General features: G+C 40.3%; 1 protein-coding gene, 1 long non-coding RNA gene and 1 pseudogene across 2 annotated transcripts; 1 reads left to right on the forward strand and 2 right to left on the reverse strand.

Moving 5' to 3' along the window:
• The first annotated feature begins 7,084 nt into the window (after nt 1-7,084).
• On the forward strand, nt 7,085-12,208 carry LOC129622118 (palmitoyl-protein thioesterase 1-like; annotated as a pseudogene).
• Nucleotides 12,209-20,768: 8,560 nt separating this feature from the next.
• GCH1 (GTP cyclohydrolase 1) lies at nt 20,769-73,664 on the reverse strand. Its single transcript, XM_055538113.1, has 6 exons — nt 73,159-73,664; nt 39,288-39,397; nt 31,176-31,231; nt 23,242-23,273; nt 21,894-21,978; nt 20,769-21,072 (listed from the first exon to the last, which is right to left on the reverse strand). Exons 1-6 carry the CDS (start codon nt 73,496-73,498, stop codon nt 20,946-20,948), a joined length of 750 nt encoding a protein of 249 aa, XP_055394088.1. The 5' UTR covers nt 73,499-73,664; the 3' UTR covers nt 20,769-20,945.
• A 17,908-nt stretch (nt 73,665-91,572) lies between these two features.
• Nucleotides 91,573-105,440, reverse strand: LOC129620619 (uncharacterized). The gene is made up of 2 exons (XR_008698608.1): nt 105,312-105,440; nt 91,573-91,907 (listed from the first exon to the last, which is right to left on the reverse strand). It is a non-coding gene; the product is annotated as an uncharacterized LOC129620619 (long non-coding RNA).
• Nucleotides 105,441-111,194: the final 5,754 nt, after the last annotated feature.

Genomic DNA, 111,194 nt, shown 5'->3' on the forward strand with positions numbered 1-111,194 from the left:
ATGTGATTGTTCAGAGCCTCCCAACTGTGAGAGGCATGAGATGTTCTAAACTGTCTAAATACAGATTCCTTTGAGCAGTTAAAAGATTGATTAGAAATTGTATTGGTGAAGGGTTTTTCACTTGTTGGGCCAATATTTGCTGCTAAGTCTCCATATCCCTTACCTACTGTGTCCCTGGCTGTGTATTGATTGATATAATTGGTGTATAGAAATGTAAGTAGTAGCTTTAATGTTTGTAACCTTGGACCCTTGAGTTAATTCTTTTCTTGTTATAGCCCACCACACCTTTGCCCTATAGGAATGCAACTTTATCTACCTTTTGGAGGGTGGTGCCTGACTTTAGAATAATCACCTTTAGAGAAAAATAAGTTTTCTGAAGAAAGGATCTTAAAATGTTAACAGGCCTCCTGGCCAGAAGATGATGTAAATCACCTAAACTTTTGCATGTGGTAAGTTTGAAAGCCTGGCTTCAATTAGGATCAGGGACTGCTGTCCTTGCATGACTCTACCCCTTCCCCCATTATCCTCTATGCACAACTTAAGGTATAAAACTACTTTGGAAAATAAAGTATGCCCTTTTGTTCACCAAAACTTGGTCTCCCCATGTTGTTTTTTCTCTCACCTTCTGGCTGAATTTCCATCTGGGGCGCGGAGGCTCGTCAAGCCTACTAATTTTGCCTGGGCTTCTAAGATCTGACCGGGGAGGCCTTAGTGTCTCCTCTCCTTCGGGAGAACAGGAGGACGCCTGCGGCCTACGCAGGTGACGCAAATTCCTTATTTTGGAATTTTATTAGCTTTCCACGTAAACCAAGTTATTCAGCCTCTTTTCTCCACTAAATTTTCTCACTGAGCTATCCTTATTTAACCACTCTTTATATCCTTAATTAATGTTTAATTAAGCAATTGTTTCCTGACCCTCGCCGACGCTGTCCCCGCTTTGAATTCCCTGGATCCACTGGGGCTGGACCCCAGCAGCTAAGCAATGGACTTGAGCTGCTTTTACGTTGCCTTGGGATCTTGGACAATGTTCCTTTTACCATATCACTCTTCACTTTGAAGAGTTTGAAAGAGTTTCCAGCCTTTGAAAGGGTTCCAAAAAGATATACTCACCCTGAGATGTTCAAGGAGAAAACTTTGTCATCAGCCTTGACACTAACAGTTGTGTGACTGGGGACAAGTCAGTCGAGCTCCTCCAGTTTCTTTATCTATAAAATGAATGACTTGCAAGGAATGAGCTCTGAGGCATCCACCCTAAAACTTTGTGATGCTTGAAAGTTCTACTATAGGCAGTTGGGGAATGACCGTGATGAGCTAGCATTCACTGAATGCTCATTATGTGCCAAAATCTTTAAAAGCACCATCACAAGAGAAAAGTTCTAAAGTTTTTGTTCTGGTACTATAATCACACGAGGAGATGAGTTTGCAAGCATGATAACACTCTTGGGGCTGGGAATAGGACAACTTAGCAAAACACAAATGTGATGATTATTCCCCAAATTATTTTACCACGAGTTCAAGCCCAGAGACCCCTTGACCCACAGAGCCTCTGGACAGCATAATGGGGAGCTGAATAAGGGTGAGGGCTCAAAATGGTGCCATAGCCCACTGTTTATTGCATATTTTGATGTTATTGGCCCAGGATTACCTGCTGGCCAAATCCTACCCACCGTCTGCTTTTGTAAGATCCTGGAGTTAAGAATGATTTCCACATTTTTAATGAAGGAAAACCAAAAGGGCATTAAATTATATGTGAATATTAGATATTCACATAAAAATTATATGAGATTCAAATTTCAGTGTCGTTAGATAAATTCATACTGAAACACAGCCACACTCATTCACTTATGCGTTGCCTAGGGCAGCTTTCATTCTATAAAGAGTGGCCACAACAGAAACCATGTAACCTGTCAAACCTAAAATATTTACTATCAGGCCCTTTGCAGAAAAAGTTTGCCAAGTCCTGATCTAGAACACAGAAGGCCTACAAATTACAGAGAAATAAAGATGCAAAATTTCAGGCCAGCTTTGATTAGATGAAAGCAATGATTCCTTTATTTCATCCTTCATTTTTATCTTTCTTTTCCTGAAAACTTTAGTTGTAACATTTCAAAGATATTTCAAATAATCATTACAGACAGTATACCTACCCTTATTCTTTTGGCTCTATATATGTAGATAAAGATATATTTTTAACTGTTAATTTTTACCAAAACTCAGTATACCACAAATTATGAGAGCAATTAAATGTCTTTAAAACAGACTGTGAAACACAGATGTTGCTTAAGACTGTTCAAAATCATAAGAACTCAGGCCTGAACTTTCGTTCCAAATTGTAATACCTTGTGTGGCTTTTATATAAGGTAGATTTGGGGCCTTTTGCTTCTGGTCCTGAGGGAAGAGTAAGAAGGAAGGAATCATGAGGACAGTTCTGCATCCCTCACTTCCTCTGCTTACAGAACACTTCAGCAAACAGCAAATTCCCCCAAACCTCCCTGCTCAGACTTCTAATGTAAAAGACAGTTGAGAACACCATGACTCCTGGCCATGTGCTAGTCTTAGAATGAGAAGCTAACTAACTCCTTGAAGGAGTCTCAGTAAGAACCAATCAGGTGACTTGCCCAAGCTCAGAACTTTGTTCAATGTGAGTTCAAGGGATAAAAATGAACAGTGGATCAGATTCTGTTCTGCCTCTGGATGGAAAGATGCTAAAAACCACAATCCAAACTTCATGTAATCATTTCACATACTTTGGATTCAGAGCTGACTGATAAATAAGAGCTTTCTTATTATAAACAATGCTGCAACAATACCCTTGTACATGAATGTCACTTTCATATGTATACAAATACATGCAGAGGATCAACTCCCCAAAGCAGAATTGTTGGGGCAAGGGATATATGCATTTAATGTATATATATATATATATATATATATATATATATACACATACATATAAAGAGAGAGAGAGAGAGAGAGTCTTTCAGAGTCAGATCTTTGCTTATATTCTGTATGTGATTTCTAGATCTGAAATGTGCATGACTACATGGCTAAAATTAAATTGCATCTTCTATGCATTGTATGTGTTCATTTTTCCAGGCTAACTGAGGAACGATTTATCCTAAATTGCATTCCTGGCCCAAGTAACTCCCCATGCTATATTGATGTATTTGTGCAGAATCCCTTCTAATTCCACCTATCCCCACCTATGTTGTTTTTTACATTCCTTCTAGTCCAAATCCATCCCTATATTGTTGTTTATAATCTCCTCAATTGCAAGTTCAGCAGTGCTCTGCCTTTAGGAGAAATGATATCTTATAATAAAAGGTAGATCCCACTGATTCACTGTAGATCAGTAAGAATTCTGAGACCACAAAAGGAGCCTGCTGCAATGATGACTTGGATTACCCTGACCAATAACGAGCAGAAAGAGTAAGCTCTTTTCTCAGGGAGAGAGACTGTGAGGGCCCCTCCTCCCAGAGGTGACCTCCACTCAAAGAAAATAAAATGATTTTTCATTGAATTGTACTTAGGAAAGGTAAATATCTTTTGATTTAGATCAAATCCCTTTTAGAAATAATGTTTGCAGTCTTCCAGTCTGCCCTCAGCCAGAAAACCCCATTAAGGAAAATACTATTGTCTCAAAACCATGAGAAGAGTTTCTATAAAGTTAGTATCAGCTTTGTTAAAGATAGAAGTCTGTATGCTTATTGCATTTGGCAGCTTCAGTGATTTGATTTTTGCTGACAATAATGTTTTGAAGAATTGAATATCCAAAGAAATGAAAGAACTGCCTGTCCTATATCCTCTAGGAAAGGACTAGTAATACTCTTTGAGACTCAAGTTGATAATAAATGTATTAAAAGATGGTTAAAGTCTTTTATGTTAAATAAAGGTAGGACAGTGACAATTTTGTTCTCCACTAATATATTACATTTTTAGAATGATATCCAATTCTGCTAATACCTTTCCAGGAAGTAGTTTGGAATATTTATCAAGAGTCTTTTTAAAATGTGAAGGGAGGGGGTATGATTTTAATAAGACAATATGAAGATTCTCTGTGGCACTGGAACCATTCAGTATCGAATACAGTGGTAGATACACCACCCCACACATGTGATAAAATTGCATAAAACTTAATACATACATGCATAAGTACAAGCAAAAGTGGGAAAATTTGAATAAGATTGGTGAATTGTATCAATGTCAACATCTTGGTTGTGATATTATATGATAGTTTTGCTAAATTTAGCCTTGGGGGAACATATACAAGGGATCTCTGCATAGTGTTTCTCACAACTGTATGTAAATCTACAATTGTTTTGATAAAATGCTCCATTTAAAAAATGTAAGCCTGCCAAGACAAATGAGATGCAAAGTATCCCTGGATAAAGAAAGAAATTACTTTGTGTGCTATAAAAATTTTAGCTATAAGGAACGTCCCTGGTGGTCCAGTTGCTGAGACTCTATGCACCCAATATGGGTGGTCCAGTTTTAGTCCCTGGTCAAGGAGCTAAGATTCCACATGTCACAACTGAAAGATGTTACATGCTGCAACTGGGACCTGGCTCACCCAAATAAATAAATAAAAGACATTTTTAAACATTTAGCTCTAAGGCAGAGGATGACCACGTTGCAGGGAATGAGCAGTGAGTGGCTCCTCCTAGGCTCTCCATTCTTATCACTTGGGGGAGGGAAAGAAAGAAGGGTGAGTGAAGAAGGAATTCACAGGGCCTGGACTCCATCTTAGGCCTGTTCATGCTGATCATGCTCGGCCACCTTTCCAATGGACTCTGAACTCTGTGTTTAGTGCCTATGAAAACAACAACAAAAGGATAAGACCCCCTCCAGAGAGGGGAACCTTGAAGATCATATCTAGGTTATTCATCGCCTAAGAGAAAACACACACTAATCACCCCTTCCTCCAGACAGGCCATAAATTTTTCTGTATCTATCGGAGTGTAAGCTTGGGGGTTATTGATTATTGGCTAATTGTTTGACTGAGCACATGAGCACATAGCATGTGAATGATGGGGTTACTGGGACTGTATTTTCCTTGGTTTATGTAAGTCTCAAGGAATTTGGGGTGGTGCGTTCAGACACATGCACATGGGGTATAAAAGATTTTCACAAATTCTGGTCGGGGTCCTTGGCTAAGAGGAGATGCTGCCTTGGGCCCACCGGTGTAATAAACTGCACTCCACTATCTGCATTGTCCTTCTGAGTGAGTTTGTTTCCCAAAACTCATGGCTATAACATGAGGACTTCTTTGTCCCGGTAAATTCGTATCTTGAGCCTTATTCTCAAGAAATAGAGATAAATGCTGTAGTATTATTTATAATAATAAAAAACTGGAGATAACCTAAAAGTCCATCTTTATGAAATTGATTGCTACGTTATAACATTTCTACCCTGGAATGTCTTGGAACCATTTAAACAAAGCTACAAGGTAAGACACACCAGTATAAAATACAGTTAAGAGAGGGAAGGGCTTCCCAGGTGGTGCTAGTGGTAAAGAACCCACCTGCCAACGACGAGATGCAGGTTTGATCCCTGGGTCAGGAAGATCCCCTGGAGGAGGGCATGGCAACTCCACTCCAGTATTCTTGCCTGGAGAATCCCATGGACAGAGGAACCTGGTGGCCTACAGTCCATAGGGGCGCAAGGAGTCAGACATAACTGAAGCAACATAGCACAGCGCAGAGCACGAGAGAGGGAAAGGCTGCGTGTACTTTACAGTATTCAAGTATTGTAGACGGTCACCTGAGGAGAAGCAGGGGGCAAAAACGCAGAGTATCTGTCAAAGTGTTGCTAATGAACTCTAAAAAGAAATTTGAGACCATCTGGGGAAAAGTCAATGCAGAACAGGTTGGATATTAAGTAATCATTGTAGATTTTTGTTGGATGTAACAATGTGTGTGTTTTAAGTCCTTCCTTACCCTTTATGTATTAGTGTTACACACTAAATACATACAGATAATGTCTGGGTAATTTTCTTAAATCCAGAAGTGTTCATATATTACTTGCACAATTTAAAAACTAAATAAAATAAAGCAAATGTTCCCAGTAGTTGTCTCTAGGCTATGTAATTAGGGGTACCTCTTTTTCTTGATGCTTTGCTATATTTTCTATGTTTTGTATGATGAATAACTATAAAAATCAGAGGGGGAAAAGTAGGGTGTGTTTAAAAAAATCAGGCCAGAGAACTAAGTGATTTATACACAGGTAATTGCAGCACTGATTTTATTAATCTGGAGACAGTGCCTTTTAAGGGACAATTTACCTTTAGACTTATCAGCTGAGTGGTTGCAGATGCCCTTAACCCTGGGTGGTGGAACCAATTGCTCACAGAGTGACCCACGCAGCTGTTTTCCTGCCCAAGTCGCCTGGGCATGGGCCCCATAGCTTCCCGGTGGGTTCCCCAGGTCTGAGTGATTGTATCTCAGGCTGCTGGCTTATATCCAGGGAAGCCCACCAGAATAACCAAGGGCAATTTTTAAAAATAACAGTTAATAGCGAATAAGGCCTCGAGGGTGCAGGCGCATGGATTATCTAAAAGTTGCCCGTGTGATTTTGATGAACACATATGGTCAAGCATCTTTGATTTAAATAAGCAGACAGATGTGTAATATATATAATATAGAAATAATTTTGTGTGTATATGACTTTGCTTACATAAGCCTTAAATATTTTTGGAAGCAGATGTAAGAAGGTGATACAAAAACAATGACTTTGGGAGTTTCTAGTGGTGGCTGGGAACAGAGAGAAACTTTTCAGTGTATATCCTTTTGTGCATTTCACATTTTATGTGAATGTATTGCCTATTCAAAAAAAAATAAGCCAAAAGTGAAAGAAAACCAAATTTTAAATGAACCTCTGCTTTAGACACTCAGCTCACCAGAATCACTTTTCTTTTGCTAAAATGGTCAAAGTTCTGTAAAATGGCCACATTTGAAGGGGAGAAGTTTTCACTAAACAATTTTTTGAGAAAGCACCCAACATTGATTTTAAAAAAGCACTAGAAATTTATCATCATAACAGATCTTATATTCTAATAGTTACGGAAACCACTTACCACTGTTGAACCATGCAGTCTACCATCGGGCAGAACATACAGCCAGATTGGCTGGAGAAGGAAAGGGTTCTCATTGTGCAGTAATCATAAAGCATTTCATAAAATATTTTGGTGATAGCAGTTACCTGACTCACTCAAGGGTGAAGGTGGGAGTAAGATTTTCCTTAATATTCTTTTCTGCCATTTGAATTTTGTGCTAAGTACAACATATTACCAGTTTAAAATATATATGCAGTATTTTTAAAGTGTGAGCATTAAGACTGTGTGATCAGCTAGAACTACAGGTAGCTGATTCACACCTCCCCCAACCCCCCCACCACACTTTAAAGTTACTCCCAGCAGCACTTATGAGTTCAAAGGGCAAAGTCTATTGTGGACACCTTCAAAAATCTGATTCTATATATTGAGGCTGACACATTCTGCGGGTGGAAAACTCTGTTTTAGCAAATACTGCACAATAATCAAACGTGGGTGGGCCTGATCATAAAATCTAAAATTAAAATAAAATCTGATTCCAATTCAAAAGAGTGGGTGCTCAGAGGTTCAGAGGTCAACTGGAAAAGACTGTTCATTTACAACAGTGAGCTAGAGATGATCTCGTGGTTTAGGACCATTGGTTAACAAGGTGACCAACAGATGGAGAGCCAAGACAGGAACCCCCTCTCTTTAACCCAGTGGCCAGAAGGCAAGTCATTTAATTCTCCCTAAACCCCAACTTCAAGGTCAGGAGGGGCCCATGAGGAGATACCCCTCATCCAAGGTAAGGAGCAGTGGCTGTGCTTTGCTGGAGCAGCTGTGAAGAGATACCCCATGTCCAAGGTAAGAGAAACCCAAGTAAGACAGTATGTGTTGCGAGAGGGCATCAGAGGGCAGACACATTGAAACCATAATCACAGAAAACTAGTCAATCTGATCACATGGACCACACCCTTGTCTAACTCAATGAAAATAAGCCATGCTGTGTGGGGTCACACAAGACAGGAAGGTCATGGTGGAGAGGTCTGACAGAATGTGGTCCACTGGAGAAGGGAATGGCAAACCACTTCAGTATTCTTGCCTTGAGAACCCCATGAACAGTATGAAAAGGCAAAATGATAGGATACTGAAAGAGAAACTCCCCAGGTCAGTAGGTGCCCAATATGCTACTGGAGATCAGTGGAGAAATAACTCCAGAAAGAATGAAGGGATAGAGCCAAAGCAAAAAGAATACCCAGCTGTGGATGTGACTGGTGATAGAAGCAAGGTCCGATGCTGTAAAGAGCGATATTGCATAGGAACCTGGAATGTTAGGTCCATGAATCAAGGCAAATTGGAAGTGGTCAAACAGGAGATGGCAAGAGTGAACGTCGACATTCTAGGAATCAGCGAACTAAAATGGACTGGAATGGGTGAATTTAACTCAGATGACCATTGTATCTACTACTGTGGACAGGAATCCCTTAGAAGAAATGGAGTAGCCATCATGGTCAACAAAAGAGTCTGAAATGCAGTACTTGGATACAATTTCAAAAACGACAGAATGATCTCTGTTCATTTCCAAGGAAAACCATTCAATATCATGATGATCCAAGCCTATGCCCCAACCAGTAACGCTGAAGAAGCTGAAGTTGAACGGTTCTATGAAGACCTACAAGACCTTTTAGAACTAACAGCCAAAAAAGATGTTCTTTTCATTATAGGGGACTGGAATACAAAAGTAGGAAGTCAAGAAACACCTGGGGTAACAGGCAAATTTGGCCTTGGAATACAGAATGAAGCACAGCAAAGACTAATAGGGTTTTGCCAAGAGAACGCACTGGTCATAGCAAACACCCTCTTCCAATAACACAAGAGAAGGCTCTACACATGGACATCACCAGATGGTCAACACCAAAATCAGATTGATTATATTCTTTGCAGCCAAAGATGGAGAAGCTCTATACAGCCAGCAAAAACAAGACTGGGAGCTGATTGTGGCTCAGATCATGAACTCCTTATTGCCAAATTCAGACTTAAATTGAAGAAAGTAGGGAAAACCACTACACCATTCAGGTATGACCTATATCAAATCCCTTATGATTATACAGTGGAAGTGAGAAATAGATTTAAGGGACTAGATCTGATAGAGTGCCTAACGAACTATGGATGGAGGTTCATGACATTGTACTGGAGACAGGGATCAAGACCATCCCCACAGAAAAGAAATGCAAAAAAGCAAAATGGCTGTCTGGAGAGGCCTTACAAATAGCTGTGAAAAGAAGAGAAGCAAAAAGCAAAGGAGAAAAGGAAAGATATAAGCATCTGAATGCAGAGTTCCAAAGAATAGCAAGGCGAGATAAGAAAGCCTTCCTCAGTGATCAATGCAAAGAAATAGAGGAAAACAACAGAATGGGAAAGACTAGAGATCTCTTCAAGAAAATTAGAGATACCAAGGGAACATTTCATGCAAAGCTGGGCTTGATAAAGGATAGAAATGGTATGGACCTAACAGAAGCAGATGATATTAAGAAGAGGTGGCAGGAATACACAGAAGAACTGTACAAAAAAGATCTTCATGACCCAGATAATCACGATGGTGTGATCACTCACCTAGAGCCAGACATTCTGGAATGTGAAGTCAAGTGGGCCTTAGAAAGCATCACTACGAACAAAGCTAGTGGAGGTGATGGAATTCCAGTTGAGCTATTCCAAATCCTGAAAGATGATGCTGTGAAAGTGCTGCACTCAATATGCCAGCACATTTGGAAAACTCAGCAGTGGCCATAGCACTGGAAAAGGTCAGTTTTCATTCCAATCCCAAAGAAAGGCAATGCCAAAGAATGCTCAAACTATCACACAATTGCACTCATCTCACACGCTAGTAAAGGAATGCTCAAAATTCTCCAAGCCAGGCTTCAGCAAAACGTGAACCGTGAACTTCCAGATGTTCAAGCTGGTTTTAGAAAAGGCAGAGGAACCAGAGATCAAATTGCCAACATCTGCTGGATATGGAAAAAGCAAGAGAGTTCCAGAAAAAACATCTATTTCTGCTTTATTGACTATGCCAAAGCCTTTGACTGTGTGGATCACAATAAACTGTGGACAATTCTGAAAGAGATGGGAACACCAGACCACCTGACCTGCCTCTTGAGAAACCTATATGCAGGTCAGGAAGCAACAGTTAGAACTGGACATGGAACAACAGACTGGTTCCAAATAGGAAAAGGAGTATGTCAAGGCTGTATATTGTCACCCTGCTTATTTAACTTATATGCAGAGTACATCATGAGAAACGCTGGGCTGGAAGAAGCACAAGCTGGAATCAAGATTGCCGGGAGAAATATCAATAACCTCAGATATGCAGATGACACCACCCTTATGGCAGAAAGTGAAGAGGAACTCAAAAGCCTCTTGATGAAAGTGAAAGAGGAAAGTGAAAAAGTTGGCTTAAAGCTCAACATTCAGAAAATGAAGATCATGGCATCTGGTCCCATCACTTCATGGGAAATAGATGGGGAAACAGTGGAAACAGTGTCAGACTTTATTTTAGGGGGTTCCAAAATCACTGCAGATGGTGACTGCAGCCATTAAATTAAAAGATGCTTCCTCCTTGGAAGGAAAGTTATGACCAACCTAGATAGCATATTCAAAAGCAGAGGCATTACTTTGCCAACAAATGTCCATCTAGTCAAGGCTATGGTTTTTCCTGTGGTCATGTCTGGATGTGAGAGTTGGACTGTGAAGAAAGCTGAGCGCTGAAGAATTGATGCTTTTGAACTGTGGTGTTGGAGAAGACTCTTGAGAGTCCCTTGGACTGCAAGAAGATCCAACCAGTCCATCCTAAAGGAGATCAGTCCTGGGTGTTCATTGGAAGGACTGAGCTGAAGCTGAAACTCCAATACTTTGGCCGCCTCATGTGAAGAGTTGACTCATTGGAAAAGACCCTGATGCTGGGAGGTATTGGGGGCAGGAGGAGAAGGGGATGACAGAGGATGAGATGGCTGGATGGCATCACTGACTCAATGGACATGAGTTTGAGTGAACTCCGGGAGTTGGTGATGGACAGGGAGGCCTGGCGTGCTACGATTCATGGGGTTGCCAAGAGTTGATCATGATTGAGCAACTGAATTGAACTGAAGCCTCAACTTGCTCACTGATAAAATGAAATAAATGTTCTTAACAAAACTTGAGAGTGCTGTCATGTGATTGAATCAAGATAGTGGCTCTTGGCTCTCATTTTCCTTCCAGGGTCCTGCACGCCCCTAGTGCTAGGGCATTGTGACCCATTGGCACCACTGCCCCTGATGGGTCTAAAGTGGTAAGCAGTCTCTGTAACTATCAGAATGTAAGATGCATTATGATCATTATTTCTGGCATGGGATGGGAGATAGCTGTTGTAATCCCTTAAGCATGGGTGATAGTTTAAAAAATGGTTGAGAAGAAAATACCTGAAATTTATGTCTTATCTTTAGGGATTGGTAAGACGCTGATAGAGGATGTGGTGAACAGCTTCTTTTTGAATCTCGGCTTCCAAGTAACAACAATTTGCCAGATTCTTGCTAAAGATCCTAGGTTTCAGTAAGGCTACAATGCTATGGGATCCTCCCAGGGAGGCCAATTTCTACGGGCAGTGTCTCAGAGATGCCCATCACCTCCCATGATCAATCTCATCTCAGTTGGAGGACAACATCAAGGTGTGTTTAGACTTCCTTGGTGCCTGGGAGAAAGCGCTCACATCTATGACTTGATCAGAAAAACACTGGATGTTGGGCTTACAGACAAAGCTGTGCCAGCACGCCTGGTGCAAGCAGATACTGGCACAAGCCTGTAAAGGAGGCCAGGTACCACAACCAGAGCATCTTCTGGGCAGATATTAATCAGAGAGGTGTCACTGAGTCCTCCAAGAAGAACCTGATGGCCCTGAAGAAGTTTGTGATGGTGAAATTCCTCAATAATTCCACTGTGGACCCCATGGATTCTGAGGAGTTTGGATTTTACAGAAGTGGCCAAGCCAAGAAAACCATTCCCTCACAGGAGAGCACCCTATACACAGAGGACTGCCTGGGGCTAAAGGCAATGGAAGATACTGGTCAGCAAGTGTTCCTGGCTTTAGAAGGAGACCATCGCCAACTGTCTGAAGAATGGTTTTAGGCCCACATCATACCCTTCCTTGAGTGAAACCCTCATAGTCTGCACCAGAGTTCAGGGAACCCCTCACACTTCCAAACCAGTTTCCTCCATGCCCAAGCCTGAGCTCAGATCCAGCTAGCAATTAATCCTCTCTAGTTACCATCTAACATGCCTGTCTGGAAAGATCCAAGATACGAATCTTATCCTTTGTCTCATCCTATCAGCATATGGTTTGTTGAAATCTGGAAGATTTCTCTTCCGACCTCAAAAAAAGCTAAAATACAGGAAATGTAAATTATCAGTTCTCAGGGTTTGGGGTTTCATCTTGATTTTAACATTCTTTTACAGTGTTTGTGGGTTGGTCAAAAGTTTCCTTCAGTTTATAAGTAAAAATAGAAGACACATTTTTCATTTTCACCAAGAACTTTATTGAACAATATACTCACGATTTTATTCTACTACCTTCTGCCATTTTTCAAGCAACTTCATAATTCCATCTTCCCAAAACTTTTTATCTTTTTGAGCAAAGAACAATTTCAGGTGTTTTTTTACAGTCCTCTAGGGAATTGGAATTTTTTCCATTAACAGAATTTTGTAAAGACTGAAATAAATGGAAATCTGAAGGTGCAATGTTTGGCAAACAGGCAGATGAATCAGAACTTCCCAGCCCAGTTGTAACAAAGCTTGGTCATCAAAGAAACGTGCAATCTTGCATTACTCTGATGAAAGATTATGCATTTTCTGTTCCCTAATTCCAGATGTTTTTTGTCGAGTGCTGCTTTCAGTTGGTCTACTTTGGAGCAGTACTTGCTGGAATTTATCATTTGGTTTTCCAGAAGGAGCTTATAATAGAGGACTCCCAATGCCACCATATACACATCACCAAGACCTGCCTTTGGTGTGGTGGTTCATTTCAATAGCCCCATGAACTCTTCCATTCCATATTATTGTACAGTATCCACTTTTCATCACTCATTACAATATGTTTTAAAAGTGAAATGTTTTCTTTACATTTAAATGGAGAATCACGTGCAGAAATACGGTCAAGAAGGTGCCACCCCACTCCTGCTTGATTTACATGGACCCCAAACATCAAAGTGACTAACATAATCAAGCTGATGCAAATGATATTCTGTGCTCGATTTGGATATTTTGAATTTGTCAGCTATCTCCCACATGTTATAATGTTGATTTTTCTCAATTGATGTCTCAATTTGATCGCTATCAACTTCAACTGGTCTACCTAGCCATGGAGCATCATCCAGTGGGAAATCTCCAGCAAGCTTCAGAAGCTTCATAAACCACTTTTGACATTTCCGATCAGTCACAGCCCCTTTTGCATACACTGCCCAAATCTTTTTGTGTGTGTTTCAGTAGTGTTTTAACTTTTCTTGAAATAATAAAGCATAATATGCCAAAATGTTGCTTTTTTCTTCTATCTTCAATATTTAAATGGCTACACAAAACTTCAGCAATTTTTTTTAATGCACACTGATATGACAGCTGTCACAATACAATCTAATAGAATTGTTTCGAATGAAGTTAAAGACAATTAAGTGCTACTAGTACCAGTCAATCCTAAAGGAAATCAGTCCTGAATAATCATTGGAAGGACTGATGCTGAAGCTGAAACTCCAATACTTTGGCCACCTGATGTGAAGAACTGACTCATTTGAAAAGACCCTGATGCTGGGAAAGATTGAAGGCAGGAGGAGAAGAAGACAACAGAGGATGAGATGGTTGGATGGCATCACCGACTCAATGGACATGAGTCTGAGTAAGCTCTGGGAGTTGGTGATGGACAGGGAATCCTGAAGTACTGCAGTCCATGGGGTCACAAAAAGTCGGACACAACTGAGCGACTGGACTAAGTGCTGGCTTATAGGAAAAACTGAACAAACTTTTTGCCCAAACCAATAGTTAAAGGTTCACGAGAATTCATTGTTGACCTATTGATGTTTTAAGTACACAAGATATTTCTACTGTTCTAATTATCTTCTAAATATTAAATGTATATGGAAATTCTGCTAAAATGATCAAGCATTGACCTAAGTCACCTTCAGCCCTCTGTTAGAAGGTGATTTTGACAACTGTTTAGCAAGAAAAAGATAAGATTTTAGATGAGAACTTCAACCTCACATGCTTCTTGCTCACAGATGAGTCAGCTTTCAGAAGGACCTAGCAATGAGAAGTTTTGCCTGAGATTAGATATGCTTAAAGTTACTTTCCAAATGACCACTGTGAAATAATTACATGGTCCTTGGTTGTTTTAAACTGATTTTTACTTACTAGCGTTTCTGTTTCTCATTCAGTTTACCCTTAGATTTTACAAGTGACATTGCCCTACAAAAAGAAAAGTCTCCATAATGAAATACACCAGTCAAGATCAAATATGACTTTAAAGATTAGTGTCATCACATGGGTGACATGAGAAACCTCCAAAAAGACAAGTATCTTTGTCTATTCATTTGGCACATTTTCAAATATCTAAAAAGAGGAGAAACTTCTAAAACCCGGAGAAAATTAACAAAACCTAAGTATGACAGCCTCAGAGGAAGTTTTGATACACACCCTGGCATTTCATCACAGCTCTCCCTCAACACAGCCTTCTCAGCACCAATCAACAGCCAAACCACAGCTCTCTGGGCAGCACGGTCAGTTCCCAAAGTTCAAGGATTTCTCAAAAGGTCAGAGTTGTGGACACATTGCTCAAACCAAACAAGAGAATGTGAAATAAGAGGAAAAGCGGATGGACACATTAGGGGCTTGCACTGCATGTGCTAGGAGTCATCCCAACAGGATTTGTAAGCAAGTCATAACTACACCATTATGGAGAGCATTAAAAGAACCCCAACCTAAGACTGGGTGTGTCACTCACTTCCCTCCAGTCAGCCAGAGCCTGGTATTCATGCTCAGAGGGCCATGGAAATATTAAGTAATTGAAGTCAGGCACACAAACACTCCAATTGGCCCATCTAAAACCCTGGAATTCCCCAGGATCAGGCCAGCAAAGTGATGTCCAGACTTGTGGGATTCACCATTTCCAGTCCTACAATAACACTTCCTCCTTAACTCAAATCTTGAAAGCCAAGGAAACCACCATGATGAAGCCAAGGAAGTCATGTGGTAGATGTTTTAAAACTGAAGCCTGTCCAGAAAGGACAGACCCTCCCAAAAAAGGAGGAGTGAACTCTGTTCCATACGTGGGAGGATGACTCTGAGCTACGAAACAAAGGAGCGCTGTGTCCCAGGTGAAGGCTGAGCAGGACCAAACTGGGGGGTGGTGGGGGGGCGGGCTGCCTCAGGAGTAGAGTACAAGGTCATGGAGGAGTGCTGTAGAAGAAAATGACCCTTCTCTTACTCTCAGCTGAAGTTTCCCTTGGTTGGACAGCCATAGACATTCCAGCATTTAACATTTCTTGGGGGTAAACATAGGGCTTCTCAAGAGCAAATGACCAAATAAATGGTAAAAGAAAATATGGAAGAAAGGGAACAAGAGTGAATCTACAGCTTTAAAAAGGCTGTGAAAACACATCAACCAAAAAAACAATCTAAAGAGGAAATAAAGAAAATAATTCCATTACCAAGAATAAAATCTTGGAACATGAATGATTTTTATGGCAGTGAAACTACTCTGTATGATACTATAATGGTGACTACATATTGCAGATGGTGACTGCAGCCATGAGATTAAAAGACGCTTCCTCCTTGGAAGGAAAGTTATGACCAACCTAGATAGCATATTCAAAAGCAGAGACATTACTTTGCCAACAAAGGTCCGTCTAGTCAAGGCTATGGTTTTTCCAGTGGTCACGCGTGGATGTGAGAGTTGGACTGTGAAGAAAGCTGAGTGCCGAAGAATTGATGCTTTTGAACTGTGGTGTTGGAGAAGACTCTTGAGAGTCCCTTGGACTACAAGGAGATCCAACCAGTCCATCCTAAAGGAGATCAGTCCTGGGTGTTCATTGGAAGGACTGATGCTGAAGCTGAAACTCCAGTACTTTGGCCACCTCATGCAAAGAGTTGACTCATTGGAGAAGACCCTGATGCTGGGAGGGATTGGGGGCAGGAGGAGAAGGGGACGACAGAGGATGAGATGGCTGGATGGCATCACCGACTGGATGGACATGAGTTTGGGTAAACTCTGGGAGTTGGTGATGGACAGGGAGGCCTGGCATGCTGCGATTCATGGGGCTACAAAGAGTCGGACATGACTGAGTGACTGAACTGAACGTATTATTATACATTCGTCTAAACCCATAGAATGTACAACACCAAGAGTGAAACCTCATGTAAACAGTCGACTTTGAGAGACTATGATGTATTGGTGTAGGTTCATCAGTTGTAACAAGTGTACCACTGTGGCTGGGGATGTTGATAAGGGGAAGCTGCACATGAGTAGGGCAGAAGGTATATGGGAGTGTGATTGCTGGATTACATGGTAACTCTATTTTTAGTTTTTTGAGGAACTTCTGTATTGTTCTCCATAGTGGCTGCACCAATTTACATTCCCACCAACAATGTACAAGGGTTCCTTTTTTTCCACACCATCTCTAGCCTTTATTACTTGTAGATTTTTTGATGATAGCCATTTTGATTGGTGTTAGGTGATACAGTATTATAGTTTTGATCTGCATTTTTCTAGTAATTAGTGATATTGAGCATTTTTTCATATGCCTGTTGGTCAACTGTATGTCTTTTGGAAAAATGTTTATTCAGGTCTTCTGCCTATTTTTTGCTTGTTTTTTTTTTTTTCCATATATATATATTGAGCTGTACTTGGTGCTTGGATATTTTGGAAATTAATCCATCTTCAGTCACATGGTTTGCAAATATTTTCTCTCATTCCATAGGTTGTCTTTTCATGTTGTTTATGGCTTCCTTTGCTGTGTAAAAGTTTACATCCCATTTATTCATTTATACTTTTATTTCTATTATTCTAGAAGGGAAAGGGAAGTCACTCAGTCATGTCCGACTCTTCACGACCCTATGGACTGCAGCCCACCAGGCTCCTCCGTCCATGGGATTCTCCAGGCAAGAGTACTGGAGTGGGTTGCCATTGCCTTCTCCAATTACTCTAGAAGATGGATCCAAAAAAATATTGCTGCAATTTGTGTCAGAAAGTATTCTGCCTATGTTTTCCTCTAGGAGTTTTATAATATCTGGTCTCTAGTCCATTTCGGGAGAAGGCAATGGCACCCCACTCCAGTACTCTTGCCTAGAAAATCCCATGGATGGAAGAGCCTGGTAGGCTGCAGACCATGGGGTTGCTAAGAGTTGGACACGACTGAGTGACTTCACTTTTACTTTTCCCTTTCATACATTGGAGAAGGAAATGGCAACCCACTCCAGTGTTCTTGCCTGGAGAATCCCAGGGATGGTGGAGCCTGGTGGGCTGCCATCTATGGGGTCGCACAGAGTCGGACACGACTGAAGCAACTTAGCAGCAGCAGCAGCAGCAGCAGTCCATTTCGAGTTTATTTTTGTGTATGGTGTTAGAGAATGGTTTAATTTTATTCTTTTATTTATAGCTGTTCAGTTTTCCCAGCACCACTTACTGAAGGGACTGTCTTCTCTGCTGTATATTGTTGCCTTCTTTGTCATACATTGGCCATAAGTGCAAGGGTTTATTTCTTGGCTCTGTTTTGTTTCACTGATCTGTTTCAGTTTTTGTCCAGTACTGTAGCTTTGATTGCTGTAGCTTTGTAGTATAGTCCAGTCAGAGGGCATAATTTCTCCAGCTCTGTTCTTTCAACCAATTTAATCTTTAGTGGAAAAAAACTCAGAAGCAGCAACTTGGGCTTATTGGGCAGCTCATTGTTTTATTGACACCTGTGAGTTGAGGTTTTCAGGAATGTTTCAGGAATTCCCTAGTGGCCCAGTGAATAGGACTCTGCACTTTCACTGCCAAGGGTGTGGATTGGATCCATGGGAGGTAAACTAAGGTCCCACAAGCTGTGTGGCATGGCCAAAAAAACCCAGGAATGTTTTGTTCTTTCCTAGCTTAGGTGATTAGGTTCACTATCTATAGGCTATCATATCCTTCAAGGAGAAGCAGACCACTATAGTGGCCCCGGCTCCTGGACAGGCTGACAATCAGTGAGGGCTGGGGCCTCTGCTACTTGGAGTGGGGAATGGGAAGACTGCCCAAGAGATGGATTGATGAGGTCACCAGGCATGGACAGAAAAGAGGCAGCAAACTTTTCCTCCTACTTGGAAGTTTCCAGGCAGGCTCTTCCGTATGAAAGACAGAGAAACTCTTCTACTCCATGCACTGCACAGTTCCCTGCCCCAGCCAGCTCTTCTCTCCTCAGCTGCTCCCACACAGAAAGCAGTGCCAGTTCTCAGGAGCTGCAGTTACCCAAAGTTAGGCTTAGAACAGGGACATGAGAGTCATTCAGATTCCTTACTCTTACCCTAGATCTCCCCTTCCCATTACTGCAGGAGGGTGAGGAAAGTAATATCCAAAGGGAGACAGAGAGCCGGGGGTAAATTTATGTTCTGGGATTTATAATCTAATAGCTTGGTGGCTGAGAGAAGCCATTATGAAGGGTATCTTTGCTAAAATAGAATGCAATAAAAATAATTGAGTGGTTCAAAAAGAAACTATTTTCACAAGAACAAAGTCATAACAGTTTAATAATTTAAATAAAACCAACTTCAGGAACAATATACACCATACATAAAAGTTGAACAATTAAATTGAATAGTGTATTTAAATGCATCAAATTCTTAAAAACTCCTGAAATGAACTCAAGGCCATGGATATGAAAAGGTAATTTTGAATAACTTACAGACCAGAGTAAAACAGACAAGGTAGTTACTCTGCATTTACCAATACTCTAGACTGATACCATGGATATTTTAAACTTTTATGAGAACACTTCTAAGGAATCTTAAAGAGTTAAAAAGGACTACAATTGATTTCAGGAAGATGAATTAACAGCTAACAATCTCTTTGGTCCTCCAAGTCACAGCTGTAAAAACTTTAAAATATTAAGCATGAGATGAATGTTAATTCTATCTCTGTCTAAATTTTAAACAGGATAATGTCTATATCAGGTTAGATTTTAAAAGGAACTCAGAATCAACCACCAAACTACTTTAGAAACTCCAAATATAGAAAAAAATAAAAGGAACTAGAAGTAGGGAAGAGTTAAAATTAAAAAAAAAAAAAAACAACAAAAAACACCTCTGCCATCTTGCCCTTGCATAAGCCAAACAGTATCAGAGTGGCAGAGACAGAACTGCCAGAGTTACAGCAAGTATGTAGTTAATCCTTGTTAAGGTAACAGGATAAATTTGAAGAGCACAGTGTCAGCCTTCTCCATGTCAGAGACTTCTCCATGGAATAACCGTGTTTGTTTTTGCAGAGAGTTGGGGTTTTTAGCTGTTGTTGTTTGTTTCGATTTGGCCCACACTGCCCCAGTGGAGGAAATTTTAAGATAATCATTAATAAGACAGCAGCTTCCTGGGCTAAAAGACCTATCCCACTTGAACAGTCACACCAAAGATAAGATCCACTTGGACCACACGGGAAACTAGTATACCAGTTTCCAGTATTTTACACTCATTCCAGAAAATGATGGTGCATTTTCACAGACACCAACAAAATCGCTTTCATTAGACATGGGACAGAGCTCAAAACAGTTCACTGCAATCTGCATTCTCTCACATTCACGGAAGCTATGGTTCTGCAAACCTGAAAATGATGGACACTTTCAAAAGTTTCTGTAAATACTTAGAAAAATATTTGACAGGTAAAAAAAATTTTTTTTGAGGCATCTACAAGGAACTCACAAAGTAAGCTCCCAAGAAAAATGAAAAGGTAGAACTGTGAGAACTAGTTATTTGCAATGTCAGGACTAAGTCTTATAAAATAATGGCTTTTTTTAAAAAAAAGGCCAAAGGTATCTACACTCTAAATGGTGTGATATTCTCCTCAAGGCACAGAGAGTTAAATGTCTAAATCCCTGTATATTGACATGAGAATATACTCGTAAACAACTCCAGGAACTAATTTCCTGTACTTGAATTTTAAAAAGAATAGAAGGTAGAAATTGCCTTTTTAACTCATAACGAAATTAAAATACATAGATATTCCACTTACCTTCCCTTGGTGACATGTTACAACTGGATAGTTTAAAAAATATATAAAAAATTAAGTGTCACTGGTGGTTAAATAATCATAATTAAAGTGGAGCCTTTTGGATTTTGAATTTGCAGAGCAATGCTGCATACTGTATATAAATTATTTCAAGCACGACACCATTTTTGTTTGGAGAGGGTAAAATAAACATATTGACCATAATTTTCTCCCATTCCCAACATTCCTATGCTTCTGAATCAAATTACCATACTCTGAACAAAACACATGAATCCTTCTCCCTTCCCAGCACCCTCAGGTTACCTGAAAGGCAGTGGTTTTATACAAGTAACTTACACTATCCTGGAGAAGGGAATGGCTACCCACTCCAGTATTCTTGCCTGGAGAATTCCAGGGACAGAGGAGCCTGGCGGGCTACAGTCCATGGGGTTGCAACTTACACTATTGGCAGTTTTCTTGAATGTTGCCACTAAAAGGTGGCAAGAAGAAAATTCAGGGCTCACCCCTTAATTAATTACTTTTATTTGACTTGCTATAAATAATTATTAAATACAATTAATGACAAAGATGAGAGTTTACATCTGTAACAACTGGAAGTGGAATGTACAAACAATTAAGACCAGACAAAACAATGCTTCTAGCTGCACGATCTGAAAACCACGTGGCACAAGCTGAGGCTCAGCTCTTGATGAGGCTCAGAAACTCTTCCCGGGTCTTCGGGTCCTCCCGGAACACCCCCAACATTGTGCTCGTCACGGTTCTGCTGTTCATTTTCTGCACTCCTCGCATTACCATACACATGTGTCTATGAAACAAGGCAACAAAGGTAGTCCATGGAGTAGACAGTTGCTGGTTTGGTTTTTAAATAAAAGCAGCCCAAAAGATTAAATCACAGTTATCAAGTATGTCAAAATGTCACTTCTTAGATAAATTTGTTCTAAAACATTTTTTAAAGTTCCTAAGCCTTACAGCTTTTATTGTTATCAATGGTTGGGTCCTTAACGCGTCCAGTCAGAGGAGGAAAAGTGGAATTTTCTTCCTGGATGAAACTAATACAAAGGTCTACAGAGATCCACAACTTCCAGAGAAAAAGAAATTCAGAGTTCTCACTTGATCCATCCTCAGGACCAAGTCAGCACTTAGCTGCTGCTGCTGCTGATAAGTCGCTTCAGTCGTGTTCGACTCTGTGCGACCCCATAGATGGCAGCCCATCAGGCTCCCCCGTCCCTGGGAATCTCCAGGCAAGCAGCACTTAGCTGGCCTAGGTGTTCAGAGAAGTACTGAGGCACACTGGTCTCACCAAGCGGGATCCAGAGAACGGTGACCCAAGTGGGTGAAGTTAGCCAGCAGTGCACAAAGAATGGGTGAAAACTGCCCACAAGATGTACATAATCCTCAAAATTCAGAAGAAGTGTCTTCAGTTGCCCTTTTTACTTGTTTTTAGGTACAACTCTTTATTTTTTAAATATGTGATAACATATTCGGAAAACTCTGCTCAAAGAATCAAAGAGCTAAATAAATCATTAGCTGTTACTGTTGTGTACATTCACTACACCTAAGCCTATGACTCCCTACACCTCCAACCCCAAAAACCACTATGACATTATTAAATGCAAACAGACTTACGTTGCTTCAACCACGACCCCCACTCCAGCAGGTCGCAAGGCCTCTATGATTGCTACGGCAATTTGTTTCGTAAGGCGCTCCTGAACTGTGGATGTGACAAGGAGCTCAGTGAGTCTGACACGAACAGACAGCTGGAAGCTTTTGCTGTTTCTAGAATATTTGAAATCTTAAAAGCAACACTTTGGTGAGGTTGAAGAGCCACCACCTTTCACCAATGTGCTTGCTCTGCTGCCCAGGCCACTGGACGCCACTGTTCACCTCCCTCGCCTGCCGTACAGGCACCAAAGGGAACTGAGGAAGCCCCGGCGCCCTCCAGCGCCACTGGAGAGAACAGATTAGAATGACGACTGTCTCTTACATGTGCACAAAGACCGACAGAATCCTGACAACACGCGCCCCACGTACAGAGAGCAAAATAAATGAATACACAGCTTGCAACAGGATTAACAAAGGGGCTATAGTCCAATTATTAAATTGCTCTTAGAGCCATGTTGACAACCAATGATTTAACCTAAATTTTCCTGTGCTGAATAAACAATATCTTTGAAAACATAAGTGTTCACTGCAGCACTGCATTTATTTGAAAATTGACAAAATCCCCAAATATCAGAGCAGGAATTGGTTAAATCATGCCACGGCCCAGCTGTACAATGGAATGTTGAACAGTCAGCAAAATAAAAGACATGGTTATGTGTATGTGAAAAAAAAAAGTTTAAGATTTGGTAAGGGAAAAAAGGGTGAAGCCTGTTTTCAAATACATAATAAAAGTAAGTTGATTTTTAAAATGTTGGTATATGCAATAAAATATGAAAGTGAAAGTGTCAGTCACTCAGTCTTCTCTGACTCTTCACAACCCCATGGACTGTAGCTCATCAGGCTCCTCTGTCCGTGGGATTTTTCAGACAAGAATACTGGAGTGGGTTGCTATTTCCTTCTCCAGGGGATCTTTCCGACCCAGGAACTGAACCCAGGTCTCCTGCATTACAGGCAGATTCTTTACCATCTGAGCCATTAGGGAAGGTGGAATCTGCAAATACAATGATTTTTTCTGGAAGCCTGAAATATAGTAGACTTTCTCTTTCTGTTTTATATTCCCAACAAAGTTTTTTTTTTACTCTTTTATTTATTTATTGTGTGCCATGCCATGCGGCTTGAGGGAATCTTAGTTCTCTGATTAGGGATTGAACCTGGGTCACCACAGTGAAAGCACCGAGTCCTAACCATTAGACCGCCAGGGAATCCCCTTAATTTTTATAAGACATATATATTACACTTGTAGTAAGAACAAAAAAATACTTTTCCCTTAATAAAAAATGATTTTCTGTAAATAAAATAGTTTAAAAGTTACCTTGTAATCTTCTACTGTAGATTTCTACAATCCTAGAAAAGAAAGAATTGTTTTAATTATAAACTGAAGTGAAACTTGAAGCCTTCCCCATAAGTCTAAAGAATAATTGCTTTATTGAAGTAATTGTAGGGTGTGGGCAGTGGATAAATGCTTAGAGGAGAAGGATACAAGTAAATGAGAAGAGGGAGGTCAGAAGGAGACCACCAACCACAAGAGTGGTGCTTGTGAAGAGTGAAGAGTGGTGCTTCCCTCAGTCTGCAAAGACAGAAAGAATGAAGTGTAAGCATTCACTGAGGAAAAACAATTAAAGGTGAGTAATTTTCAAGCTCCCAAATCACCAATTTTAGACCATGTCTCAAGTGTTCTAATTAATCATATTGTTTAATCAGAGCTTAAAGCTCAAGCTAAAAATAAAGACTGTTAATTAATAGCAGACCAACGTCAACTATGTACCAACTAAACCTATTAGGATAATCAGATTAGAGTTAAACGGACTTCTTCAGACATCCCTTTATAATACATAAGCACACAGTAATCCCCCGATAGGAGCCCCTGATCTCCGCTTATAACAGTCTGTGCAGTGACGCATTCCCTTTCAACACCTTTTCTTCTGGCTGTAAAACATGGAGATAGTCACAGAATTACACATTTGAGGATTGCAATTCATGTGAAGGATCTTTTCTCTAAAATTTGGCCTTTTAGTCATGAATTTGGACTCAATTTAAGGATCAGCTCACCTACAAGGTGAGTTACAGCCCTTTCCCCACTGTGCCATTCAGACAGAACTGCCATTCAGCAAGAACAGACGACTTGCTTCTTTATTACTTGTGACAGCCAATGAAGGCAGTCACAGGTAGGCCGCCAGTCTAACAGGAACGCCTCTTACCTTTCTCTGCCACCCACAGTGTCTGCCTGTTGCTGGTTGACAGTGGCTACCATGCTGAAAGAGCGTCATTTGTTATTGACTGTCTACTGTGTGTGTATGTGAGTATGTAGCAAACAGGGGTCTTATACCCACAGTTTATAATTTCTTATTCCTAGTTTATTTTTTCAAGTAAGAAATAGGTATGGAATCCCTGTCTTCTCAGCATTAAAGAGAATCATCTAGTGTATTGTCAGGCCATTCAAGATGGCTGTAGTCTTGCTTTCTGGATGTCTGCTCAATGAGGCCCTGCTTCTCTCACATGACTATCCAATTCTCTTAATTACAGAGCTTAATTGGTAACTGCCTCTGTGCTTGCCTAACACCCAGTTGCTGGTTTCCCTGGTAACTGATGAGCCAACCTGACAGTCAATTCCCTCTCTAAATGGTAGCCTCCTTCTCCCCGAGTAGCTAAGGTGGCTGCTGTGCACAATGAGGTGTTGTTCCAGGACTTTGCTTTGAACTCATAAGGCTCCCCTGTGCACCAAACTGTTGATATCTCTGTTGCTGTTTTGGGGCTTGTTCTTCTGTCTTGAGGCTGGGCAATCACAAGGCTTGCAGGCCTGCAGGGCGCACCCAACAACTGCCAAGCCAGTCAAGGCTGAGGAAACTACCACGAATGCAGAGATATCAGGGAATATGGATGGGGAATGCAAAGTTTTGGGGGAATCCTGAGGTGGCCATCTACGAGCAACGTGGGACCCTGTGGCCGCTGACCACCATCAGAGATGCCTGCTTTATATTTCCCCCAATGAGTGAAATGTTGATACACCTTATATCATATGCTATACCAAGATATAGAAGTATGCCGTTCCAAGATATCATTACAATCTAGTTTACCATATTACTGGAATCAACAGTTTTCAAGTTTAATATTTTAATATTAAATATTATAATATTTAATATTATAATATATTAAATATATAAAATATTTAACATTTTCATTTCAATTTTAATGTTTAATATATAACATTCTTAAAGTAAAGCTCCTTGGATGATAAAAGTTTTTTCATAGGGTTTTTATGACTACACTCATAATTGAGATTAGTCTATAATTAAACAGCTTTGTCAGGCTTTGTTATCAGGCATAGGTAGCTTCATCTAACACAGCTTTTTAGGTTTTTTCACACTCTTGAATTACTAACATGAAAGTCAGTGGTTATGCAAAATTTTGAAAAAATGCCAACTACACTAACAAGGTTTAGCCCCTTTTCTGCCACCCCTCTTCCAATATTAATTTTACTTTTCCTAATGGTTACTAGCTTATCTAGGTTTTTAATGCTTGGCTCATTCCCATCCATCTTTTTCTTTAATCTTTGAGTAAGTTTTTAAGAAATTTTTAAAGAATATGTTTGGTTATATAACCTCTCATCTCCAGATAAAATGATTAAACTTATAAGCAATTATGATAGATCATGCTTTCAGCTTGTCACCATTGAGTAAGATGCTAGTTGGGAGTTTGTCATACATAGCCTTTACTTCATATATAGCCTTTACTATACAAGGCAATAAGGTATATTGCCTTTATACTCTGAGTTTTTATCATGAATGGACATGGAATTTTGTCAAATGCTTTTCTACATCTATTGAGATGATATGGTATATCCTTTAGGGCTTCCCTGATAGCTCAGTTGGTAAAGAATCCACCTGCAATGGAGGAGACCCCAGTTCGATTCCTAGGTCAGGAAGATCCCCTGGAGAAGGGATAGGCTACCCACTCCAGTATTCTTGGGCTTCCCTGTGGCTGAGCTGGTAAAAAAATCTGCCTGCAATGTGGGAGACCTGAGTTTGATCCCTGGGTTGGGAAGATTCCCTGGAGAAGGGAAAGGTTACCCACTCCAGTAGATCCTTCTGTCCATATCAAAGGTTGGGAGGTAATTAGTGTTCCTACTCCTTCAGGTTTGTCAGTTGCTCTATGCATTTCAGCCAGTTCATGTTTTGTTTCCATTTGATGAAGATTCATGACTACCTTTAATTTTTTTTTTGGCCAAGCCACACAGCATGTGGAATCCTAGTTCCCCAACTAAGGATCAAATCCATGTCCCCTGCATTAGAAGCACAGAGTCTGAACCACTGGACCACCAGGGAAGTCCTCATTACCACTTTTATTATACAACCTTCTCAAAATAAGAGGACCCACTTTATCCCCTCTGACACATTTTGCCTTAATTTTAATTAGCATTTTATTTTTTTAAAGGGGGGATAGGGTTGGATACATTTAATCCAATGAGCCAGGTGGCTCAGTGGAAAAAAACCCACCTACCAATGCAGGAAATGCAAGCTTGATCCCTGGGTTGGGAAGATCCCCTGGAGAAGGGAAAGGCAACCCACTCCAATATTCTTGCCGGAGAGTCCATGGACAGAAGAGCCTGGCAGGCTACCAGACCATGGAGATGCGAAAGAGTCAGACATGACTGAACATGCACACACTTACTGGTCTTATAAGATCTGTGCTAGCTCTCTTTCTCTCTGTATTATAATATAATATATTATATATAATAATATATATAATATAATAACTCTGTATTATACTTTCTTGTCTCTTGCTCCTCTGGCAACTGGGAAAGTAATCTGGTGATACTTTTACAGGAAGAACCCATGGATGGTATAATTTAAGCTTTGCAAATCTTAGAAGTGTTTCTGATGCCTTCATATAATTTGACTTGACAAGCTAGACTTGATACCAGGCTGCAAATTCTCAAGTGTGGCTAGAGAAAAAAAGGAAAAGAACAGCAAAAAATACAGCCAGGTCATGGTGGGACTTATCTAAAGTAAGAAGCTTGAACTTTATTGAGAGCTATAGAGCTATGAAGGGGAAGCACTATCAAACCCACACTTGAGAAAGAACATCCTAGCAGCATATGAGAGCGGAGCTAAGGATCCTAAGAGATGTGAGGACAGGAGTTAGGAATTTAAAACATAATCCAGGAGGAACATCAAGGTCCCAAGAGTGGCAGTAAGGATAGCCAGCAAGCAGCATGGTGATGCGAGGGAAGCGGGGGTGGTATAGGAGGTCAGTGAGCATACAACAGCAAGAGAGGGATTCCTCCTCACTCCTCACCCCAAAATACATATAGCAAAGATCTACATATAAAAATAAGGTCATAAAAATAACCCCCCAAAACATGAATTTATGACTATGCAAGTTTTAAACTTAGTGAAAAAGGATAGTAGAAAACAAGACAAATGATAAGCCTGGAAAATGATTCCCAGCTTTACTATTCAGAAAGCTCATATAAACCAGTAATAAAAAGACAAGCAACCTAATTGAAAAATTAGCAAAAACTAAGATCAGAAAGTTTCTGAACAAATTCAACCTCACTTTTAAGTGCAAATTAAAACCTTAGATACCAGTTTTTACTTATCTTGTTTGGACTTCAGACTCTTCACTGTTTGCCAGTGTTGGCAAAACGGTAGAGAAACACATGCCACTAACCTATTATCAGAGTACAGATCTGTAGGATCTTTTCTGGAGAGCAATTTGGTAATATAAACAATTTAGCTACTCTCAACCCAGTAATCTTATTGTAATCTTATAGACTCAAAGTATGGAAATAGATAAAAATGTATTCACCAACAGTTTTTTCCCTCATTTTTGACAAGTCTCAAGCTGTAGGCTTAAAGACTGGTTAAGTGAATTATATTAAAGAAATACTGGACTTTCCTGGTAGTCCAGTGGTTAAGTATCTGCCTGCCAATGCAAGGAACATGCGTTTGATCCCTGGTCCGGGAAAATTTCACATGTTATGGAGCAACTAGAGTAGCCCTTGCTCGCCAAAGCACAGACCCAGCTCTGCCAAAAGTAATTAATTAATTTTTTAAAAATACAATGTGGCCATTAAAAGGAACTTGGACTTTCTAGACTAAAAGATGTCCAAGGAATTTCAAGGAATTTTAAGTTTTTTTTAAAAAGTAGTAGTGAATGTAGGACATGATCCCCTTTTGTCTTATTTAGCGAGTAGTTTTAAGGCCACATGTTTGCATTGAAATCTTCCAGAAGGATAGTGAAAGATCTCTAGTGGGGAATGGAAATAGGAAAGAAAAGTTTTCCCTTTACTCATTCATTTGTATTTAAGTTTAACTGGCACGTTACTTTTATAAGAGAAAAATGAGAAAAAAAAAAACATTCCCTTTGTAATCTAATCTACCGTTGTTAACTATCTCCCAGTCTGAACCTCTTGGATCAATCGACCTGCTGCCCATCCACTGGAATATGCCTTGCTCCTACCCTCTGATTTGCCTTTGGCTATCCATTAACTATACCTAGAGGCACTTCTCTTCTGTTCAGAACTCTGCTCAGCCCTCCGCCCCTCGGTCTCCTCCACCCTGCCAGGCCACAGCCATCGTGGGTCCTCTGCACCCAGGGCTCCTAACCAGGTGAGCCTGCGGCACCTGCTGGCTCTCCTAGAGGGTAGTGGCCGTGCCCTACTTCTCTCTAGCAACGACAGTCGCTGGCACAGTTACTTTCACAGTAGTTGTCCAACAGCTGAACCATAGCCACGTGAGGCACTACCATTCTATATTCAAGATTTCATTGTGTTCACTCAATTATTCTAAAGCAAGAAAACGAATACGTGTTCAACGGATTTTCAGCAACAGACGGAATTTCTATTCAAACTAAATTTACTCTAGAATTCTACCAGGGTTAAACCAGATCAACTTACTTCTGGCATTTTCTTGTTACTTAAAGCTTTACTGTTTGATATTTGACTTCCCTGGAAATGAAAGGTCATTCATTTGAAGGCAAGCATATAACAAACTTCACATACAAGATTAAAATGAGCGGTGAAATTTTCTAAGACATTCAGCTTTATTCCTTTTCATTCCCTAAATATTCCCAACTTCTTATAAGGAATAAGCAGTTGGATAATATCTTAGCCTTCTGTTTTATTTAATAGATTCTTTATTTAAAATCTTTACAAAGTATCTGAAACTAACATACACTCAGTTCTTTGGTTCCTTTTTTTGGTGTCTTACGTTTTAATCCTATTCGTGTAAGGACAAATCCCCATGCTAATAATTAACTCCTTTGTATTGTTCATAAAAGCTTAATTATTGGAGAGCTTTTCCTCCCATTAGGAAAGGAAATAACCAAAGGCTATTGTCTTTCACCCTCAAGTCACCACTTTTTCCAGGACCTCACTAGATCACTCTCACACTCATTTTTGTAAGGTGTTGCCTATGGTCTACACACAGTGAGGTCTTCTAGAGAAGACTGCTTACATTAAGACCACAGTCTAGTGTGGTCTGCCAGGCTTTTTATAGTATAAAAACTATCTATTTTACACCTTTCACACACAGAGAGTCTAATACAGGAGGGAGCAGGGCCAGGATTTCTATATGAAGTCTAGGACTGGCAATCTTGCTGGAAACGTGGGTACCAGGGGACTGGGCCTACCACTGCGTTTGCACAGCAAGCCCACTGAACTTAGACTATGTATTATAAAACAGTAAGCATAACCAATTATAATAAAGACGCGTACTCAGTTGATACAACTTTATCATTTGGGAGCAAGTTATCGGGGAGGAGGTTGCTAATAGGAATTCTAATAAGGTAGATGGCCCTACCACCACCAGTGCTATTTCCCAGCCACTCCTTGGCACTGCCACTGGGTACAGACCACTGAAGACCAACATGCTTGCATATTTGTATTAAGAGCCTGACTGCAATAAGGCAAAAGTTATGACTTAAGAACATCCTTTCATGGTACCAAGGAGCCCTGTCTGGTTGTGAGATTGAGGAATGAGGTCAGAAACTAGGGAAGTTAAATTTCTCTCTTCTACCTACTTTCTCCTTAAACCCTAGAAGAAATGAGTAAGAACATGGAAGTGAAAACAAAGGAAAAAGAACAGCTGTGGAGAGCAGGTGTCGGACTGCTGGGGTGGTGTTTACAGAGTCCAACACAGAACTGGAAAGGATTTGGGCCACCGTTTCACGATCGTCTAAGTAGAGAAGAAGCAGGAACATATCAGAGCCACAGGATAGTCGGTTGGTTACAAAGGTATGTTTATTTCCATTTTGATATGGTCGCTTTCACCTCAGTCAAGTTATCCAAACTTAGCTTGGTTTATTTTTAGAAGGAGGAGGTCAATTACTGCATTTCATTACCTACTCCTTCATTTTAACTCTCCTCCAATACACACACCTTACAGTATCTGCTCATCACCCAGGAATACAAGGAAACTACACAAAAGGGTATTTAGGTCTGGCCCCCAGTATTTCACTGTTCCTATCAGAGATATATAAACACTAACCCTCAGGTTGACTTCTAGCTAAGCACAGGCGACCATGCTGGTATATCACCACTTCTTTCCTAAAACTAAAGAACGGTGGTAAAGGCCTGAACTCACGGGATAAAGAGAGAGAAAAAAAGACTATAGCACAAACAGAAACAGAGGAAAGTATTATCTCAGAATAGAGCTGAGGGGGGAAAAAGAAAGTGAAAAAGTCAAGAAAGGCATAGTCTTGGATCTGAAGAGTTAAAGGAACCAGAAGTGAACCAACTGGCCCTGCAGGACCCAGAGAGAGGCATGGAGGTACCCAGGCACAGTGGAAAGCAGGGCTGAGGCCAAGGGTGGTTCGTTTAAAAGTCAAAAGTGCAGTGCAGTTACACCTCTGCCCAGGTTTCCTCTCTCACCCCTCTTAGCTAAACCACCCTTAAAGAATGGGAGCTGAGCTGTACTTCCCCTCAGGGCCTCTCCAGTCAGGAAGGCTCTGCCGAGAAAAGCGTGAGGTAAGGCTTCAAGGCTGAGCAGGTGGGAGGTGGAGAAGGAAGGCTGGCCAACAGGGGAGTGAAAAGAAAAGGACATCTGTGTTGCAGGCCCTCTAAGTATGTCTTAGACGGACTATATATATATATGTCTATGTATTATCTCTGCAACCATAAAGTAAGTTGGAATGTGCCTTCCAAGTGAGACCCACATGGATCAAGAGACAAAGCTTGATAAGATTCTCACCATGCAGGGACAGGTCCTATAAACCTGTCCTCTTGTTCACTACAGTCATACTTACCGAGCAAGTTTGCTGAGGCCAAGAACTTGCTTGTTAGGAAGATAACCGATATGGACCTTCAGAGAAGAGACAGAAATCATGAACTAAGTGAGACACAGTACTTCTTTGTGGTAAAAGGAAACAATGCAGTAACTTACTATGTGGTTCAGCACAGTGCAAACATATTTCTAAAACATCTAGATACTTTAAGATAGAAAATGAGGCACTTGCATAAATAATTAAAAAGTACATAAATGAAATAAAAGGGAAATAAGAATGATTATTAATAAAATGACAAGCTCGAAGTATGGTCGTAGTATTTCCTGGTGAAGTTAAACTCTGGATACAATTCTTAAAATCCCTCCTCTGTTGAGAGGAAACGTTCTCAGGAAAGCGCAAATTATCCCGCAGCAACATTAAAATGTAGTTAAGAAAGCCTCCTTTAAATGGCTGAAACTGTAACTATAAATATTGCCATTCCACACATCATGGTGGCCTTGAATCCCACCCTGTTGCAGATCTCTGTCGCACAGAAAGAGGGTACCCATGCCCTTTGTCGTGCTGGGAAGCCCTGTTTCTAAGCTGCTGAAGAACACCATCCTCCTGACAGGGAAAAAAGGACACAGTTAACAGCTGGGACTCAGGATGAACCGGAATCCTAAGTCCTAAATTCTTGTGGGACCTACTATAAAGCAAAGCCACTTCTATAATCTTAAAGAGCACTGGTTTAAAAAAAAAAAAAAGAGGACTGATTAATATCTAGCATGAAAATGTTACCTGTCTTTCAGTCAAGTGTTAAGTATGAGAGGACATTAAATTCTCCAAAAAGATTAATAAATGATCATTTATAGGCAATCAATTTACCTAATATAAAATGACTGATTCATTTGCATGACAATTTGCCAGGCTTAGTTGCATTTGTTCACCTGATATCTACTGTACACCTGAATAATCAGTACTTAGTCATTTTAATAACTAATTAGTCATTAGTCCTAGTATAGGTGCTGTGCTTTGGGAGTCTGAGAATACCAACTCATCGCCTTCCTGGTCAGCAGAAAGAAAAAATTATGTAGCACCTGGACACTGGGTATTTCAAAGAAAAATTAAGTGGAAGCTTCCCCATAGAACCAAGATACAGACATATCATCTAGATTTACATACTTATATGCAGAGCTATAATTTGCTTGCAAAGTTTTTGGTCTTCCTTAAGATCCCATCATCTAAGTGACCACTTTAGACAATCATCACTGAATAATATGTTCAAAAACAGAGCTAATAAGAACACAGACACAGAGGTAATCATAGCAGAAGGAAAAGGATACAGTGGAGAGAGACTGAGTACAGGATCAGGCTCCCGGGTTTGGCCCCAGCCAAATCACTAACTCCCTATGTCTTCTTGGACAAGTCATAGCTTCCTAGGCCTAATTTTCTCACTTAAAAGGTAGTGATGAGCTCACACATTCCCTCATTTTTTAAAATCCTGAACCCTACAGTCACAGCCCAGCATCATTAATTGTGGAACTACCAGACCACATATGCTTCCTGATATGATGGAGGACAGAGTTCCCAGCATCCCAGTGAACTACTCTATTCAAATATATTTTTAACCTTACACTTAAGAAGTTTTAGATCGAATCTAGTATATAGAAAAATCCAAAGACTGAATGGAGAGCAAATTGAGAAACTGAGAGGCTCTATAGAACAACTGGCTTAGTTAGTTGAGTAAGAGAATGTCATTAGGGTGGACAGGTGGGTGGCTGTCAGGGGAGACTATTTTAAAATAAGAGACTTAAGATACGTAACAACCAAATGTATAAGCCTTCTTTGGATTCTGGTTTAAACAAACCAACCACAAGACAGTTGAAACACCTGAGAAAATATAATATGGATTAGTTATTAGATGCTATTTAGGAATTACTGTTACTTTTGTCTGGGCTTCCCAGGTGGCACAGTGGTAAAAAAAAAAAACCCCGCCTGCCACTGCAGGAGATGCAAGAGATGCTGGTTTAATCTCTGGGTTGGGAAGATCCCCTAGAGGAGGAAATGGCAACCTGCTTTAGCATTCTTGCCTGGAGAATCCCATGGACAGAGGAGCCTGGCAGGCTACAGTCCATGGGGTCGCAGAGTTGGACATGACTAAGTAACTAGAACACACACACTTTTGTCTACTGTAGTGCTACTATGGCTAAGTAAGAATATTTTAGAGATGTGTATTAATAATTAGTAGTGAAGAGTCCTGCTGTCTAAGATACTTTAATATACTAAAGGACTTACTGCCAACTTTTAAGGTTGATAATCCAATCAGAGTTATATTTCTCAAAAAAAAAATCCTTATCTTTTAGGGAAATATGCTGGAAGAAATTACAGGAAAAAAAAACGTCATATAGGATTTGCTTCAAAACAGTCCAGTGGGGATGTATATATTAATAGAACAAGACTGGCCCTTTACTGACAACTGTTGAAACTGGTTGATGGGAACATGGAATATTATATACTAATCTACCTATTCTTAGATATGTTTGAAATTTTCTACAATAAAAGGTTTAAAAAGAGATGCCACTACACACACATCAGAATACTAAACTTAAAAACACTACAAGTGCCAAATGTTGATGAGGACTCATTAGAGTAAATGAAATGTAAACTGTACCAAATTGTTACAACCAATTTGGAAAACTAAAAGTCAGATTTAATAAGTTGAACACAGGTATACCCTGTATCCGCAGTTCCACTCCTAGGTATACTGCTAAAGAAATGCATTTGATAGGTGGGTCAAGATGGCAGAGAAGGAGGATATGGAGCTCAGCTTCCCCCACTCCCCAAAGTCACATCAAAAATCCGTCTACACGTGGAACAATTCACACAGAAAACCAACTAGAAACTGACAGATTTCTTATATAACCAAAGCTATAAGAAAGATCTCCATGTAACCAGGTAGAGATCTGATTATGGAAAAAAAAAAAAAAAAAAGGCATCAGGGCCAGTGCCCCTAGGAAAGAAGGTCCACAGGTGCAGACCCTCCCCCTGTGGAGTCCCCTGCCTACTGGGAGGTCTGCTCAAATAGAGAGACGGGCTGGAGCAGCCTGGACTCTGGTCGCAAGGAATGTATACATGCTAGCTTACCAGCAGTCAGTGAAAAGAGACTGGCACTGGCTCCACCTGGCCTCCATACTTCCCAGTCCAAAATGCTTGCTAAGGGAGGTAGGGGTGCGTGGGAAGAGTGCTGCTAGTATAGATGATTCAAAGAAATGGAAATATATACCATCCTCTTGGATTAGAAGGATTTTTATTGTGAAAATGGCCATATGACTCCAAATACATATCTACAGATTTAATGCAATCCCCAGTTCAGTTCAGTCGCTCAGCTGTGTCCAACTCTTTGCAACCCCATGGACTGCAGCACACCAGGCCTCCCTGTCCATCACCAACTCCAGGAGTTTACTCAAACTCATGTCCATTGAGTTGGTGATGCCATCCAACCATCTCATCCTCTGTCGTCCCCTTCTCCTCCCATCTTCAATCTTCCCAGCATCAGGGTCTTTTCAAATGAGTCAGTTCTTCATATCAGGTGGCCAAAGTATTGGAGTTTCAGCTTCAGCATCAGTCTTTCCAATGAACACCCAGGACTGATTTCCTCTAGGATGGACCTGGTGGCTCTCCTTGCAGTCCAAGCGACTCTCCAGAGTCTTCTCCAACACCACAGTTCAAAAGCATCAATTCTCCAGCGCTCAGCTTTCTTTATAGTCCAACTCTCACATCCATACATGACTACTGGAAAAACCATGAGTGAAGTGAGTGAGTGAAGTTGCTCAGTCGTATCTGACTCTTTGCAACCCCATGGACTATAGCCTACCAGGCTCCTCCCTCCATGGGATTCTCCAGGCAAGAGTACTGGAGTGGGTTGCCATTTCCTTCTCCAGGGGATCTCCCCGACCTAGGGATTGAACCTGGGTCTCCTGCGTTGCAGGCAGACACTTTAACCTCTGAGCCAACAGGGAAGCCCATAGCTTCCCTGGAAAAACCATAGCTTTGACTAAACAGGACCTTTGTTGGCAAAGTAATGTCTCTGCTTTTTAATATGCTGTCTAGGTTGGTCATAGCTTTTCTTCCAAGGAGCAAGTGTCTTTTAATTTCATGGCTGCAATCACCATCCACAGTGATTTTGAAACCCCCAAAAATAAAGTCTGCCACTGTTTCCCCATCTATTTGCCATGAAGTGATGGAACCAGATGCCATGATCTTAGTTTTCTGAATGTTGAGTTTTAAGCCAACTTTTTCACTCTCCTCTTTCACTTTCATCAAGAGGCTCTTTAGTTCTTCTTTGTTTTCTTCCATAAGGGTGGTGTCATCTGCATATCTGAGGTTATTGATATTTCTCCCAGCAATCTTGGTTCCAGCTTGTTCTTCATTCAGCCCAGCATTTCTAATGATGTACTCTGCATATAAGTTAAATAAGCAGGGTGACAATATACAGCTTTGACGTACTCCTTTTCCTTTTCCTATTTGGAACCAGTCTGTTGTTCCATGTCTAGTTCTAACTGTTGCTTCCTGACCTACATACAGATTTTCTCAAGAGGCAGGTCAAGTGGTCTGATATTCCCATCTCTTTCAGAATTTTCCAGAGTTTGTTGTGGTCCACACAGTCAAAGGCTTTGGCATAGTCAAAAAAAGCAGAAGTAGATGTTTTTCTGGAACTCTCTTGCTTTTTGGATGATCCAACAGATGTTGGCAGTTTGATCTCTGGTTCCTCTGCCTTTTCTAAATCCAGCTTGAACATCTGGAAGTCCACAGTTCACGTACTGTTAAAGCCTGGCTTGGAGAATTTTGAGTATTACTTTACTAGTGTGTAAGATGAGTGCGATTGTGCAGTAGTTTGAGCATTCTTTGGCATTGCCTTTCTTTGGGATTGGAATGAAAACTGACCTTTTCCAGTCCTGTGGCCACTGCTGTTTTCCAAATTTGTAAACTCTTTGTAAACATCAAAATACCTATTTACATTTTTCACAGAACTGAAACAAGTAACACTAAAATTTATATGGAACCACAAAAGACCCAGAATCGTCAAAACAATCCTAAGGGAAAAGAGAAAAGCTGGAGGCATAATTCTCTCAGACTTCAGACAATACTACAAAGCTCCAGTGCACAGAGATCAGTGGACCAGGACAGAAAGCCCCCGAATGAACCTGTGTACTTACTTACAGTCTATGACAGAGGAGACAAGAATACACAATGCAGAAAAGACGGTCTCTTCAACAAATGGTGTTGGAAAAGTAGGACAGCTACATGGACATTAACGAAATCAGAACATTCCCTCCAACTATAAATAAAAATAAACTCAAAATGGTGTAAAGACCTAAATATAAGACATGACACACCATAAAACTACTAGAAGAGAACATAGACAAAACATTTTCTGACATAAGTCATAGCAATATTTTCTTAAATCAGTCTCCCAAAAGAAATAAAAGCAAAGATAAACAAACGGGACCTAATCAAACTTACAAACTTTTACACAGCAAAGAAAATCATTGACAAAACAAAAAGACAATCTATGTAATGACTGAAAATATTTGCAAATGATGGGATCAACAAGGGGTTAATATGCAAAATATGCAAACAGTTCATACAACACAATATTGAAAAAAACAATCCAATCAAAAAATGGGCAGAAGACCTAAACAGACATTTCTCCAAAGAAGGCATACAGATGGCCAACAGGCACATCAAAAAAATGCTAATTATTAGAGAAATGCACATCAAAGCCACAACAAACTATCACTTCACATAAATCAGAATGACCATCATCAAGAAGTCTACAAGTAATAAATGATGGACAGGGTGTGGGGAAAAGGGAACCCTCTTACACTGTTGGTGAGAATGCAAATGGGTGTAGCCACGATAGAAAAACAGAATGGAGGTTCCTTTAAAAAAAAACTAGAGTTAACATATGATCCAGCAGCCCCACTCCCAGGCATATATCCAGAAAAGATACAAACTCTAATTCACAAAGAATGTTCACAGTAGCATTATTCACATGAACATCACAATATTCACAGCAGCACTATTTATTAATACAATATACATAGAAACAACTCAAGTGCCCATCAAGATACAACTGGTTTATGACGATGTGTTATATGTGTGTGTGTGCATGTTAGTCGCTCAGTTGTGTCTGAATCTGTGACTCCATGGACTGTAGCCTGCCAGGCTTCTCTGCCCGTGGGATTCTGCAGGCAAGAATATTGGAGTGGATTGCCATTTTCTTCTGCAGGGGATCTTCCCAACCCAGTGATCGAACCCGGGTCTCCCACATTGCAGGCAGATTCTTTGCCGTCTGAGCCACCAGGGAAGCCCAGTTAAATGTGTACAGTGGACTATGACTCAGCCATAAAAAAGAATGAAGTATTGCCATTTGCAGCAACATAGATTGAGCTAGAGAACACTAGGTGAAATAAGTCAGAAAGGGAAAGGCAAGTATCAATATGATATCACTTATATGTGGAATCTTAAAAATAATATACAAAACAGAAACAGGCTAATAGACATAGAAAACAAACATATGGTTAATAAAGGGAAAGGCAAGAGGAGAGGGATAAATTAGGATACAAACTACTATGCATAAAATAGATAGGGAATGAGTATTTACTGTATAGCACAGGGAAATATATTCAGTATCTTATAGTAACCTATAATGGAGAAGTCTGAAAAATACATATATATAGCTGAACAACTTTACTGTACACCTGAAACTAATATAATATTGTATATCAACTATACTTAAAGTAAAAAAATAGGGAGTTCCCTGGTTGCCTAGTGGTTAGGATTCTGGGTTTTCACGGCCATGGCCCGGGTTCAATCCCTTGTTGGAGACCTGAGATCCTCCTGCAAGCCACATGACATGGCCAATAAATAAATAAAATGTTTTTTTAAATTAAAAAATAAAATATTTAAAAAGAAACATGATGCATCTGTACGTCAAAAGAATGCTGGTTGCAGTACTGTTTGTAATAGCCAAAAAGAAAAAAAAAAGTCACCACTACCACCAACCCAAAAAACTCAAACACAGAGAGAGAGGAAAAAAAGAAATATCCACCAAAAACAGACAATAAATTATGGTATGTTTGTACAAAGGAATAATATATAGCAATGAAAATAAACAAACTACAATGGCAGGCAGTAACATCGATGACTCCTGCAATGTAGAACAAAAGAAGCCAAACACGAAAGAGTACATGCTGCGGACTCCACCTATTTATATACAATAGTTGAAAAACAAGCAAAACCAATCAATCTATAATGTTAGAAATCCATATACTGTGCTGACAAGATGGGCTGGGGATTAACAAGGGGCACAAGGTGAGCTTTCAAGACATTGATAGTGTTCTAGTTCTTGATCTGTGAGGTAGTAGGGAATTACCCTAATGGGTTGTACATTTTTCTATGTTTCACTTCTACAAAAATGAAAAAAATACTTTAACAAAAAATGTGAGGCAAATGTTAACACATTAAATTTAGGTGATGGGTATATTTATACCACTATTTCCTATAAGTCTTCCATTCCAAAATTTAAAAAGTAAAAAAAAATTATGATATGGGAGGAGAGAAGAGAACAGGACAACTCTTGGTAACCCACATGTTCTCAGAGGGATGTTTAACTACAACATTAACATTATCTAGGTCACAGATTCATTTTTCCTAAAATATTTTAAAAGGGTTGGAAACAAATCCACTAATACTATAACCTCTGCCACAAGAAATTCTGCAATCATTACTGCTCATGTCATATTATATGCAAGTATAGCTTGGATCAAATATTATTTAGTTAAAATAAAGGGCAGAGGTTTTTCAGAGACTGCTGCAGGTACCTAGAAAAATAGATGGTCTTTAATCTCATTATTTTAACCTATTAACATGGTATTTACTGTGAAATGCTTGCCCTGAGGGCCTTCTGCTACTTGTTTCTATTTCGTTCATTTCTAGCCATTAAATTGGTTGGGCTGATAAAGAATAGATGTTCATGTGTATCTGGGATATTAGGAATTACCAGGTGACAATTTAAAATATAATTATCCTAACTTTAAAACTGTCATTGTACTTTTAAACACTGTTATGAAACAACACAGAAAAACTTACCTTTCCAACAAAAGGAACTAGATGATGTTCACACATGGAAAACATGTCTATGTCCTTCACAATCACCATCTCATCATGGTCTTCATCAAATATAGCATCATTTAGGACATCTGAAATCAGAGGCTTGCTTTAGTAATGTTTCCAATTTTACAGTAAAATAAAGAAAAGAAAAGTTAGCACTCCATAGGTACATATAAATTGACAATCAAGAATGTTAATCCTAATTAAAACATGAACAGCATGCAAATAAAAACTAGCTATTTTTCTCCCACCAAATTAGCAAAGTCTTTTTCTTTAAATCATAGAAAATCTTTAGGATATGGTACTATATTAAAAATGCAGGATTAGCAGTGTATTTGCAGCATAGGAGAGGGAGAGAAAAAGAGGGAGGAAAGGAGATAAATTATGCAAAACAAAAGAATAGGTGTTTATAGCGATAGAAATAGGCTACTTTCACTTTCTACCTTACATCTTCTTGTACCTAACACTTTGTCTATAATGAACATGTAGAAAACTCTATATGAGAAAAAGTTAAAATAATGAGATAAAAAGTTAAAATAATGAGATTAAACACCATCTTTTTTTCCAGGTAGCTGCGGCAGGCTCTGAAAACCTTTGCCCTTTATTTTGACTAAATAAAGTCTGATCCAACATATCCTTCTGTATAATATGACATTAGCTTTCTGACTTCTGATGCTATATCCAGGTACCCATAAACTTGACCTCTGTTATTACTATCCCAAATAATTTTCTACTCTTACAATATTTGCTAGCTGTTGTATGCAAGCATCAGACTCATTCTAAATAGTTGCCTTCCTACCTTCCTAAGGAAATTAACACTATAGTTTTTATGTGTGTGCCTATTCAGGTTGGCTCTGGGTGATGAACAGTGTCTGGTTTAACCTGTGGACATGGTCACATATGGCCAGGCTTACAACAGACTTTTTTTTTTTTAATTTTATAATATTGTATTGGTTTTGCCATATATCAAAATGAATCCGCCACAGGTATACATGTGTTCCCCATCCTGAACCCTCCTCCCTCCTCCCTCCCCATACCATCCCCCTGGGTCGTCCCGGTGCACCAGCCCCAAGCATCCAGTATCGTGCATCGAACCTGGACTGGCGACTCGTTTCATATATGATATTATACATGTTTCAATGCCATTCTCCCAAATCATCCCACCCTCTCCCTCTCCCACAGAGTCCATAAGACTGTTCTATACATCAGTGTCTCTTTTGCTGTCTCGTACACAGGGTTATTGTTACCATCTTTCTAAATTCCATATATATGCATTAGTATACTGTATTGGTGTTTTTCTTTCTGGCTTACTTCACTCTGTATAATTGGCTCCAGTTTCATCCACCTCATTAGAACTGATTCAAATGTATTCTTTTTAATGGCTGAGTAATACTCCATTGTGTATATATACCACAGCTTTCTTATCCATTCATCTGCTGATGGATATCTAGGTTGCTTCCATGTCCTGGCTATTATAAACAGTGCTTCGATGAACATTGGGGTACACATGTCTCGTTCAGTTCTGGTTTCCTCAGTGTGTATGCCCAGCAGTGGGATTGCTGGGTCATAAGGCAGTTCTATTTCCAGTTTTTTAAGGAATCTCCACACTGTTCTCCATAGTGGCTGTACTAGTTTGCATTCCCACCAACAGTGTAAGAGGGTTCCCTTTTCTCCACACCCTCTCCAGCATTTATTGCTTGTAGACTTTTGGATCGCAGCCATTCTGACTGGCGTGAAATGGTACCTCATTGTGGTTTTGATTTGCATTTCTCTGATAATGAGTGATGTTGAGCATCTTTTCATGTGTTTGTTAGCCATCTGTATGTCTTCTTTGGAGAAATGTCTATTTAGTTCTTTGGCCCATTTTTTGATTGGGTCATTTATTTTTTGGAGTTGAGCTGTAGGAGTTGCTTGTATATTTTTGAGATTAGTTGTTTGTCCGTTGCTTCATTTGCTATTATTTTCTCCCATTCTGAAGGCTGTCTTTTCACCTTGCTTATAATTTCCTTTGTACAACAGACATTTAGAAACAAAAACTTTATTGTTAAAAACTACACTCATATCTGAACAGCGCGGCAGACTGGATATATTCAAGTCATCTAGCTGCGTGATTTCAGAGATTTGGGGATACCCAATCCACACAGCATGAGACAGACGGGAGGAGATAAATAGAGCTTGTAGCCACCGACTGCTATTTTCCCTCAGAAAGGCAGGCTGCTGAGTGAGTCACAGAGATGTGCAAACGTCCACCCACGCAGCCCGACCTTCCATGGCTCCGTCGCTACTAGAAGAGCCATCACTGATACTGAGTCGTTAAACACAGTTGTCATCGCCCGTGGTAGGCTATTCAGAGACACCTGACTGTCGCAGAGCAGTCATCAGCGCGGTAAACAAAAGTGAACAGGTGGGGTGTAGACACACAGATAAACACACACCCCTGTTGAGAGAGGTTGATAAAATCCAGAGAGGAGAAGGTTCAGGGCCATTCTTTTAAGTAAATACTCCTTCTCCAAAAGCAGTTTTCTATTCTGAATATGAGGCCCTAACCTTCAGCTGTGTTTTTGAAAGAAGTTCAAAAATAGATTCTCAGTGCTCCCCAAAGGATCCTGGAGTTCTCTATGATTTCAATGTAACGGTATTGCCACTCACAGCTGACTAAAATCTTGAGTCACACAAGGAATCTTCCTGAAAGTAAAAACAAAAAATTTTTTCTTAAAGAACAAAAGAGAACTGTCAAATATAGGAAGTGTTCATTTGTCTTCTCTGGCAAAGAATGAGAGCACACCCTTCTAAGTTCTGACAACAACCATAAGGCATGTGTTAAACGCTGGCCGTTGAGTACGCTTATGTTAGCGCCTGGCTCCATCACTAACTGCTGAATCTTGAGCAAGGCACTCTATGCCTCAATCTTCTCAGCTGTAAAATGGTCATGAAAAAAGCGTCTACTTCATAGGGGTATCCTGAGAAGTAAATAAGATAATCCACTTGTGTTTAGAAATATGCAGGTGAGGTCAGTGGTAGATAATTTTATTACTATTACTATAATTATGGTTAAGAGAGTTGCCAAACCATGTTCCCATGCACACTGATATATGTGCGTGTGTGTGTGCCAAGTTGCTTCAGTCATGTCCGACTCTTTTCAACCCTGTGGACTATAACCTGCCAGGTTCCTCTGTCCATGGGATTCTCCAGGCAAGAATACTGGAGTGGGTTGCCATACCCTTCTCCAGGGGCTCTTCCTGATTCAGGGATCAAATCTGCATCTCTTATGTCTCCTGCATTAGCAGGTGGGTTCTTTGCCACTAGTGCCACCTGGAAAGCCCACATTGATGTACATCACAATTTAAAACGCAATAATTTGCTTCTAAGGAACAGACTACAGAAAAGGAAAAGTAGTAACTTCACTATGGAGAAACATGGCAGACACTCCTTTAATCAAGTAATTAAGGTTAACTTTACCAGTAATAGGGGGCTTCCCCAGTGGCTCAGATGGTAAAGAATCTGCCTGTAATGCAGGAGAATGGGATTCAATCCCTGGGTGGGGAAGATCCCCTGGAGAAGAAAGGGAATGGCTACCCACTCCAGTATTCTTGCCTGGAGAATCCCATGAACAGAGAAGACTGGTGGGCTACAGTCCATGAGGTCTCAAAGAGTCAGACATAGTTGAGCAACTAACACAATAAACTGCGAGTAATAAGACATATTGATATTATGCAGCACCGAACACAAGACCACGAGCAGGTCACATCACCTCTGTAGTGTTCTTCCCCGAAATCTGAAACTGCAGTCTAATCACCAGACAAATCGAAGGACATTCTACAAAATACCTAATGTGCGTCTGAGTCAGTCGTGTCAGACTCTTTGTGACCCCATGGACTATATCCTGCCAGGCTCCTCTTTCCACGGAACTTTCCAAGCAAGAATACTGGAGTGGGTAGCCAACAAAATACCCAGACCAGTACTTTTTTAAAGACAGACACAGAGGGAATTCCCCGGCAGTCCTCTGAGTAGGACTCTGCACTCCCACTCCTGTGGGCCTGGTCAGGGAACTCTGATTGTACAAACCATGCAGTGCAGCCAAATAAGTAAATGAAAAATAAAAAAGATATGGAAAGATCAAGGAACTGTCCACATTAAAAGAGACTAAAGACACATAATAACTGAAATCAATAGAAAAACTAAAATTGAAATAAAGCCTGTGGTTTAGTTCCCAGTGTTGTGATTGTACCGTGGCCATATGAGACGTTACCATTAAATGAAACTGGGGGAGGGGTATATGGACTGTCTCTGTACTATCTTTTCATTATCCTATAAGTCCAAAAGTATTTCAAAATAAAAAGTTTAAAAGAAACTACAAAACAATGTATATCAACTGTAATGTATAAACAGTGGAGCACTATTCAGCAATAAAATGGGATAAAATAATGATGTGTGTACTGTGGTTGAACATCCTAAAAATTATACTAAGTGAAAGAAGTCACATACATACACACAAAAAAACTATGTGAGATTCTAGAAAAAGTAAATATAGTGATAGAAAGGAGGTAGATAGTTTATCAGAGACCATAGAGGTGGGAGAGAGGATTGGCTGCAAAAGAATACGAAGACATTTTTTGTTTGATTGAGGAAAACCATCTAAACCTTGGTTGTATTGATGGCTATGCAACTGTAAGAGTTTGTCAAAATTCAAATTGTACACATAAAGTTGGTAAATTTTATTGAATACCTGTTGCAAATTAATAGAGCTTTCTTTTAAAAAAAATTGTGGTATAGTATGCAACTTTTTGTGTAAAAGTCGAAAGGAGGAGTTACGAACATAAATACATAAACACTTATCTTCAAAGAGAAACACTAGAAAAATAAGCCAAAAAGCAAACAAAATGATTATCCATACAGGACCAAGAGAACAAGGGGAAAAGGATACCATGGAAGTGAGATATCTTTGAATAAAATTTGTTCTATAATTTTGAACTTGAAATCATACAACTGTTTTACATACTCAAAACTAAACCAAAAAGAAGAAAACCAGCGACCTCCTATGTTGTCATGCTTTGTGTGCTAATGGAACACTGATACGTTGCCTATATCCCATTTCATTAAAATGGACCCAGACTATAAATCTGACCCAGCCGAGTCATTTTTCTTGAGTAATGAAGTCTCCCTGCTATATGTATTTATGTTTTGCTGCAACATATCTGAAAGCTACCATCTGTAGCTAATAAGAACAAAACACTATCACAGATTGTTTTAATTTCCTGCCTGTTATCAGCAGCAAGGAGGTAACCCTGGAAACAAGGATTTATAGCCTTCTATTTCCTACTGTTGGTCATAACCAACAAAAGAACCAAGTTGCCTCCAAAAGTTAAAGGCCGTCTATAACACCACCACACACAAAATGTATAAAAATATACCTTTCTCATGTCGTTAATGATTAAGCAATGACAACGAATAACCCTGCTGGGCAGCCATCCCTCAAGTGTTTAGTCCCTTCCTGAAAGCGCACCCTCTGAACCAGGAGTTCTGACTCCTCCAGTGAGCTTGTTAAAACACAAAATCACTGAACCCTGCTCCCAGAGCTTCTGATTTAGAAGGTCTAGGTGAGCCTGAGAATTTACATTTTTAACAAGTTCCCAGAAGATGCTAATGCATCTGGAACCACACTCAAAGCAGCTGTTTTGAAGTATTCCATGTTCTGTGCTGCTACAGAATCTTTACACCTTCAAATGCTCCTAGTTACACAACATATATCTTAAGGAACACAGACCTGTTTTTGCAGGGGTAGAAGGAAACTCCTAGGGGAAATTCCACACAAAAGGAAAATTATATCTAATGAAATTTCTTTAGCATGAATGGTAATAGTAATTAGCACTATCCTGGATGTTTTGTGATCAGCACCAAAAATTAGAGATCTCTGAGGAAGTAAGAATTGCACAGCCAATGCACTGTCTGGAGGACAGCATTTAAAAATGACGGAAGAAGACCTGGAACACTGGACATGTGCCCGATTTAAGCAACAGGAGAGAGGGAATGGGGTCTGCCTACTGCTTTCAAAATTAAGACAGAAAATGACGAGAACTAATAAGGCATCAGACTTCTGTGCTCTTGGCTGGAATTAAATCAACTCAAGGGGCCAACAAAGATAAGCCCAACTGATTTAGTGTAGAAACAGCTGAATCACTGGCCTGAACCCTCTAACATTAGAGCTGCCTCAACCAGCATACAGGACTTATTGTGTTGTGCTTCCTGCACCACTGTTATGCGTGCTTATTTCTCCCAAACTTGGAAGTAAGTACTGCAGCTTAAGGCTTTGGCGTTTCCACACAGTGCCCTACATGCCATGCGCAGAGCCAGAGCTAAACAGAGATCTTCCATTTTATCTAATTAATACGTCAGTCTTTACCCTGTGATTTACTTCCTTAAAATAGAAGAAACTTTAAAGAAACTCATGTGGCTAAGGGAAAGTAAGAATTCTTACTGCGGTATTATTGGTAATAACATATATTCGGTATTTAAGTGTGCATCAGAAGAACAATTATACATCTTACTTAGAAAAGCACTAAAACAGACTTCCCTGGCCATCCAGGGGCCAGAATCCCATGCTTCCAATGCGGGGGGCCTAGGTTCAATCTCTGGTCAGGGAACTAGATCCCATATGCTACAACTGAGAGTTCACATGCCACAACCACGACCCAGTGCAGCCAAATAAAAATAAATTTTAAAAATATCATTAAAACCATCAACTAAGATATCTCCTCCTCTTGAGCAACAGTAACCTTCTACCAAGATGTATGCTTGATTGCATGAACCCCTTTGTCAAAATCACATATGTACTGACCACCCTGCTTACCTCTTCTGAACAGTTTTCAAAGTTCTCTGAGACACTGTCTCTTGGGTTATAATCCTCAGGTTGACTGGAATAAAATTTTCCATTTCTTACTTAGACTGACTATTGATTAATTATTCCATCAACCAGAATATAACCATTTAGAAGAAATAAAAACAAGACTACTCATTTGTGGACATACACATAAAATGAAAACATAAATATAGGCATGAGAGTAAGAGAACAAATTCACAACAGTGGTTAACTTTGTGAAGGGCGGGCAACAGGATCAGAAAGAGATAATGAGCTTTACATGCATTTTTAAAGCAATTATAGCAAAATATTAAGGTTTGCTAAAATCAGATGAATGCTGGCTAAACAAATTCTTTATATTTTTTCTTATATATTTGAGATATTTCATTAATAATGAAAAAAGATTCTTTAAACTGAGCTCATACACATGTTGGTGGGGTTTTTTCCCCCCTGAAAAAAGGCAAGCAACTAGAGTAGGATTTCATAGCAAAGACTGTTTGTAAAGCTACAAACTCCTTCAGAAACACACTAAATCACACTCTGCAATTAAAAAAAAGGCTTCTGCTCTGAGTGTGGCATTGAAATGTTTGCTTTCTACCTCTTGTCTGAAAAGTCTGTCCTAAGATCAATATTAAAACAAATTAAAAGAGGAAAGAAAATCACTATTGCCACTTTCATTTCCATCATGGTACTACACGTCTTGTTAGTACTTACAACACATACAGCTTTTAGCACTTAACAAGACAAAGCTAACATTTGTGAAAACTGGCCAAAATAAGCATGAACCCAAACATTCCACAGACTGACATAATGACAGAAACTAAGATGACTTTAGACAATCATTCACACCATCTGCTGGAGTAGGCAGAGCTGCTGCACGCTTTGATATGCTCCATGAACTTACTTCACAAACTGCAAGTTTGTCAGCAGGAAAGATCCAGTGCAATGCAGAGAAAGTAAAAGTCTGGTTATTTTGGAAATTTTCCTTCCTGCCATCCTTCACTTCAGGTTCAGTCGCTCAGTCATGTCCGACTCTTTGTGACCCCATGGCCTGCAGCAAGCCAGGCTTCCCTGTCTATCACCAACTCTAAGAGTTTACTCAAACTCATGTCCATCAAGTCGGTGATGCCATCCAACCATCTCATCCTCTGTCGTCCCCTTTTCCTCCTACCTTCAATCTTTCCCAGAATTAGGGTCTTTTCCAATGAGTCAGTTCTTCACATCCAGTGGCCAAAGTATTGGAGCTTCAGCATCAGCACTTCCAATGAATATTCAGGACTGATTTCCTTTAGGATTGACTGGTTTGATTTCCTTTCAGTCCAAGGGACTCTTAAGAGTCTTCTCCAACACCACAGTTCAAAAGCATCCATTCTTTGGTGCTCAGCTTTCTTTATGGTCCAACTCTCACATCCATATGTGACCACTGGAAAAAACCACGGCTTTGACTATATGGACACGTCGGTGAAGTAATGTCTCTGCTTTTTAAAATGCTGTCTAGGTTTGTCATCCTTGGCAGAGGTAAATTCTCATATTGCTTCTAAGCAATTAAAATATAGTTAAGACAACATGAATAGACCTTGAGAGCATCATTGTAAGCGAAATAAATCAGACAGAGAAAGACACACAGCATATGATCTCACTTATAAGTGGAATCTAAAAAGGCTGAACTTGGAGAAACAGTCTAATGGTGGTTACAAGGGGTTGGGAGGGTGAAGGAGATTGGGAGAGGTTAGTCCTAGAGTACAAACTTCCAGTTAAAGATGAATAAATTCTAGGGATTTAATGCACAGCTTTTTTTTTATTACAATCAACACATAGGACCGGACAAGGTCAGTTTTCATTCCAGTCCCAAAGAAGGGCAATGCCAAAGAAAGTTCAAACTACCATACAGTTGTGCTCATTTCAAATGCTAGTAAGACTATGCTCAAATTCCTTCAAGTTAGGCTTCAACATTACATGAACTGAGAACTTCCAGATGTTTAAGCAGGGTTTAGAAAAGGCAGAGGAACCAGAGATCAAATTGCCAACATTTGCTGGATCATAAAGCAAGAGAATTCTATGCAAAAAAAAAAAAAAAAAAATCTATGCAAAAGCTTTTGACCATGTGGATAACAATAAACTGTGGAAAATTCTTAAAGAGATGGGAATACCAGACCACCTCACCTCTCCTGAGAAACCTGTATGCAGCTCAAGAAGTAATAGTTAGAACCTCACATGAAATGAATGACAGGTTCAAAATCGGGAAAGGAATAAGACAAGGCTGTATATTGTCACCCTAACTTTTATGCAGAGTACATCATGCAAAATGCGGGGCTAGATGAATCACAAGCTAGAATCAAGATAGCCAGGGAAAATACCAACAACCTCAGATATGCAGCTGATACCACCCTTATGACAGAAAGTGAAGAGGAACTAGAGAGCTTCTTGATGAGGAAGAAAGAGGAAAGTGAAAAAGCTGGCTTAAAACTCAACACTCAGAAACAAACATCATGGCATCTGGTCCATCACTTTCATGGCAAATAGATGGGGGAAAAGTGGAAACAGTGACAGATTTTCTTTTCTTGGGCTCCAAAATCACTTTGGATGGTGAGTGCAGCCATGAAATTAAAAGATGCTTGCTCCTTGGAAGGAAAGCTATGACAATCCTAGACAACATATTAAAAAGAAGAGCCATTGCTTTGCCAACAAAGGTCTGTATAGTCAAAGTTATGGTTTTTCCAGTAGTCATGTATGGATGTGAGAGTTGGACCATAAAGGAGGCTGAGCGCCAAAGAATGGATGCTTTTGAACCGTGGTGTTGGAGAAGACTCTTAAGAGTCTCTTAGGGACTGCAAGGAGATCAAATCAGTCAATCCTGAAAGAAATGAATTCTGAATATTCATTGGAAGGACTGCTGCTGAAGCTGAAGTTTCAATACTTTGACCACCTCATGCATAGAGCTGACTCATTGGAAAAGGCCCTGATGGTGGGAAAGATGGAAGGCAAAAGGAGAAGAGACAGCAGAGGAAGGGATGGTTGGATATAATTACTGACACAATAAACATGAATTTGAGCAAACTCTGAGAGATGGCGAAGGACAAGGAAGCTTGGCATGCTGCAGTTATGGGGTAGCAAAGAGTCAGACAAAAATCACATATTTGAAAGTTGCTAAGAGAATAGAACTTAAAAGGGTGGTAATTCTATTGTAACATATACATGTATCAAATCAAAACCCTGTACACCTTAAATTTTTACAATGTTATATGAGAATTGACACTTTTGAAACACGGTGTTGGAGAAGACTCTTGAGAGTCCCTTGGACTGCAAGGAGATCAAACCAGTCAGTCCTAAAGGAAATCAGTCCTGAATATTCATTGGAAGGACTGATGCTGAAGCTGAAGCTCCAATACTTTGGCCACCTGATGCAAGAACTGACTCATTGGAAAAGACCCTGAAGCTGGGAAAGACTGAGGGCAGGAGGAGAAGGGGACAACAGAGGATGAGATGGTTAGATGGCATCACCGACTCGATGGATATGAGTTTGAGCAAGCTCTGGGAGTTGGTCAGGGACAGGGAAGCCTGGTGTGCTACAGTCCATTGGGTCGCAAAGAGTCAGAGATGACTGAGTGACTGAACTGAATTGATATCAATTATATCTTAATAAAACTGGGGATGGCGGGGGCAGGGGGAAGATAGCCATGGCTATGGAAATAAATGTTGGATGCCCTCAAAACAGTACCGACATACATGTTTCATTCAGCAACTACAGTGGCAGTCATTATCCCCATCCTTTCAGCGGGCCTTATCGTGAACTCAACATCTATCAGTGACAGACATGTTTCATATAGAAGTTAAAGACCTTTTTCTTGATTACAACAGTAATGTTCGTAATAGTTTATTCATAAGACAATAAAATACTGAAATGAGCAAACGGAAGCACATAAAACCTCTCTACCCACAATTACTGACTGGCTCTTAGGGAACTACACGCACAATGGTTCAAGAAGTTGTATGGTAAACCAGAAGGAATGAGCTCTCTCTCAGGCTCTGCACAGACTGTGACCTGGCTGGCAGGGCCCTTACAGGTAAGATGATGGTTTTGAAAAAGGAATTCAACATGACTCCTAGGTTCTGGCTTGCACAGTTCGGGCGTGTTGGAAATCAATGCCAAATTACAATAGAATTACCCTCCCACCCCACTGGTCAGCTTTTGGGACGTGCACAGCAATGGCTAGTGGCTTCCTGTACTGAGGCAGAGAAAAGCATCTGTTTTATTCAGATTGATTCATGGATAAAACTGAAGGTTGCCAATCATATACACTAGTAACTCTCAAAGTTACCTAAGCCAAAGAACTCTCATTCTGGTCACAGTTTACTACTTTGAAAATTTGTAGTAGATGAAAATAAGATCCTTAAAAGGCTATTTAAAGAAAGAAACATGGTATACTCAAGGAGTCATTAAACCACACACACACACGTGTCAAATTCAGTTCTTTAATTGGACAATTCTGTATATCTTCCACAATCCAGCTGTGTAAGTGAAAATGGAACTTATAAAATAGATGGTGGTAACAAGGTCTGGTTCGTGGCAGTTCTAAAGAAAGAACACACCAATCTGATAAACTATCCGTTTGCTTCAAAGTCTTTAATACATTCATCCTTAGCATTTAGCTTCACTTATGTCATGAGATTTCATACTGACGGATTTTATAGAACCATTCCATTTTATGGAGCCATTTGACAGATTTGACAACAAATAAGTACCAGAAGGGTGTACAAGCCTCTATCATTCATGACAAATGATTAAAAGATGAGATCATCTTTTAGAACAGTGGCTCCCAATCGCTTCTCGGCCTTTTGGCTAAGATCAAGTGCGGAACAGTGGCTCCCAAATGTAGCCAATCATAGGAAACCCTGGAAAATATAGTTTCCCAAGCCACCCTGACAAAGTCTAATTCACTGGCTACGGGGTGATCCCAGGATTATGTTGTTTAAAAACCCAAGCAATTCCAGTAATCAGTCAAACCAGGAGCACGTGCTTTTAGGGGTGAGAGAGGATGAGGACTGAAAATGGACCTACTACTGGCTCTGATTTGCTGTTCAGCAAGGCCTGAATGGTGGGCAATATAATTTCTCTCCATAAACCCTCACTGCAGTCACCAGAGCAGAGGGTGACAACTCAGGCAGAACACTGTGAGCTCTGCGCAAGAGGCCTGGCAGAGGGACTGAGGTTGGGGGCAGTGGGGCGGGTGACAAGAGCAGAGAGGAAGGGAAGAAGGTGCGGCTACCTTCAGAGCAGGTGGCAGAAAGAACCACGTGGTCCAGCAAAACGCAGAGGAAAGAGGACCTCACACGAGAAAGTTGTTCCCATCTCCCTGAAAAATATCAGCCATTTAAGAAACCAATTGGCTCCTACAGCTCACTAGAAATCAGTTTTGAGAATAACATGATCAAGTTCTCCTAGGAGTCCTGTACTACTACTTTCCAAGCTGGACACAAACATATCAAACTGTGATATCAAAAACCTTAAGATCTGAGAAATAAGCCTACATGTAAAAATATTCAGAGAAAGACCATAGCTAAACTACAAAAGTAATAGTTTCCATAAGGGGAAAATTATGGACCAGGAAAGGAAATACAGTTAAACTAAAGATACAGATTTGAGCCAGGCCTTAAAGATAGATAGAGGAAAGAGGGGGGTTTCTAGAGGGGGTGAGGAAAGGAAGTGCTATATGAAATGAAATAGGGAGGTGGGAAACAATAAAAAGAAAGGTGCACTGCCTGAATGAGTCATGCACTCGGCAGAAACTAGGTTCCCTTCGTTTAGAGCATTTCTCTTTCAAGTGAAAATTTACATTTAGTTCATGGCCACTTTCAAGTCCTGCCACACTCTGCACTGGTCAAAAGTTATCATCCCCATTGACAGATGAGGACACTGATGCTCTATTTGGAAACACTAAGTGCCTGCTGAATAAGAGCCCACTGTTTGTTCAAGAGCTGGAGTTTGACCCCTGTCCTCTGACTTCCAGATGAGAGCCTGATCACCAGCCACCTGAACCTGGAGAGACCAGACTAAATCGGGAGTTGCTGCACCTATGAGGTGATGAAATCCAAAGTCAATGACATCAAAGGAAATGTTGTCATTGTTTTTCAGTCTCCCAATTGTGTCCGACTCTTTGAGACCCCGCAGACTGCAGCATTCCAGGCTTCCTTCTCCTTCATTATCTCCCGGAGTTTGCTCAAACTCATGTGCATTGAGTCGATGATACCATTCAACCATCTAATCCTCTATTACCCCCTTCTCCTTTTGCCCTCAGTCTTTCCCAGCACTAGGGTGCTTTCCAATGAGCTGGCTTTTCACATCAGGTGGCCAAAGTACTGGAGCTTCATCTTCCACATCAGCCGTTCCAATGAATATTCAGGGCTAATTTCCTTTAAGATTGACTGATTTAATCTCCTTGCTGACCAAGGGACCCTCAAGAGTCTTCTCCAGCACCATAATTTGAAAGCATCAATTCCTCAGTGCTCAGCCTTTTTTATGGTTCAACTCTCACATCCATACATGAAGAGAGCAAATCTAATTTTTTTAAAGAAAGATAAAAGTAGTTATAAATATGGAGGCTGAAGGAGAGGAGAGGGTCAAGCTAACTGCCAGCCCAGGAAAGCGGCTAGAAAGAGTGGCCTGATACTAACTGGCTGCTGGAGCCCAGAGCTGTTGCACCTCAATGGCAAAATTCTGTTTTACCAACTATTTATTTGGTTTATATGCAGGAAAATTCAGTAATGTAATGCTATTTTGACCTTTACTTTTTGAAATCAAACTGGAAGTTTCAGGGGAAAGGAGAATCCCATTAAATCTTCAAACTAATAAAAAGACTTTTTTAAAAAAGGAAATTCTCCATGGCAGTTTATCCTAGGAAACCAGTAAAAGACTATTTTTCAAACCAATTAGAGTCTTACAATCTTCAAGATCCAAATATTGTATCTCTTCTAATTGTGATATTACATGAATAAAACAGTGCTCCTGCTGAAAATGTTTTCCCTGAATTTAATTAAGTCTTTAGACCTAAATTCCAGTTTCCAGGAATATGAGAGCTAGAGAAACAAGTTGAATGAAAACAAGAAGAAAAGAATCACACAAATCTCAAAGGTAGAATATCTTACGGGAGAACTGACAATCTCTGATAAATTAGGGGGAGGAGGGTAGTAGAACTTTAGATTAAAACCTAATGATCAAATGCAAATGTATGGATACTGAGTGGGTCATAGTTTGAAACAAATCATGAGTGAAAGACATTTGAGATAACTGGAAAATCTGAATGTAGATTAGGTACTAAATGATATGAAGGAATTAATAGTTTTACTAGTTGTTGTTGTTTCGTCACTAAGTCATGTCTGACTCTTTGAGACCCCATGAACTGTATAGCCTGCCAGGTTTTTCTGTCCGTGGGATTTTTCAGGCAAGAATACTGGAGTGGATTGCCATTTCCTCCTCCAGGGGATCTTCCCAACCCAGGGATCCAATCTATATCTCCTGAATTTGCAGGCAGATTCTTAACACTGAGCCACCTGGAAAGCCCTAGTTTTACTAAGGATAGTATAAATGGTTAAGAAGAAAAACACCTTTGAGTGTGACACTTCACCTCAAAACACACACCTCTAATTTGCTCTCGGAAAGGAAGAGGCCATACCAATGTGACAAAATGTTAATTTTGAATCTAGGTAGTAAGTATATAGTTGTCCCTTATACAATTTTATCTACTTTTATATTTGGAAGTTTTACATAATAAAAATTAAATGTAAAATAAAACATGATGATTCTAACAGAATATCAGTTTTCTTGGTATTACAGTTTAACCAACATTTCCTCTTCTAAATGATATGAAGATTTATAATAGACTAAAACCTCAAGTTCTAGTTTGACTAGCAACTGTTTATTCTTCTTGAAGAAGTGTCTACAAGACTCCTGAGGGGAAAGTCTTTAAATAAAGGCTTTGTACAATCAGAGGGGCTAAGGTTAGAAGACCACCAACCCTAAAGAACGCATCAGTGAAGAAACTTTAAAAAAAATCTGCGTCACAAGAAAAATAAGAGAGTCCTGTTACCATAGAAACTATCTGTGTGGCTTGAATGTTTCAAAGGAACACAGCACCTTGAGCAACAAAGAAAGCCTGTGGTCCTTGCTAGGACCTCACCTGTCAACTGCTGGAAGTCAACAGAGTGAGCAAAGAGTCCATGCTGACAAGTGTGCCCATAGTCCAGAGACAATTCAACTCTAATCTATCTGCCACTTCCTGCAGTCCAGATCCATGACAGTCCTGAAAGTGATTTGAGTAGGGTCACAAAGTAGTTAGTGTGGATGCCCTGACTAGTCCAGACTAGTTGTTCTTCCCATTATGCCAGGATGATTCTTTGCTAACACACTAAAATGGCTTGAGAAGCACCAAATGGACCTTTAGTATTATAACAGTGAGCATTTATAACATGTAAATATGCAGTTAAAATACTTGTCTTTCTTATAAACTACTTCACTTGTAAGGAGTCACCCTCAAAAAGGTTCAGTTTATTGTGAAGGGGGTATAAAAAGAAAGAGATGCATAGTAAAATGAAACAAACAAAGAAACCCAGCATGGCCTAAGTTTGGCCTCCACTGAGGCAAAGCCTAAAGGTGCTAACAGCTGGCGGCTGTCAGCTCACTGCACCTTACCCTCCCGGCTGAAAGGCAAATTGTGTTTGATGGGCAACCAGAGTGGCACACCTCCACAGTTCCCTGTGCGTTGACTGAAGCACTTCTGTACTGAAGGGGTGGTGAATTAGAGAGGTGTGACCCACAGCAGCTCTGCCTTAAAGTGGTCTGGCGTTCCCCAAAGCCTTGCCAGGTTCACAGCCTCTCAGGTGAACTCCAGCACCCAGCACCCTCATCACTTCTCACGGACATCTTACCACAAGTGCATAAAGTATACAGCCGGTATAACTGTATTTTAAGCTATATTAGTGACAAATTCCTTGTTTGGGATGTTTGTCAATGGCCTCTTGAACTGGGCCCTGATTCCTACTTGGAATAAAAACTAAGACAGGTACATAAAACGAATCATGCCTCACAGCGACAGCCACGAATTTCACCGAAACAGCATCTGGACAAACGATCTCAAAAAAATTCAGCAGAGAACTCAGCAACTGCCAATTTCCTCCTCTAAACCTGGATGCTTTTTCTCAGAACTCCAGAGAAGCGAAAGATGTTGATTGGGCTGGGGAGAAGGGGGCGGGGGGAAAGACTCTTACGTTTAGCAACCAAACCCATCCCCCCAAAAAAGAGGAAAAATTAGAGGAAGAGAGCAGACATAATGACCAAATTCTGCAGGACAAGCCTCATGTAAGACGTATGCCTGAGTCTCCAGCTCCAGTGTGAGAAGGAGAAAGAGTGGTTTTTCAAACCAGGCTATGCACTAAACTAAAGCGCTCAATTGCCCTCCTAAGGAGAGGGTGATGGAAGATAATTTTTAAACACAGGCAAGAGGCTGGAACACAATAAAACCTCACAGCTGTGGTGAGGAAAGACAGGAGGAAATGAGTCAAGTGTTTTCAGAAAGCAGAGACATATTCCATGTCTGTAAGATCCATGTCTGTAAGATCATGTCTGTAAGATGGGAGGAGGACATCTAGAAAGCAAAACAGCCGGTAAAGACGTCACTGGACTTCAGGTGAGAGGTGACTAAGAGTCAGACCAAGGCAAGGTTAACAGAGTCTACAGATATTCACAAAGTACAAAAGCCAGAACGTGGGGCACAAGTAACCAAGGCGATTAATGAGAAGGAAGAATCACAAGATGAAATGAACAAACTTTACAACATTTATAAAGTTTGTAAATGTGTTCAGGTAAAGTTGTCCATTAGAAGTGCTGACTTGCCAGAATGGACTTTAAAAACATCAGCGAAAGGAGCCAGCCCTTTCCATGCTGATCTTTAAAAAGTTTAAAATAAACCTAACTGCTTTGAAAGCTTCATTTAATTCTATGATACAGATAACTACAAATGTAAGTTGTGAAAAAAATATTCTTCTTATTCCAGAATATCTAAGAGCATAATCTTGACAATCATGGACTATTTCTGTTTAAAAAAAGATGAAAAGAATTCCCTTCTAAGTTCAGCTCAAAATCCACCTCCTGTATAGTCATCTGTGGTTTCAAGTTTCTCTGCCATAAGAAGCCACCTTCCTTGTGACCACACAGAATCCCACTTGCTCCTCTCAACAGGAACTCACTGTCTGGTCGCTGCTAAGACAGATCACAGGCCCCTTACGGGCGAGGCCAAGGCCTACCAGTTTTCCTTCCCCTTTAAGAGTTAGCACAGGGTCATTCACAGACCTAGTGTTTGACAAATAAATACGAACACAGTCAAAGTATCTTCGATTCTAAAGATTTCTTTAAATAAGTAAATAAAAATGTAATACAAATTTAAGAACATACAACATTCTACAGAATGAGTTACTGGTTAAAACAAGGACCAAATGGGTCTTTTCTAATTTTAAAATGATGTTCTTAACCCGGATGAACCTTGAAGACATTATGCTAAGTGAAATAAGCCAGCCACAAAGGACAAAATGGTATGATTCCACTCATAGGTGGTCCCTAGAGTACTCAAAGGCACACAGAAAGTAAAACAGAGGTTACCAAGGGCTGGAAGGAAAGGGGATGAGGGAGTTATGGGCCAGCAAGTAAAATTGCAGTTTGGGACAAAGAAAATTTTCTGGAAAGAGACTGTGGTGATGGCTGCACAACAGATGACTGTACTTAACGCCAATGAACTACACACGTAAAATGGTTAAAATGGTAAACTTCATGTTGTGTTATACCACACAAAAAAAGCAAACAAATTTAAAAAAAAGAACATACAACATTCAACTATATGCAACATCAACACAGTTGCAGATATGCTGTAAGGAAACACAACTGGGTGAGCTGGTACAGATGCAACATAATTTTGCTATACTGTTTGGCCTAATTATCCAAACAGGAGACAAGATAAATTTGTATCTCTGCAATTTACATACCATTGTAACTAAAGAAAAAATTCCTTTAAATAACAGGAAAGATTAAGAATTTATAACTTCATTTAACAAAAAGTACAAGCCCTAAAAACAGATATTTAAAACTGAACTGAAAAGTTTCTAAACAGTAAAACCATTAAAACAGACTCACAAGATACATGTATAACTGAATCTTTGCTGTATACCTGAAACTAACACAACACTGTTAACCAACTACACTCCAATATAAAATAAATATAAAATAAAAAGCTAAAAAGAAAGATTCACATTGATAAAGTAAAATGATCACAACATAATTAAATGTGCTTTAGACAAAATATATAAAATTTTGGTTTTTAAATATCTCCCACAAAAGATTAAGTGGAGAAGTTTGTTAGTTATTAATCCACGTTAGAACTGAGTGTAATTTAGCTAAATTTTTGCAATCATTCACAAATTCCCCTGATTAAAAATTTCATGAACTATCTTAAAGTCAGGATGTTAAATGATGCCTCAAAATGAAAACTTCTTGGCTTTCTCTTTGCTAAAATTCAGTACGAAAAGCAGAGTTCCTATGGGTTACACTTCTCACATCTTAAATGGACCTTCATATTAGAACGTAACACAGTCACTCAAAACCTGAGCGGGCATGATGTTGCCTGGAACATGAGCACTGTCCGCACACACGCCTGGATGCTGCTGCACTGCCCTCTCGCAAGAGACCTGAACCAGACGCCCCTCAGTTTCCACCTCCTTATAATGAGGACAGTCTCCAAGTTGACGGGAGGATCATATGAGCTCATGTGCACACAGCTGGGCTCACTTCCCAGGGTATGGGTGCCCACCCTCTTTTCTTCAACCCTAAGGCGTTCATTTACCAGCATCCAGCATGCTGATGCCTCAATACACACCAAGGGGAACCTCACAAGGTCCTACCCGTCCGGGAAAAATACCTCAAAAAAATGTCTTGTTTTCTGTAATTTGTCACATTACTCTCTAAAGTCCTACAATATGACATCTAAGCACATTAAGCTATTGAAACTACAAACACTGAAATAAAATCTCAGTACTCATTGATAACACAGACAGAATGTCTACAGCACTTCATAGACACTGGGCACTTTATGTGTACTAACTTACTTAATCCCCCAGTAACCTTATAAGATAAGCGAGTACTATCAAATGCCTGTTTTACAGAGGAGGCAATCAGGCACAGCTGCTCAGTAACAGGGTTTGATGCCAGGCAATCTGGCTCAAGTTCTTTGTCTCCGGCTCTTTTCCTTCCGTTCTGGATTCCTTTTTAAACCATTTCCTGCCCACTCCTACACTCCTGGATCTCCTGCCCCTCACACCTCCCTTTAGGGCTGTCCCTGCTGGTTCTTCTCTCTTCTTAGTGTCAGCATGCTGACATCTCCTCTTCTCATTCCTTTGAGGAGCTCAGGCACTCTTCTAGCTGCAACTGTCAGCCTGATACTTCACAAATTTTAATTTCTAGCCTGTTTAAATCACTTTCTTCTCCTCTGCCCAAATACAAATTCTAACCATCCTCATTTCAACGTCTATTCCTGTTGCTTTTAGTGCATAACAAGATATCCCAGAGTTCACTGGTGAGCAACTATTTTATTATGTCCTGGGATTCTGTGGGTCAGGACTTTAGACAAGGCACAGAGGAGATGACTGACCTCTCTTTGCTCCACAACATCTGGGGCTTGGCAGGGACGACTATTTGGCTGGGGACTAGAATCACCTGGAGGAGTCTTTACTCGAATGTCTAGGGTTTGGTGCTAGCTGGTGGGTGGGATCTCAGCTAAAGCCATCAGCTGGAACACCCAGACATGGCCTCTCCTCAAGGCAGAGATCCTCACAGCATGGCAGCCTCAGAGTAACTGGACTTTTACATGGTGGCTCAGGGCTCCAGAGTCTCCCATATTCTTAAAACACTTTCCATCTAATCCAAGCCCACAGTTCCTCCTCACCATAAAAGAAGGAATATACTAAGCATCAAGTGTTTTTCACATACCTTCTTGATTCTTATAAGATCCCAGGCAAAGCAAGTATTATCATCCTTCACAAAAAGAGGAAGATGAAATTTAAGTTTAGAGACATGCCAATAATTATACAGATAGTTAAGGGACAAAGTCACATTCAAACTCAGAATCACGATGATCAAGCTTGCAAATATACACATCTAAATATTTTTTCTCTAATTCCAGGGTAAAGGTTTTCCATAATCAGATTTTTCTTATCAGCTAACCATTAAAAAGTTGTATTTCTTTTGCTCCTAGACTTGAAACAAATTTGTCACGATGTTTTTAATTTATCTATTTAGAAATACATGCACATACTTCAAACATCGAAAACTGAAAATATAGTGAAAAGTCAAGCATGTCATCTGCCATCTGCCCAGTTCATATCCCTGATTAACATGTAACCACTTGTGCATCCTCCAATTCTTAATGCAATATAAACATTTTATTGTCACCCACACACCCCCACACACACGTTTCCCCTACAAAACATGACTCGTCTGCATCATTTCGCTATTCTAAGGGGTCAGTAGGGTGCTTCCTTTTTCATGGCTGCAGTGAGTAACCTTGAGCATAAGGCATTTTGTGTATGCAATTCCCAGAAACAGGGTTTTCAAATATGATATATGCATTTGTATTTAACAGTTGTTGCCAAATTATCATAAGGATAGTTACACTCTCAATGGTAATATCTGTTTCCCTGTAATTTCAATAATGTAATGAATATCAAGTTTCTAGGCTCTGGCCAATCAAACAAGGAAAAAATATATCTTTGAGTGGTCTTTGTGTATATCTTTCACTGAAGGTGAGGTCAAGCAACTTTCTATGTATTTAAAAGTTATTTGTATCCCTTTCCTGTGAATTGTCTGCCCTCAGGTCTAGCCAACTCTTCAACTGTGTTTTTGGCCTTTCTCTCACATTAATTTCTAGCATCTCTTTTTATATTAGCATGGTTATTCTGTTGTCTACAATATGAATTGCAAATATTTCTTCCCAGTTTGTCATTTGACTTCATTTCTGTTAGTATTTGATATGTGAAAATTCTTGGTTTTTATATAAAGTAACTGTTTTCTTTTATGGCTTCTAGATTGAGTCATAATTAAGCAGATCTCCAGTGCAGAATTAAAGAAATATATATAGGAAAAATTAACAACTTTGTATCTCTTTAAGCTTTATTTAAAATATTTCTAAATTTACTGAATGGTTGCAAAGATGGCCTAAAGAGTTTCCATATATTTTCTTTATAAAAGAACTCCAGTTAATAAATTCAGAAATTAAAGAACTAAACACCCCTATTTTTCAACTTCTAAAAAATACTGGATCTAGGCAGTCACCAAGGACTACTAAAATCAGTAACTGAAAGGCTGGTGAGAAACTCTTAAATGGATAAATTGGACTGATAACACCTAAAGCCTATCCATTTTAACATCACAGAATGACAGACAACCAGATATTTAGCTGCTTACCAATGGAAAAATATGCCATCAACCATGAAGCATTCTTGACTAAATTTAAGAGTCAGTGTGGTGAGAGTGAGGCAGGGAGCTGTTGTTGCTCAGTTGCCAAGTCATGTCCGACTCTTTGGGACCCATGGACTGCAGCACGCCAGGCTTCACTGTCCCTCACCATCTCCCAGAGTTTGCCCAAGTTCACATCCATTGAATCAGTGATGCCATCCAACTATCTCATCATCCTCTGCTACCCTCTTCTCCTTTGGCCTTCAATCTTTCCCAGCATCAGGGTCTTTTCCAATGAGTCAGTTCTTCGCATCAGGTAGTCAAACTATTGGAGTTTCAGCTTCAGCATCAGTCCTTCCAATGAGTATTCAGGGTTGAGTTCCTTTAAGATTGACTGGTTTAATCTCCTTGCTGTCAAAGGGACTCCCAAGAATCTTCTCCAGTACCACAATTCAAGTGTCAATTCTTCAGCACTCTGCCTTCTTTATGGTCCAGCTCTCACATTCGTACATGACTACAGCAAAGACCATAGCTTTGACTATACAGATCTTTGTCACCAAAGTAATGTCTTTGCTTTTTAACACACATCATCTTCTAATTTCATTGCTGCAGTCACCATCAGTAGTGATTTTAGAGCCCAAGAGGAAATCTATCACTGCTTCTACCTTTTCCCCTTCTATTTGCCATGAAGTGATGGGACCAGAAACAGTTAGAAGCAACAGTTAGAACTGGACATGGAATAACAGGCTGGTTCCAAATAGGAAAAGGAGTACTTCAAGGCTGTATATTGTCACCAGGCTTATTTAACTTATATACACAGTACATCATGAGAAACGCTGGGCTGGAGGAAGCACAAGCTGGAATCAAGATTGCCGGGAGAAATATTAATAACCTCAGATATGCAGATGACACCACCCTTATGGCAGAAAGTGAAGAACTAAAGAGCCTCTTGATGAAAGTGAAAGAGGAGAGTGAAAAAGTTGGCTTAAAGCTCAACATTCAGAAAATGAAGATCATGGCATCTGGTCCCATCACTTCATGGCAAATAGATGGGGAAACAGTGGAAACAGTGGCTGACTTAATTTTTCTGGGCTCCAAAATCACTGCAGATGGTGATTGCAGCCATGAAATTAAAAGAGGCTTACTCCTTGGAAGGAAAGTTATGCCCAACCTAGACAGCATATTAAAAAACAGAGACATTCCTTTGCCAACAAAGCTACATCTAGTCAAGGCTATGGTTTTTCCAGTGGTCATGTATGGATGTGAGAGTTGGACTGTGAAGAAAGCTGAGCGCCAAAGAATTGATGCTTTTGAACTGTGGTGTTGGAGAAGACTCTTGAGAGTCCCTTGGACTGCAAGGAGATCCAATCAGTCCATCCTAAAGGAGATCAGTCCTGGGTACTCATTGGAAGGACTGATGTTGAAGCTGAAACTCCAATACTTTGGCCACCTGATGTGAAGAGCTGACTCATTGGAAAAGACCCTGATGCTGGGAAAGATTGAGGGCAGGAGGAGAAGGGGACAACAGAGGATGAGATGGTTGGATGGCATCACTGACTCCATGGACATGGGTTTGGGTGGACTCCAGGAATTGGCAATGGACAGGGAGGCCTGGCATGGGGAGGCCTGTTCATGGGGTCGCAAAGAGTTGGACACGACAGAGCAACTGAACTGAACTGAACTGATGGGACCAGATGCCACGATCCTAAGTTTTTTTTAATACTGAGTTTTAAGCCAGCCTTTTCACTCTCCTCTTTCACCCTCATCAAGAGGCTCTTTAGTTCTTCTTCACTTTCTGCCATTAGAGTGGTATCATCTGCATATCTGAGGTTTTTGGTATTTCTCCTAGCAATCTTGATTCCAGCTTGTAACTCTTCCAGCCCAGCATTTTGGATGATGTGCTCTGTGTGCAAGTGAAAGTGTAAGTTGCTCAGTCATGTCCAACTCTTTGCAACCCATGGACTATACGATCCATGGAATTCTCCAGGCCAGAATACTGGAGTGGGTAGCCTTTCCCTTCTCCAAGGAATCTTCCCAACCCAGGGATCGAACCAAGGTTTCCTGCATTGCAGGCAGATTCTTTACCAGATGAGCCACAAGGGAAGCCCAAGAATATTGGAGTAGGTAGCTATCCCTTCTCTAGCAGATATTCCTGACTCAGGAATTGAACCAAGGTCTCCTGCACTACAGGTGGATTCTTTACCAACTGAGCTATCAAGGAAGCCCTGTACGTATAACAGGGTGATAATAAACAGACTTGACATACTTCTTTATCAATTCTGAATCCATCAGTTGTTCCACATAAGGTTCTAACTCTTGCTTCCTGACCCACGTACAGGTTTCTCAGGAGACAGGTAAGATGGTCTTGGTATTTCCATCTCTCTAAGTTTTTCCACAGTTTGTTAAGATCCACACAAAGGCCTTATTATCATAGTAAATGAAACAGAAGTAGATGTTTTTCTGGAATTCCCTTGCTTTCTCTACGATCCAATGAATGCTGCCAATTTGATTTCTGGTTCCTCTGCCTTTTCTAAACCCAGCTTGAACATCTGGAAGTTTTTGGTTCCGTTATGCTGAAGCCTAGCTTGAAGGATTTTGAGCATAACCTTACTAGCATGGCAGATGAGTACAACTGCCTGGTAGTCTCAACATTCCTTAGTACTGCCCTTCTTGGGAACTGGGATGAAGATTGACCTTTTCCAGTCCTGTAGCCATGGCTGGGTTTTCTAAATTGGCTGACATATTGAGTGCAACACTTTGATAACATCATTTTTAAGGATTTTAAATAGCTCTGCTGGAATCCCATGACCTCCACTAGCTTTACTGGCAACAGTGCTTCCTTCCTAAGGCCCACTAGAACTTCACACTCCAGGATGTCTGGCTCTGAGTGAGTGACCACACCACCGTGGTTATATGGGTCATAAGATCTTTTTTGTACAGTTCTTCCATGTATTATTGCCATCTCTTCTTGATCTCTTCTGCTTCGATTAGGTCTTTATCGTTTCTGTCCTTTATTAAGCCCATCTTTGGATGAAATGTTCCTTTGATACTTCCAATTTTCTTGAAGAGATAGCTAGTCATTCCCTTTCTGTTGCTTTCTTCTAACTCTCTGCAGTGTTCATTGAAGAAGGCCTTCTTGTCTCTCCATGCTATTCTCTGAAACTCTCCCTTTAGTTGGGTGTACCTTTCCCTTTCTCCCTTGCTTTTCACTTCTCTTCTTTACTCAGCTGTTTGTAAAGCCTCCTCAGACAACCACTTTGTCTTGCATTTTTTTTCTTTGGGATGGTTTGGTTCACTACCTCCAGTATAATATCATGAACCTCTGTCCATAGTTCTTCAGGCACTCTGTTTACTAGATCTAATCCCCTGAATCTATTTATCATCTCCAATGTATATTTATTGGGGATTTGATCTAAGTTGCACCTGACTGGCCTAGAGGTTTTCCCCACTTTTTTTAGTTTAAGCCTGAACTTTGTTATAAGGAGCAAATGATCTGAGACACAGTCAGCTCTCGGTCTTGTTTTCACTGACTATATACAGCTTCTCCATCTTCAGCTACAAAGAATGTAATCAGTCTAATTTTGGTATTGACCATTTGGTGATCTCCAAGTGTAAAGTCGTCTCTTGTTGAAAAAGGGTGTTCGCTATGACCAGGGCATTCTGTTAGCCTTTGCCCTGCTTCATTTTGTACTCCAAGGCTAAATTTGCCTCTTACATCAGGTATCTCTTGACTTTCTACTTTTGCATCCCAATTCCCTATGAATAAGACATCTTTTTTTGGCATTAGTTCTAGGTCTTGTAGGTCTTCATAGAACTAATCAACTTCAGCTTCTTTGGTAAGCCTCTAAATCTAACTACTAGTATATAAGCAACACAGGAGCTAAAGGAACATGTTAAACTATTAATAAATCGTAAGAAAATAATGAGCAGAACCCAGGAGGTGGGGAATTCTATAAGACAAATGACCTTGTTTCTTCAACAAATTGTTAGCAGATAAAAAGAAATAGCAAACTAACAAGTTAAAAGAGACTTGAAGACTTGATTTATCAGATATAATGTGTGACTCTTATCTGAATCCTTATTCAAACAAAGCAATTTGTAAAGAGATACCTGTGAGAAAAATCAAAGAAATGTTAACAATGGTTAGATATTTGATATTAAGGAATTATTATTGATTTCAAATATACTATTTTAAAGACTTTATATTTTAGAGATACAGTAAAGTCTTTATCAATGAAATGACATATCTAGGATTTGCTTTAAAATAATTCAGCAGGTGATTCATATTGATGCATGGCAGAAACCAACACAATATTGTAAAGCAATTATCCTTCAATTAAAACTAAATAAATTTTAAAATAATTCAGCAGGGAAGGTGTGTGACAAGCAGGATGAATAAAGGCAGACTTCCGTTTGTATTAATGGTTGGGTGATAGACATATTCAAACTCATTATACTATTTTAACTTTGTTTACATTTGAACATTTCTACAATAATTTAAAAACTGACCGCAATCCTGACATTTTCTAGCGATTTTTCCCCGTAAGAATTTTGATGTGCCAGGCTAACAGGCCAGTCACTTCAATCGATACCTTGGAATAACATGTTGACTGAATATAGAAAAAGCCAGGTGCATGACTCCATGAAGAACAAAGATGTCTAAAGGATGACTTCTGGCATAGAAGTGTCAGGAGATCCAACAGAAATAACTCCCATGACTTTTTCATAAAGCTCAATCCTCTACATCTTTCTTTAGTGTTTAAAAAAATAAGCAGCATTTATTGAGCATTTATGCATAGAGCACTGTGCTAGAAGACACACATTAGGAAAGGGTCCTTGTCTTTAAGAAATTAATTCAAACGTTCATCAACTTGTCTACATGTGCTGGGCAATCTGCTAGACATTCTAAGGTAAGGACAGACAGTCACTTTTCTTCTAGAAAACTGTGACTCAGGCTTTAATAAAACCAAATTCTAATGAGCAAATGTTCTCTCAACCTTAAATGTAACAAATTTACCTTGATTCAATCTTTGAATAATCTTTGAACAATCTTTGATTAACACAATCTAAATTATCCCTCAATCTAATTTCCATAAACTCAATGGAGAATGTATAACCATAGGGAACATATTCATTATATTACCTAGAATTATGAATTGTTCACATAATCTTAGATTCATAATCTAGGATTCATCAAAGATTAGATAGTTGCCCTCTCCTGGCAAATTTCTTTACTGCAGTCTGACTCAACCAAATACTGGACTCAAATTAGAGAGGTATACAGCAGTGAGTCAGTGGGGAATGCCCAGGCATGGAACAGTTTCCAGAGCTGGACAAAGAAAATAGCAGAGAAGATACAAAAAGGAAAAAGGAGGAGAAGGGAGGTGATTCAAATAAATCTGTAAATTACTATTGTTACAACTAAATTGTGAGAGATTATGATGATTCTCATTCTCAATCATTCTCCCAATGCTGATACTTTTCAGATAAAGTGAAAGTGAAAGTCGCTCAGTTGTGTCCGACTCTTTGCGAACGCATGAACTATACAGTCCATGGAATTCTCCAGGCCAGAATACTGGAGTGGGTAGCCTTTCCCTTCTCCAGGGGATCTTCTCAATCCAGGGATTGAACCCAGGTCTCCTGCATTGCAGGCAGATTCTTTACCAGCTGAGCCACAAGGGAAGCTCAAGCCTTGGGTAAGTTCTTTCTGTGCCTCAGTTTCCTTATCCCTAAAAATAGGGCTAATATTACCTACCCCATTGGCTTATTGTGAGGATCGATAAGGCAATACATGTAAAGAATGCACAACTGTGTTCAGCACGTAGTAATCAGTTGTGTTTGTTGTTATTCAGATGTCAGCTCAAGCATCCACACTTCCGATCTCCCAGCACAGATCAAGTTCCTTTGTTAAATGCTCTCACCGAGCTGTGTCCTTTTCATCATTACATTTCTCCATCTATAATCACACATTCATGTGATTCTATTGAATATGTGATTTAATCCAATAGACTGTTCTATGAGAGAAGAAACCATATCTGGTTTTACTCAGTCTACTTCCCAGCATTCAGCGCAGTGGGTGGTACTCAATGAATAAATTCAATTATAAAGTTCCCAGACACTCTAATAAATAACATCACTTAACACTCGAATAGGCTAAATTGTGTTGAAGATAAGTTGAAATCCTAAATCTCAGTACCTCAGAGTGTGACCTTATTTGGAAATAAAGTTAACTGCAAACATCATTAGCTAAATTAAGATTAGGCATGCGTGCTAAGTTGCTTCAGTCATGTCTGACTTTTTGCAACCCTATGGACTGTAGCCTGCCAGGCTCCTCTATCCATGGGATTCTCCAGGCAAGAATACTGGAGTGGGTTACCATGACCTGTTCCTGGGGATCTTCCTTACCCAGGGATCGAACCCATGTCTCTTATGTCTCCTGCATTGGCAGGCGAGTTCTTTACCACTAGCACCACAAGGCATACTGGAGTAAAATGGACTTAATCCTATGTGACTGATGTCCTTAAAAAAGGGAAATTTGGACACCAACAGAAGCAGAGATGGGAGTAATGCTGCTGCTGCTGCTGCTGATGCTAAGTCGCTTCAGTCCTGTCCAACTCTGTGCGACCCCATACCTGGCAGCCCACCAGGCTCCTCCGTCCCTGGGATTCTCCAGGCAAAAACACTGGAGTGGGTTGCCATTTCCTTCTCCTATGCATGAAAGTGAAAGTGAAAATGAAGTCGCTCAGTCATGTCCGACTCTTAGCGACCCCATGGACTGCAGCCCACCAGGCTCCTCTGTCCATGGGATTTTCCAGGCAAGAGAACGGAGTTGGGTGCCATTGCCTTCTCCGGGGAGTAATGCAGCTGCAAGCTAAGAAACACCAAGGACTGCCAGCTACCCCCAGAAGCTGGGAAGAGGCAAGGGAAGGATGCCCCTGACTCCCTTCAGTTTTCAGAGGGAGTGTGGTTCCACCAATGCCTTGAATTCAGACTTCTAATCTCCAGAACTGTGAGACAGGTTTCTGTTGTTTGAACAGTTCAGTCTGTAGTACTTTGATATGGCAGTCCACTGAAACTAGGACAAGTACCAGTTTGTTTGGTATTTCAAAGTTATGTGTAGTGACTTTTCCTCCCAAGCCAGAAAAAAAAAAATGTTAATAGATAATACATTTTTAGAAGAAACTAGTAAGACTCGCTTTTCTCCTCCATTCTCAATGACTATACCCTAAAATCCAGTCATATACTTTAACAGTCTTGTTATTTTTTTCTTCTTTATTCACAATACCTTTTCCAGCAATATACAGAACTAAGTCCTACACAAGAATTCATTAATAAAATGAAAACAAAATTTAGTAGTGAATCGAGACTTAAATGAACTATACACATCCAAAATAGTACCTTGCAATGATGAGGTTAACTTTTCTACACCATACTTTACAACTTGGGTCATAAATTCATCTTTTGCCCACAATATGGGCATAAACTCATCTTTTGCCCACAATATGGGAGGGGATAATAAATAAGTTGACTTTTTGCCCCCCTGCACATCTTAGAAGTTGTTACAATTCTTACTTTATTGTGGGATTCTGATATGGTAAATCACAGAAGTTTGTGATTCAAAGAAAAAGGAAACCTTTTGTGACTGCTGGCATATTTCAGCATGAAGTGGCTAAGACTCAACTTTGTGCAAACAGAATATCTAATGCCCGGCTTTATCTTTAGAGAATAGCTGTCATCTTGCAGTGTGCATGGTTGAGGCAGAGTGGGGGGACAGTCAAGAAGTCCATCACCTGTGCCATCGCTTCCTCCTGCATTATATACAGGTCCACATGCTCCCCAAATCTGGGACACTGTCAGCTTAATTTATGAAAATTTCTCTGGCATCCTGGACAAGACAAGCTAAACTCTATTTCAACTAGAAATGTGACAGAAGAGTCAAGACTCTCGTGTATTTCCGTAAACTCATAAAAAGGACAATTAATGAGACAAGTTATACTCAGCCTCTGGTGGATAATACTTTCTAAGGCTTCCCTTGTGGCTTAGCTGGTAAAGAATCCACAGGCAATGTGGGAGACCTGGGTTCGATCCCTGGGTTGGAAAGATCCCCTGGAGAAGGGAAAGGCTACCCACTCCAGTATCCTGGCCTGGAGAATTCCATGGACTGTATATTCCATGGGATCGCAAAGAGTCAGACACCACTGAGTGACTTTCACTTTCACTTTTAAGTGTCCCTGATGGCTCAGATGGTGAAGAATCTGTCTGCAATGCAGGAGACCCAGGTTCAATCCCTGGGTCAGGAAGATCCCCTGGAGGAGGGAATGAAAACAAAACCCACTCCAGTATTGTTGCCAGGAGAATTCCATGGACAGAGAAGCCTGGTGGGCTACAGTCCATGGGGATCACAAAGAGTCAGACACGACTGAGTGACTAACACTTTCACTTTCACTGTCTAAGAGGTTGTCACCATTTACACCCAGGAGAGGACAGGGGAAGGGAAGGGTCAGACACAAGGACATGAAGACCAAACACCTCAGGGAATAGTAGAACCTCCAATTTAATTAAGGTTCTGAATTTCAGAAATACAGGAAATATTTAGAAAGAAGACCTCAGCAAAGTAAATTCTTGAATATGTAAGAGAACTTGGATGTGGTTAAACTCAAATGGAACAGCAATAGATAAAGGTGAGCTGTCCTGTGATGCTATTCAAAGGACAGCCAGTTCCTGGAAGAGATGAGTTTCTCCTCCAGCCTTCCCTCCACTATGAACTACAGCCCAGTGGCGAACAACAACAGGAGACTTGCACAACCTTGACACAGCCCTGTTACAGCTGCAACCATTATAAGGTACACAAAGGAAAGTAAAGAAAAGTGTACCAGGCAAGGGTCATGAAGCTACACTGCAGCACAAGGAGAACTGAAAGACTCCCCAAACACCAGAAACTGGCATCAATCCACTTAAGAGGAACTGAAAAAATATACAATAATAATTTGGGGAATATAAAGAAAAATTTATTTAATTTTATATTTTACAATATTTAATTCAACACTAGTAACAGGAATTAATACACAGAGATATAAAAGATGTTAAGTATCTTATTTATAAACATAGAAAAGTGATAGTTTCAAAGAAGTTTGTTTCTATCCAAAATAATCTATAGTGGGCATTGAATTATGATCTCTAAAGAAATAAAAATTAGAAATTGGGTAAGAGTGTTTTCTCTTACTTACTTCTGTATTTTCTATAGATTTAAAGTATCCTTCCTTCTCCCACCTAGGTGGGCCCAAGGCCTGGACCTCCACCCTTTCAGGTTCATTCCTTTAAGTTCAGCATCATCCTTGTCATCCTCTCCTCTGTCTTCTCTTTATGTACCTCTAAGGAATCAATGGAAACAGTGTCAAACTTTATCTTTTTGGGCTCCAAAATCACTGCAGATGGTGACTGCAGCCATGAAATTAAAAGACGCTTACTCCTTGGAAGGAAAGTTATGACCAACCTAGATAGCATATTCAAAAGCAGAGACATTACTTTGCCAACAAAGATTCGTCTAGTCAAGGCTATAGTTTTTCCAGTGGTCATGTATGGATGCGAGAGTTGGACTGTGAAGAAAGCTGAGTGCCAAAGAATTGATGCTTTTGAACTGTGGTGTTGGAGAAGACTCTTGAGAGTCCCTTGGACTGCAAGGAGATCCAACCAGTCCATTCTGAAGGAGATCAGCCCTGGGATTTCTTTGGAAGGAATGATGCTAAAGCTGAAACTCCAGTACTGTGGCCACCTCATGCGAAGAGTTGACTCATTGGAAAAGACTCTGATGCTGGGAGGGATTGGGGGCAGGAGGAAAAGGGGACGACAGAGGAAGAGATGGCTGGATGGCATCACTGACTCAATGGACATGAGTTTGAGTGAACTCCGGGAGATGGTGATGGACAGGGAGGCCTGGCATGCTGCGATTCATGGGGTTGCAAAGAGTCGAACACGACTGAATGACTGAACTGAACTGAACTGAAGAAATCAATATTAAGTCCTTAAGTATGATCCTCTAGATAGAGGCTTTCAAAATTTTGACCACAGTATAAGAAACACATTCTACATATGCAGCTAGTACATACCGCCCCCAGAAAAAAATTATACCAATAAAACCTACTTGGAAGTTTCTCAAAACATTTACCCTTACTACATATGATAGACTCATTTTTCTCCATTGTACTCCACCTTATTTTACTGCTGGTGACCCAAGTATTAGGTCAGAACTCAGTCTGAAATGCTTAGTAGAGACGATAACACTGATATATCTTACTGAGTAGCAACATAAGGAAGCAGATAAGAGTTCTGTCTTTAGTCTGCCAGGATTCAAACACCAGCTCAACCACTTGAAGTTGTCAACCTCTCTGCCTCTGCTTCCTTATCATGGGGTAAAAGAACAGTGCTTAATTCAAAAATGAAGGTTAACCAAGACCACACATATAAAGCACTTGGAGCATGAAAAGTATTCAATTAATGGCTATTAATAATTCTTAAATGGTCTGTGAGTTTTTAGTGTGGTAAAATATATACATAACACTCATCATCTTAACCATTTTAACATGTGCAATTCAGAGGCAGTTAGCACATTCATAATATGTGCAACCATCAAAACTCTCTAATCCCAGAACACTTTCATCATCCCAAAAGGAAACCTAGAACCCGCTAAGCCCATTAAGCAGTTTCTCCCCATTTCACTCTTCTCCCCAAGCCCTCTTGGGCAGGATGATGATTAGATTCTCCCTAATCTGATTTCTCTTCCTAGGTCCACAGACTCTTTAAATAATAAATTAACACTTGACTAGAATCATTTTCTTAGGTAGAACGAAGTGTTCTTTACAGTCATTAGTTCTATGGCTCATGAAACAAACCTCTACGAATCATTTCTTAAGTAAACCTTTTTGAGACACTTAAGGTAATTCTGTGACCTGCCTCAGGGTCAGAAATCGCTCTGTCTGTGAATTCTATTAGGGCAAGATTTCCAAAGCTTGATCAAGTGCAAAGGACACTTTCAGTGTACACAAGAGGCAGACAGAGCAAGGCCCTGAGAAAACGTTTCTACATCGTGGACTATCACCACATCATAGAATATTTACAAAAGGAAGAATGTTTATTCTTCAGTCTTTGCATTTTGAAATTCTGTATTCAAGGCTCCAAATGTTTACCAACATGGGGTTAAAAAAAGTAAACATGGACACAGAACTAGATATCCATGTCTTGGCTTTAGGATGCACTGTCATTTCCTTTTTGGACCTCACCCCTCTCACACTGATTTCCCACCCTTCCTTTGGGGTGGGGGGAGACCAGTGCAAAAATAACTGTTTTTCCCAGAATCAATTAAGGGAGTCTCCAGAAACTTGCTGGGGGAAATAAACCTGACCCGGGAGGTAACCTTGCAAAGCAGCTCTGTTACTCTTTGAGAAATGGTGACAGAAGGTTTCTTGGGTCAAAGAAATAAATGTCACGAGAGGTACAGAAGATGTGAACTGGAAAACAACGTCCTTAGTCCCACCTGTGTAACTCAGAGTTTTTTTTTTTACTCTCCCTCTTTTTTTTTAATTTGACCAACACCCATCACCCAGAAAACAGGCAGCGGAGTCCTCTGTTAATGTCCACCCCGACCCTGCGCCCTTGCTCTCAGCCTCCTGGGCAAAAGCCTGACCCTCCTCTGGCGCGGACAGCACCGGGCCAACCCGGTTCCTTTGGGATGGGGGATGAGGGGTGGGTGATACAGGGACTCCGGGTCTCACTGCCCAGAAAACTTCCCCGACTCCCAGGGAGACGCTTTCCTGCTTTGGGATTTGGGAAGTGGGGTAGGAAAGGGGGAGAAGGCTTTAAGCAGCAAACTAACCCAAGAAACTTCACACCTCAAACTCCGGGAAAGCCTGTACCCAGAATGATATCCAATTCTGGGAAAGTCTTGAGCTGTAGTGACCTCGATGTGAACAAAACATAACTATGACTTTCCCAAGAGCCGGGTGCCCTGACAAGTCAGCGAGAATGCGGGTCCCCGATGCTCCCCCGGCGCTCCAAACACACGAAGCCAAGACTTCATCCCAGACCTACCAAAAAATGAGACCTCAAGAGCAAGGATGACTTAAGAAGCCATCACTTCCCGGAGCCCAGAAGCACGTTCCTCAGGTATCCGGCCCTGGACGTTCAGGTTCCCGCCCGGGGGCATGAGGAAGCTCGGTGACCGTGGTCCCGCCAGCCCAGGCTGGAGGAGAGGGCTGCGTGCAGGCAGTGGGAGGACCCCGCGAGGACGGCTGCAGACAGGCCCCGGAGGGAGAGGCCGCTGACTCTCCAGGCGCCCGAAATGAGCCCCACCCAGGGCCCTGTCCTTGGCCGGACGGCTGGGCCAGGGCCGAGGGCGGGGTTCGGCAAGTGCCAGCATTCGGCTTCCTCCGCCAAGAGTGAGCAACTCCGGAAACTTCCCGCGGCCACCACCCCCGTGCCCTGCACGCCGGCCGGCCAGCGAGCACACTGACCTGAGATGGTTTCCTGGTAGCCTTTGGTGAAGAACTGCATGGCCGTGGCCGCCCTCCAGGGCGTCTTGATCAGCCCCTGCCGCTCGGGGTCCTCTCCCAGCGAGCGCAGGATGGACGAGTAGGCGGCCGCCAGGTTGGGGAGGTTCAGCTCGTTGTCCTCCTCGCTGCGAGGCCGCTCGCCGTTCCAGCCGTCCGCCGGCTGCGCGCTCTTGCTCTCCGGTCGCGGCGGCTTCTCGGCGGGCGGGCTTGGCCCGGGCCGCGGAGGCTCCCCCTCGAGGAACCCATTGCTGCACCTGGCGCCCCGCGACTTCAGCGTCACCCGCCCCGGACCCTTCTCCATGGACCCGCCGCTGCCGCTCCGGAAGGACCCTCGGGTGCGTGAGGGACTTCAGGTGAACTTCCCGGGAGGGGAGTGGGCTCTGACCCGAGTCACCTGAGGAAGATAGGCCTGGAGCCAGCAATACGTTCCGAGTCCGGGACAGGCGAGCCAGAAGAGTGCTGTGTCGCCTCCTTTTTATGGGCTGGCGGCTCTGTCGGCGCCGCGGGGCGTTTCTATTGGCCGAGCCTCCTGGCGTCAAGGCGCTCACTCCGCCCCCCGCCCCTCCCCGCCCTCCGCCCGGTGCCCTGGGGGCCGGCAGACGCCGGGAGGACCTTGTCCGAGCCCCTCCCGCGCCAGCCGTGCGGATTGGATTGGACCCTTTAGCTGTGACCAGATAAACCAAACCCTAAAGGGGGCTGGTGGCCGGAGCGTGGGGAGGCAAGGTCTGAGTGCCCAGTCAACCATTCCCTCTTAGGGCAAAGAGGCTGCATCAGAAGTGTTCTGGTCCCCTCGTCCTGTCAAAGATGAGCAAACAGGTGGCCTTGTCCAGGAAAATGTGGGTATGGAAACCAACTCATACTTTCAGGTCAGGAGAATAATATGAATTGAAACGCTTGAGTTCGTTAGTTAAAAATGTGTCCAACGCACCTGCTTCCTGGCGCTGTCAGGAGGAATGTTACACCAGGTGGCCCTGAAGTGAGTCCCTATATCTAAGAGGATGGTAATATGTGGTGGCCAGAACTTTGACCCTGTGGAAATTGATTAGCAAGGGAAGAAAAACTAGGGCTTTCATCAAAAAACCATTTGCGGTTTGGGGAAACCTAATTGTAGGAATTTGGTGCTGATTATTTTAACAGTGACGTGCTGAGTACCTTCCCCTGATGTTGCTAGAGGTTGTGAAACGTTGTTGATCAACTGGACTCTTAACCAGTGACATCTGCTTTGACTGTGTAAGATTTTTTTAAATGGGCCTTTTTTTCTTATTAGGGAGATTATTTCCCAATGCCAAAGGTGAGTTTTAAAACATGTATCAAATTAGTATTTTATGATTTGCTCCAGAGAGATTCTTATGCTGAATTTCTGACATATAGACAGATATTTAAAGGCTTAGGATCAGACACAGTAGAAGGGAGGTCCCTGGAATTGATCTATACTAATAAATTGGCTCAGTCATTATTACTAATTTCTATTTATTGGATGTCTGCTTCAGGCATGGCCCTGTTCTAAATGTTAAGGAAAGAAATATGGGAAATACCTAGCCTCCCAGGAACTTTTAGTCTGAAATGTTGGTGTAAGTGGGGTTTTTAAAAATAGTTATTGGACTTCTGTATACATTAAATATCAAAGTATACTGATCAAGAAATATGAACCTCCCTTGGAAAGCCTCTTTGTCACTCTCCTAATATTTATTGTAAGTGCCCCCCACACCCCTGTAAGATCTTATAATATTTTTTCTCTCTAACTGCTCTGCCCACTGTCCAGTGATACTTCCTGGTCAGAATTATCCACTGGGTCTCAAACTATTTCAAGCTGGAGACATTAAAAGATGACCTTGGATTTAACAAATGAAAACAAAGATACCAAGTGAAGTATTTTTAAAATGGACAGATTCAAAGGAGATGCTATCCATAAGATTTTTTTTCAGTAGCCCTTGTAAAGATTAATATATTTCCCAAAACAATTTCTAATGAAATTTTTATCCTAAAATTGAACATTTTCTTATAAACACTGCCACTAGGCATTAGCACTTTTGTTACCAATTACCAGTATAAGTAACTGGTAATTATATATTATTGAATAATATATATATATTGGATTTGTTATATATTTACTTGTAAGATGGAGGCCATGGATTTCAGCCAAATGCCCAAAGGTAATACAAGGAAGCTTTAAAATCACGAACACTATACAAACAGTTTAACAGTGAAATGTAGGTAGTTGGCAGAGATGGTTATCCATAGAAATGGGAGAAGAGGGAATAAATTAAAAGAGGAGGGCTATATTCCACAGAGTTAATTAGTATAAAATGGTTCAGCAGTGAAACTATAAGCGTTCACAGCCAGGAATTACAACAGCATTTGGTTTAAACCCAAAAAGGGACTCATTTTCACCTTGAACTCAACCTGGGAGTTGTTGTTGTTGTTCAGTCGCTCAGTCATGTCTGACTCTTTGCTACTCTTTGTGACCCATGAACACGAGCGTACCAGATTTCCCTGTTCTTCACTGTCTCCCAGAGTTTGCTCAAACTCATGTCCATTGAGTCAGTGATGCCATCCAACCACCTCATCCTCTGTCGCCCCCTTCTCCTCCTGCCTTCAATCTTTCCCAGCATCAGAGTCTTTTCCAGTGAGTCAGCTCTTCGTATCAGGTGGTCAAAGTATTGGAGTTTCAGTTTCAACATCAGTCCTTCCAATGAATATTCACAATTGATTTTCTTTAGAATTGACTAGTTTGATCTTCTTGTTGTCCAAGGAACTCTCAAGAGTCTTCTTCAGCACCACAATTTGAAAGCATCAGTTCTTTGGTGCTCAGCCTTCTTTATGGTCCAACTCTCACATCTGTACATGACTACTAGAAAAACCATAGCTTTGACTAGACGAACCTTTATCAACAAAGAGATGTCTGGGAGTTGCTTTCTATCAAAAAGCCAAGGAATTTTTTCTTTTTTTAAGTTCTCCATTTCTAGGGCAGTAGCAAAACAGAGAAGCAGACAAGTGAGATACACAGCACCAAAGATTGAAAATACCGCAGGGCTACGGACATATGTAGTCATATGCCAAGGGTAACAGGTAAATTAACATTAGGCATTTGACAATGGTAATTGGAAAAAAGTGAATTTCTCAAAGTGTACTTGATGGAAATTTTTTATTTGAAATCCAAACTTTGGAGGAGATTCTGGATCAGGATCGACATAGATAATAGCAAGATAAAAAATAATAATAAGATGGACACAAGAAAAGTGTCCTTGTTCCGCTCCTAATTTCTAGAAGTTAGCCTATGGAGTCAGTGCAATCCTGAGATGTCTCATTAAATCCCCAAAATGTAGGAAGAAGCAAAGTGAATGGAGGCCCTTACATTTCTTCTGTTCTGAGTGAGGAGGAATGAAACAAGAGAGAAAATAGGAGAATGTGAACCTGAAGCTGACTTTCTGAGATGAAGGGAAGGTTTGAGGTCAACCTCACTGAGTTGAGAAAACTATCCCCCAGCCCAAAAGTACCTCACAATGGAAGAATAGACATACCCTAGATAATCACCTGTGCTTGGCTGTTGTTGTTTAGTTGCTCAGTTGTGTCCAACTCTTTTACAACCCCATGGACTGTGGCCCACCAGGCTCCTCTGTCCATAGGATTCTCCAGGCAAGAATACTGCAGTGGGTTGCCATTTCTTCCTCCAGGGGATCTTCCCAACCCAGGGATCAAACTCATGTCTGTTTTGTCTCCTACATCAGCAGACGGGTTCTTTACCAGTAGCGCCACCTGAAAAGCCCAGGACCCTGGTAGAGGATCTTTAACACCATCTCAGAAGAAAGCGCAGATGCTAAATAGAGAATGTTAATGGGGAGTCCAACCACCACAGCTGAATTCTGTCCTAACTTTCACAGTCCCTCACAGAAAAAGAGATACGACACAACCTCCTCCAGCCCCAACTGTAGCTGAGTCAGGAAAACAAACAGGTTTTGCTGTAACAGAAAACACAAAAAAGTCACCCTTGATAATGTGAGACGTGGATAGGAGGCAGAGAAGCAGCAAACATACAATCCCCAGAGGAACAAAACTAAACAAAGAAAGGTAATAATGTAACATGTAAAAGCTACATAGAAAAAAATTCAACAGAAAAGACAAACTCCTTTATAGAGTTTAGAAAATAGAAGAAAATTCCTCACAAATGATTTTGTGTGTTTGGTGAAATATGGACACTCAAGGCTGGGCAGACTGGGAGCATCCAGAAGTTGAGTAGGAGGCAAGATGGGTGGGTCACCGGCCCACACCTGGCCCCAGGAGGGGATGCTGGAAGGTGGGGGCAGGCCCAGGCATGTCAAGGGAAGTACCAGAAGGGTGGCCTAGGCAGGCAGACAGACCCTCCATCTTCAGAGATCTGTAGGCCAGCCTTGAGAAGGTATCTAAGCCAGGTGGTGAGTGTTCAGGCCTGAGCCTGGCTCAGAGAGGCAGGGTTGGGGCCTGGCTGGGGGATCCCAGAGCTTAGGGGCTGGCATCAATGGGGGCTTCCTCAGTTGGAATCAAGCAGCTCCTGGAGGCAAACTTGGAGGTAGTCGTTCTTCTCCTACAGGTGGTCCAGACAGGTGTTGATCTGGTCCAACATGGAGTTGATGACAGCTTATTCTGCTTGCCCAAAGCCCTCATCCTCACCTTCCACACACCCCTCTACTTGCATGCCCAGGTCCATGTTAGGGCTGACATCGCAGGCTCAGGCCCCACAGGGGCAAAGTGACAATAAAACACAGACACAGTTAGGCAGATAGCCCGTGTGGGGCAGAAGGTGAAGGCTCACAAATGTTCTCTGCTACAGAACAACTTAATAAAAACATGACTTCAGTAAGACAGAAACCAAGATAAGAAAATGATAGAATTGAAAAAGGAGTTGCAGATCTAAGGAAATAGAAGACCATCATTATTATAGGATTAATTAGAAAGAAAGTGAAAGTCACTCAATCATGTCTGACTCTTTGTGACCCATGGACTATACAGTCCATGGAATTCTCCAGGCCAGAATACTGGAGTGGGTAGCTTTTCCCTTCTCCAGGGGATCTTCTCAAGCCAGGGATTGAACTCAGGTCTCCTGCATTGCAGGTGGATTCTTTACCAGCTGAGCCACAAGGGAAGCCCAAGAATATTGGAGTGGGTAACCTATCCCTTCCCCAGTGGATCTTCCATACCCAGGAATCGAACCAGGGTCTCCTGAATTGCAGGCAGATTCTTTACCAACTAAGCTATTGGGGAAGCCCAATTAGAAAGAACCATGTACAAAATAGACACTGTTGAAAACGTAATTATTGACGTGAAGAACAGCATGAGAATGAATGCAGAATAAAAGATAAAGATGAAAGCTGTTAGAGAACAAAGATGATCTAGCATAAGAATAATTAGGGTTTCTGAGCTAGAGAACCCAACCAATGAGAGGATGTAGTCAAATATATAAAGTAAGCATATTTCTCTTGTGGAAATAAATGCTTATGTTTATATTCAAATGATTTTCAACAAGGGTGCTAAGACAACTCAGTGGGATAAAGAAGAGTCTTTTCAACAAATGGTACTGGGACAATTGGATATCTTTTTGCATGTCTATCTCACACTGCCTAAGAAAATCAGCTCAAAATAGACCAAAGACTAAACCTAAGAGCAAAAATTACAAGTATTTTAGAAGAAAACATACGCATCCATCTCCATAACCTTGGGTTAGGCAATTAGATTTATTAGAAATGACACCAAAAGTGGAAGCAACAAAAGCAAAGATAAATTAGACTTTACCAAAATTAAGATTGTTGCATTTCAAAGACACTATCAAGAGAGGGGAAAAAACAACCCACAGATTGGGAGAAAATATTTGCAAATCTGACTAAAGCATATATCTAGAATAGTATCTAGAATATATAAGACGTCTTACTGACTTAATAATTGAAGGACCAATAACCTAATTTTAAAATGAACAAAAGATTTGGATAGACATTTCCCCAAAGAAAATACACATGTGTGGCCAATAAGTGCAAGAAAAGATGCTCAATGTCATTAGCCATCAAGGAAATTAAAATTTAGGTATGGTTGACTACTACCTTACACCCACTATGCTATGCTATGCTAAGTCACTTCAGTCATGTCCGACTCTGTGTGACCCCATAGACGGCAGCCCACCAGGCTCCCCCGTCCCTGGGATTCTCCAGGCAAGAACACTGGAGTGGGTTGCCGTTTCCTTCTCCAATGCATGAAAGTGAAAAGAGAAAGTGAAGTCGCTCAGTCGTGTCTGACTCTAGCGACCCCATGGACTGCAGCCTACCAGGCAGAAGATGGTAATAGCAATTATTTCTGAGAATTGAAGAAATTGGACTCTTTATACACTTCTGGTAGGAATATAAAATAGTTCAGCTACTTTAGAAACAGTCTGGTAGTTCCTTAAATGGTTACGGATAGAGTGCCCATATAGCCCAGCTCTTCTACTGCAGGTATAAACCTAAGAGTAATAAAAACGTATGTCCATAAAAAACCCTGTACACATCACTTCTCGGCCTTTTGGCTAAGATCAGATGCAAAGACCTGTACATGAATGCTTATAGCACCAGAATTCATAATACCAAAAAGTGGAAACAACCCAAATGTTTATCAACTGATGAATGAATAAACAAAGTGTGATGTGATACATACACGCACCGGAATATTATTCAACTGTAAAAATGAAGTACAATACTAACATAGCCTATAACATGGATGAAGCTTGAAGACATTATCCCAAGTGAAAAAAGCCAGGTGAAAATGGTCACATACTCTGGGATACTATTTTAGGAAACATTCAGAATAAGCAAATACATAAAGAAAGTAAATTAGTTGTTGCCATGGCCTGGGGGGGATAGGGAATAGGGAGTGACCACTAACAGGTATGTGGTTTCTTTGGGGGGACAATGAACAATTTTTGGAATTAAATAGTGGTGATGGTTGTGTAACTTTGTAAATATACTAAAAATTACTGAACTTCACACTTGAAAATGATGAACTTTATGGTGTGTGAATTATATCTCAATTTAACTTATATGCAGAGTACATCATGAGAAACGCTGGACTGGAAGAAACACAAGCTGGAATCAAGATTGCCGGGAGAAATATCAATAACCTCAGATATGCAGATGACACCACCCTTATGCCAGAAAGTGAAGAGGAACTCAAAAGCCTCTTGATGAAAGTGAAAGTGGAGAGTGAAAAAGTTGGCTTAAAGCTCAACATTCAGAAAACGAAGATCATGGCATCCGGTCCCATCACTTCATGGGAAATAGATGGGAAAACAGTGGAAACAGTGTCAGACTTTATTTTTCTGGGCTCCAAAATCACTGCAGATGGTGAGTGCAGCCATGAAATTAAAAGACGCTTACTCCCTGGAAGGAAAGTTATGACCAACCTAGACAGCATATTCAAAAGCAGAGACATTACTTTGCCAACAAAGGTCCGTCTAGTCAAGGCTATGGTTTTTCCTGTGGTCATGTATGGATGTGAGAGTTGGACTGTGAAGAAGGCTGAGTGCCAAAGAATTGATGCTTTTGAACTGTGGTGTTGGAGAAGACTCTTGAGAGTCCCTTGGACTGCAAGGTGATCCAACCAGTCCATTCTGAAGGAGATCAGCCCTGGGATTTCTTTGGAAGGAATGATGCTAAAGCTGAAACTCCAGTACTTTGGCCACCTCATGCGAAGAGTTGACTCATTGGAAAAGACTCTGATGCTGGGAGGGATTGGGGGCAGGAGAAGGGGACGACAGAGGATGAGATGGCTGGATGGCATCACTGACTCGATATACATGAGTCTGAGTGAACTCCAGGAGTTGGTGATGGACAGGGAGGCCTGGCGTGCTGCGATTCATGGGGTCGCAAAGAGTCGGACACAACTGAGCGACTGAACTGAACTGAACTGAACTGAAGAAAAGAATAGTTCTCGTAAAAAATAAAAATATAATTGGCAAAAAATATATACAGTTTTCTAGAACATATTGTTCTAGAAAAAAATTGAAATAGAGGCTTAACACCAAGTTGGATAGAAGTCAAGGATAAAGATGGCTTCAAGGATAGGGTATTTTAAGCATCCAGGCAAAATACAAACCAAACCAAAACAACAAATTGCCTAAAAAAGGTTGAGAATAAGAATACAGGCTATCCTCCAAATTTTCCACAGCAACATCCATTGCAAAAAAATAAACAAAAATTTTGAGGAGACACATTTATGGCTTTAAGGAAAGTAAGTTATCCCCACTCAAGAAAGCATTCAAGTATAATGGTACACCACCTCAAACATATATGAACTCAGAAAACACAACTCCTGTAAATTCCTTATCGAGAAAACTACTTGATATGAGATCTTGCTAATTAAGAGAGAATCAAAATAAAGAACTCAAGAATGGAGAAATGACTCTTTGTGACCCCATGGATTGTAGCCCAACAGAGGACCAGGCAAGAATACTGGAGTGGGTTGCCATTTCCTCCTCCAGGGGGTCTTCCCGACCCAGGGACTGAACCTGCGTCTCTTGCATCTCCCACATTGGCAGGCAGATTCTTTACCACTGCGCCACCTTGGAAGCATTTAAATATGAAGCCAATTTAAAATATTTAAATATAAAAACAATGCCAAGGTATAAAACCAGTACTAAATAACTTTTGATATCATTACAAACAGAAAAACATGAACTGTATGAACCTGGACAACATAAGAAAAATAATACAACCAACCAAAGGGATATAGGCACAGTCTTCATTCCTCTTAAAATGAAGTCAATAATATTATTTAAACTGAAACATAGTAGTAAAAAAAATCAAAATTTAAAAAAAATCATCATGGTGTTTAGAATTTTTTTTTTTTTTAACTTCACAGGGATTGTTAAAGAAATATTACTGGGAGTGAAAAAAAATTGTGTCAACTTGACTGGGTTAAGGGATGCCCAAATATCTGGTGAAACATTTCTGGGCATATCTGAGAGGGTGTTTCTAGAAGAGATTAGCCTTTGAATTGGTGAACTGAGAAAAGAAGATTGCCCTCCCAATATGAGTGGGAATCATCCAATTCCTTGAGAGCCTGAAGAGAACAGAGAGACAGGGGGAAGGCAAATTCACTCACTCTGCTTGAGCTGAGAGATATATCTTCTCCTGCCCTGGACATCAGTCATCACTCAAGCACCATGGTTCTCAGTGGGCTTTCCAACTCAGATCATGGCTTACACCATCAGCATCCCCCTCCCTGCACCCCTATTCCCAAGACTCTGGACTCAGACTGAATTACAGCACGCTGACTTTCCTGGTCTTCCAGCTTGTAGATGCCAGATCATGGGGCTTCTCAGCCACTGCAACCGTGTGAGCCAAATCCTATAATAAATCTCTTCTTGTATATATATTTATATCCTATTGGTTTTGTTTCTTTGGAGAATCTTTACTAATACAGATTTTTCAAAATAGATTCCTTCAGATTTGCTTCAGATCCCCTTTTTTCCTATTAAATTTAAATAAAATGAATTTAAATGTTTCTGTTAAAAATAGCATTTCTGGTAGGATGCCATTTGGCAAAGGGTTTCAACCAACATTGGATGCCACTGCATGGTATTCATAGTTACTGATTCAATAAACTGCATATGGTCCTCATTCTACTGGGTTGATTCGGTCATAAATCACTTTAAAGTCCCAAGTACATGGGAATTCCCTGGCAGTTCAGTGGTTGGGACTCCGTGCTTAGCCTGAGTTCAGTCTCTGGTGGGGGAACTAAGATCCCCCAAGCTGTGCAGTGGGGCCAGAAAAGAGAAAAAAAAAAAGGCTCAACTACAGCATAAGCCCCATTGGAGATTGGATCCTGATGCCCACAGTCAGCAATCAGGTAAATGTCACTGATTTAAAATACTGAAGACTATTTTAGCCATGTTCCTTCTCTGGGTGTGCTACATGTTAACTGCAGCATAGGAAATAAGGTCAGGGAGGACAGAATCCAAGTTTCCTAATGAGCTATAAAAGAAAGTCAAGCAACAAAAGCTGTCACACCCTGAGGTGCCTTTGGGAGAATTCATAGAGAGAGCTGAATGTGAAGCATTCTTCAGTCTGCTTGATGATGGGGGCTGGGAGTGCAGCTTTAGTCCTGGGATCTCTTCCTCCAGTCATTGCCCTGGTTCGGGACCACCTGCACACCCGCTGTAAAACAAACCTCTTGACATCCGTATTCCATCTGACCTTGTCCATATCGGTAGGCACTGATAGAAAACTCCCTGGAGATAATTTCCCCTGTTCTATACTGGACTCCCAAACCAGAGGTGAACACTGAGATGGAGAATCCAAGCCAAGAAGGAGAAATTTAAAATTTCATGCCACGTGTTCAGTCACTCAGTCACATTCGACTCCACGACCCTGTGGAGTGTTGCCCGTCAGGTTCCTTGTCCATGGAGCTTTCCAGACACAAATACTGGAGTGGGTTGCCATTGCCTTCTCCAGGGGATCTTCCTGACCCAGGGATTGAACCCACATCTCCTGCATTGGCAGGTGGATTAATTGTCCAAATGCTTTCACTTTGAACTGAGTCTTTCAGAATTTCAGTCATTTCCAGAGTCAAGTGTTTGTCCTTTTTGGTCTATCACCTACAAAATATTTATGGTTTTAAAGGTTAACAAAAATTAAACTTGTCATCTGCTCTGGCAGAGTTAATGAATTTCAGAGAGGGGTTTTACTGTCATGGAGAGGGATTGGCCCTGTGATGTCATCAGGGTTAGGTGTCACACATACATTCAACAAATATTCAGTGAATGTCTGTATAAGGCATAGGGAATACAACAGTGAACAAACAAAAACTCCCTGCCCGCTTAAATTCATTCATTGAAGTTCTTTGATGTTGCTATCTCTAAGACATATGTGCTTTTTTTCCCCTCTAATTTTGGAAGAACTCTAGAGACTTTTGTTGTTTTGTTGTTCAGTTGCTCAGTCGTGTCCGATTCTTTGCAACCCCATGGACTGCAGCATGCCAGGCTTCCCTGTCAACTGCCACTTAAGTAAAACTGGGTAAGCTCACAAATTAGGAAAAATAAGGGCCATCTTGTGTAGTGGCTACAAAACAACCTGTCACCCTCTCTGGGTTCATGCTCTCAGCTCCATTGGTTATCAGCCTGGTGACCATGGGCATATTTCCCAACTTCTTTAAGCCTCAGTTTCCTCATCCGAAAAATGAGTGTGATGATAATAGGACATTCTTCTTAGACTTGTGAGAGTTTGAGATAATCTATGTAGAGAATTTTGCAATAGTACTAGAGAATAACAACTGAATGACAAATGTTAGCCATTGTTAATGGCAAAAGTATTTAAAATACAAAAATACCACTCTAATTATAGAATTGGAATTGGAAATGAGTATAAGTGCTAATTTACTTAGGGGAGCCTAAGTACAGACCAGAAAAAATTTAGTGTTTATTAACTGAAAATCAGAAGTTGAAATAAAATATTTCTGAAATTTTAACGTAAATCCATAAGAATATGATTTGCTTCAAGCTTTTCAGCAATAGACTGTGCTAAGTGAGGTAAAACTGCGTTGTAAACACTGCGAGTTTGGTATCTTTTTTAGCACACTTTATGCAACCCCTGATCATGGAGGCACAAAATTATACTTTAGACAATGCATTTTGTTGAATATAATTTCCTATTAAATGCCTATTTGTTGAGCTCCCAACCAGGCCTTGTGAAATGGCACAGTTCAATAAGGAAGGCTGTCAAATTCATGTATGATGAGAACACTTGGAGTGGCGCTCTGTCAGCTGAGACAAAAATGGTCTGGACACTGACCACCATTTATCTCTAACCCAGCTGTGTCTGACGGTGAGGTGGTACATCCAGTCATGCATTTCCACTGTTCATGCCTTCCCTCTGTTCCCCTCTATCAATTAGTGTGGGAGCTATTTCTGGAGGATGCCTAGTTTATCCAAAGTAGAGGATTTGTTTTCTAGTCAGCAAATGCTTTCAAGTGGTAATTTAACTGTCAATGAAAAATAAATAAAAGGTGTTGTGAATTCTGCATGATCTTAGCAATTCTTGGAAGCTCTGTTGTTATTGAATGTATCTCCCTCTCAGCTGCCTGAGGAATGGCATTTTAATGTCACACATCATGCAATTCTTTCCTGAATGTAATTGTAGTTTTTCTGATGCCATGCTTAGAGCTGTTCAAATGTTTGGCTTCTGGCAAATATTTCCTAATATATTTCCAAATATTTCCACTGTCATCATTCATGACAGTGATGGGTCTGAAGCAATTTTTAATACATTTTTAAATCCCACTAACTTGTTAAATAACCAGAGAAAGAATTCTATATAAATTGAAAATATCTTTATTACCAGAAGAGGTGTTGGGGAAGATACACGTGAAACTGTAAGGATCTGATGTTTGCAAGACTGTGGGTGGTCCACATCTTAGAAGCCAGTCACGCATCAGAGAGGTGCCATATAGTGAGATGAAGCCTGGAACTGGGTGGACATTGGTTTCTGCCAGCCACTGCTAAATGCCTACCAAATATTCTTCTTTAAAAAGAAGTTTTTGTTTTGTATTGGAGTATAGCTGATTTACAATGTTGTGACAGTTTCAGGTAGATATATATGCATGTATCCATTTCCCCCCAAGCTCCCCACCCATCCAGGCTGCCACATAACACTGAGCAGTTCCCTATGCTATACAGTAGGACCTTGTTGCTTATCCATTTTAAATATAGCAGTGTGTACATGCCGATTCCAAACTATCCCTTCCCTGCATCCTTTCCCTCTCCCACCACCACAATAATTTCATTCTCTAATCTCTGAGTCTATTTCTATTTTGTAGATAAGTTCATTTATATCATTTCTTTATAGATTCCACATAGAAAGAGTGTCATACAATATTTCTCCTTCTCTGTCTGACTTGCTTTACTCAGTATGACAACCTTTGCAACCCACTCCAGTATTCTTGCCTGAAGAATCCCATGGACAGAGAAGTCTGGTGGGCTACAGTCCATGGGATCACAAAGAATCAAACATGACTGAAGTGAATGAGCTTGCAGGTCCATCCATGTTACTCCAAATGGCATTGCTTCATTCTTTTTAATGTCTGAGTAATATTCCATATGTACTACTGCTGCTGCTGCTGCTGCCAAGTCACTTCAGTCGTGTGCGACTCTGTGTGACCCCATAGACGGCAGCCCACCAGGATTCCCCGTCCCTGGGATTCTCCAGGCAAGAACGCTGGAGTGGGTTGCCATTTCCTTCTCCAATGCACGAAAGTGAAAGTGAAGTCGCTCAGTCGTGTCCGACCCTCAGCGACCCCATGGACTGCAGCCTTCCAGGCGCCTCCATCCATGGGATTCTCCAGGCAAGAGTACTGGAGTGGGGTGCCATTATCCATTCCTCTGTCAATGGACCCAACCCAATATTCTTTCTCCCCTTATTTTCACTGACGTTAACTCCAATTTAATTCAGAGAGGCAGTGTGCCTGGACTTAGCTAAAAACACATCGTTTCCAGTTTCCTGCAGCTGCAGTGCTCATGTAACATAGTTGTGTTTAATGAGTTTATCAGTAGCTAGATGGCACTTCTGGGAAAGGCCTTTGAAAGGGTGCAGACAGGTGCGCAGCCAACCCATGCCTCCTTCCCTTCACCTTCTTCCTCTTGCTAGGAATGCAGAGGCCATGCTACAAGTGGATTAGGCATCAAGTGCCCAGCAGACCACAAGCACATGCTCAGGACAGCTGGGCAGAAAGAGAGGAAGATCCTAAGTCCCCAGATACAGAGCAAAACCTCTGTTCCGGCCCTGGACCACCTCACCCCAGCTTGTCATTCCTTGAGAAAAGTGAAGCAGTTTATTGAGCAACTGGTGTTTTGAGTCCCTGTCCTTAGAAGCCAAACACAATTTCTAACCTGTAGTGGAATGCTGCAAGCAAAATGGGAAACTGCACAGACGGCTTTAAAGATCCACCTGCTGGAGGCTGGAAAGCTAGAAGTCCCAGTTTCAGCAAGGCACGGCATTTGGTTAAACTCTGAATAGGAAGAGAGATGGAACCTGGTTGGTTGATAGTATTGCTGAGTCATTCTAGACCAGCTCTGCCACCCCCAGAGCACTCATTGGGTAAGAAGAATGATCCTTTATATTTTCTTTGCATTTTGAATTATACAGTGCATTCTGCTTATGGCATATAAATGGGAAGAATAATTCCAAATACTTTGCATGGTATCCAGCATATGAAAACTATTTAATAGAAATTTGTTGAATAACTAAATGGGAAAATCTTATCATTCTATCTTTGTCTCACTTCAGAATGTACATAAAAGAGAATCCTGCTTTTGTTGGTTTTACTGTTACTTATCTGCCAATTTATTATGCCTTGCTCCAGAAAAGTAAACAGTGTACAGATGGATTAAATAATTAGGTTGGACTTTGTGATAGGTAGTCATAGACAAACCATGATAGACAATGATGACGGCCCAGTCACTGGTATTTTGGACCTCTCTTATGGGCAGCAGAGCCTATTAATTAATTCTAATTAATACAACTTATAATTAATTACAAATTCTAATTAATACAATCAGAGCCAGACCTAAAGAAATGTAAATGTCAGTCATATTATGTTAGTATCCTGCATGATTTTCCTGACTCCCCAATCTTTAATTGATATCTGTCGCTACTGTATAACTCTGGGTTGAAGAGGGGAAATCCTACATTTGAATAAAAACAACTCTGAATCTTTCTTGTAATCGGACCCCTTCCTGATGACTTCTAGCCTCACAAAGCCTCCAATTCCCTTCTGTAGCTGTCAAGGGCTCCATTTACCACGATTAGAGAAATGATCTTGCTGCTCTCCTTGACTTTCTGGGTTTTTTCTTGCATGATTCAGGGTTTGAATCTCTAGAGCTGACAATCAGATTCTAGTATAAGGCAACAACCGTCCTTGTTTCCTTGGGACCTTTCCAGTTTTAACCCTGAAGGCCTGGAATTGCAGAAAACCCCTCATTTCTGATCAAATTGGGATAGTTGGTTACATTGGTTACAGTTAAAATATGTTATCCTGTTACTTTTCTCAGAGCTTCTGAGTTTTTATCTAAACTACCTTTCTGCTTTCTTTCTTACTTTCATTCTCAAGTGACATTTGTTGCCTAGTCTGTGCCAAGTATAATGTTAGGTGTTGGAGAAGTACAAACAGCAATAGGATTAGGACCTTCTTACCTACTAAAGGAGACAGATGTATAACTCTCATTACAAAATAGTGTAATAAATACAGCTAAAGATGTAAGTGAGAAATATTTTTGAATACAGAGGAAGAAGTAATTTAAGGTACTGGGTGAGTTAGGAAAGGGCTTCATAGAGAAGAGGACATTTGATCTGCATCTTAAAAATGATTAAGTATTCATCAAGCAGGGAAGTTGTTAAGTAGTTTCTTCTTACAACTTAATCCTTTTTTTTTTTTTTTAATTTTTCAAGGATCCAACTCAAGAATTTTTTTTTTTCCTGGCCATGCCATGCAATATACAGGATCTTGGTTCCCCACTTGGTTACTTACTCAGTTGCTCAGTCATGTTGGACTCTTTTGCGAACCCATGGATTGTAGCCCAACAGAGGGCCAGGCAAGAACACGAGCGGGTTGCCATTTCCTACTCCAGGGGATCTTCCTGACCCCAAAATTGAACCCACGTCTCCTGCATTGCCAGGCAGATTCTTAACCACTAGTACCATCTGGGAAGCCCCTTGGTTCCCCTACAAGAGATCAAACCCATTCCCCCCTCCCCAAAAGTGGAAGCTCAGTGCCTTAACCACTGGACCACCAGGGAAGTCCCAGTCCTTCCTTTTCAATGGAGCTTAAGTGTGAACAGAAGATCAGTATAAAGACCAGGAAATGGATTCTCATTATTCATGATTTCTTATTTTTTATGAAATTTTTATCTGAATCTTTCTCCAACCAAGAAATACGGTTTAGTAGTTCTGTCTAAAGAATGCAAACAGAAGTTGTTGAATGGATGGTGAGACTAATTAAAAGGGACAAGGCCTTTTGCCATTTCCTCTTCCCTTTTCTGGAATTCAGAGGTGATGACTGGCACTCCTACAGACATCTGGAACTAAGAGGAAGCTTTCAAAATGACCACACTAATGACGACAGACCAGAAAGTGAAAGGAGTCTGATCCCTGATGCTTGTAGAGCAGCCATAGGCGTTCTGGGCTACCTACCTCAGGACTTTTACAAGAGAAACTCATCTTTTGTGTATTTACAATCATTGCTATTTAGGGGTTTGGATTGTATGAAGTTGAACCTAAACACAATGAATAATAGCAGACAACCTTTGGCCATATTCCTCTTCACTCCAACTCGAGCTCCCATCTCCCTCCAAACACTATCATTCTCCTGCAACTTCCACTCTTCTCAAGGTTAGCTCTGTTTGCCCACCACCTCAGCCATCTCATTCCTGTCTATTTACTCTGTGAACTACATAATCTACCCACTCCAGACCTCAGCCTAGCTCCGCCCTAATGATTGTGTACTTTCTACTCCCCAAAACTATTTTTCTTATTGTAGATAATTTCCCCCCTAAAAAGAGTTCTGTATTAACTCGAACATTTTCCCTCTACTACATATGTTATCTCAAAAATCCCAAAGCTTTCTCAACCAATTTTTAGCTATTTGTTGAAGTTCTGTATTATTTACTATCCATGGAAAAGCTTGGTCCACAAAGGAAACTCTCAACCAAAAATGTGCAGATTGAATTTATTGTGTTAAAAGACTTCTTGCTGCTATTTAGTTGCTAAGTCATGTCCAGCTATTTTGCGACTCCATGGACTGTGGCCCACCAGGCTCCTCTGTCCATGAGATTTCCCAGGCAAGAATACTGGAATGGGTTGCCATTTTACTCCTCCAGGGGATTTTCACCCTCAGGGACCGAACCCGTGTCTCCACATCTCCTGCATTCTTTACCAATGAGCCACCTATGAAGCCCATGTTAGAAGATAATCTCAAGCACATTAAAATTTCAAGTTTATTTGAGCAAATCAATTCCAGTTGGGCAGCACTAGACTAGAAGTGGTTTTGGTGTGCCACAGAAAGGAGTCAATGTAAAGACTTTTATAGAGAAGCCACATAAACCAAGCAAGAAAGTTATTTAATTGGTTGTAGCTTAAGCCACTGCCTTATTGGGAAAGACTAGCTTCTTCTGTGGGCTTCTCTGGTAGCTCTGCTGGTAAAGAATCCACCTGCAACGCAGGAGACACTGGTTCAACTCCTGGGTCAGGAAGTCCTGCTAGAGAAGGGACAGGCTATCCACTCCAGTATTCATGGGCTTCCCTGGTGGCTCAGCTGGTAAAGAATCCACCTGCAATGCGGGAGACCTGGGTTCAATCCCTGGGTTGGGAAGATCCCCTGGAGGAGGGCATAGCAACCCACTCCAGTATTCTTGCCTGGAGAATCCCCATGGACAGAGGAGCCTGGCAGGCTCCAGTTCATAGGGTCACAAAGGGTCAGACATAACACAGCACAACACATCATGGAGCTGGCTGTGTGTGAATGGCTGTCCTTAGGTTTTGATTTCTTACCCTTGAGACATTTTCAGGTTAGAATTTGGTTTTCTTACTTAGGCTACTAAGGCATTATAGCCACCTCAGTCTAATAACCTTTCTGTTTAATTAATTTAACAATCCAAAGCCCTAATAATTTCTCCATATTTCATTTGCATAATATGAATTGCTTAACAATAATGTAGAGAAAGAACGCAGTTTGGCATTGTTGAGGAGGAAGAAATTTTCCTCTATCCTTCTAGGTTCTTCTGGCTAATCTAAGAATTAAATTGACATAAGATAGGTAAATAGGAGAAAATTAAACAAAATTTTAATAGCATGCATATATGGGAGAGACCCAGAAAATCTGAGTAAGTTATCAAAATGGCTGAAACCCTCATCTTAAATACGGGATGTTGGGAGTGGTGGTTTGGGATTTCAAAGGCAATTTACACGGAGGTAGAAAAGCAATTGTTTGGTAAACAAATGTTTGCCGGGCCTGCAGAGACAACAGGACACAGAGTGGACTCTGATCTCTAAGAATTTCCCCAGCACTCTTAGCTCAGATTCATTGCAGATCTCTCTGACGAGAGCTCTATTCCTGTGACAGGCCTTCCATCTAAATTCTTCACACAGTTAGGGGGAAGGTCAGTTTCTTCGAGTCTTATGGGCCTTGATGGTTTTCAGCTCAAAATAACCCACATGCCAAAGAGACATTTTAGGCAGGGAAAAGTTCTTTTAGGAAGTTTCAGGATCCAAAAGCTAAATTGATAAATTGTTGCATCTCATTAAAGTGGTCTCTTAGTCCGGTAGCTAGGGGAGTCTAGTTAAATTCACTGCAGGAGGCAGTGACATAGGTGGGCTCTCAAAGTTAGGCCAATAAAGTATAAATGGTCAGATATTTAATAAGAGGCATTTCCATGGAGACAAAAGAAAAACAAAGGTCAATGAATGGAGCAAATTATAAACCAGTTTCTGAACCTGGGACTGTCAGTTGAGAAAATTTCTGGATGTCAAATCTGAACCATCTTCTGCAGGTTAAAATGTCTCTGATGATGTCATCAGGTGTTCAGGTAAACCTTCTGAGTGGCTTACACGGCATCAAGCATGAAGATTGCATAAGCATGTGCTGTTGCGGTGATCTCTGTCAAGTTTATATCAAGTTGTTCAGGTTCAAAGGACTTCAGAAAAGGACAGCTTTAGTTCTTAATGATTCTGAGTCAAAAGAGGGAGAAAAATTGGAAATGTTACTTTAGAGTGTTGTAGTCAAATTTTGAGGAATCCAGAAGAATTTAGGATGCAGTACAGTTTATAGAAAAAGAAAACTTTAAAGTTGATTGGCAACTAGAATCTAATATCCACAAGTGTCTAGCATAGTTCCTGCTGAAACACAATCTTTTCTCCTTCAGATCACCCTGAATTCTACCAAAGATACCCAAATTAAGACTTATTTGTTTGCAAAATAAGTTTAGTCTCATTAAACTTGGCCTGCTTATTTATATAAGTTTAGCAAGAATAGCAATTGAGCATAGAGGTTCTTTTGAATCTGCTTTGCCAGCACATTTCATAAGGAGTCTCTAGGTTGAACTTTTAAATGGTTCTTGAGACCAGGAGGCCATGCCAAGAACATGCAATAAGACTTGTCTGTAACACTTACAGATTTGGATGAATTCCTCTCTTCTTGAGGCCCTCCAAATATCCCGAAGTACCTGCATCTGCCAGGAACTGGCCTCCTTTACTCATCTATCTGGTAAGGCTGCTGGGATTCCTGTAAGCAAGGTGCCAGGCTCTTTTTTCAAGGGGATTTATGGCTCCATAAAGTCAACCTTCATTCCTTAAAACTGTCTTGTCATATTTGATTGACGTTTCAGTCAAAACCATGGTAATGTTTATACCCAATGTTTTCAATTGTGTCTTCTTATAATAAAGAAGACAGATTTTTAGTGAACTTATGTTAATAACTATATTGCCCTGAGGGTAAGACTATTTACTAAGAGTTTCCAAATTTTGGAGGGATCAGGTAGGGAGAAAAAGGATAAATGTTTCAATTTTGCTTACAAATATAATTTAATAAATTGGTATAAATCATAGTGTAAGAGGAAATGTTTCCTTATATCTGGAAAACAAAAAATTTTTAAAACAGTAATATTTCAGACAAAAAGTCATACACATTATAATCATATTTATCAGTTTGTTTAGTCCCATGTGATTAATTCTTATTGTTCAATCTTGATCTTCTTTTAGTAGTTTTATGGAACCATCAAGTTTTTCATTAGAGTTCTGTAATTCCTTGCCTAATTCAGTGGTATGATCTGAAAGTTATCAGAAAACTATGCAAGTCAAAAAGTCCCTTCTATGAATCTTCTTGAAGATGAAGCATTTTTGCAAAAGCATCAGAGTGAAACAATAACCATTTATAAATGACAAAAGACTTAAAATGGCATGGTTAAAGATCTGATCACAATGCAATTGACAAAGACATTTTGTTATTTCTGTGACATTTTAAGTTAATAACTAGAATTGTGACTGACAATATTATATCAGGACATATCTAAATTTTGGGCTTCCGTGGTGGCTCAGCTGGTAAAGAATCTGCCTACAATGCGGGAGACCTGTGTTCGATCTCTGGGTTGGGAAGATCCCCTGGAGAAGGGAAAGGCTACCCACTCCAGTATTCTGGACTGGAAAATTCCATGGACTACAGTCAATGGGGTCGCAAAGAGTCGGACACAACTGAGCAAATTTCACTTCATTTATCTAAATTTTACAAATTTCATATAATTTCTAGAACATTTGTATTAACAACATTTATCCACATGATATAATCTAAGAAGTTTTTATGAACATCCTTTGACAACTCTTCCCGTGTAATTTAACATACTATTAATAAACCAGACTGCTGCTGCTGCTAAGTCGCTTCAGTCATGTCCGACTCTGTGCAATGCCATTGATGGAAGCCCACCAGGCTCCCTCGTCCCTGGGATTCTCCAGGCAAGAACACTGGAGTGGGTTGCCATTTCCTTCACCAATGCATGAAAGTGAAAAGTGAAAGGGAAGTCGCTCAGTCATGTCCAACTCTTAGCGACCCCATGGACTACAGCCTACCAGGCTCCTCTGTCCATGGGATTTTCCAGGCAAGAGTACTGGAATGGGGTGCCATTGCCTTCTCCAAAACCAGACTAGTTTAATATTGCTCTTTGAGATATTTCAGGGCCCTCTGAAACATCCCAAAGTTAGCTAGAGGTCAAAAGGACTTCAATATAGAGTTTAATTGCAGAAAGTTTGTCAAAGATATAAAAATTTTTTAAACACTTGGTCAAATAGGATCATAGGTCACTGTGAAACAATATTTATTCATGTAATCAAAGTGACAATTAAAATCTTCAAAGGCAAATACAGAACGCAGATTATTTAAAAGGTAAAAAAAAATTTACAATCTGTTATCAAAAGCAGATCAATATTCTAAGAAAACTCTGTTCCTCTTAACAGAAAGAAAATCAAATTCTTGTTTTGCACCAGCTTACCTTTAATATTAAAATATATTCACTCACCAAAGCTATCTTGAGAAAGAGGAACAGAGCTGGACATTTCATGCTCCCTGAAGTTAAAGAATATAACAAAGATACAATAATTGAAACAGTATTGTACTGACACAGAAATAGACACAGATCAATGGAACAGAATTAAACTCACACATGTTGGCAAATAAATCTGTGACAAAAGAGGCAAGAACATACAATGGAGAAAAGATAGTCTTTAATAAGTAGTGGTGGGAAAACTGGACAGCTACAGTAAAAGAATGAAATTAGAACATTCTCTAATACCATATACAAAAAATAAACTCAAAATGGATTAAAGACCTAAATGGAAGACCAGAAACCGTAAAACTCCCAGAAGAAAACACAGAATACAATCTTTGACATAAGTCACAGTAATATTTGGGGGGTTCTGTCTTCTTAAGTAAAGGAAACAAAAGTAAAAATAAACAAATGGTAACTAATCAAACTTAAAAGCTTTTGCACAGTAAAGGTAACCATCAACAAAATGTAAAGACAACCTCCCAAATGGGAGAAAATATTTGCAAATTATATGATCAGTTGGAGAAGACTCTTGAGAGTCCCTTGGACTGCAAGGAGATCCAACCAGTCCATTCTAAAGGAGATCAGTCCTGGGTGTTCTTTGGAAGGACTGATGCTGAAGCTGAAGCTCCAATACTTTGGCCACCTCATGTGAAGAGTTGACTCATTGGAAAAGACTCTGATGCTGGGAGGGATTGGGGGCAGGAGGAGAAGGGGACGACAGAGGATGAGATGGCTGGATGGCGTCACTGACTTGATGGATGTGAGTTTGAGTGAACTCCGGGAGTTGGTGATGAACAGGGAGGCCTGGCGTGCTGCAATTCATGGGGTCACAAGGAGTCGGACACGACTGAGTGACTGAACTGAACTGAACTGAAGGGGTTAATATCCAAAATATATAAACAACTCATACAACTCAATATAAAAAAAAAAACCTAATTAAAAAATGGTCGGAAGACCTAAATAGACATTTTTTTTTCCAGAGAAAACATACATATGGCTAACAGGCATATGAAAAGATACTCAACAGCACTAATCATCAAGAAAATGCAAATCAAAACCAAATGAGATATTATTTCGCACATGTCAGAACAGCTATCATCAAAAGAACACAAATAACAAATATTGGCAAAAATGTAGAGAAAAGGGAGCCCTTGTACACTGTTGGTAGGAATGTAAATTGGAGCAGCCACTATGAAAAACAATATGGAGGTTCCTTTAAAAAACTAAAAATAGAACTACCATATAGTCCAGCCATTCCATGCCTGGGTATATATCCAAAGAAAATAAAAACACTAATTCATAAAGATTCATGAACCCCAATGCTCATAGCAGGGTGCTGATGATAAAGTTTTTATTTTCTTAACTTTCTTTCACTGTCCCAATTTTCCTATCAGTTTAGGTACAGGATTTTATTGATTTGAGTCTGCATTTATTTGCATATCAGCAATTGAAGAAGTCAATAAAATGGGGTATGGAATAATAACCTGAAATAAACTTACTCTTGACTCCTAATTGCTCTCCGTCCATTCAAGTTCCCTAGATCATGCATTTTGATGTTCCAAAATTAAACTAAAACATTTAATTGTTGGCAATAAAAAAGAGACAGTTATGGAGTAGCAAAACATGTCTTTATTTTTCTTCAATATTTAAATTATAAAAAGTTTCAGCAGTATCAAACAGTAAAACTGAAAGAATTTTACAGCAAACACCTGTATACATACCAGTTAGATTCTACCATTAGGATTTTCCTATACTTGCTTCACACATAGCTATCCATCTATTTAGCATGCCCTCATCAATCCGTTAATCCAGCTTACTGTGGGTACTTTTCAAAGCAAGGTGCAGACAGTATACATCCCTTCTAAGCACTTCAACATGCATGTCATTAACAGAATTCAATATTTTATACTTTTTTCTTTTGTTATAAAATTTATCTACAATGAAATGCACAAATCTTAAATGTACTCTCACTGAGTTTTGACAAGGGCATGCACCCTAGTAACCAAAAACCCTATCAAGATATAGAGCATTACCACTACCTCAGAAAGTTCCCTGCTATGAACCTGCCTGTCCGCCCCCTTAAACATACAATGAAGGAAAACACTGTTTTAATTTTTTTCTACCATTAATGTCTTGCCTCCTGCAGAATTTCATGTAAGGGTTGGGATACCATTCTCCCCCGACATTGCTCAGATTTCTGCCCATTTCACTACCAGAAGCACTAATGGCCTTTGTCCTAGACTCTTTCAAAGGATGTTTGTAATAGCAAGTGATTCTGGAATGCAGAGATGATGTCTGCTTCGAAAGCAAAGAGCAGGTATGCTCACAGGAAAATACATGTTTAAACAATGTCTGAAAATTAGCTTCATTGGGTTTAGCCCACATCCCAAAGAAAAAGTAGGATGTGATCTCTGTTATCAGCTGACATAAGCTGTCAAGTTTAAATAAGTAAAAAGGGGTGGTCATTGGGGAAAGGAACCAGAAAAATTTAGTGGGGGACAGCCCTTTATGTACACAGTGTCATGGAAGCCTCCCTGAACTTTTAAGAGGAAAGGATTGTTATTCTCATTTTAGAGAGGAAGAAGCTGGTTTTTGTTCTGACATTTGTCAGGTGAGTACCAGAAGCCCCAACCAGACCAAACCATCACTCTAGCTGCCATGAAAAAGTAGAGGATCAAGTTAGCAACTTCTCTTCTCTGACTTCAGTTGTCTCTGTAAGACTGAGGATTGACAACCATGAGCCTAGATGCTCACCTTGACTTTCACACTTTCATTCATACACCATTTGTCTACTACCTGCTGCCTTGCCCCAAGATTTCAGCAAACCAAATTCCAGTGGAAGGCACACTCATTTCCCTATCATCAATGACAGTCAGCACTTTGGTCAATAGTGATCTAATGGCAGGTCTCCTTGCCCACCTCCCCTTCTGCAACTGTCCTGCTCTGATGTGGCCAAAAGAGAGTAAGTTGCATTGGCATCCCCATACCTGCCCCTGATACATGGACCCAGGTACTCTGTAAAAGGGCAGTTCAGAATGTTGACATCTGTGTGGAGACAATGAATAACTAATAATTTTTGCAAGTAAAGTGTTTTCAATTCTTTGTTTTCATCAAAAATGAAAGGAAAAAAATGAAAGGAGGGTCAGTTAATATATCACTTAATTTGTGATAGCTCATAATGTGATTTTTCATATATAACTTGGAGGCGAAGTAAATAATCTAGTGTTCTTAAAACAACTCTTGCTATTCCCCTTCCTCAGTGTTTATATCTATAAAGATAAAAATCAGAATGGAATGGATTCTGAATCTTGTCTCATTTAGCAATAAATAATATTCATTCATGGCTACATGAACTATGAGAAGGTGGGGGACCAATTCTGTTATTAAGAAATAGGTTTCCAAAAAATTATACTATTAACACTTAGCACATTTTGTATTTTGTTGTGATACATTACTTCGTGGAGAGATAACTCAATCCAGAATAACTTGAAAAATATTTGGAGGCTTATGGTCATAGGAAATGTTTTGTTAATTTAAATTTATACTCAAATTCTTTTTCTGTACAGAGGCTTGGCAAGGGCAAACAACAAGAGACTTTCAAATACGAATGCTGAATAAAGTTCAGTAGAGGGAAGAGAAATGGAAATACAAGTTTAAGAAAAAGATGAAGAAAAGGAAGAACTTATTCAATATTTGTATTACTGAATGGTGGTACTTTAGTATATATACTCCATTAATTACTCTCAGAAAGCTGCTGTGGTTCTATTTTAAAGTCCATGTTTAAAATACACTGCAAATATATCCTTTACAACTATCTATGCTTATAAAACTTTTATTAATCAATCTAACAATGTGTGTGTGAGGCAGGGAAAAGGTGAGTCAGTTCAATCATTCAGTCGTGTCCAACTCTTTGCAACTCCATGGACTGCGGCACGCCAGGCTTCCCTGTCCTTCACCATCTCCCGGAGCTTGATCAAACTCATGTCCATCAAGTTGGTGATGCCATCCAACCATTTCATCCTCTGTCATCCCCTTCTCCTACTGCCTTCAGTCTTTCCCAGCATCAGGGTCTTTTCCAAGGAGTCAGTTCTTCTCATCAGGTGGCCAAAGTATTGGAGTTTTAGCTTCAGAATCAATACTTCCAATGAATATTCAGGACTGATTTCCTTTAGGACTGACAGGTTTAATCTCCTTGCAGTCCAGGGGACTCTCAAGAGTCTTCTCCAACACCACAGTTCAAAAGCATCAATTCTTCGGTGCTCAGCTTTCTTTATAGTCCAACTCTCACATCCATACATGACTACTGGAAAAACCATAGCTTTGACTTTACAGAGCTTTGTTGGCAATGTCCCTGCTTCTGAATATGCTGTCTAGGTTGGTTGTGTAACTTTTCTTCCAAGGGAGCAAGCGTCTTTTAATTTCATGGTTGCAGTCACCATCTGCAGTGATTTTGGAGTCCAAGAAAATGAAGTCTGTCACAGTTTCCATTGTTTCCCCATCTATTTGCTATGAAGTGATGGGACAGGATGCCATGATCTTCATTTTTTGAATGTTGAGTTTTAAGCGAGCTTTTTCCCACTCTTCTTTCACGTTCATCAAGAGGCTTTTTAGTTCCTCTTCACTTTTTGCCTTAAGGGTGGTGTCATCTGCATATCTGAGGTTATTGATATTTCTCCCGGCAATCTTGATTCCAGCTTCTACTTCATCTAGCCCAGCATTTTGCATGATGTACTCTGGATATAAGTTAAATAATCAGGATGACAATATATAGCCTTGACGTACTCCTTTCCCAATTTGGAACCAACCTGTTGGTCCATGTCCGGTTCTAACTGTTGCTTCTTGACCTGCATACAGATTTCTCAAGAGGAAGGTAATGTGATCTGGTATTCCCATCTCTTTAAGAATTTGCCACAGTCTGTTGTGATCCACACAGTCAAAATCTTCAGTGTAGACAATAAAGCAGAAGTAGATGTTTTTCTGGAACTCTTGCATTTTTGACGATCCAAAAGAAAAGGTAAAATGGTAGAAGTTTCCAAGGGAAAGGGAAAAACAATGATCCAAGGCAAAAGGTAGAGGGACAGATAGATTTCTAAAATTCTTTTGCAGGTACTGGAGCAAAAATGTTTGTAATAACCTCTGTAGAATTTGGAAGCTTAAGTGGCAGAATATAACCTCCCCTCCCCTCAACCTGTGCTGGGCAGTAGCCACTAACCAATGTGCTTCTAGAGCACCTGAAATATGGCTAGTCTTAAAAACCATATTTAGAAACAAATACTATTAAGTACAAAATACACACTGGGTTTCAAAATTTAGTATTAAAAAGGTAAACTATGTCATCAATAATTTATTTTATTTTCTTACTTTCTGGCCAAGCCACACATTATGTGAGATCCTAGTTCCCCAACCAGGGATTGAACCGTGCCCCCTACGATGGAAGCAACAATTCTTAACCACTGGACCACAGCAAAGTCCCTTATCAATCATTTTTATATTGATTACATGTTGAAATGATCATATATTGGGTTGAATAAAATATATTATTAAAATTAATGGCACCTGTTTCTTTTTTAATGTGGCTACTAGAAAAATTTAAATTATATAGAGAGCTTGAATCTGTGGCTGATGTGATATTTCTATTGAACAGCTCTGTGCCAAGAAAAATGTTTTCCATACCTCAGGCATCCCCAGAGCCCTGCAAGATTTTTGCAATATCTGCTCCTTCTGGTGGCATTATTATTATGCACTTAATATTAACTCACATTTTTACTTAAAGTTATGTGTAAAGGAAGATACATATCATGGGGCTAATATATTAGCTCAAATTGTTAATAAACATTAAGTTAAATATATAACCCTTAAATGGAGAAGGCAATGGCACCCCACTCCAGTACTCTTGCCTGGAAAATCCCATGGACAGAGGAGGCTGGTGGGCTGCAGTCCATGGGATCGCTAAGAGTCTGACCCGACTGAGTGACTTCACTTTCACTTTTCACTTTCATGCATTGGAGAAGGAAATGGCAACCCACTCTGTTGTTCTTGCCTGGAGAATCCCAGGGACAGCGGAGCCTGGTGGGCTGCTGTCTATGGGGTCGCACAGAGTTGGACACGACTAAAGCAACTTAGCAGCAGCAGCAGCATAACCCTTAAAATACAAAATGTCTGTGTCTCAGTGCACCTCTGAAATCATGTGATGCGGTAGTAACGGACCCAACTGCATTGGGAAACTCTGCTTGGACTGGGTAAGAGGAGTTTGGGGAGGGATTTCTCTGGATGGTAGGCGCATCCTCAACAGTGCTATTTCCAGCCACCTAAAGTCTGGCCACCAACAGCTGCAGTCCTGGAGGGAGCAGAGTCTGATTACCACTCCGACAGGTGGAGGAGGCGTGAGGCGGCCTCCCTAAGGGCAATCCAGACAGTTTCGATAACAAGCATCTCAGTGGCAATCAGGTGGCCTGAGTAACAAACACCTAGTTCTATTTTCCCCATCCCCTCAAAAACCAACCCCCAACCCTCTATTCTAGTGGGGTCCTTCAAGAGAAGAGGGCCCCACCTTGACAAGCAGGAGTTGAAGTCAGATTAAATTTGATTTAGAAAACAATGTGCTTTCTGCCTTCAGTATTGTGAAGGAAAATTCAAATCCCTTACACACTTCTGCAACAGGGGTACTGTTTTCCTTATATGTAGATGAAACTCAGATGGCCTAAGGGATCTCTAAGGTCATACAGCTAGCAAGTGACACCTAGCTGACTTCAACTTTGGAAGCTGGGCGATTCCCATCTGCTCCCATTTTGCAATGGTCATCAAGGATACGAGAGATGTGATCCTACCCTCTACACACGTGAAATTTAATTGGGACCCAAAATATTTTCCCTTCATATTATCAGGAAAACATCAGGAAAAAACCTTCACTGGCAAACATACATCCAATTCAATTTCCATAAGCAAAATTTAAAGCTATGTTCAACATTCTTTTGGGTCCACAAAGTAGTTTATTGATGTTTATTTTGATATTTTCCTCTGACCACAAAGAAATAATCATTTGGCAGGTATGGTAAAAATAGTCCAGGATGAAGTCTGACAGACCTGGATTCCAAATCTGAATTCTACCCTTTCCTGTGTGACCTCGGGGACATAATCTTTCTGGGCTGCAATCTCCGCATTTGCAGAAAGGGGAGTCATTTTGAGAATTAGAAATAATGTATGCAAAGGACTTTGCAAACGTACCCTAAGTAATCATCACTATTAATATGGTAATTATAGTAAATAATCATTCCTTACTCCTCTTTGTCCTCAAAATCTTCCATCAGCTTTAACACAAGATAAGATCAAACGTTTTATCTTTCTAAGGAAAAAAAAGAGCCTAAATGGTGTTTGTGTGCCTGCACCTGTCTATTAACTCACTTAGTGTCACCATTTCCTGGGAATCAATATGATTATTTGCCCCTGGACATAGTTTCCCAGCAACACATATTTTGAACCAATTCAGGTGAATTTCCTCTGTCATTATGGTCACCTGGCTCTTGCATCAAGTGGCTCCTTGAAACCTTCTATAAATATCAGAATTATGTTGGCTAGAGGGAAATGAGCAAAGGTTATGTTTATACACCATCTTTCTCTTGAGATTTTACACTGAGCAAAGAGCCATCACCTGAGGCCACTACAGTCTCTTTGAAAGCGGTTGGATGGGTATTTTTGTGCCCAGCAAACAGAGCAGAAGAGATTTATTCCTAGGGTTTTCTGACCAGAAGGAAAGGAGTAATCCTTCAGTGAATCTTCAACAATTATTGTTGAGGATCAGGAGTGACCCCCAAAATAATCTGATTTTCCTCTACAAGGTCTACCCTGACATTTTCTCTCTTTTTCCACTGGGAGCAGACTGGCAAGTACATTTAAAGCAAAACAAAAGTCAAGTTATTGCTAAACCATTTGGCAAACAGTATATGAAGTTTCCATGTTTTAAGTGTAAATATTATTCACTTTAAATTTCCTTTATCTTTCCAAGTCTGATTAAAAAAAAAATTATGTTGCTTGAATCTCTGCAGGCAAGACATTTACTTTGATATTCACTAAGTATATTTTTGTGATTGCTCAGCAAACATATTTCTAATAATGATGTATAGGTTTTTTATTTGAAAAATAATGACAATTATTTTTGATAGGATTAAAATTTTCCCTAATTTCACTACAGTGTTATCAATTTGCTATATTTCTTTTTAATAGTTTTCCTTTGTACAAATGGTTGTTTTATTTTACACTGTTATATTCCATTGGCAACCTGCTTTTTTCTTTTGCATGTTACAACAATATTTTCATAGCTATTTTTAATAACTGGCTTACTACCCAGTTAATTTGATAAAATCTCCTCTTTCTCCTACTTTGTCACTGACTATCACTCATGGACAATCATTTAAAAATAACCTTTGGAATGTAGAAAGATGGTAATGATAACCCTGTATGTGAGACAGTAAAAGAGACACAGATGTAGAACAGTCTTTTGGACTCTGTGGGAGAGGGCGAGGGTGGGATGATTTGGGAGAATGGCATTGAAACATGTATAATATCATATGTGAAAGGAATCGCTAGTCTAGGCTCGATGCATGATACAGGATGCTCAGGTCTGGTGCACTGGGATGACCCAGAGGGATGGGATGGGGAGGGAGGTGGGAGGGGGGTTCAGGATGAGGAACACGTGTACACCTGTGGCGGATTCATGTTGTTGTATGGCAAAACCAATACAATATTGTAAAGTAATTAGCCTCCAATTAAAATAAATTTATATTAAGACAGAAAAAAAAACCCAAAAAACAAACAAAAAATAAATAAAAATAACCTTTGCCAGGGTACCATGTATAGATAAGTAAATTACTATTTGCTAGTAAAGTAGTTTTTCTTATTCTGTGAGTGAAAGTGAAGACGCTCAGTTGTATCCGACTCTTAGCGACCCCATGGAAAAAATCTAAAGTATTCCATTAGATGTTATGGAAAAATATGAACGAACTTTTTAGTCAACCCAATACAAGCAATGTGATCTTGTGTAAATTATTTAACTTCTAAACTTAGCCTCTTTATCCATAAAATGGGGATCACAAGAGGAGCCAGTTCAAGATGCTATGAGACCAGGGCTCTCATATGCTAAGCAATCAATAAATGCTGTCGATAAATATATACTTTAAACAAGGTTCATTTCCAGTCAAAATAAATGGAAAAGGAGCAGTTGGACTTCTACTAACAGAGGTCAAATTAGGTTATGATCTTGCCCAGTGTGTAGGGGGCAGCTGAAGAAATGTAAGTAGTACAATCAATGGATAATGTTATCTCCTGATCCAGCAGTGTTGAACTGGCAGCTCTGTCTCCAGCAGAGTCACAGACCACAGCGCAGCATCACCGCAGGTCCCTACTCTGGTCAGCTGGTGCCTCCATCTAAGCTTACCAGCCCTGCTTCTCTCAGCTGCCAAGCAAATCTTGAAGCTCCACCAGACAACATAGGATGCTTTCCTGCAAAGTGCAGAATCTGCTGTTTTACTTTAGCCTTCAACTGTCTGGATGTTATTCCAAACACAATTTTGTAATTTGGAACCCACATTTGGAGTTTCCTGTAAGCTGTTCTTCAAAGATTCTGAAATGCCTTGTACGAGAAAGAGGAAGAAAAACTACCTGATTTTCAGTGTTTCTTAAAACATTTAAATATCATTTTAGATTTAAAGAAAATTAAAAAAAAAAGCATAAAATTTCCCATGTGCCTTCTACAAGATCCCCTAATTGCAAACATTTTACCATGCTTGCTCCTTCTTTTTCTCTTAGCTTTGAGTCACTCAATGCTATGTGTAAGTTCAACACGTTGTCTTTACAGCCACTTCTTCATGTGAACTGAGATGTTCTCTATGATATTTGTCCTATAATTTAATACTCAGTGTATGTTTTCAAAATATCTCTCTATAATAGAGAGACATTTATATAATTAATCAAGGTGATACACATGTATAGTCCAAAAACCAAATAGAAAAGATGACCTTATGATGTGGAAAGTCACAGGTCCACCCTCAGCTCTGCTTGTCAGAGGCAGTATCTTTTAAGCAATCCTTTTTGCTTTGGGTTTTTTCCAAACTTACACATCTCAAAACAATATACTTCTACTGTTATTCCTTCTGATCAACTTGGACATTTAGTTTTAACTTTGTACCACAAAGGAAAAGAATTTAACTCATTTACTCCTTCTTTCTCTTAGTAATATTATTCTTAATTCTTATACTAGTCATCTCTGTATCTTCAATCAAGATACTTAAGTCTCAGCTTTGGCTCCAGCCACCAAAGAATGCCAACTGCCCCCAGCTTGGTAAGCAGAGGAAATCAAGCAAACTAATTCCTTACCCTCTTCCTTTCACCTAAAAGCTTTACTTCTACTTTTACATTGCTGATTTCCAACATTTTCATTCTGTTCTAGAAGCATCATTCCAACATCCGTAACTTGTCTATGAGTTCATCTTACAAGGTGGAAAACTGACAAGAATTTATGTTTCCATGATGATGTGACCAGGAAGCACGCTCAAGAGTCCTTCTCCACAAGGCCAGATCATGACCACCTATCTCTCAGTGGAGACAATTCCTGTGTCAAAACAAGGGGGATTCTACCTTTTACCTCCACCAAATCCCTGAATTGTATCTTTGTGATTTCCCAACTCCTGGCTGCTACCTGATCAGTCATCGTCCTGGCATCTGTGTTTTGTCTGTGGCTTACTCTTTCCTTCTCAGTCTCTGTGAACACGTAGGAACACCATCCCCTACCCTCCCACTCCCCTCAACCCACTGCACCCCTACCCCCAGTACCAGAACTTGCTGCTTTGGTTTGCCCTAGGAAATCTGCTCACTTTCCTTAGAACAACCTTCCAATTTAATTACTTGCCAAGGATGAAACAAATTCAGATTTCGCACAAATTCTAGATTTCTGTCTTCTATTGAAAAGTATAAGATTGGGTAAGTCTGGGCTTGAATTCTGCAGTCATGGGCTAGAGTGTCACCATATTAGCTTTCTTCCCTTTACCTGTCTGAACCCAGTGGTAATGGGCTTTCAATATGTACTTATACTTGTTCTCCTTGGCTCCAGCCCCACATCTCACTCCTGCTCCAATCCAGAATCTCGCTCAGCTTCCCCAGGGCAGACTGTGCCTCTTCTGGGCTATGTAGCCCCTCCTTATATCTTCTCCCCTGTTATTTACTCAACAGGTGGTCCACAGACCAGAACAGCCTCATTGACATCACCTACCCCACCCTAGATCTGAGCCCTAATCTGCAGTTGAATGAGAGCTCCTATAGTGTGCCAATGAGGAAAAGAGCAGGCCTGGATGATAGTTTCCCTGCCTTGTTCATTGGGTGGCCTTCTCTTTTTCCTGTCCTCCTAAATGTACTGAATCCTCTCATGCACGGATGTCCCTCATTCCTTTCACTTCATCCTCAATTTTGTGGATCTGTTTATTTTTAATTTTCATTTCTTTTCTATTATTAATGGGATCTCTAGAGGCAAAGGGAAAAAAATTGGGTGGTCAGTAATTCAGCAAGCGATTTGACAGTTTTCAGACACAGGTCTTAAAACACTGGATTATTAGAAAATGTTACCATGCCCTCCTTTTGTTTTGTTTGCTTGGTTGTGTTTTACAGCTGTTCTCTCTGTAAGTACACACATGTGAGAGGGGATGATGGATGGTTATGGCCTTGATGGGGCAGCTCCTTACATGGGAGTCTCCTGATGCTCTTTGGTTGCATAACTGAGCAAGGGATTGTCTGCCTGCAGTGCCGAAAACCAAACAGATAGCAGGTGTTTGCAACAGGTAAGGGTTTATTGCAGGGCGCCAAACAAGTGAGTGGAGAGAAGCCTCAGATCCACTGTCACTTGGTCTTTGAGTTAGAGGGGTGGTTTAATGGGAAGAACAAAGAAACTGGGGCTAAGTGTCATCTTGTGATATTTCTCTGTTTTCATTTTTTTAAACAATTGAAGTATAGTGAACTTACAATGTTGTGTCAGTTCAAGTGTACAGCAAAGTGATTCAGTTATACATATACATTATTTTTCAGATTCTTTTCCATTGTAGGTTACTACAAGTTAGCAATTATAGTTTCCTGTGCTATATAGTAGGTCCCGTTGTTTATTCATTTTATATACAGTAATGTGTATATGTTAATCCTAAACTCCCAGTGTATCCATCACCCTTCCATCCCCTTCGGTAACCAAAGGTTATTGTTTTATGTCTGCGAGTCTATATTTGTTTTGTAAATAAATTCATTTGTATCATTTTTTAGGACTCCACATATAAATGATATCATACAATATTTGTCTTTCTCGTGATATTTCTTAATCATAGTTTTGAGGGTCAGGATGCCTACAGTTTTGAGTCTCCAGTCTGGTGGTCCATGACCGGGTTGGCAGGGATGGTTCTGCTAGTTCATCCTGCCCTAGAGAAAATCTGAGTCTGTATGTCAGTGATAAGTTGACAATAGCCATTTTAGCATATTAACAAAGTTATCAACAGCAGCAATTTTAGTCCCTTGACTCTGGTTTGATTATAAACTTCAGTCAGCATGGGATTGAGGTCAGAGGGGACGAGACAGGGAATAAAGTTTAGGATAGAGAGGTTAACCATAAACTCCTCAGAGGAATTCGGTTTTAGGGCGACTTGGTTTCAGTTGAGAGGATTTCCCTGGTGGCTCAGATGGTAAAGCGTCTGTCTACAATGTGGGAGACCCGGGTTTGATCCCTGGGTCAGGAAGATGCCCTGGAGAAGGAAAAGGCAACCCACTCCAGTACTATTGCCTGGAAAATCCCATGGACAGAGGAGCCTGGTAGGCTACAGTCCATGGGGTTGCAAAGAGTCGGACATGTTTCAGTTGATGACTTTACATCTGAGAAACTCAGAGACATTGCTGCCTGTAAGACACACCCGTCTTCCAGGCAGACTTACCATCCCATTCTGCCAGAAAATACCAGCATTAAAAAAGCAAATTGAAAATTACAATAAAGACAAAGAGAATGGAACAGCTTAACAGAGTTGTGTAAAGCCATGTTTCTTTGTTGTTCTGAGAGTATTTTTATTTTTAGCATCACGACTGCTACTATACATTTGTCCCAGCCAGTCATCCAAGTACTTGTGGAAATTAACTGCAATGTTATGAATGTTTCACAGATGGATGAACCAAAACTGATGAGAAAACAAACTGGTTCTGATCTTTTCACCATTTGGAGAATCTGAGTTTTATCTGACTGAAATAAATGTTTTCAATGAGAAACTGCATCATGTAGGATTTCTTTTCCTGCCAGAAATGGAATGCCCAACTAAAAGTGGCCTGAACCGGTGGCTCTCAAAATGGCTGCATGTTAGAATCACCTAGGAAAACTGACTCCTACCTGGTGAAATCCAATTTCATTGGTCTGGGGTTTGACTTGGGCATTGAGAAGACTCATTCTCAAATGCAGCCAAGGATGAGAACCCACCTGCTTAAAAAATGCAGATGCTTACTGTTTCACTTAACCAGAATCCTGGAGATGACATTGTAGGGATGGCTCAGGGACGCTGTAATGTCATCAAGGACTCAGGCTCTTCCCGACTCTCTCGTTAGTCATGCTCAGCATGTTGTCAATGTCTGCCCTCCCAGACACAGATGGCTGCTGTCGCTCTGAGCATAAAGTGTTCAAACACAGCAGGGAAAGTGAAGCTAAAATCAACTCCTCCTCTTTGTCAGTGAGGAAGACTTTCTAAGAAGCTCACCTACCTCCACCCCAGGAGATTTCTCCTTATTTCATTGGCTAAAACACAGCCACCCAAAGACCAACTGCTGGCGAAAAAGAATGGCTTACATCCATCGTTGCTGTTGCAAAGTGAAATGAGGGTTCCATTAAACTAAGTAAAAAGAGGGGAAGGCTTTTCGGTGGGCAACCAACAGTGTCTGTCCTTGTAACCTCATTATCCAAAGCGAGTTAGCAATAGCTCATCATTAACCCATGGAATAACCTCAGGCTCTGCTGGACCTGAAACTAGTTTTTAAATTTTCTTTTGGGGCAGTTCTAACTTTCTATATGGAGTACTATTTTATGACTTTTTCCTTCTTAGAGGTCTTCCCCCAAAATGAAGGGAATATAGAATTTTTTAAAATAAAATTTATTACCATATGGGCCACTGACACTTTTATAAATCTAAGACACATTATGGGATTTTACTGATTTTATTTTTCTGACTTCATGTTTTGCCACTTCATCATTTAGGGAACTCTTATCATACACCAATTTATCCTAGCTATATTTTAAAAAGAATTAAGTTATACAAAAAATGGAAAATGATGAAATCCCTTAAAAGATGATGCACTGTCTTTAAAACATATATTATCCTGCAGTTTTCTTATCATAGTGCCCAAAGTATTGCTTTCATTTTTCAAGAAGGAATAAAATAAGACTTGAAGGGACTATCTTTATGGTTTGCTTCAAGATTTCATAGAACAAGTTGAGAATTCAGAATTTTCCATTTTCCATTCATAGTGGCAAATAAAAGGAAATTGATAGAGGAAGATGTTTCAAAGTTATTAGATGAATCAGAAGATAAATGGAAAGAGGCAGGTAGCAGCACTCTTAGACTCTGTTAATGATGGCAAAATTGGTCAGGTTATGAGCTTTCAGATGAATATATTGTAGATGAATCTTCTCAAAACTCAATAATCGATAAATGACCTACATATTCCTAAGGACACAAAAGAAATGTGGTATTTTCATCCTGTTAGTCATTTGACAAGAAAAATGTCACTATGCAATATTTTGTGACAAGAACTTGGACCATCTTGTTTTGCCAAAATGATGTATGATGATACTCTTTAATATTTTTTATTGTTTGTGTGTCAATGTTTGAGTTGAGGTTTACTATGTTAAAATTCTTGTGAACATTTCAAATAAAGTTTTTTTTCTTATTACCACTTTATTATGCAAATTAATCATAAAGTGAAAGTGAAGTCGCTCAGTCATGTCCGACTCTTTGCGACCCAGTGGACTGTAGCCTACCAGGCTCCTCCGTCCATGGGATTCTCCAGGCAAGAATACTGGAATGGGTTGCCATTTCCTTCTCCAAATTAATCATAAAATTACTTCAAAATGCTAATGAGCACTTTTCTTGGTATACTGAAAACTATACAAATAAACTGGAGAAATAAATAAACTCTGGAGAAAGAAATAAACTCTTGCCTGGAAAACCACATGGACGGAGGAGCCTGGTAGGCACAGTTCATGGGGTTGCAAAGAGTTGGACACAACTGAGAGACTTCACTTTCACTTTTTACTCTCATGCATTGGAGAAGGAAATGGCAACCCACTTCAGTATTCTTGCCTGGAGAATCCCAGGGATGGCAGAGCCTGGTGGGCTGCTGTCTATGGGGTCGCACAGGGTTGGACACAACTGAAGTGACTTAGCAGCAGCAGCAGCATACAAATAAACATTCAGGTTTCTCAGTTGTGAGCTCAGAATCCTTTATTAGTGTTGACAAGAAAAACATATTGATTATCTTGTTTAGGAGAGGCACTGTGCCAGGCTTTGACAATACACAAAACCCATGTCTGCTTTTAAAGAACTTATATCCCTGTTGGGGGTCAGGGATATGAATTCTCTTCCATTAGGTAAAGATGCCTCATTAAAGTTTTTCATTTCTAGTTGTAGAAATGAAATATTCCCCAGATATCCCCCAGATATTCCTTAGATATCCCCCCTCCCAGTATTACTATCTTACAAAGTGATATTAATAGAATATCAAAACCAAGAAATTGACACTGAAATAATCTATAACACTTATTCAGATTTCACCAGCACAGACTTATTTGTGTGTGTACCTCTATGCAATCTTATCACAAGTAAATCCTTGTGAAACTACCACCGTAATCAAGATACTTAATTGTACCATCACCTTAAGACTTGCTCTTGTCACTCCTATATAGCCACATCCCCCTCTCCCCATCTTTAACCCTGGCAACTACTAATACATTTTCTGTCTCTGATTATTTCATGAATGTTGTATAAATGGAATCATGCAGTGGAATGACATCAAAATATCCTTTTGAGATTGGCTTTCTTTCAGTCAGCTCAAGTTTCTTGAAGTTAATCCTAACTGTTGCTTGTATCAGTAATTTGTTCCTTTTTATTACCGGGTAGTATGCCATGCATGGTGTGAAAGTACTAGAGATTATTTAGTCACTGAGGGACATGTGGGTAGTTGCCAGTTTGGTGCTATTTAAAATAAAGCTGCTATGACAGTCATGTACAAGTTATTTCCTATGTGAAAATAAGTCTTAATTTCTCTGGGATAAGTGCTTAAAAGGGCAATTCGGGTCATGTAGGTAAGTTCCTTTTAGTTTTGAAAGGAACTATCAAACTATTTTCTCAAATGGGTGTACAATTTTCCATTCCCACCAGCAATACTAGTGATCCCAGTTTCTCTGCATCCTTACTTGCATTTGGTGTTATCATTTCACTTTGCTGTTCTTATAGGTCTGCAGTGAAATCTCACTATAGTTTCAATTTGTATTTCTCTAATAGCTAATACTCTTGAACATCCTTTCATGTATTTACCTTCTGTATATCCTCTTAAGAAAAACGTTTCTTAGGAAAATGTATGTTTGTGTCTTCTGTTCATTTCTAATTGGATTACATTTGTCTTTAATGCTGAGTTTGCGAGTTCTTTACATATTCTAGATATGCCAAGCTACTATTTTTAATCAGCTGCTATAACATTTGAGGGTGAAATGATGTCATGAAGAGTCTCTATCTCATTGAACCACTCTTCCCTCTTTAGAAAAACCAGCTATATCAATTCCAAACCATCTGTCTTCAGAGAGGAACAACACTCTGTGGAAGCCAGGTTCCAGCTTTCATTGAATACTTTATTTGCCATTAATCTGCTCTAC

This window comes from Bubalus kerabau, chromosome 10 (genome assembly GCF_029407905.1).
Source record: "Bubalus kerabau isolate K-KA32 ecotype Philippines breed swamp buffalo chromosome 10, PCC_UOA_SB_1v2, whole genome shotgun sequence".
In the NCBI taxonomy this organism is placed as follows: Eukaryota; Metazoa; Chordata; class Mammalia; order Artiodactyla; family Bovidae; genus Bubalus; species Bubalus kerabau.

Excerpts from the sequence above, each read along its gene's own strand:
- GCH1 (XM_055538113.1), bottom strand. The coding sequence starts at position 73,498 with ATGGAGAAGGGTCCGGGGCGGGTGACGCTGAAGTCGCGGGGCGCCAGG. Across the intron at positions 31,232-39,287 it reads TAGTTCCTTTTGTTGGAAAG|GTCCATATCGGTTATCTTCC; the intron begins GTAAGTTTTTCT and ends TCTTCTCTGAAG. Across the intron at positions 23,274-31,175 it reads GGCCTCAGCAAACTTGCTCG|GATTGTAGAAATCTACAGTA; the intron begins GTAAGTATGACT and ends TTTCTTTTCTAG.